The 144,179-nt window shown below is 38.4% G+C and overlaps 1 protein-coding gene and 1 pseudogene across 1 annotated transcript; one reads left to right on the top strand and one right to left on the bottom strand.

Moving 5' to 3' along the window:
• Window positions 1-22,526: 22,526 nt before the first annotated feature.
• On the bottom strand, window positions 22,527-70,060 carry Lhfpl1 (LHFPL tetraspan subfamily member 1). Its single transcript, XM_060374920.1, has 4 exons — window positions 69,939-70,060; window positions 62,639-63,264; window positions 48,418-48,516; window positions 22,527-23,387 (listed from the first exon to the last, which is right to left on the bottom strand). The coding sequence occupies exons 2-4, from the start codon at window positions 63,018-63,020 to the stop codon at window positions 23,206-23,208; spliced, it is 663 nt and encodes a 220-aa protein (XP_060230903.1). The 5' UTR covers window positions 63,021-63,264; window positions 69,939-70,060; the 3' UTR covers window positions 22,527-23,205.
• A 22,972-nt stretch (window positions 70,061-93,032) lies between these two features.
• Window positions 93,033-95,936, top strand: LOC110564772 (recombining binding protein suppressor of hairless-like; annotated as a pseudogene).
• Window positions 95,937-144,179: the final 48,243 nt, after the last annotated feature.

A 144,179-nucleotide genomic window follows, 5' to 3' on the forward strand; every position in this document is an offset into this window, starting at 1 on the left:
TTTATTTGCTGAAGTCTTGAAAGATATGTTTTATCAGGACAGAATACTCCATTTGAGTCTGAGCTTGGCTAAGACCTTTTTATATCACTCATGTCTTAGGGTGGTAGAAGTACAGATAAGAGCAGTAGGCAGATAACTATATCTTGAAAGAAAAATTGATAGACTTGCGTGCAGCTTGGAGGTAGGAGTCAAGGAAATGAAGGATTCATAAGTTCCTCCTAACATTTTTTAATTGAGAGTTTTTACACATACATATAATGTGTTTTGATCACCTTAATGCCTTCACTTTAATTCCTTTTTTATCCTACGTGTCTTTTTCCCTCCTAACTTCTAACTTCTTTTTTTTGTTGTTGTTGTTGTTGTTGTTTTTTTTTTTTCCTTTTTACAAATCAACTGAATCAATTTAGGGCTGCTTTTATGTACATGGATATAGGATATCTACTGTAACACGAAGGCCACAGTCAGAAAAGAACCTTACCCTTAGTTCATTCATTGCTATTGCTTCAATGAACACCATGACCAAAATGCAAGTTGGAGAGGAAAGTTTTTATTTGGCTTACTCTTCCATATCATTGTTCAGCATTGAAGGAAGTCAGGACAGGAACCCAAACAGGGAAGGAACCTGGAGATAGAAACTGATTCAGTGGCCATGGAGGAGTGCTGTTTACTGACTTGCATGCTCAGGCTGCTTTTTCATAAAACCCAGGACCACCATCACAGGAATCGCACCAACCATAGTCACTGGGCCCTCCCCCAACATTCACTAATTAAGAAAATGCCCAGGTACCAGAAAACAAGCTAGAAGTGACCCAGAAGCCACCTCCCTACTGGCAAACCTTCACAGTACTGGAGGATCCAGACCACTGGGGACAACAGCGGTCCTGCTCATTTGTGAATCCTGTGAACCTCAATGCAAACCTGCCAAGCAAGGAGTGTCCACTTGTGAAAGAGGGTTATTACTCTTATGTGGTTAGCTAGCAGTTTCTTTCATTTTTTTATACTTTTTATTTTTATTTATTTTTTTTTTATTTTTTTTTCAATGCAGTTTATTCAGAAACCTTGAACAATCTTCGGACCCTGGGGAAAGCCAGCCCACAGCTTAAATAGCCTCTGGGTAGTCAACCCAGGCGTGCCATGTGGGCAATGCAGATAGGTCCACATACATGGAAGCAAGCCAGATCCTCAGCCTTAGCCAAATGTGGAATTGTTCGTGACAGAGAGCACTCACCATCAGGAAGGTGGAAGGCGGAAACCAGCTCCATCTTTAAGGCATAGCATTCCGCAGCTCTCTACAGTTCCCCCTTTTGTTTTAGATGCATCAGGCAAGAGTAGAGGTCTGATCTCTGATATTAGAAATAAATTGGGACTTTGTACCGATGTTCGTTTAGGTGTCATCCACCCAAAGAGCATCAGACCCGTCTGATACCTTTTTCTCAGAGGCGGGACCTGGGGCATCAACCCTCATGCAACCAGACATGCTCTTCTCTGGGTCCAAAGCGGCTGACCCTGAGTGCAGTGCTTAGCCTCGCATCCTGAGCGTAACATTTTAGCTTTTTATGGTATCCAACCATGCTTGGGAGAATGTCCTGCTTCAATGGCTGTAAAGGCCTGAAGGATCAAGGCTGCATCACACTGTTGTGAGACTCTAATCTTGCATATATACCACAAGCAAACCAAGGAGACCAACACCAGAAGGCCTGCTAACGCTCCCATGCCCGCCCATTCCTTCAGATGATTCATGGCTGCAGCAATCCATGATGATAATCCTGTGGCTAGTCCTGCGTCCACTCTGGTAGAATTTACTGTGACAATGGCCACTCTCAGCTGCTCCATCATAGTATCGAATTCTCCAGTCCAATTACCTAAAATATAGCTCGACAATTGTTTAGACAGATTTGCAGCACAGGAAAAATTCTCATGTTATATGCTAGTGACTCAAAGTCCAGCATATTTTCATTGACAGCCAAGTTGAGCGATTTGCCATAGGGTATCAATTTGCTCCTGCACGAGGTCAATCCTCTGATTGAACACCATCAAGCTTCAGAAGCTGAAAACAACCCAGATGCCCCTCAACTGAAGAATGGATGCAGAAATTGTGGTACATCTACACAATGGAATATTACTCAGCAATGAAAAATGAGGAAATCATGAAATTCGCAGATAAATGGTGGTATCTGGAAAGGATCATCCTGAGTGAGTTGTCCCAGAAGCAAAAAGACACACATGGTATATACTCACTCATATAGACATACAACATAGGACAAACCCACTAAAACCTGTGCATCTAAAGAAACTAAGCAAGAGAGAGGACCCTAACTAAAATGTCCAATCCCCATCCGGAAAGGCAAAGAGGATGGACATCAGAAGAAGAAGAAAACAGGAAACAGCCTAGGAACCTACCACAGAGGGCCTCTGAAAGCCTCTGCCCTTCAGACTATCAAAGCAGATGCTGAGCCTGATGGGCAACTGTTGGGCAAAGTGAATGGAATTTTAGGTAAGAACTGGGAAATAGTAAGAGCTGGAGAGGACAGGGTCTCCACAAGGAGAGCAACAGAACAGGAAAATTTGAACACAGGGAACTTCCCAGAGACTCATACTCCAACCAAGGACTATTCATGGAGATAACCCAGAACCCCTGCACAGATGTAGCCCAGGGCAGTTCAGAGTCCAATTGGATTATATAGTAATGTGAAGAGGGACTGCCTCTGACATAATCTGATTGGCCTGCTCTTTGATCACCTCCCTCTGGGGGGGAGCAGCCTTACCAGGCCATAGTAGAGGACAATACTTTTTATTTTTTATATTAATTACAGGTTGTTTATTTTGTATCCCAGCTGTATCCCACTCTCTTATTCCTTCCCAATCTCACCCTCCTTCCCTCATCTCCTACCTGCCCCCTCTAAGTCCACTGATAGGGGAGGTCCTCCTCCCCTTCCATCTGACCCTAGACTATCAGGTCTCATCAGTACGGGCTGTGATGTCCTCCTCTGTGGCCTAGTGAGGCTGCTCCTCCCTTGGGGCGGGAGGTCAAAGAGCCTGCCATTGAGTTCATATCAGAGACAGTGCCTGTTCCCTTTACTAGAGAAACTCACTTGAATACTGAGCTGCCATGGGCTATGTCAGAGCAGGGGTTCTAGGTTATATCTATTCATGGTCCTTGGTTGGAGAATCAGTCTTAGAAAAGACCCCTAAAACCAAATATATTTGGTCCTTGTGGGGCTCCTGTCATCTCCAGGTCTTACTAACTCCCCCTTCTTTCATATGATTCCCTGCACTATGCCCAAGGTTTGGTTATGAGTCTTAGTATCTGCTTTGATACACTGCTGGGTAGAGTCTTTCAGAGGCCCTCTATGGTAGGTCCTGTCCTGTTTCTTGTTTTCTCCTTCTTCCAATGTCCATCCCATTTGTCTTTCTAAGTGATGATTGATCATCTTACTCCGGAACCTCCTTCTTGTTTAGCTTCTTTAGGTGTACAGATTTTAGTATGTTTATCCTATCTTATCCTATCTGGTACCTTCAGCAACATGGTCTTATCTATTTCTGATGGGAAGCCACAATGAATGGTGAGAAGCTGTATTTTAAGAGGAGCTCTGGAGCCCGTCTGACTAACAACTCATAAGGAGGTGTTACACATATCTTAGTTAGGGTTACTATTGCTGTGATAAAATACCATGATCAAAAAGCAACTTGAGGAGGAAACAGTGTATTTGTCTTACATATCCCAAGTCATGGTCCACTGAGGGAAGCCAAGGCAGAGACTCAAACAGGGTGGGAACTTTAAAAAAAAATGACTTACAGCCAGATCTTATGGAAACATTTGATCAATTGAGGTTTCCTCCTTTTAGATGACTCTAGTTTATGTTAAGTTGACATAAGATTATCCAGCACCTCTTTGATCACCTCCCCCTGAGGGGGGAAGCAGCTTTATGAGGCCATAGAGGAAGACAATGTAGCAGTCCTGATGGGACCTGATAAGCTAGGGTCAGAAGAAAGGGGAGGAGGATCTCCCCTAACAGTGGACTTGGAGAAGGGCATGGGAGGTGATGAGAGAGGGAGGGTGGGATTGGGAAGGAATGAGGGAGGGGCCTATAGCTTGGGTTCAAAGTGAATAAACTATAATTAATATAAAAATGTAAAAAAAGTAAAAAAAAAAAAGAAACTAGTCAGCACAAACTGACCCCTTGTCAACTTGACATACAAGCACATCAATATTAAGCCAGAACCTTTTAATTTCTTTGTGTGTGTGTGTTTGTGTCAGGGTAGGGTTCAGTACAGGATTTCTCTGTGAAGCTTTGGCTCTCCTAGACTTTCTCTATAGAGCAGACTGGCCCTAAACTCAAAGATCTGCGCACAACTGCCTCCTATGTGCTCAGATTAAAGGCTTGCATCACCACTACCCAGCCAACTTTTTTTTTATTCATGCCCGAGATCTCACATTAAAAACACAAATAATTTTAATAGAAGTCTCACTGTCTTTATAAATTCAAACACATTAAAATATCAGTTTCTTTAAAACATTTAATCTCTCTAAAAATCCAAAATCCCCTTAAAAGTTCAGTCTGTAGAGGAATTTTAATTCAGAACATGATTGTTCTGGAAAGAGATCACATTCAAAGACTTTCTAGGTCTGTGTGATCTGGCTGGAATACAAACAAACTTTTAATCCAGGAAACAAAGGTAATCAGATCTGAGCTCAAGATTAACCTAGTACAGAGCAAGTATCAGGAATAGAAAAGTTTAAGTTGAGGTGTGGTGGGAAATACCCAAGTTGGAAGGTGATGTATAATTGAGTGTCAGAAACAGGGACAAAGCAGAGAGAGACTTGAAAGAATATGCCCAACTCTAAGGAGAAGAGAGAGGAAAGGGAACCTACAGAGGGGGCAATGCAGAGAGAGAAAAGACAATTTTTTACTGGGAGAGTTTCACAGAGACAGGTTGCAGAAAGAACAAAAAAGACAGAATTAGCCAGAAAAAGAGAAGGAACCACAAGATTGGAGCAGATTGCTGGAGTTAGTTTGAGACCAAGCAGAGCAATTCAGAGAAAATCCAGATTGAATAAGTTAGTTGGGAGAGGAATTTGAGCCAGAACAGCTCAGTTGAACCAGCCATCCCAGGGCTCAGTAAGAACAAGGAAGTGTGAGTTTATTAAATAGTAAACCTCAGAAGCAGAAAACATTCTAGGCCTAGGTTAAATAGGCTAGAAGCTTTCAGGACTAGGTCTAGGTTAGCAGATGGATTGAGGAATTCTGGGAGAATCTGGAGCTTCTTGTCCTGGTCCTGAAGCATACCATTCCACCCTTTCGTTAATAAGTGAATAAAGGGTGTAGATTCTCTTCTGGCTACTTCCTGCTGACACTGGGGACACTGTAAGGAGGTCAAAAGGCTGCAATGCTGGCCAAGTCAAGGAAGAACAGGCTGCTTTGATGCTGTCCAGGGTCTGCAAGAACATCCATGGTTGGGAGGGAAATTTCAGGTCCAGCTTGATGGAAGTCTGTGAGGTCAGAGTTGAACACTTGTGGTGGTTGCTGTGGTGTTATTGTGGATGTAGGAAACATCTTTTCTGGCAGGATACTGAAACATACATATAGGCAAAAGATAAAGTTATGTCGGTTATGGAGAAAATCCTTTGGGTGTATATTTAAAACTTTTGGCAGAGCGAAAAGAAGTGGAAGGTTTGGATCAATGAGACTTGAACTTAGGAACCTCTGTTTACCTGGGGGGAACTTCATTTACCCAATCACTGGCAGTAATTAAAAAGGCTTTGTTCTGGATCTGTCATTGAGGTGAGGTTTGGTTACATAAGTGTGTAAACTTAAAGGCCCTAGTGCTAGCTGGCACTAGATGTAGAAACCTGAGATTCTCCAGAAGATGTCCCAGAGGAGAATCTGGAGGGATGGATGTCTGGGCATTTCTCATTGAGAGGCAGAGAAGCTAGTGACATTCCAGAGCCATCCCAAAGGCAAGGTGTGACTCAATAGAGATGGTCCTACCTGGTCCAGCACATTAGCTGAGACCAGGGGCACCATTGTCTGAGAGAGCACAGTCTACCTAGCATTAAGATTTTCCTGTGAAAGTTTGAGGTGGGGGTGAGGAACTGTGCAGAGTGGGGAGGTTCTCCCAAGGGAAAATGAAAACCTAAGTGTATGTCAGCAGAGAAGATCAACTGTAGCCAGTGAAGACTATGGCTGAGGGGAGGTCCCTCTGTCTCAAAAGATAGTAGGAAGTTGCTGGGCACGGAACAGTCAAGCTTTGCCTATCAAGGAAGGTGTTTTATGCTGATAAATGAGGTGAACTCACCAATTGGCTAGCCAATGAGGAGAACTCACCAATCCAGCTGGTGTTGCAGGTAGTAGACAGCAATATGCTAGCCAGTAAAGGGAAGTCCCAAAACCAGGGAAAGGAGAGAAATCCCACCTTCTGAGATAGGCAATAAGTGCAGTACTTATCTGGAGTCCAATTGACCTGAGAGGTGGATTCAGGTAATTTCCTGCAGCTTACAAGAATTACTCTTAAGTTTTACAAAGGGGATAAAACTTTAGACATGTTAGCATCATAATTGTAATCTGAATTGAAATATACATTGTAGAAAAAGCAATGGACATACACATTCATGTTAACAGCATAAGCATTCTTAAAGGTGAGCTCTGAAAAGACAGAAGCCTTTCGTGTAGAAGGGACAAAAGCTCACTTGATCTTAACCTTTAGTATAAGTACACATTATGGAGATTTAAAATCTTGAGCTTGGAACCATGATAGTGGGTGGTATAGTGGAATGTTTTTGTATTACAGTTAGATTAATAAATTAGAGATCTACTGATAAAGGCCAAAACTCTGGACAGTCAATGCAACAGTAGCATAGGAACAGGAAGAACTATTAAGTAGTTTTACCTATTTAGGATATCTTAAATCACCTTAGACATTGCAAACTTTATAATTTGTATTTACCAACCTTAAAACATTTTTTAGACATTTAAACATTTCTAACTTGCATTTGTCAACCTTAAGACGCTGTATTAGACTCTTAATTATGCATAACTTACATTTACCAATCTTAAGGCATTTTCTTAGACTCAAGCATGTATAACTGGTGTTTATCAATCTTAAGATGACGCTTTCTTAGACTCTCAAATAATATTTTTGAGGGGAACCTCTGTATTATTTACCATGAGATATAGGTGTATTATGCATTATTTACCATGAGACATAGGTGAGACTGCTATGAACATTTATTGTCCTTTAGCTAAAGGGATGGTAAAAGGTTACAGTTAGTCCTACTTCTTGAGTCTGGCAACAAGGCATATTGTATCTAGGCCTGACAATAGCAACTCTGACTTAGGCATAAGGCCTAGTCTCCTGCATATGAAGAGAACTGGGAAGGCATCTGAAGTCTCCAAAGACAGAAGTTGGCAACATGTCCGTTGGACCCCACTGTGAGGCCAAAATAGACCTGTAATGTTATTCTGGGCTGGGTGAGGATAGTAGAGGTCACTAAATCAAGGAACCATTCATTTGTCCTCTGCCAGGCCAAAGAGCTAGAAGGGTCTATGGCTCTTGTGCTGGTTGAACTTTCATGGCTGGGCACAGAGAGCAAGCCTGCTTGGAAGCATTTTGACTTTCAGAGGCCAGTCTGCTGGCATCTAGCTATAGCTTGTTGAGGCAGCAGTGGGACCAGTGTCCTCTTTGGCTGCATTTGAAACAGTTACCTGGAAGAACTGACTTTTGGCTATACCCCAGCTGAATGGGGTATTGCAGACCTCTTGGTGTTTTTTTGTTTGTTTGTTTGTTTGTTTGTTTTACTTTTTCTTTTCGGGAATGCCAGCAGCCTCAGAGCAGTAGCTACTGTCTAGAGCACTGTGAGATGACTATTAACTTGCATTTTTAACCATTAGGTTTTGTCCCTGTTAAGTTGGAGTCTTAAAAGTCATAAATATAGTCCATTAAAGTAATAGCAAATGAGTTTTCTGTAGGATTTAGTATATAAAATGTTTATAGCTTATAGAAGTCTAAGGCTATACTATAGATTAATAATAATACCGTTTTTAGAAAATAAGACCAAGCATATTTTAACCTTTTGATAGTAGAGATACAGCACAATGACCAAACTTTAACATAAACAAATCTTATAAAAGTAATAGATCTTAATTTAGATTATTGGTAAAATGCTGTATGTGGTAACAAACCCGTGAGCTATAAGTTTTAAAACCAACAATAGAGCAGAACAGTATAAAGCAATTTTAAAATTACATTTGAATTTATTAAACAAACCTATTAACCAGAAAGCATAGTGGTGAATCCCTACCATAGGCAGCACATGGCAGGAGAAACCTCAACAGCATTTATTAATTTAGGAACTGAAAAGACATAGGCATTTAGATGTACATTTTAAACCAACTTAATTTGAATAGATATTTATAACTTTGAAATTTTATTATTATATAAATTTTATTTTGAAGCAAGGTTGAATTATAGAGAGTAAAACGTAACTTTGAATTTTTATAAAAATACATACCAATTTAAAATGAAGCTTGTTGTTGTCCTGGTTTAAAAGAAGATAAAATAAAAGTTAGTTATGATTAAGGAAGTCTTGTAAATGTAAACCCAATGAGAAAATTACAGAAATCATTAGATAAGGAATTTAAAGCAGTACCACCTAGGTGACTTTTACACTAGCAAGTTCAACTGCAAGCTCAAGGTACCATCTTGGATGCTTCTAAAACCCAGCTTCTGTGTGGTGACTCTCAGAAAACAATTCACAGAAAATTTCACCTCAGTGATACTGATCTCCTTTTTTTTTTCATTAATTTAGATATTTAATGACTTTACAGCCTGATAACAGCCCACTTCCTACTCCCTTCCCAGTGCTGCACTCACACATCCCTGCTCCCACTCCCACTTCACTTCTCTGAGAAAGAGAGCCCTCCCACATGTATTAAGCCACCCAGACACATCAAGTTGCAGGAGAACTAAGAGCATCCTTTCCTACTGAAGCCAGTTAAGGCAGCCCATCTAGAGAAAAGGGATCCAAAGGCAGGCAACAGAGTCAGAGACAGCCTGTGCTCCAATTATTAGGAGACCCACATGAAGACGAGACTGCATATCTGTTACATACGTGTAGGCGGTCTATATCCAGCCTGTTTGTGCTCTTTCTTTGGTGGTTCAGTCTCTGTGAGCACCCATTGGCCAAGATTAGTTTACTCTGTAGGTCTTCTAATTGAGTCCTTGACCTCTCCAGCTCCCTCAATCCTTCCTCCCACTTTTCCACCAAACTGCCTGAGCTCGGCCTATTGTTTGGCATTGGGTCTCTTCATTTGTTTCCATCAGTTGGTGGATGAAGCCTCTCAGAAGACAGTTACATTAAGGTCCTGTGTGGTCTCTTTGTAATCACAGCTAAATTCTCATCTCTGGGTGCCCAGGGCTGAAGCATCCCATTATGGTGCCCAGAAGCATCCAGTATCCCAGCAAAGCAAAGGTTTCACTTTGGTGGCTCTGGTATCTTGTTAATTACAGCTGGATCTTCAGTTTCAACTAACCATAATGACAGAATCTTCTATTAAAATAGCAAAAGGTCTTTAAAATTTCCTCTGAAACATCTCAAGCCAGGCCTCTATCCTCTGTACTGCTCCCAAAATTCTTATTTCCAAGGTTCCCACAGAATAAACCCACTGAGCTCTCAACACTCAATGGCTAACCCCAAATTACAACGTCTTTCCATGGTCAAGTCTGTCACACCTTCACTTTCACAGAGGCCATTAATTGCCAATAGCTTTTCAGATAAGGTTGGAACTTCTGAGACCTTTTCCTCTCCATTCTGGGATTTTGTGTGTTAAATCCTTTCCTTATTGTAATAATCCTGTGGCTTTGTATGTACAAGGACCCTATCATGTCTAGAAAATAATGTTTTACTTCAATTGTTCATTCTCTTTGGCTTTTACTATCTCTGTCCCCGGTTCTATAACCATACCTGATCCTTGGCATCAGGAGAACGGTGGATGTTAATGTCAATATCGAATTTAGAGCTGTTCTGTCCAAAGTTCCTATTTTTGTTCAGTCATGGATATCTACATTAGTCTCCAGGTACTACCATAGGTCTAATGAGGGATGAGAGATGCCAAATCAATGGATATGATAATAACAGCTTAGAGTCTATATTAATAATAGTTCTATTTAACAGAACAATAGTATTTGGTTCTCTCCTACAGCCTATGACCTATCTATCAAATCATAGCTTTTGGACCCAGCTAATACGATCAGACATGAATTCTGTATTGTGGAGGAGAGTCAGAAAGTGGTTGGTTACTTCCACAACATTCATACCACTTTTGAACCAGTGAGCATGTCTTGCCAACTCAGTCATTATTGTGCCTCACAACTGGATAAACTCATGACATTTCTCCCACTCTAGTGCACACATCATCCTCCAGAACTCTGAAAAATAACCAGTAGGGATGAAGCTTCCAGGAAGACACCAGCTCAATTTTTTCATGTACTACTACTCAAATACATACCTTCAGCAATAGGCTCTTTCCATCATGATCTTTTTCTTTCTTTTGTCATTTTTAAAAATATATTTATTTATTCATTTTACATCTCAATCTCAGCCCCCTTCCTACCCTCCTACCATCCCTGCCTTTCCACCCTCTTCCCTCTTTCCCTTTCTTCTTCTCTTGAGAAAAGAGAAGTGCTCCCCCTCTACCATACCAAACCACTCCAGTAGCATCAGGATTAAGTGCATCTTCTTCTTCTATTGAGGCCAGACAAGGCATTCCAGCTAGGGAGAAGTGATCCAAAAACAGGCAACAGAGTCCATGTCGGAGACAGCTCCCACTCCACTGTGGAGAACTGCTTGTTTGTCAAGCTGTGTTGTTATTCATCGAAAACCATCTTTTCACTCTGGCCTTCACTTTGAGACAGAGAAAAGAGAAAATTCTCAAGTTCCTTAAAACTTGTTTGTGTGACCTTGGACCATATGTGTTACAGTGAAGTAGTTTTAGAAAACAAGTTTGGCAGTACCATGAACATCTTTCTTGTATTGATGTGACTTGTTTTTCCTTTGCCTATAAAAAGGAATTGTGGAATGAACTCAGGCAGCAGTTTTACTGATAGCCCTCTTGAGTTGATCCCATGTGTAGTGTGACTTGCTTTAACTATTTCAATCCTCATTCCACACTCAGGAACTGTTCAACTCTGCTGGAACAGTGACTTGAGATACATGGAAGCAGTGAAGGACACCATGGTGTTGGTGAGCTTGGATCATAAACTAAAGAGAAGAAAGCACAGTGAGTAAACTTGGAGAGTGAAAATGGGACAAAGCAGTAGTATCATGTTTTTTGTACTGGCTTTAATTAGAGACAGTCTGTATCTGTGACACAAGACAAAAAAAAGTGAAACTTTCAGGGTTAGAGAGAAAGAGGAGGAAAATTCTCAACAAAATTGGGAAGAATGGAAAAAAGGACAGACTATAGGACTTTGGTCTGTTTCTGGTTTTCAGCAGACCTATATTTGGAAGCTTGCTTCAGAAACTCTCAGGAGGCCCTGTAACTGCCTGTTTAATTCCTCCTTATAGTTTGTTGTTTGGAATGTTAACATTTTAATACAAGATCGAACCTTTAATGTTTCTTGCCATCAATGCAAACTAACAAACTGAATTTCTAAGATTTCAAATAGACAGCAGGTTCTGGTTGTTCGACAGCCTTTTTATGGTTCCTGTGAATGTTTCTCAGGCTTGGTATTCTGATAAGGAATTACAAATGCTAGAAGCAGACCTAAAAGGGCTGGATTAATTATTGCAGGTATTATGGCTCTCATGGGAATCTTTTTATGTCACTTTTATGAAGTGTTGTAGAACTTGACTTATTACTTTTATTAGGAGTATGTCCCCAACCAGTGATAATTAAAACTTTTATCAAGGCCTTCTAAAATGTTAAACCTGATCTGCATAAGATTAAACTCCAGTGTTTACCCTAGCAGAGGGTGGTAGTAAAGGATAGGTAAGATATCTCTGAGGAATATTCAACCTAAGACAGGTCATGATTGGTGGAATTCATGTACCAATGACAAGTAAAAATATATCTTTCAAGAGAGACAACCTAAGACAGATAGAATCTTCTGCTCTATAGCTCTTAAGCTATGGTCTTTTAAAGTATATATAAAAAAAAAGGGAGACCTGTGGAGAGCTGCTTGTTGTCAAGCTGCTTTGTTATTCAGCAAAAAAACATCTTTTCACCTGGCCTACACCTTGAGACAGAAAAAAGAGGAATTTTCTCCAAGTTGTGACCTTGGGCCATATCTGCTACAGGTAAGTAGTTTAAAAAAAGAAGAAATAAAAAAAAAAGTTTGGAATTTCTACGAACTTCTTTATTGTATTGATGTGACTTGTTTTTGCTTTGACTACAAAAAGGAATTGTGGAATAAACTCAGGCAGCAGTCTTACTGACAGCCCTCTTGAGCTGATCCCATGTGTAGTGTGACTTGCTATATTTTTTTTTCAATCCTCACTCCCCACTCAGGTACTGTTAGACTCTGCTGGCAGGCTCTGGCATTCCACTTGCTAGGGCTCCCACATGAAGGCCAAGCTGCCTATCAGTTACATATGTGTGGTGGCCTGGGTCCTGTCTATACATGTTCTTTGTTTGGTACTTTAATCTCTGTAAGCCTTCAAGGGTCTAGGTTAGTTGATTGAGCTATTAAAAACAAGAAAATTGTTAAATTTGAAGGCAAATGGATGGAGTTAGGTAACTCAGATCCAGAAAGTCACACATGGTGTGTACTCACATGTTCTTGAGGATAATGAATAGCAATGGTAATAATCTATAATACTGCAGATGTTGGCTCTGGAACCTTTACTGGTTAGGTTTTGTCAACTATATACAAGCTGCAGTCATCTACAAAAAGAGAATCTCAAATGAGAATATACCTTCATCAGACTGGTCTATAAGAGAGTCTGTAGAGGTACTTTCTTGATTGATATACAAGGGCTCAGCTCACTATGAGCAATGGCACTTCTAGACATATGTTTCTGATCTGTATAAGGAAGTAGGCTGAGATAGGATCTTACTTAGGATCTCTATCGATGTGCAGAGACACCATGACCACAAAAACTCTTATAAAGGAAAAAAGATTAATTGAGCTGGCTTCAAGTTTCAGAAGTTCAGTACATTTTCATCATGGTGGGAAATATGGTGGTATGCAGACGTGATGCTGAAGAAGGAACTGTGAGTCCTACATCTTGATGCACAGACAGCAAAAAGAGACAGTCAGCCACTAGGCCTGGCTTGAACTGAGACTTTGTAGCCTGTCCCCATAGTGACACAATTCTTCCAAAAAGGCCACACATACTCAAACAACGCCACACCACCTAACTGTACCACCACACCTTCCAATTCAAACTACCACAGCAAGTTATGGAGAACAAACAGAATTCTTTCATGATTTTTCACGATTTGTGCCTCCAAAATATTGCCATTTGAGTTCCTATATTGGCTTTTCTCAATGATGAACTGTGATCAGGACATTTAAGCTAAATAAACCCTCTCCTCCCCAACTTGGTTTTGGTCAATGTGCTTGCCACATCAATAGGAAGCAAACTGGAACAGGACCAAATTCATCAATAGTTGGAAAAGAAGTAAGGCACTGCTTATTTTGACATCCTAAGATGTCTCCTTCCTACCTTTTTGCAGGACTAACTAGTTGAAGGCATAGGAAAGAAAGCTGTTCACTTTCTTTATCACATATTAATGTAATTTTTTAAATCACTGCTTCATAGGCATGTATATAAGATATTCTTAAGTTTTGTATATCAAGAAGAACTATGAGCAGCCAGGTGCGGTGGCACACACCTGTAATCCCAGCACTTGGGGAGGAAGAGGCAGGCAGATCTCTGTGATTTTAAGGCCAGCCTGGTTGACAAAGTGAGTCCAGGACAGGAGGAGAAGAAGAAGAAGAAGAAGAAGAAGAAGAAGAAGAAGAAGAAGAAGAAGAAGAAGAAGAAGAAGAAGAAGAAGAAGAAGAAGGAAGAAGAAGAAGAAGAAAAAGAAGAAGAAGAAGGAAGAAGAAGAAGAAGAAAAAGAAAAAGAAGAAGAAGAAGGAAGAAGAAGAAGAAGAAGAAGAAGAAGAAGAAGAAGAAGAAGAAGAAGAAGAAGAAGAAGAAGAAGAAGAAGAAGAAGAAGGGGAACTATGTGCAGTGGACATTTTCAATAGGACGATGCTGAACACATGATGCAGCTCAGTGAAACAGTGCAAAATTAGTATGAACATGTCCTTGAATGTGATCATCAGAATCACCACCACTCTCACTCCAAAAAGAAGTTAAGCAGAGACAGAGGATCAAGAGTAGCAATAAAGTAGTTTGGAAAACCAGCTAAGGTTCATGTCATTTACTACAAAGATAGCACTAATTAATGGGGAGTCTTAGAGCCTGGCAAGGTGGTGCACACCTTTAATGACAGAACTCGAGAGTCAGAGGCAGGCAGGTCTCTGTCAAGTCCAGCCTGCTCTACAGAGTGAGTTCCAGGACAGCCAAGGGTACACAGAGAAAACCTGTCTTAAAAGAGAGAGGGTGGAGGAAGGGAGTACTTTTAGGAACAAAGGCTTGAACCTTGTTGTAAATATGTGCAATTTACCAAGCCTACTAAACATCCAAATAAATATGTAGAATAGGAAGACGGATAGATTTGTCTAGAGTTAAAATAACTTCCCTTGAGATAATAATGTGGGTATTATTGATATTTTATTAGTGGTTCTCATTTTTTAGTGCATATTAAAGCACATCATCTGTTGCAGAGCATGATGGTATTCCATTGGGTCACTAAAACTTTCTAGAACTGCTGGAGTGGCAAGCAAAACAGTAAATATTAGGCAGCAATATTAGAAAGTTTAGAAATTGAGAGAAGTTAAGTAGAGTAGCATAGGGCACACAACTAAGAAATACTTCAAATTAGACCTAGATCTGTCTGACTATAAAACCTGAGCTACCTTGGCTTTGGTCTGTTGCCTAAGAGGACAGTCTTTTAACAAATAGAGTACAAAGAGATACTTTATTATTATTTTTTGAAATACTTTCTTAAGAAAGAAAAAAAATGTCCTAAATGTGATTCTAGTATGGAGGAGTTGGAGGTAGCACTTTTTCTGAATATATGTTTAGTGCTTCATTTACCCTATTTTATTCCTGGTAAACTTTTTATGATTCCCATCTCTAACTGCCCAACTCCTCTTAAATAACAGAGGGACTATACAAAAGTAGGCCAATACCAGGATGCTGTTTACATGAATGCAGGTTGACACCAATGTTCCACCTCCCAAATACTGTTCTCTGGAGCTTCCTTTCAAAGGAGGAAAATCATCAGCATAAGGTGCTGCAGCCAAAGCCAGTAAATACTTTTGACTCTTCCTACTTCTGCCTCCTTACATATCAGCAGCTCTGTATAATGAAATTCTAAATTATTTGTGTGCACACATAGCAACTCTTTATTTGCTGTTCGCTTTGCGAACTCAGCGGGGGGTTGATGCATTTAGAAAAGAGATCAACCCTGGGAGAATCTAATCTCATAAGAAGACAAAAAGAAAATTGAGGCTGAAAATGCTTCTCTCTACATCTGAGGGAGATAGTAGTGATAAGTTATCCTTCAGCTCTACCCCCTCTAGTTTTGAATATATTCTCAAACTAAGGATATGGGGTGGAGATGACTTCTTGGAAGGATCCTACCTACTGGGCCTGGTTGGAGAGTGATTGTGAGTTCTATAAACAGCATTCCTTCCCCTTCTTATAAAATAATCCACTATCGCTTTCCTTGAAACTTTTTCCCTGATCACCAAGCTGCCATGAGATTTAAAAAAAAAAAAAAATCAATCTTGAAACTGATTGTTTTAAGTATTGAAACTATAGTATTGCAATGGAGACTGAATTCTAGACTCTAAAGAAAACATTTGCCGTGGTTTAAAATATGTGGTTTTCTCTCAAACAAAAGTCCATGAATGCAGAATTTGTTTTAATCATGGCAGAAGGGGGGCAGGACACAGAATCTTTTAACGAATTGGACCTAGTGAGATGTTCTTGGGTGTTTTGATCCACAACCTTGGAAGGGGTTAAAATGTTTCTTTCATAGTTTTCTTGAAAACAAATTATTATAAAAACTGGAATCCAAACTTTGAGTCTCTAGATTGTGTAACAAGGTGTACTCTAAACCTTGCCATCAATCTTCATTTGATACTGCCAACAAGCCTTGATTAGCACTGAGCCAATGAATATCATGGCCTTGACCTTCAACAACTGTGAGCTTAAATGAAAGTCACTCCTTAACAAGTAGGCTCAGGTGTCTTGCTAAAAAGACAAAACATTAACTATTATATTCATGGAATATTCTAAAAGAATCAGACATTTCTCTATAGTGAGGCTCATTTGACAATTTGTAAAGTATCTGATTTATAAAAGCAGCATTGCTCAACCCATGGGGTCTTTGAGGTGCTCTTTTCACTCATTCTGAATCCCACTAGACCCATGGTTTATCTTCCATTTCCTCACAAGTGCAGCCAGAAGAGACAGATTTAGTGTTCAAGAGTCTAATCCAAACCATAGGGCATAGGGAGAAACCAAGCTAGTACAACATTTATGACAAAACAAGACTTGGTAAAAGTGAACCAGGCACAGTCAGGGAGAATTCAGGACTGATCATTTCATAAGCGAAAAAAAAAATCCTTTTAAAATATGGCTCATTTTCCTAGAAACATGCATAAACATTCCATCCTCTACCTACAACAACTCTTTATTTTATTGTATTTTTGTTTTATTTTTCAATACATCATGACCACAGTTTCCCTCATCCTAGTCCCCAGTTCTGGGATTCCTTTAAATTAACATCCTCCTTTTTAATGCCATTCCCCCATCCCCTATCCCCACCATTGCCACTATTTCACTGGCAGGTATCTATGCTGGAAGGGCAGCTAAACGGGTACCTCTTTTGAAGCAGTATAATAGGAAATGTTAGTTTAGGAAGTACAAACTACTCGTAGAATTGTTTTCCATTTACCCACATATCACCAAGCACTATTCTTTGGCCTTAACCTGCCATATTCTGTTTCAAAGGAAGTTGACCAAAATTGACAATAGCAAAAGTTTTATTTGCCATGTATCATCTGGCTGAGTCTGGCTAATGGTGAGTACAGGATGACTATGAAGAAACACAAAGAAAGGGAGATATCTATTAATCCACTGCCTCCTTCCTTTTGTGTTTCATTTAGACAGAAATTGCATTGTGCTATCTAAATTCACAACTCCTATCAGATGGCCCTTTTCCTAACATTACAGTTATTACTGGCTTGCAATAATGCCATTTTTTTACCTTTGCTTCTTCACTCTTAAAAATTGGATGGTTACCCTTCTGTTCTTAGAATTTTTATGCCCTAAAATTTTCCATCTATTTGTTTATTTATTTATTTATTTATTTAATCATTTTATAGCCTGATCAGAGCTCATGCAATTGGCAGGCAAATGGATGGAACTAGAAAAGATCACCCTGAGAGAGGTAATCCAGACCCAGAAAGAATCACGTGGTATGTACTCACTTATAAGTTGATATTATCTTTAAAGTACAGGATAACCATGCTATAATCCATAACCCCCCTAAGTAACAAGGAGTGCCCAAGGGATGATGCTTGAATCTCCCTAATCTCCTTCAAAGGGGAAAATAAAATAGTCATCTGATGTAGATGGAGGGAGAAAAACTGTCTGGGAGAGAGGAGCAAGTGTGGGAGAGTGGGGTGGGAAGGACTGGGAGAGAGAACAGAAATTGGTAGGTGTCCATCTCTGGTACAGGGCAGGCTCCTGGGAGTCTTTGAGAATGACCCTAGCTGAGAGAATTTTTTGTTATTGCTGGTAAGTATCCTTTACTCTACATGGAACATCATATGTGGCTCTATTGTTACATTTATCTCATGCAAACTCATTGAGTATTAACAGTGTTTGACTTTAGGATACTTGTGGATAAATCACCTGCACAAGTTCTGTTCCAAAGAATTCCAAACAATACCATTGCCTGAAAACTGAAATCACCTAATTGAATTGCCTTTTCTAAGATAGTCATCTGTCTTTTCTGGCCATTTAACATGTTTTTCATATACTGCACTCTCTTTTTTTGTTTTATTTTTTAATTGTTACAATTTATTCACACTTTATCCCAGCTGTAACCCCCACCCCCATCCCCTCTCAATCCCACTCTCCCTCTCTCTTCTCCTCCCATGCCCCTACCCCAGCCCACAAATAGGGGAGTTCCAACTACCCTTCCATCTGACCCAAGCCCCTAACAGGTCTCATCAAGAATGGTTGCTCTGTCTTGCTCTGCAGCCTGGTAAGGCTGCCTCCACATTCAGGGGGAGGTGATTAAATAGCCAGCCACTGAGTTCATGTCAGAGACAATCGCTGCTTCCCTTACTAGGGAACCCATTTAGAGACTGAGCTGCCATGAGCTACATATGTGCAGGGGTTCTAGGTTATCTGCATGCATGGTCCTTGGTTGGAGTATCAGTCTCAGAAAACACACCTGGGCCCAAATATTTTAGATCTGTTGCTCTCCATATAAAGCTCCTGTCCACTCTAGGTCTTTCTATCTCCCCCTTCTTTTATAAGATTCCCTGCACTCTGCCCAAATTTTGGCTATGAGTCTCAGCATCTGCTTTAACATCCTGCTGGGTAAAGTCTTTCAGACCTGGTAGGTGCCTGTCCTGATCCCTGTTTTCTCCTTCCAATGTCCATCCCATTTGCCTTTCTCAATGAGGATTGAGCATGTTACCCAGGATACTCCTTCTTGCTTAGCTTCTTTAAGTATACAGATTTTAGTATGTTTTTTTCTATCGTATATGTCTAATATCCACTTATAAGTGAGTATATACCATGTGTGTCTTTCTGCTTCTGGGATATCTCACTTGGGATGATCTTTTCTACATCCCACCATTTGCCTGAAAATTTCGTGATTTCCTTGTTTTTAATTGCTGAGTAGTATTCCATTGTGTAAATGTACCACAGTTTCTCTATTCATTCCTCCATTGAGGGACATCTGGGTTGTTTCCAGGTTCTAGATATTAGGAATAAAGCTGTATGATGAATATGGTTGAACAAATGTTTTTTTTGTGTGTGTGTGTACTCGAGCCTCTTTGGATATATGCCTAGGAGTGGTATATCTGGATCTTGAGGTAGCACCATTCCCAATTGTCTGAGAAAGTGCCAGATTGATTTCCAAAGTTGTTGTGCAAGTTTGCTACACTCCCAGTAGCAATTCCCACCAGAAAGTGTGTGTGGGGGGGGGGGGCTGTTCTGCACATCCCCTCCAGCAAGTGTTGTCACATGAGATTTTGATCTTAGCCATTCTGATGACCAAGTATGTTGGACATTTCTTTAAGTGTTTCTCTACATTCAATATTCCTCTAATGAGAATTCTCTGATTAGCTCTGTAGCCCATTTTTAATTGGATTATTTGTTTTCTTAGTGTCTAATTTCTTAAGTTCTTTATATATTCTGGATATAAGTCCTCTGTCAGATACAGGGTTTGTGAAGATGCTTTTCCAGTCTGTAGGCTGTTGTTTTGTTCTGATGAAAGTGTTCTTTGCTTTACAGAAGCTTTTCAGTTTCTTGAGGTTCCATTTATTGATTGTTGCTCTTAGAGCCCGTACTGTTGGTGTTCTGTTCAGCAAGTTGTCTCCTGAGCCCATGAGTTCAAGACTCTTTCGCACTTTTTATTCTAGCATATATATGATGTCTGGTTTTATATGTAGGTCTCTGATCCACTTGGACTTTAGTTTTGTTCAGGGTAATGAATATGGATCTATTTGTATTTTTTTACATGTAAACATCCAGTTAGACAAGCACCACTTGTTGAAGATGTTGTCTTTTTTCCATTGTATGGTTTTGGCTTCTTTGTCAAAAATCACGTGTCCATAATTATGTGGGTTTATTTCTGAGTCTTCTATTCAATTCCATTGATCCACCATTCTGTTTCTATGCCTGTACCATGCAGATTTTATTACTATTGCTCTGTACTACAGCTCGATATCAGGGATAAAGAGACCTCCAGATGATCTATTGTTGTATAGGATTGTTTAAAAATTATGTTTTGTTTTGTTTTTCCATAAGAAATTGAGAATTTTTCTTCCAAGTTCTGTAAAGAATTGTGTTGGTATTTTGATGGCAATTGCATTGAATCTGTAGATTGCTTTTAGCAGGATGGCCATTTTCACTATGTTAATTCTACCAGTCCATGAACCTGGGAAATATTTCCATCTTCTGATACCTTCTTCAATTTTATTTTTCATAGAATTGAAGTTTTTTCAAAAAGTTCTTTCTATTGCTTGTTTAGAGTCACACCAAGGTAGTTTATGTTATTAAAGGCTGTTGTGAAGGGTATCATTTCCCTAATTTCTTTCTCAGCCCTTTTGTCTTTCATATACAAGAGAGTTACTGATTTTTTTTTTGAGTTAATTTTTTATCCAGCCACTTTGTTGAAGATGTTTATCAACTCAAGTAATTCTTTGGTAGAAATTTTATGTATAACTTATGTTTAACTTATGTATACTGTCATATCATCTGTAAATAGTGATACTTTAACTTCTTTCTTTCCAATTTCTATCTCTTTGATCTCTTTTAGTTTTCTATTGTCCTAGCTAGGACGTCAAGTACTATGTTGAAGAGATATGGAAACAGTGGCAGCCTTCCCTTGTCCCTGATTTCAGTGGGATTGATTTAAGTTTCTCTCTGTTTAGTTTGATGTTGCCTGTTGGCTTGCTGTCTATTGTCTTTACTATGTTTAGGTATGTGACTTGGATCTCTCTTCTCTCCAAGACTTTAAACATGAATGGATGTTGGAATATTTTAAATGCTTTTTCGGCATCTAAGGAGATAATCACGTGTTTTGTTTTTTTTTTTTTTTCCTTTAGTTTGTTTACCTGGTGGATCACATTGATTGATTTCTGTATATTGAACCAGCCCTGCATTCCTGGGATGAAGCTTACTTGGTCATGGTGGATGATATCTTTTATGTGTTCTTGGATTTAGTTCGCAAGTATTTTATTGAGTATTTTTGCATCAATATTCATAAGAGGGATATGTCTGAAGTTCTCTTTATTTGTTGGGTGTTTGTGTGGTTTAAGGTTGCTCATTCTTTATCCAAAGGAAAAATACATAAAATATGCAACCATCTTGAACTTCTTTTTTGAGAACATCAAACAAATTGGTTTAAATTCGAAAGCATTTTGGAGTTGAAATTTCTGAAGCAGAGAGGCTTGACCTATAACCTTTTTTGAATTCACCCCTCTTTTCCATTCTTTGTTCCCATTGGGCACCTATATTATGACATCATTCCTATCCTCTCTTTCTTTAGCCTCTTAAATTCTCTTTGCTGTAGATCTTTGAAAGAACACAAATGCACTGATGTTACTTTATTTTTATTGGCCATTCTTTAGGTTAAAATTCAAATTCATTGCCTTGTGTTTCACAGAATCTGGCTGTTCCCTTATAATTCCAACTTTGTTAATTTTCTTGTATGATTTGTTTTCATCCTCATGCTGTCCCTGTGGTTTTGCTACTCTGTGCTTTTTTGCCTTTGATGATTAGATCACTCTCTCATCTTTCAAGCCCATCTTAGTAATCACTTTAAAAAAATTCTTCTTGATCCCTTAAGCCACTAACTTAGTTTTGTGGCTCCTCTGTGACCCTTTATCCCCTACTCCTTCACCTTTACTTTCCTAGCACTTAAAACATTGACAATTATTATTGACATGCTTGTTCATAACTCATAATTATTCCTTTTTATGTCAGCTGTTTTCACCATTTAACCATAATGCTCTGCACAGAGTATGAAATATTTAAGAAATGTTTTCTAAATGGGTGACTAAATGAATGAACTATGAATGACTATGAACGGAGTATGTATTTGAAATAACTTGCATACTTGAAGTAAGTATGAGATGTTCTTCAATTAATCAAGTCAGATTTCTGAGTTTTACTTTTTCCCCTCTAGGAGGACCAAATTCATATCAAAGCATTTAAAAATAGAAACAGATGAGATAGCATTTTGATTTACAGGCCCTCCCTAGTCTCAAAAGCTGGAGTTTTGGAATAATAGCACTGGCCTTAATTAGCTAAGGGAAAGGGTGAGACTAATTTTTCCCCCAGGAGACATGAAGTCCTACAGTATCCATTAGCCTTGATCACAGATGGGATAGAAGCCAGGCCTAAAAATACTTTAGTCCTAGGTGACATCATGATTGTATTCTTTCATATCTAACTCACCCCAGATGTAAGCAAGATGATTTGAAGAGCAGTCATTAAAGCAGGAAGAAAAAACTTGTATCTTGCTACAGATGATTACTGGAATAAATGTTAATCCAGACTTTCTAGTCACTTAAAATAAACTCAGATAAAATTTTCAACAAGAGTACAGAAAAAACATTCTTGTCATCACCATGATTTCATATTTATTGAACACCTCACAAATGTTAGACTTCACTCAAAATATTCAGTGAACATTTCTGTATCTAGAAGGGTTTATGGAACAATTGCCGCTATATTTTGATACCAGTCACCCAGAAAGAGAAGAAAATTAACTCCTACAAGTATTCTAAAGCTTAATGTGAAATGTGCTCTGGACTATTCAGAAACATGATTAGTGTTTTCCCCATTTCAAGTTACCTTTCTACCAAGCCTTCCCATGTATTAGATGAGAAAAAGAACAAGACAAAGTATAGGACTGAGAATACCTAGGAAGTTTTGAATAGTAACACTCAGGATATGTTTCTGGCTAACAATAAATATTAGGGAGAGAATGATGCAAATGAATGGATGGAAACTAGCTCAGTCCCTCTTCTAGTGCCTCAGAGTACAACTGCTCTTGAGTAGCATCAATGCTTTAAGGTAAATGAAAAGTAAGTCCTACAGAACTCTGAGCAGTTTCTTGGATTTTCATATGCTTTTCATGTAAAGATCTTATTTTGCATAAAGGAGCTCAAAGTGACTTGAATGAGCAGTGGAAACTCTTGTCAAATGAATCATTTTGCTAGAAAAACTAAATCTCCATGGACTTACAGTTTTATGGGAACATGAAAATAAATGACAAAAGCATGCAGGCACTAGGCTGCACTACTAGTAGGTGGCTGCCTTGGCTTAGTACCTCATTTCAGGTCTTTTTTCCCTCCCACCCATACACAATTTAGTAAATTTTTCAAAGCTTAAGGTTTGATGCAGTGATCAAGCTCCATGGCATAAGAATTGGTATTCCTTATAATGCTCTCCACCAACATAACTGGCTTAGGATTTCTTCCAGCAAAGCAAGAGAGCCAGGTGCAGATCAACATGGCTGAAGCAGCTCCGCCCCCAGCACAGTAATACGCCCAGCCAAGTCTACAGGTTCCTGTGAAAACAAGGACAGAGGCATAAATGTTGGTTTTTCTCCTCACATATCTTTTCACGTAATGAACTATAATCTCTAAAAGTATATTTTAACTAAAATATAATTACATAATTTTCCTCTATTCCCTTTTCTTTCTCCCAAGCCCTACTTCCTGGCCTCCTCTTCCCTAATTTCTAGTGAATATATATGTACATATGTCTGTCTGTATGTGTGTGTGTGTGTGTGTGTGTGTGTGTGTGTGTGTGTGCGCGCGCGCGCATGATTTCAGGGCAGACTAATTGAAATTGGATAGCCAATTAGTGGATTCCTCCAAAAGGGAAGACTATATTTATCTCCTTAGTTGTCTGTAGTTCTTTGTCTAGAAGTAAGGTCCAATGAGTTTTTCCCTTATGAAAAGTATATTTTTGATACATCATCTTTAGCATATGACGGTTAATGTAAGGACAGAACATGTTAATGTAAGATGAGTTTTCTGTTTCTTCCTTTGTTGTTTGTTGGTCCATGCCTTAGCAAAACCTTATAGAATTATATTTCCTATTAGAGAAGGAACTTAGGACTGGTGCTGGTGGTGACATTTCAGAAATAGTAATTGCAATGACAGCAAATGAAAGCTAATAGTGTATCAAATACCATACTAAATTCTTTATACCTATACCTAATGACAGAAACTTCATGAGCCAGAAACTCTTGTTATCTTATAAATGATGTGCATAACTATGACCACTCACACTGCTAGAAAGTAGTAGAGTTGGACTATGGACCATGTTTAATGTTTCACAAGAACTATACTTTATCTAAAGTGATATACTACCTAATACATGTGCTTCTCTAAGGAATCCTTGTGTTGAATCATCAGATGAGATAGACAAAATCAAGTCCCTTTCTTTCTTACTATATGTCTCTATTTTAACCTAACCTCTTAGTACTAATTAGAATGTATACATTGGAATCAAAAGTTACTTTATAAAGAAGCAGTTTCCATTTGAAAGGTAAGGAAAACTGTCATATACTCAAACACATTCACCTTACCTCATACAATTTTATAAAAGTAGGTCACCTTGTTGGACAGATCTACACTTTTAGTGAACATCTTTCAGGAAATATTAATGCCCAGAGATAGAGCTATTATTTATGAGTTATTAGAGTGACTAACTGCTACAATAAAGTGCTTGAAAAAATAGGACTCTAAATGGTGATAGGTGCATAATTATACAAATTTGTAGAAAGGTCCTGGGAAGGTAATAGACAGTGATCATTTTCTACCCTACAGTCCTGCAGAAAAATAGAGTGACTGATTCAAGACAACTGGACCAAGACTGATATTTATGACAACTTGTATTTTCAGGCCTACATTTGAACAAATAGCAAATATGGTACCCAGTAAACCTTACCTTTCTCATTTAAACTGATTATCTGATGTGTCATGGAAACAGTTTAAGACAGGTTAAGTAAGGATGTTTTGCTTTTCCACTCATGCCATCTAATTTATACCAATTTTCTCACCTTAATTGTCTTTACACTACCGTATCATTGCTCATGTTGTCTCTCATGTGAAAAATACTACCTCTGTCCTTTTGTTCCCTGATTCATATCTTAGACAGAATATTATTCAGGACTTTCCAACTACTGGAAGCCTTCCTTGATTCATTACTATAGGTCCAAGTCATCCCAACCAAGTAGAGTACTATGGATTCTTCTGAGCTTCTCAGAAATGGCTTCTTCTGTTGGGGAAAATCTGGAGAGGATTTCATTTCACATAGTTTCTATCTGCCAGTTCCTCCCTTCACAGTAAAGCGGGTCTTTGACAGTTCTTTACTGATGTTTATACTGTTTATAACATAGTAAGTACAATTTAAATATGTTATATCAACTCTAATAGTATTTTGAAGCTGGGTGTACTTGTACTTTCAGACATCAATAAAAAAACCCAAATAATATTCTACTAATGTCTTGAATTTCCCATGACCCTTTTACTATGAAGTCTATTCACATTGTGTTCCCTAGGCCTAAAATGTTTCTTTCATATGAATCTGCATGTACACATAAAATTCCCATCATACTCTTCCGTTCTAACAATGTTCTAAATTCATAATATTTCATTAATTACTGCCTAGAACTGTCTCTGAACTACCTAAGTCAAATTCCTTCACAAGAGGCTGTTATACTACAACATTTCCGTCCTTTGTGCTTTATTAAATGGCAATTTTCTTACCCCCTATCTTGACAAGTGCTGAATGTCAGTCATACTAAGGAGTAGAACTTTATCAATAGACCTAAGCAATCATAGAACTAAACTCCTATAGCCCCAGACAAAATAATAATGAAAGCTAGATTCTCCATGCCATCAGAGAGATGAAAGAGAGGATTTAAAAAAAAAAACACTTTTTAAAGTGTTTTTTTAAAAAAATATATATCTACATGATTTGAATGATATGACTCTCATATGTTCATATATTTGAGTGCTTGGTCTGTAGTTACTGGAACTCTTTAGGAAAGATTAGGAGGTGTGACCTTGTTGCAGGATATGTGTGTCACTGGAGGGTGAGCCAATGCCATTCCCAGTTAAGCCTCTGCCTGCCTCACATCTGTGTACTAGAAGTGATCTCTCAGGTATTGCTCCAGCACCATGCCTGTATCCATGCTTGCCACTGTAATGGTCATGGACTCAAACCCTCTGGAATCATGAGGCCCCAACATTATGTGCTTTCTTTTATACGCTGTCCAATAGCTAAGACATTACCATACGAGAAATTGACTTTATGGTACTTTCATATGTATGTATCATTATTCTTTGTTCTATTTTGTCCACTACCTATTTTGTCTAATTTGCCCCCCTGCCCTCCTGAATTCTCCCTGTCTTGGGAAGGTATAGCTTTGATAGAGATAGGTCCTTAGAGGAATGAATGCACCTATCTCCAAAGTGGCTTTAACATGAAAGAGAATGGAGGTCTTCCTCTCCTTCCTTCTAATTCTAGTCTATAAGGTCTCATCATGCGTGGCTACATTGTCTTCCTCTGTGCTCTGGTAAGGCTGTTCCTCCCTTCAGGGTGAGGTGATCAAAGAGCAGTTAGCTTTACTCTTAATCTTCCACAAAATTACCTCTTATGATTTGATCAGCTCTAAAGAGGAGATCCCTGAATCAATTTACAACATACTCCATACTCCTAGTGAACCTTTCCTCTAGCTTCTTCAATTAAAATGTGCTAATACTGCAGAATAGGCAGGAGCCATCCCTGAGATAGGGGTAACACTGAGGTGTGCCAATTGCTAAGCAGCTTCATGCTCCTCAGCATTATACATCCCAGCAGAGAAAGTATATCACACATCTCTTTCTTCACTCTTCTGTCAGGTCATTTCCTCATTAGAACACCAGGAATAGTTTTATTGGCTTACTTACATTCTGAGACCAGGAAGACTTGCTTCTTTAAATGAAAATATATATATTGTATGTGTGTGCCCTTACTGGAAAGCCTTAATCACAAGGGAAATTTATTTATAAATTTATATTTATATATATGTATGTATATATGTATATATATATATACATATATATTTAAATATGTGTATATATTTACAAACATCAGTAGGGAAAGAAGAGTATTCCTTCTCGTAGAGAACCATTATGTTAGAGGCATAGTTTGGAAACCTTAAAGCTGTATAGAAAAGACTGAAAATATGTGGAGACTTCTGAAAATAACCATTACCCTGTGGTCAAACACACTGAATACAAACATCTAACAATACACAAACCAATTCCCTATGACAAAAATAGCCTAGACAAAAATCTAGTGATTTCAAAACTGAAGAACCCTCACCTAGGCAAACAGTAGATGTTTATTATTTAAATTATTTTCAAAATGTATCTTGATTACTGAGAGATTAGCCTAACAAGATTAAATGTTCATTACTGAAGAATTAGCTGAACAAGATAGGGTGTTCTCACCTTAGAGTAGCTATGCTTGGTTCTTTCTTGGCTTATTAAGTAACTGTCCAAGAAGGAAAGCTGGGAAACCCTCAGGTTTTATACCAAAAGTACAGGCTCTAAGAGCAACAATCAGTAAATGGGACCTCATGAAACTGAAAAGATTCTGTAAAGCAAAAGACACTTGTGTCAGAACAAAATGACAGCCTACAGATTGGGAAAGGATCTTTACCAACCCTATATATGACAGAGGGCTGATATCCAGAAAATATAAAGAACTAAAGAAGTAACAAAGCAATAAATCAAGCAATCCAATTAAAAAATGGGGTAAAGCTAAACAGAGAATTCTCGGTAGAGGAATATTGAATGGCAGAGAAACACAGAGATGGTCAGTGTCCTTAGCCATCAGAGAGATGCAAATCAAAATGACCCTGAGATTTCACCTTACACCCATCAAAATGGCTAAAATAAAAAAAAAAAAAAACTCAAGTGACAACACATGCTGGAGAGGTTGTGGAGAAAGGGGAACCCTCCTCCTTTGCTGGTGGAAATGTAAACTGGTACAACCACTTTGGAAGTCAATCTGGTACTTTCTCCGACAATTAGGAATAGTGCTTCCCCAAGACCCAGCTATACCACTCCTAGGCATATATCCAAAAGTTGCTCAAGTACACAACAAGGACATTTTGCTCAATCACGTTTGTAGCAGCTTTATTTTTAATAACCAGAACCTCGAAACAACCCAGATGTCCATCAATGGAGGAATGGATACAGAAATTTTGGTAATTTATGCAATGGAATATTTATTATTCAGCAATTAAAAATGAGGAAATCGTGAAATTTGCATACAGATGGTGGGATCTAGAAAAGCTCATTCTGAATGAGGTATTTCAGAAGGACAAAGACACACATAGTATATACTCACTCATTTAGACCTATAAGATATGATAAATATAATGAAATCTATACACATAAAGAAGATAAACAAGAAAGAGGACCCGGGTAAGATGATCAATTCTCACTTAGAAAGTAAATGGGAGAAAAACAAGTAACAGGACAGAAGCCTACCATAGAGGGGCTCTGAAAGACTCTACTTAGCAGTGTATCAAAGCAGATGCTGAGACCCATAACCAAATCTTCGGCAGAGTACAGGGAATCATATGAAAGAAGGGGGAATTAATATGACCTGGAGAGGACAGGAGCTCCACAAGAACCAAATATATCTGGGCACAGGAATCTTATATGAGACTGTTTCTCCAAACAATGACCATGTATGGATATAACCTAGAACCTCTGCTCTGATGTATCCCATGGTAGCTCAGTATCCAAGTGGGTACCCTAGTAAGGGAAACAGATACTATTTCTGACATGAACTCAATGGCGGGCTTTTTGACCTCCCCACCTCCTGAGGAAGGAGCAGGCCTGCTAGGCCACAGAGGAGGACTTTGCAGCCAGTACTTTAGATACCTGATAAAACAGGGTCAGAGAAAGGGGAGGAGGTCCTCGCCTATCAGTGGACTTTGAAAGGGGCAGGGAGGAGATGAGGAAGGGAGGGTGGGATTGGGAGGGAATGAGAGAGCAGGATACAGCTGAGATTCAAAGCTAATGAAGCTAATAAAATGTAACTCAAAAAATAGACCATTAAAAAAAGAAAAAAATTATAAAGGTATTGAGGGAAATTCAACAATTTCCTTGAAGCTAGGAAACTGTAGACATGGTGGGTGGGATCTCTTAATTCCACTGGGTCTAAACTTCCCATTAAGATGGGGAAAAATAATCAAGTAGGTCCCTGAAAATGGGATACTGGAGCCAGATTGGTTCTTAAAATCTCTTGAAAAGCTGAAGTTTATAGTTCCTTGCCCTTGAATTGAATATGCTGCTTCAGAACCTCTGTGCTAAACTTATTTCAGTGTCTGTGTCCTCAGAAAATAACGGCAGTGAGTCGACATCACACCTAGAGTTTTTTCTCTACATCCGTACATGGGTGTCTGTGAAGAGAAAGACTGGGTGGCAGGATAAGGGAAGAGAATAGGCTCTTATTGCAAATTAACTTCATGCAAAATTTCTGGATGAGAACCAACATAAGTCTGTTCCTTTTTGTGTGCTTCTGTATCACTTCTAACACCCTTTCTGAGTCACTGTATTCCAGTGTTGAATTTGCTGTGACAGAATCTTTCATAAAAGATATTAAATCATCACTCAGCAGTGGGCCTGACATTTAAATCAAGACATGTTGCTTTTATTCTAAGTTGCGAATCAAATTGGATTGGAGTTTGTCTGTTTCCTTTGATTCAGCATTAAGTTATTGCTGTTTAACTGTGAACAGTTTAAAGAAAAAGTCAATGGATGACACTTAAACTGGTCATTGTCTATAAAGCCGTAGTTCTATGCATTGTAGGACCATGATACCTGGCAGTTGTCACAGGGTTCTAATGAGCCACTGGGGGAATTTAGATCCAAACTAATGCTTGCTCTGTGTATTAGCATTGATTACCGTAGGTTGGCAATGGGTACTGAGGCTTAGCAGTGGTTACTGTAGATTAGCAGCAATGTGGGCATCGGATTTTGCAATCAGAACAGGACAGAGTCTCAAAGTCTGCTCCTTCAAAGGGCCATATTCACAATACCATCTTAGAAGCTAAAAATAAAACAAAACAAAATGTTCAAGAGTTATCTCAAAGAAAGATGTCCTAAGAAGAAGGAAACCATGATGTTGCTGACAGACATACAAAATTAGCAAGGCAAACTTATAAACTAACTTGGGCTATGAGATATACTAGGCTTTCAGATACAAAATAGATGAAGGTTTGACTAGGCTTATAAGTGTTACTAAGAGTCAAGCTGTGAAACTGGCTACTCTAGGAAGAACCATGATTGTGAGCAAGCATCAGCTGTAAGGATTCCTAGTGTGAGAGAGGCTGGCAGGAAGAATAAGGTTGTATGGGAGCTTGAAGCTCCAGAATAGGACAAGAAGGCATAAAGCTATTTAGAGAATGTGAATTATTCAGGAATGTAAAGAGGAATCTTATCATTTATTTATTTTTAAAAAGATTTATTTATTTATTTATTTATTTATTTATTATTTATACAGTATTCTGCCTGCATGTGTGCCTGCAGGCTAGAAGAGGGCCCCAGATCTCGATATAGATGGTTGTGAGCCACCATGTAGTTGTCAGGAGTTGAACTCAGGACCTTTCGAAGAACAGCCTCTGAGCCATCTCTCCAGACCCAAATTTTTGTACAAATAGTAAATCCAGGTGTGTTGTGACCCACAACTTTAATTCTGGCAGTTGAAAGGCAGATACTTGGTCTACTTAGTAAGTTCAAGGACATCTAAAGAACCCAGATGCCCCTCAACTGATGAATGGATATAGAAATTGTGGTACATATACACAATGGAATATTACTCAGCAATAAAGAACAAGGAAATTATGAAATTTGCAGGTAATGATGGGAACTAGAAAATATCATCCTAAGTGAGCTTTCCCCTAAGCAGAAAGACATACAAGTGATATACTCACTTATAAGTGGATATTAGACATATAATATAGGATAAACCTACTAAAATCTGTACACCTAAAGAAACTAATCAAGAAGGAGGACTCTGGCTAAAATGTTCAATTCCTATTCAGAAAGGCAAAGAGGATGGACATCAGAAGAAGGAGAAAACAGGAAACAGGAGAAGAGCCTGCCACAGATGGCCCCTGAAAGGCTCTACCCTGCAGGGTATCAAAGCACATGCTGAGACTTATGGCCAACTTTTGAGCAGAGTTCAGGGAATCTTATGAAAGAAGTGTGAAATAGTAAGACCTGGAGAGGACAGGAGCTCCACAAGGAGAGCAACAGAACCAAAAAATCTGAGCACAGGGATCTTTTTGAAACTGATACTCCAACCAAGGACCATTCATGGACATAACCTAGAGCCCTAGCACAGATGTATCCCATGGCAGTTCAGTGTCCAAGTGTGTTCCATAGTAATGGGAACAAGGGATTGCCTCTGACATGAACTAATTGGCCTGCTCTTTGATCACCTCCCCCTGAGGGGGGAGCAACCTTACCATTCCACAGAGGAAAACAATGCAGCCACTCCTGATAAGACCTGATAGACTAAGATTAGAAGGAAGGAGAGGAAAATCTACCTTATCAGTGGACTTGTGGAGGGACATGTGTGGAGAAGGGAGAGGGAGGGTAGGGTTGGGAGGAGAGGAAGGAGGGTGCTATGGGGGATACAAAGTGAATAAAGTTTTATTAATAAACATTAAAATAAAAAATATTTCAAAAGAAAAAAAGAATATATTATATGAGAAAAAGAAAAAATTCAAAACAAAATAAAACAAAGTAAAAAGACGAAATCCAAATTATACATGTTCTTGACAGCAAAAGATTGAGGAATGGTTTCAGGTAGAATGCAAAGAACAAAATTAACATCTATTTGTTCCATTTGATAATACTCAAAGGACTAGAAAACTGAAGAGAGATGGACAAAAAAGAAAAAGAAGGTATACATTGAAAATGTTCATATCTTCTCCTCCTCATTTCCAGTATAAATGAAGGAGACAGAGAATTTTGCTTGCGACACAACATCAATAACTTTAACAGTATTTCCCATGTCGAACTGGGCTGTTGATATTGATACTAATGGAAAGACTATCTACAGAGACTCCTGGACATTTCATAAAAACTAAGGGAGTAGAAAGTGGTAAGAAGGAAGAGAGTAAAGAGGGCAAAGAAAGCAAACAAGAGAGTTAGAACATCATGGCCGTGGTACGTGCACACAAAGAGAGGAGAACTGAGCTCTATTCTAGACCTCTTCCTAATGAAGACATTTTTCCAAAGTAAATTCAGCTTAGAAAAGCTAGCTGCTCTCCCAATGTCTGTGTCCCATCTAAATTTATGATACTCACTCACATGTCCTCTTCTGAGCTGCTGTTTGGTATGTTACCTGGGGATGAGGAAGAAAAAGGTTGCCCTTTTCTAATTTGGTATACTTTTACCCTACAGGCCTGGCTCTTATGGCAACAGAAGTAGTGAGTATTTGGAAGAGTCAGTGCTCTCAAGAGTTTCATTATGACTTTAGGGTCTCTATAGGAAGCAATATAAAAAGGTTTTTAATTGAAAAAAGCTAAATGAGCATAGCACTTTCTTTACTGGGTATGAGCAAACACTCATGAATAATCTTCCAAAAGAAAGCAAAGCTGATGAATTCAGGAACAATTACCAAACATCTTACCTGTCCCACCACAGCCCCCCCGGGAAAGACAGCCAAGACTATGAAAACATCTCTATTCACACACTCCAAGCTGGGTCTACATGTTACCAACAGCCCATACTGGGGGCCTAGGGCCCAATACACATTCTAGAATTCTGCCAAACTCCCTTGGCAAAGAAGGAAGATAAAACAGAAAATTTCAGTTTTTTAGGTGAGCACATCCTTGAGGATAGTACAAACCTTGATTCAATGAAATTTGCTAAGAATTAAGATGGTCTGGGCTCACAAATTTATCTCAGTCCAACACAGTGCTCTCAGGGAAAGGATAGAATGCACCATGGCACTTGCGAAGAAGCCCAGTCCTCATGATGACAAAATATCATTTGTCTGATTTTTTCTTTCCCAGACATGTGTTTTAGGCAAACATATTGATTCCTACTGAAATCTCCATGCCAGCCTGTATTTGCTGTTACTGGGTTTCTTACATAGTTATCAAATTTAGTAGTATCTTCCCATCATTTTCTTTAGTAGAGAGAAAAATGTCTCAGACAAATTTAAACTATGTTTCTCTGTCTTTCTCCAGACTGACCTCCTACCCCCTTAAAAATTACCCATATAATCTTGTTGCCCTTTATACAGCTCATTAATCCTACCTGGAACAGCATCTTACAATAGTTTGGGGCATTCATTCTAAAGAGAGAAGTGAAAAACCAGCTAAGCAAATATTGGACTCCTTTCACTCAGCATGAGCTCTCTAGTACATTTTCCTTCTAAACAATTGGTCCCTCTCCTCTTATATCTGTTCAATATCTCTCTGCTTGCATCCACTTGAACTTTCTCAGACTAAGCCAGTAACTGAAACAGAAGTCATCAATATCGGTCAAATAATTCACATTCTTGGTTCTGTGGAACAATCTTTAAACAAGCTGTTCTCACATAGTTAAGATCAAAACCCAGGGAGAAGTGTGAGGAAATGTTTTACTAATATACCAGTGACATGATATAGAGTCATACAAAGGTGTAGATGGGGGATGGAATTCAGTTAAAAGGGGACAAACATGTTTTGAAGAAAAAACAAAACAAAAAAGAAGTCACCTTAGCAAGGAAGGTAAATAAGACATTCCTGTGAAATAAAGGGACACAAAGTAAGCTGAAAAGCAGCAAACCAAGAAATCCAATTAAAAAATGGGGAATAGAGCTAAGCAGAGAATTCTCTATAGAGGAATATAGAATGGCAGAGAAAAACTTAAAGAAATGCTTAACCTGATTAGCCATTAAGGAAATGCAAATCAAAACGACCTTGAGATTTCACCTTACACCCATCAGAATGGCCAAGAAGAAAAACTGCTGGAGAGACTGTGGAGAAAGGGGAACCCTCCTCCACTGCTGGTGGGAATATAAAATTGAACAACCACTCTGGAAATCAATCTGGAGCTTTCTCAGACAACTAGGAATAGCGCTTCCTCAAGATCCAGCCATACGACTCCTAGGCATATATCCAAAAGAGGCATTTTTCTCAACCATGTTTGTAGCGTCATTATTTGTAATAGCCAGAAGCTATTGAAACATATGGAAACAGCTCATATGCCCCTCAACTGAAGAATGGATACAGAAATTGTGGTACATCTATACAATGGAATATTACTCAGTAATAAAAAATAAGGAAATCATGAAATTTGCAGGTAAATGGTGGGACCTGGAAAGGATCATCCTGAGTGAGCTGTCCCAGAAGCAGAAAGACATACATGGTATATACTCACTCATACAGACATGTAATATAGGACAAACCTACAAAAAATATGTACATCTAAAGAAACTAATCAAGAGAGAGGACCCTGACTAAAATGCTCAATCCCCATCCTGAAAGGCAAAGAGGAAGGATATCAGAAGAAGAAGAAAACAGGAAACAAGCTAGGAACTTGTCACAGAAGGCCTCTGAAAGGCTCTGCCCTGCAGACTATCAAAGCACATACTGAAACTTACGGCCAACTGTTGGGCAGAGTGCATGGAATATTGTGTAAGAAGTGGGAAATAATAAGATCTCAGAGGACAGCAACTCCACAAGGAGAGCAACAGAACCAGAAAATTTGAACACAGGGAACTTCCCAGAGACTTATACTCCAACCAAGTACCATGCATGGAGATAACCTAGAAACTCTGCACAGATGTAGCTCAGGGCAGTTCAGTGTCCAAGTGGGTTACATAGTGATGGGAAGAGGGACTGCCTCTGACATAAACTGATTGGCCTGCTCTTTGATCACCTCCCCCTGAGGAGGGAACAGCCTTACCAGGCCACAGAAGATGACAATGCAGCCACTCCTGATGAGATCTAATAGACTAAGATCAGAAGGAAGGAGAAGAGGACCTCCCCTATCAGTGGACTTGGGGAGGGACATGCATGAAGAAGGGGGAAGGAGGGTGGGATCGGGAGGGGAGGAGGGAGGGGCTTATGGGGGATACAAAGTTAATAAAGTGTAATTAATAAAAATAAATAAATAAAAAGAAATAAAGGGACAGCTGCAAAACTGAGGCAGTGGGGAGGGCCTCATGTTTTCAGGATAACTAAGCAAGGGAAGAATATGATGTGAATGGAAATCGTGGCTATGGTCCCTAAAGGCTTATTTGTAGAATCTGGACTCCATCCTGAAAGTAATATGGAAGGTACAATTGGGAAGGAAGTAGAATGGCATCAGATTTGTATTTCATAAATATCACTTTACCAAAAAAGTGGGAGATATCAAAGTACTTGTATGTAGGATCTTTAGCAATCTAAAGACAGGAGAAAAGAGTAAAAAGAATAAAGAGATGGAGTGGAGGGAAGAAAAATATGGTACTAGTGTATATTAAGAGAAGGAAGATTCTAGACTTCTTGTGTGCCTTAGCATTGTCACATTTACTGCTGTTGATGTCATACATTTGGATTAACATAGTTACCTCTTATTTGTTATAAAGCTGTATAGTTTTCTCTTCCAAGTACAAGTTTTTTGAACTCTGTATTTTATAGTGATCTATTCAATACTTTATATATTGTGAATTTCCAAGATATAAATAATGAGTGAATATTATCTCATATCAAATCATTAAATACTAAAGAATGCTGAAGGCCTAGTCCCAGAAACTTAACTTACTGCAAAACTCAGGAGTCACTGAATCCTCATTCAAGCAATTTACTGAGACCTATACTGGAAATGCCAGCTTTAAGCATTAGCTATTTCTACACAGACTCAACCTAACATATACTTGTCAAATAGGCTTATAATAAGCCTCAAACGCCTCAGTAGTAACAAATTTCTCAAGTTATACTATGTAATATAAGTATAGTGCTTCACAATTTACAACAAACCCTTTTTACCTACTATCCCAGCTAATCCTCCTTTCCAAGGTTTTTATTAATCTCCAAATCTTTTTGTTGTTGTTGTTGTTTTACAAAGCATTCTTTCTGCAGAGCTTGGGATGGAACCCAGCATATTATGCATGCCAGGCAAGTGCTCTACCACTGAGGCAATTCTTCAGCTCCTGTTATTATTAATTAATTCAATTTACGTCTTGGTCATAGGCTCTTCCCTGTTCTCCTCCAAGTCCCACCCTCCTTCCTATATTCCCTCTCCCTCCCTATTCTTCAAAACAGGGGAGCCCCCTACCCAGACATCCCAGCTTATCAATTCACATGAGGACTGAGTTGATCTTTCGCCCCTGTGGCCTTGTAGGGAAGTCCCACCAGGGGGGAAGTAATCAAAAAAGCAAGCAACATAGTCTATGTCAGAGATATCCTCCATTCCCTTAAATAGTTGGCCAACATGAAGCAAGATGCCCATCAGACTTATCTTCTTGGGTCAGTGCATTATAGTATGTCTACCCCGTATTATATGACTAAAATCCACTTATAAATGAGAACATACCATGTGTGCCTTTCGGGGTATGTGTTACCTCATTCAAGATGATTTTTTCTAGTTCCATCCATTTGCCTGCAAATTTCCTGATTTCCTTGTTTTAGATGGCTGAGTAGTATTTCATTGTGTAAATGTACCACAGTTTCTATATCCATTCCTCCATTGAGGGACATGTAGGTTGTTTCCAGTTTCTGGCTATTACAAATAAAGCTGATATGAACATGGTTGAGCAAATGCCCTTTTTTTGTATGGTGGATCATCTTTCAGGTGTATTCCCAGGAGTGTTTCCCAAATTTTATTCATTCAACAGGTTGCAGTTAAAGGTAGGGATATTATTCTGCAGGAAAGAATTAACAGAGAGATAAAGTGTATCTTAATGTTTTCCCCCACTTAGTCAGGAAGTATAGTGACTGGAATTATGCACCTTTGGACCTGGAGAATTGGTTGGATACAGGAAGAAGAGCCTATCATGACAATTACAGGGAGCTGCATTTGGAATCATGTCCTACCCCTTCTAAACTGCATCCCCAGGGACAAGTTATTTAGTTTTTTTTAGCTTCTCTTCCTCGTGGGAAAAATAGAAGTGGCTACTTACTTTACAGTGCAACTGAGGGGGTGAATATGATGGCACATTAAACACACACACTCATACAAACACACAAACACACTTCAGAGCCTAGCATGAGTGCATTTCAGTTCTTCTCTCTCCATGTCACAGTCCCTACAAATACCTGAGGGAACTGTAAGATGCAGATCTCTAGCCTTCTCTACACAGCACTTTCACCCATATCTCTGGGGAAGCACCCAGTGGAGTCTTAGGTCCAGCCCACTGAGACCTGAAGTAAGATGTATCTATAGCCCATTTGAGAAAATGAAAAGGAACCCACAATTTACTTCAGCTTTGTCTTATGCTTGGTGCTATGTTTGCTTCTTTTACTTGAGAGATACATTTTTATCTTTCTCAACATTTCTTATAATTCATTTAGATGACATTAGTGACCACTATATGTGAGAAAACATATGACACAGCCCTGACATATACTTTCTCCTCTATCATCCAAATCTCAACAGAAAATTGCTCCTAGGACTGTGGCAGTGTTTACTTTGCACCTTTGGAATCCGTTTCACTTAATTATCAAACCTCTGGGTTAGTCTGACCTATACCAACAATAGCAGTAGTGATAGCAGTTTCCATTTACATTTCCAGAGTCTGGGCCCTGAAGTGAACATATCTTTTGTATTATCTCACTCTATTCTCACTGTCACAGAGAGCCCTGTGACTTGGGCGCTACACTGTTAAGATCTAGTCTTAAAAATAGATCCTGAGATTCTTCTTTTAAACAAAGGCTTAAGATATAGTAGTACCATTCGACAGGAGAAGGAAAAAGACTAACACAATAAAGGTGAAAGAGGAAGTGGAACATGTAATTGAAGCTTACAGAAGCAATTCCAGGGAAGGAAATGGAAGCAAAGAATTTTGATTCACACTCTATAAAGAGCAGAAGTGCTAAACAAAATGAATTTGCCTTGCTTTACTGCCATCGTGTGGTTTTGTGATGTATAGACAAGCAGCTCATAAACCTCTTTTCTGTTACTGAGCCTAGGACGGCAACAGGAAATAAGGCCAAGCAGTGGACCTGACCTTGAGACCTTTATAAGAGCTTTTCCTTCTTCTGGGATCACAGAACTGTAACTATAACAAGCAAGTAATTCAGGGTTTAACACCCTTTCCTATGTGGAATATTTCAGGAAGAAGAAAACTGTTTATCAGCTCCATTCTTTTTTTTTTTTTTTTTTCTTTGAGTCAAAGCAAAAATTGCTTCATGTTGCTTGGGATGTATAAGGTGTCATTAATTTAAATGTCTCAGTATTTTGAATCTAGAAGATGATCAGTGAGGAGAGCTAACAGATTAGATTTCTAATTTTTATCCTTCACACATAAGGATATTTCTTCAAAATTTTTCAGTGCACTTCTCCAATGCATGACTGATGATGCCATTTCTGAAGGAAATTGTTACCTTTCATTGCCTATAGGGAAATTGGTTTAAAGGAATAAAATGGAAGCCTAGCATAGCTGTCTGTTGAGAGTCCAGTGGATCAGACAGATGGTGAGACTCATATTGCGTGGAAAACAGGGAGCCTTGTGGAAGAGTAGGAGTAAGGACCTGGAGGGAACAGGCTCTCTACAAGTGGACCAATAGAGCCAATCTGCGCCCAGCTGGGCTGGCAGAGACTGAAGCACCAACCAAGGTCCTTGTGTGGAGTGGACCTAGGCCCTCTACATATATGTATGTAATGGACAGCCTGGTTTTCATGTGGGTTCTCTAATAAGGTGAGCAGGACCTGTCTCTGACAAGGACTTTCTTGCATGCTTTTCATTCATTTCCCCCTGATGGGACTGCCTGACCAGGGCACTATGGTAGAAGATGTACTCAGTCTTGATACAACTTGATGTGCTGGGATGGGTAAGTGGGGGGGATTTCCACTTTTCAGAATGGAGGAGAAAAGGGATACAGAGAAGTGGGAAGGAAAGTGGGGCCAGGAGTAGAGTAGGGGGGGCTATTATTGGGATGTAAAGTGAATAAAAATAAAATTTTTAAAGTAAATAAATAAAAAGAAAAGAAAAAAAAATGAAATGGGTCATCTGTGGCCAGACAGTAATATGGATACAGCCATTGCACAAAGTAAAAGTTTGTTAGACTTCACTCTTGCATCCTCCAACTTAACCCAATTTCTCCTCTGGATGGAGGCATATCTCTGATGTTACTTATGGAGACAACTATAAGATTTTCAGCAATGTCTGAGCCCCAAATTTTCCAGGATTGACTGTCAACCTTCCAGCTAATGCTATCCCAAAGGATAGTGCATCTGGGCAATGTCCGTGGCTAAATCCATTTCTCTCATAGACAGCTACAAGCAGTGATTCTCAAAATATCCTTGCTTGCAAGATGATTATCATAAGTATATTTTACTGTATACAGATATTTTAATATGTATGAAATACAATAATTATTAGTCAAACAAATTAACATTTTCATCTTCTACTATAGTTTATGTATATGCTAAAATCACTTGAAAATCTATTTTTTTTAAGAACAAAAAAGACAGCCAGGCATTGTGGAGCCTGCCTGTAATCCCAGCACTTAGAGAGTCAGAAGAAGGCAGATGTTCAAGGCCAGCCTGGTCTCCAAAGCAAGTCCAGGATAACCAAGGCTACACAGAGAAACCCTATCTTAAACAAAGCTAACAAAGCAAAGCAAACAGAAGCAACAAAAAACATAAAAGACAAATATGAATTAAATGATTACTAAAGAGCAAATCATAACAGGGATCTAAGTAAGTATATAGGGCCTTTGATTTTCCAAACTGGAGAAAAATTCAGACCCATAGTCAGACTTTATTAATGGAGCTGGTAACATAGTTATTCACCTATCTAGTTCAATGCTCTCTATGTAAAAACAGGGAAAACAGGTCACAGAGTGGGGAAGTGATGTGCCCAAGCAAGCTTTAGAAAATTGAAAGCAAAGTAAACAGGCCTTTGCCTTTACCATGCTGATTTCTCCCACACTCTACTGCCCCACTGTGGATATGAGGATGGTTGCTAAGATGCCTGATTTTGCTGTCGTGATTACAGGGCAAAAAAAAATTGCCCACACAAAAGGAAACCGACAGAAAGGAAAGGTAACAGGAAATTCCTGGAAACTGAACCCAGAAAGGTCAAATCCCAAGTCACCATAAAGGCTTTGAACTGGCAAGAATGAACGGAAATGTTGAGAGAGCAAAGGAAATGGACCCTCAGAGAAAGGAAATACAAGGAACACACACATGACCTTTGCATAGCCTCTATCACTAGCCTTTGTCAAATTGGATAGGTCCTTCCTTTCTTCTTTTTTTTTCAGAAAGCCAAGTCTGGGGCATCCCCTCCAAAGATACTCTTACAGCTGGCCTGACATTCGGCCAATAACAAGTTACATAAATTATGCTTTGTATAATGATTATTTTCCTCTACTTCCATGATGATCCTACAAGGATCAATACTATTACCAATCCCTATTGGTGAAATACTGAAAGGTTAAGTAGTGTGCCCAGATTTGTGCAAGTGGTAAGTAGCAGGACTCCCAATGAACACAAGGCCTCCACGGTTAACCTGTGTATTTATTCTTCATGCTCTATAGGCCACAGATTCTAAAGCTGTTGGCCATAATCCTATGCGGTCATGTAACAAAATATGGGAGGGTAATGAAAAAAAATAGCAAGAGCAAATGGTTTCTGAATGCACAATGAACACAAGTTAATTCAAAATGAAATATGTAATGAATGTGGGGTGTCTCTGGTAGCACTTCGTCCAAGCTGAATTGTGCAGCTTCACTGTACTCCTAGTTCTTAATTTTAGAGTATGCTGCATTTAGCACTGTGCGTCCCCTCACCTCACACCACGTAATGGCAATAAACATAGCCTGAATCCACTTGGTATTGCTGCTTATTATAAACCACAGGGATTTTACTATTCAGGCAAAGTTTGCTTATCTTGCAGAAACACGATTTAATTAAGGAAAACAAAACCTGTTAATATTTTACTGCTGTCATTATTAAGCATGTAAGCATCCAAATAATGTCTCTTTGGATTGGATTGTACTAGCAAGTTTGACTTTAAAAACTGCAGCTTTGTGCATGGGGTCCTAGCACCAAGAAGATAACTTGACATGAAGCCTCATCACTACACAGAAGCTATCTCCAATTGATAATTGCTCACAAAGGAAAAAGCAGTTTTCACCAATGAAGCCTTAATGGACATAAAAACCACTTGTAATGCCAGGCCCCATGCTCATAAGTAGATGGGCAGCTCAAAACTAGCTCAATAGTATTTTTGAAGACATTTTGTCTCATAATGTTTTGTTTGGGCATTTTTTTTTTACCCTATCCATCTATTGTTCATCTGTTATAATTTCCAGCTTTGCCCTTTTATGAGTTTTGTGTGTGTGTGTGTATGTGTGCATTGTTTCTTGAGCTTTTTTTTTTCCTGTTTGTCTCCTCTCTGTATAATTATGGTTTGTTTGGTCCATTTTATTGGCCTGTTTGTTCTTTAAAGAAAAAGAGAAAGAAGCCATGGAGTTGGATGGGTAGGGTTGTGGGGAGAATCCAGGAGGAGATATGTGACAGAAAAACAGGATTCAAATATACTGTAGGAAAAATTGTGTTAAATGAAAAATTATATAGCTACAAAATTTTTTAAACTGCTGTTTGAATTGCTGAATTGTGTTTTATAAAAAGTCAAAGAATTTTTGCTTGACACTAGAACAGAATTTACAACAACCTTTGAAATGGCCCCAAAGATATTTGTGCTAATATTTATGTGAAGTGGTACTCCCAGCACTGATAATTACAAAATCAAAAGACCGATCAAATGAAAAATGGAAGATGTTGTAAGTTCTTTCATATTTAATATTCAGCCAATATTTAATTTTTAGGTTAAAGCAAGCACAGCATTTCATTAGTAAACAATTTTGCTTCCTTCTGTAATAGATGGTAAAATCGTATATCGGTTGTCTTATAATTGATTGATTTCTTATTTATTATCAGTATTTTGACTTATATATCTATTTCTATATCTAAATACCTAGGCTTGTTTGAAAATTTCTTCAGGTAAAGGGTTCATAAGTAGAAAATTTAAGAAGTCCTATAGATATAGATTATCTCTTTTTTATAATTGATTTTTGAAAACTAAAGCATAATATATTGGGTACTTTCGCCATTGCTGTGGCCAAATACCGAAAAGAAATATCCATAGAGGAAGAAAAATGTCTTTTGGCTTATGATCTAATGGATATCATATCGGGGAAGGCATGCAACAGGAAGCTTGTTCACAACTATGTAGATCAGGACATAAAAAACAAGAATGCTGGTACTCATCTGTTTGCTCTCTTTTCTCCTTTTTATTCTGGCCAGCCCCTTAGCCTGTAGGATGGTTGCACTGCACTCAGAGTGAGGCTTACTTCCTCAGTTCAACCTGTCTGAAACAGCTGTACAGACATGCACAGAGATATGTCTCCTAGATGCTTCTAAATCCAAGTTGATAATAAGGGTTAATCATCACACATAAGAATACTTTCACTTTAAAACTGACATCAATGTAATGGTAATGATGGTATCACACAGCAAATATTGACAGGATACTATATTCCAAACACTGTACTGAGTGTATTTAATTAATGACTTTATATAACCCTCACAAAAGCTGTATAGTAACAAGTACACATTTACTGAATAGTTTGTTCCATGTCACATATTAATGTATTGCATTGTGCTAAAAATATACTGACTTCAAAAGTATTTTTTTTTATGTGTATGGGTGTTTTGGCTCCATGCAAATATGTTCACCATATGTATGCCTGGCACCCATGAAGGACAGAAGAGGGCATTTGATCCCCTGAAACTGGAGTCATGGTTGTGAGCCACCATGCAGTTATTAGGAATTGAACCTGTGTCCTCTGGGAGACCAACCAGTGCTCTTAACTCCTGAGCCATTTTTCTAACCTTCCACTCCCCAAAACCACACTGCTAACATTAGGCACTCTATGTTCAGCCCTCTTCCTCACAGGTTCTTATATTTTCCCTGATTCCTAGTACTTGTGATGTCACTTAAAGGATAACTGGAAGGAGGAGGTAAATACACTAACTTAGCATTAGATTTCGCAGACATTCACCTATGTGACGTCAACTCTATAAAGTCTTCTTTTAATGGCAAGAGTCCAATTAACAACCAACCAAGCCAGTCACCCTGTTCTCACTTCTGAGCTGTTGTTCAGATATCCTGCATGGTCGGCACCACCACCTTTGATCCTAGAAAAGATGCTTAATCTTCATTCAGAAAGGCAAACAGAATAGACATCCGAAGTATGAGAAGACAAGGAACAACACAGGAACTTTCCACAGCGGACCTTTGAAAGACTACCTACCAGGGTATCAAAGGAGATACTGCAACTCATAGCCAAATTTTGGGCTGGGCGCCAGAATCCTTATGGAAGACGAGGTAGATAGAAAGACCTGAAAGGAACAGGAACTCAACCGGGAGAACAACAGAGCCAAAATACCTGGGCCCAAGGGGCCTGCAGAGACCTATACTCCAACTAAGGACCATGCATGGAAAAGACCTAGAACCCCTGCTCATAGGGGTTCTTTGGCTGCTCAGTTTCCAATTGGGTTCCCTAGTAAGAGGTACAGGGGCTGTTTCTGACATGAACTAAGTGGTTGGCTCTCTGATCACCACCCCCTGGGGGAATGTAGCTTTGCCAGGCCACAGAGGAAGATGATATAGCAAGCCTTGATGAGACCTGATAAGCTAGAGTCATATGGAAGGGGAGGAGGTCCTCACCTATAAGGGGACTAGGGAAAAGGCATATAGGAAGAAGAGGGAGGGTGGGAGGAGACAGGGAAGGGACTACACCAGTCATATATAGAGGTAAAATATCAATATACATAAAACTGAAAGAGAGAAATAAAAATAAATAAAATATATTATATAATTACATAGTTATAATTATATAATATATGCTTTTATATATTTTACTATACATACATATATATGTATGAAATGTCACAATGAAAGTAATCATTTCATACAATTAATACAGGTTAATACATTTCTATTATTTCTTTGAGAAATTTGTCCAATGAGTTTTACCAATATTTACCACCTGATTCCCTACCCATCCAGTTTTGTATAATCTCTGTTTTTCCTCACTTGTGAAATTCATTTAGGGCACCTGCCTCTGCCTCATGAGTGCTAGGATTAAAGGCGTGTGTCATCACTGCTTTGTTATGTATTTGCTAATTTATGTGCTGAAACTTTCCAAGAATTAATGTTACCTTATTTTTTGTTCATTTTCTATAGTTAAACAGATCTTGTAATAGTAACTTCACCCATTTGTAAATTTCACCTTCACAAGATGATATACATTATTATCACAATCATTTATCTTTATAACCATATCATATATGTGCTAAGAATTCCCAATTTATACACTTGAGGACAGAATCCTCAGTGAGCTTCAAACCATTTGCTTGACACTCATATCTATGCTATACTGACACATCTCACATACATCTGAGTTGAGATGTTTCCTCTTCCTGTTCCAACCACAGTTACTTCTCCTCTTGTCTTCTCCTACCCACACCAAACCTAATATTGTCTATAACTGGTTGAACATTTTAAAATGCACTCTTGTTCCTCACTGTCTCCTGGAGACTGGGTTTATCAATACTTGCAAAATTAACAGATATTCAAGTCCCTGTTAGAAAATGGTATTGTAGTTCCATAAGAATTATACATTCTTCATGTATATTTCAGTTGTTTCTATATTACTTACAGTATATAATACAATATAAATTTCATGTAAACAGTTACTAAACTGCATTATTTATAGATAACTAACCAAAACCTGTACATTTGTAGTGCAAGTGCAATTTTTATCAAATTTAGTTTTCCATAGTTGATTGAATGTAAAAATTCAAAACCTAACATGAGGTTGCAAGGGACAAATACATATTTTCTTATTTAAAAAAATTAATACATGGGTACTACATTTATACCATCCCTCTCCTCCTTCCACATTTCTCACCCCCACACTTCCCATCAAGTTCATGATCTCCTTTTTAAAATGTCTATTTGTTTTATAAATGCTTATACATATGTAATTTATACACACACATATATATATACACATACATGACCTCTCAAGTTCATTTAGTGATGCTTATATGTATAGTTTTAGGGGCTGACCACATGGGATTGGCAACTGACTGAGGGCTCACCCCTAAAGAAGACAGGTTCTCTGTGTTTTAGCAACTATAAATTGTCTTTACCTCTTCATCTAGGGGTGGGGCCTTGTGAAATTTCCCTGATCTATGTTGGCAATTCAACTGGTGTTGATAAGAAACAATTGCATTTGTAATCAGTCTACTTTACTCAGGTAGCCAATGCCTGTGCTTTTATTTTCTTTCTACTAGTCTAAGACTATCTTCTCAACTGACTCATCTACTCTTGCCACCACCTCCAAAATTATTCTCTGCAACTCCATTAAAAGAACCTTCCCTAGGGTGTAAATCACATATAATCTCTGTCCTTCATAAAATCATGCATTTCTTCCTACTGCTGGTAAGATAAAACAACAAAACCCTATAAAGTCTGATCATGGTTCGCAACCCTTTGGCCATCTGTTACACACTCACTTCCAGCAACATTGATCTACCAGTTCTCCAATATCTAAGTCATTGCTCTTTATAAAATATTGTCTTTTATGTATGTGTAGTAATCTCTTCTTGAATTTTCTCCTGTTAATACTACAAATCTCTCAGGTTCCTTCAAAAAATCACTCATTGTTAGGGAGTTTTTCCCTAATCTTTTCCCAATTGAATTAGGAATCTCCTCTATTTTTCTCTCATGAAGAACCTGTCCTCCTTGTCACAGTAATGACAACACTATAATTTTGCATCAAATATTCCATGTCTCTTCCAGAACAGATGGAATCACCTTTGGATCCTTGCCTAAAAAAAAAAAATGGTGTGAAGTCAGGTAACCAGGGCTGTGCGATCAGTTTCTTGGCCTCTGGTTCCTTGTCATCAGATTGAAGAAGTGAGAACATACTTGTTCCAGTAAAAAGTACTATTTGGTTACTTACAAAACCCAGCTAAAGTGTCTTCCATTACAGAGCTTCCACTCTATTAAGGAAAACAGACAGGCAAAAAAAAAAAGAACAAATAATTACACATTATGTGCTACAAAAGGAAACTGATACATAAATATATGACAGTGAATGGTCTTTGAGATTGGTGTGTGTGTGTTTATGCTGTATGCATGTGGTGAGGTCCATCCATGTGAAGGGTGCACATATGTGCTAATATGTGTGGTGCTCAGAGGTCAATATTGGAATATCTTCCTCAACCATTCTCTACATTACTTTTCTTGAGATGATGTTTATTTACTGAATCTGGAGTTCAGCCACTAGCTAAGACTACTGCCCAGTGAGCTTTAAAACTCTGCCTGGTTCTACTTGTTTTCCACAATACTGGAGTTGCAGACATGCATAGACATACATAGACATGCACAGACATTTCTAGCTTTTTACATGGGTGCAGTGGATCTGAACTCAGATTCTAAGGCTTGCATAGCAAGCACATTATCTATTGGATCACCTCGTAAATCAGAGGTTGTAGTATTTAATATAAAGGATAAGAATAATAAGCAAGACTTAAACCAAATAATAGCTAAATCTTTTTATTCAAATAGTCTACTAATCTGTGTAAAAATATGCTGAATTTGCCAAGCAATATAAAGTAGTTGCCCTATCATTAAAACTGAAACCCAGTTCTTTGTTTATTCAGTGAAAGGAGAGGAAAGTCTTTTTTTTTTTCTTTTTCTCAGAATAATACTTCTATATAAAAGCAATTTCACAGAGTTGCATGGAGAATAAATTATGAAAGTGAATATAATGTTCATAATATAATCACCATTTTAACCTTTTAAAACCTGTAAATTACAGATAATAGTTACCTCTGCTAGAGACATAGGGAGATATAATTAGGGTAGGATTTATGAAAAATCAATTACATTTTAAGTATTTTTTCTCTTTATTATTTGTTTAATATATAAGGTATAGGTTTTCTTGTGAAATTTTCTAATGTCTATCAGTACACTTTGTATTAAATCTCCTCATCCATTATCTTTCTCCTATCCCTTTTTCTCTTATTAGTCTTCTTCCTCATTAAAAGTTATTTTTTCTCCTGATTTCATGCTAGAAACATTCCATTATCTTTTCATGCTCTTTCATCATTCCGTTTAGACCTCCTCCTGCCCTCACAAGGTCCTCTTCTTTGTTTTATGTCTTAATCACACAGACAGAGCTACACCTAAATTTAAGTTTTAGTTTTACATAAGGGAGAAATATATGATATATGTCTTTGTAAGTCTGGTTTATTTCACTTAGTTTAACAGTTCCTTCCATTTTTCTGAAAATGTCAAAACTTTGTTCTATTTTTGTGGCTAAAAAAACTAAACGGTGTTTCCATGCCATATCTTGTTTTATTTTTTCATTTTGATCTGAATATTCATTTTATACATCATTTACACTGTTGGTGGATATTTGGCTGGTTCTATTTTTATCTGTTATGAATAGTGCAGCAATAAACATATGGACTTGATTTGAACCCTGGTTCTATTAACTAAAAGCTCTAAGCCCATGTGCAAGTTCATAACCACCTTCTCCTGAAAGGCTCTTCTTCACCTGTTTCTTCTTTGCTGTCCTCACTGGTCATGACATAATGCATGAAATACAATAAATGTTCAAAAGCATCTTAACTGTTATTAACATTGCTTGTATTCTTTTCTGTCCCCCACAGAAAAGAAAACAAGAAAAGAATATGAATTCAAAGAATAAATCTCTCTTTTTTGAGCCAGGCATGATGATGCACACCTTTAACTCCAGAACTCAGAGGCAGATACAGGCAGATCTTTATGAGTTTGAAGTCAGCCTGGTCTACAGAGTGAGTCCAGAACAGCCAGGGCTATTGCACTGAGAAACCTGGTCTTGAAAAACCAGTCAAACAAACAAACACAAACAAACAAAAACAAAACAAACAAACAAAAACCTTTCTGCTCCTATTTTTTTTTTTATATTCTGCCTCAGGTTAATGATGGAAAATAACAAATACCAAAAATCTGTCTGCATTCCACACACTTCAAATTACTGTATAGTTAGTTTCTCTATACTTGCCAAAAGAGCCTTGATATAGAGAAAGAATTTAAAAAGCAGAAATTTTAAGCCAACCCTTACAATTTTACAATGGCAAAAGAATCCCCCCCCCCAAAAAAAAAAAAACACATCTCCTCCTACACAATGACAGCATTACGTATGCAGGCCAGTGTCATTAGTCACAGAGAAAGCTTCAATGGGTAAATATTTGAAGCCAGTTTTCCCATAAACAATCAGTGCTATTCTGGTGATACTGTCTTACCTAACTGGAATTGATTGGAGACATTCCCACATGTTTGCATTACCTCCGGGCTGTTCCATCCTAAAGGATACAATGCACAGCCTGAGCTTATCAGCAGCCCTGGAAAGAAAAGCACAGGCACAAGTAGAAAAAGAGAGTAGTTTTCTTGTCATCCAAACATCTGCCCTGGGGTACTTCCCATTCAATTCTGCCTTCCCAGCTAAGGCCTGATACTTACCTTTTTACTGTAAACTGCTGCATTTCGATTATTCTGTCAATTCAACAGAGTTGCTGTGTCTTACCATAGGCACTGGAGTGAGAAATATAGATAGATAGATAGATAGATAGATAGATAGATAGATAGATAGATAGATAGATAGATAGATAGATAGATAGGGCAGACAATGAGAGAATGGTATACAAAATCAAGATAGGTCAATATTCCTCCTACAGACATTTTTCTTTCTTTTGCACACAAGAATTCACTATGAGACCTATTCTGGCAAACTCCCTGTGATGCTACTGAGCAGAGCTATAAACTATCCATGTTGAGGAGGATTCATGTGCTAAACAGGGTACTATACTCTCTGTTTTTCAAAATATCATTTCAAGCAAAAACCAAGCATCTTTTCCTTCCTTGGCTTCTATACCCCATGCAATGATTAACTTTGTCAATTCAGGAGACTTACAGTTACCTAAAACACACATTTCTGGGCATATCTGTATGGCCCTTTCCAGAAAGGTCTAATTGTGATGAAAAGAACTACCCTGGATATAGATCATACCATGCTATTCATTCAGTGCTAGACTGAATAAAGAAGAGACAATATGAAGAAGAGGCAGCATTCATCTGTCTCTACTTTCTAACTGCAGATACAATGTGACTCAGACTCCAGCTACTACTACTTCTAGGGAACTTTTCAGTGTCACAGCTTCTAATTATGAACCTAAAAAAAGCCCTTAAGTTTTTTAAGTTATTTCTTCACAAAAACAAGAAAAGGAATTGATACAGCCCCATTCAGTCGTTTCCCACTGGCTTAGGCCTTTTGGTCATTATAGAGAAACCTTATGGAACAACCTTCCACTTCAAACCACAGTAATATGTCTGGTTTACATGTTACCACAGTACTCCAAGAGCACCTGACTCACATTTTATAACCCATGACCAGGCCTTTAGCTGTAGTAATTGAGTACAAACATTGGCACCTGACATTAAATGCTACCAAATTCATTGGCTAGCCAATAATGGGTGCCATTATAGCTAGACATCAAGAAATAAGCCAGACTAAATTTTGATTTCTGAAACTTTTAATTAAGAAACATACCATGCATGGTGGTGTTTAGTGGTAATCTAGGTACTTTTGGAACCTAAGGCAAGAGAATTATGTGTTAGGCTCAATTACATGGCATATTCAAGAGACTAGGCAGGCAATTTAAGGAGAGCTTGTCCTAAAATAAAAAGAAAAGACAAACAGGCAAGAAGAAACAAAATAAAACATAGAACTACTGATGTAAATATCAGATAGAACAGATATGGGAAAAAAACAAAGACCAGGTGGGAGGATCTAATTTCTCCAGAATTTATGATCCAAATCTGGGTAAGTTAAGCAAAGCAATTGGTAGAGCAAGTTGCTAGAGTAGAACAATGACATGAACCAGATAGATCATAGAACAAATCCCTTACTATCAATAAAATAAAAAATATATATATAAAATAGAAGCCACTTCTTCTAGGTAGGTGTTCTGTCCCAATTTCGAGTGTGTGTGTGTGTGTGTGTGTGTGTGTATTCTCCTTTTCCACTGAAATGACTTAAGTCAGTCTGTATTATTTTAATCAAAATTAGATGATTTCAAGACCATTATATTTGTATACTACACCAAAGGGACATGGAAAGGACACTTGTGAAGAATGTATTAGCAGGAAGCAACAGACACACAGAGCATGGGAGCAGATGTGTGATGAGTTTGACTGAATGGCAAATTTTCAAGTTCTTGAGTCCTGGAGTGAGCTGCACAGTGAAAGTAAGGTTGTCCAATGGACTTCCAGCCTCATTTTCACTTCTTGTTCTTCAGTCATAGACATCCTAAGACATTCAAAAGGCCCAATTTGGCTGAACAGTGTCTCTAATTGAGCAACTGATCTTTTCTGACATATGGAAAGCAGTTTTTCTCCATCCTCAGTGAGGCTGCAGGAGAAATAAAACATCTCAACATACAGCAAAAAGAATATATGTATGGAAAGAGGAAGAGGTTTCCTGACTGATGTTGAAAGAAACTTTGGAAACTAAAGAAAGGCCTCATTAATACTTAAACGCTCCTTCAATGAACAGTTTAAAATTAGAAAACATTCTTATCTGTTTTGAAGTCTTCCAGGAAATGAAACTGGTCTCTCAGAGGGCTTTCTAGACTTTGGAATTTATCCAGTGGCAATAGAACAATACTCTTCCTCTTCACCCTAGATAAACTGAAATGCTGTAATATGAGATAGGTTCAGAGTACACACAGTGTGTAGAGACAAATGTGAAAAGGAAAACTGAGTACTTTCTTGTTGCAATAGAAATTGTTACTAAAGACTGTGAAGCTGGGTGTGATATCTCTTGATAATCCTAGCACTTTGGAGTCTGAGACAAAAAGATCAGTCCTAGCTACAGTAGAAGGTCCTACCTCAAAAAAGAAATGAAAGAAAAGAAGAAAGAAAGAAAGAAAGAAAGAAAGGAAGAAAGAAAGAAAGAAAGAAAGAAAGAAAGAAAGAAAGAAAGAAAGAAAGAGAAAAAAAAATAAAGAAAATGGAGAGAAAGAAAAGGAAAAGACAGAAAAAAGCAACCAAACAAACAAGCAAGGAAACAAGGAAGGAAGTATGCAAGCAAGCAAGCAAGGAAGGAAGGCAAGTAGAAAGACAAACAGATGAAGAAAGAGAAATTGACTTTTCTCAGTCTCTAAGGATAGCCTTCTGAAGGAACTTCCTCAGCCAGATTAGAAGATAATTCTGGATATCTGGTATACTCATTGCATATTTTCTATTCTAAGACATTATGTTTGTTTTTAATTCATTAGAGATGTTTATTTTGAGACCTTCATAAATGAGTACTATATTGACGTCATTTCCCTCCTTACTCTCTCCTTTTCATCTCCTCCTGTCATAAAACCCTGCATAGGAGAAGACCTTTATATATTATGACTGCATTCACAAGGTTATGCAGCTGGTCATTAGCAAGGAGTTTCTAATAAAAAAAAATCATCAACCCTTACAGGCTCTATTATTCTATAGTTCATTTTTCAAGAACTTTGGGGAAGAAAAGTTCTATCAAGCTTAAGAAATTTGAATGCATGAGATCTAAACAGACAGAATAACATGACTTAAGAGAACAAGTTCTGGAACCTGCCTAGACCTCAGTTCAAAGTCCACCTCACTTTAGACAAGCTACTTGATGACTCTCTCTACCTTGGTTACCTGCATTCTTTTGAAATGAAAAGAAAAGCAATACTATATCCTATGCAGACATTTCAATAGTCACTGAGATTAAAAAATATCATGCGACAGGTACTTGAAGTACTCAACTAAAATGTGTTATTATTAAACAACTGCCTTTCCCTGGGCTCCTCTCCCAATTTCTAACCATATTCTACTGTTAATTGTTTCCTTACATTGTCTTCATAACAAACAGTTGAAAAGCCAAAAAGTTGAACAGTACTCCATTCAAAAGCTGATAAACTGAAAGTGTTGTCTTGCGGCTTTGCAGATGTACCTAGTGACAGACCAGGAGTGTCTGGGAAGCATGGATCCTGTCCAAACACACAACTTTGCTCTACTCTACTACTCTCCCAGTACCTAGCCCTCAAACTGTTTTCTAGATGGTAAGTTCAGTAGAATGTAAACACACATCACACACATATTTGACTCGTGACTGACTCTTAGTCTCAATACATTTTATCATAGCTGGGAAAAATTGTCCTGGGGAGATATATTTTTTTAAAAAATGAAATTATAGGGCAGTTCTTCCTCCATTAGATTGGCCCCCAACAGTTCTCCTTGTCTATTTGGAATTATAACTAGCAACAGGGAAGCCATTTGCTAATGCTGGAACCTGCAAATTTCCAAGAAAGTGACAAGGATTAAAAATGTACATGTGATACATTTTGTCTTTGTTTGTTTTGTTTCATTTTGAGACAGGATTTTTTTTAAATTTTTTATTTAACTTTTATTAATTACACTTTATTCCTTTTGTATCCACCCATAAGCCTCTCCCTCCTCCCCTCCCGGTCCCACCCTCCCCCCCTTTCTGCATGCATGCCTCTCCCCAAGTCCACTGATAGGGGAGGTCCTCCTCTCCTTCTTTCTGATCTTTTTTTTTTTTTCTTCTCAATGCAGTTTATTCAGGAACCTTGAACAATCTTCTGACCCTGGGGAAAGCCAGCCCACAGCTTAAAATAGCCTCTGGGTAGCCAACCCCAGCGTGCCTCGTGGGCAATGCAGATAGGTCCACTTTACTACCATCTCATTGGCAGCTGTTGGAGCTACCACCGCGGCATTAGCCATGAGTCATACTATGCAGACTGCTCAGACCCTAAATAATCTTTTAGCCAATGTAGCTCATGCTTTAGATGTACAAAAAGGAATTAATGTCCAACTAAAAGGAGACTTGATGGTGTTCAATCAGAGGATGGAGACAGGATTTCTTTATGAAGCCTTGACTGTCCTTGGCTGGCTTTTGTAGACCAGGCTGGCCTCAAACTCACAGCAATCTGCCTGCTTCTTCTTCCCTGCATGCTGGGATTAAAGGTGTGTGCCAGAATGCCTGGGTATCTTACTGTCTTTTTTGTTTGATTTTATTTGCCTTTTTTTGACTTTGGAGATTTATTTGAGAGAAATAGAAAAAAGGTGAAGTAGAGTGGGTAGGGACATGAGAGGATCTATGAGGAACTGAGAGAGGTGACAGAAGATGATCAATATATCTTATATAATTTTACTGTAATGATTTGAAAGAAAAATTAAAATAAACTAAAATAAAAATATGCATTTGGGTATACATGTGAGGTACTCTAAATCAGCATATCACAGAGACACCTGCACACCATCGTTAATTGCAGTACTATTCACAGTAGCTAAGATATGAAACCAATCTAGATAAGTGGATAAAAAAACAAAGCACATATGCGCACAATGGGATTTGATTCAGCTATGAAGAGAAACAAAATCATGAGACTTGAATGAAGATAAAAGTAGATATCATTAGGATAAACCAAATAGAACAGACTCAAAAAGACAAATATCACATTTTTTTCTCTTCATACGACATACCTAATTTTTAAAATTTGGAAAAAATGTGGGTGGACATCTATGTGGGGTAGGACAGGATCTAATGATAGAGGAGAAACAAGAGATGAAATCATATGAAAATCATTACAGTGAAATTCATAATTTTCATGTTAATTTATATAAAGTAACTTTATAGTTATTATCATAATTTAATATAAATTCTTGAGTTTTATCTCCAGATATTTAACTACAGCCCAGAAATATGCATTCTCAATGCTTGCTGTGATATAGATGTACTTGTTTCTGGTAGCAACACTAAGGAAAAACACGATTATAGTTGCAAAAGCAGGTGACTTGGTAGAAGAAAAAAAAAACTAGTTTAAAATCCTAGTCCTGCAACATATGAGCTGTAGTTTTCGTTTGCACTATTACAGTGTATTCTTCCTAACCTCTACTTTTACTGCCTTTCTAACCATAATGTGTGTTAGCATTTAGATAAAAATGCCATGCACACAATCAGTCTTAAATCCAATGAGGTTTATTGGACGGAGATGGATATATATAGAGAGAGATGGTAGGGAGAAGAGTCTACCCCAACAGAGAAAGGTAAGAGAAAGCAGGGGAAGAGAAGAACTAAAGAGCAAGAGAGCAAGAGCAAGAAGGCAAGAGACAGCCAAAGTGGCAGGTTGTTCCTTTTATGGATAAACTTAACCATGCTTGCCATGTGCAACACCTGTCAGGTAACACATGATGACATCCTTGGGTTCTAGGCAACCCAGAAACAGGATGTCTAAATACTAACGTTCCTCCCTTTTTCTATAATTAAAAAATGAGGAGCTTGGGCTATTTCTCATGTAAGGCAAGTTAAAGTATATAAATGTAGGTTCATTGGAAGCAGCTCTTGGTTGCCATGCAGGGAGAGAGGGAGAGAGAGGGAGAAAGAGAGAGAGAGAGAGAAGACAGAAGAAAGAGAGAGAGAGGAGAGAGAGAGAGGTAACAGGAACAAAATGTCCAGATTATATGGTGAGGAGAAGAGGAAGTCCTTGCCCTGAAAAGTTCAGGGTAGAAGGTAGTGTTGCTAGCCATACCCTGCAGCAATTAGGGACTGAGGAATTCTGGGAGAACCTGAAGCTGTTGGTCCTGAGCCTGAAGCACACCACTACATCTCCCTCTACTGATGGTGGTGAACCTGTTTAATCTCTGCACTCAGTAGGCAGAAGCAGGTGGATCTCTGTCAGTCCAAGGCCAGACTGTTCTATATAGCAACTTCCAGGCCAGTAAGGAGTAAATATTGAGAAATTGTCTAGAGGAGGAGGAGGATGAGGAAGAGAAGGAGGAGGAGGAGGAGGAGGAGGAAGAGGAGGAGGAGGAGGAGGAGGAGGAGGAGGAGGAGGAGACAAAGAAGAAGAAGAAGAAGAAGAAGAAGAAGAAGAAGAAGAAGAAGAAGAAGAAGAAGAAGAAGAAGAAGAAGAAGAAGAAGCTTAGTATCATTTGCCACTAAAAGGGCAAAGAAAACCTTTTGGAAGGTGTTATAATCCTTCCTATCTCTTACTGGATAGAGCAAATATCCAACGTTCCACTGTTCCACAATGTAGCTGGTAAAACAAAATAAGCAGTCCTGATGAGACTTAATAAGTTAGAGTCAGATGGCAGGAGAGGAGAACTCTCTCTTTCTGTGGACTAGTTTGTGGAAGGGAAAGTTGGGGAGAGAGAGGGAGCGTAGAACTGGGATGATATGAGGGAGGTGACTACAATCAGGATATAAAAGGAATAAATTGTAAAAAAGAAAAATAACGTGGAATTTAAACTAAATAGACCAACTATATTAATGTAATTTGAATTCCCTGCACTGATCACACACTGACCTATGTTGATCGGCTTGGCTTCAGACACTTCAACAACTTCAATACCAAAACAAACCCTTGCAGGTGGTAAATCTAAAACAACATGGAATCCTCCCTTCAACTAACTTACTTCTGCCCAAGATTCTTCAGTCACCCAGAATAACTATTCCCCATGGCCCAACAGCTGTATAACCTTCCCTCCAGTACATATTCCCAGCCAGTCAGGGCCTTGTATTTATTTATGAAAATTTTTAGCCTTCTCGCTGAGTTTTACCTGCTTCTTTCCCTGTCCTTGTTCATAAGTGAGCAGACATTTTGTTATCTTTGTTACCATAACTTTCACCAAGACCCTGCCTTTCTAATCAAGATAGTTATATGGGTTGAATATGGCTGAACAGCACCAAAGTTGGTGTTAAATATTAACTTGTTCAGCTTATTTTTCTCACAACAATCTCAAGTAAAAGGCAACTCTAGGAAATTTACAAGTCTGCACTCTGAATATATATATATATATATTCTCTTTTAGAGCTATAGAATAGTTTATATCTGCCAGAGATGGTGAAAGATAACTGAGCCTTCACATAGGGACATTGAAATGGATCTGGACTTGGCGCAATGAGTAAATATTTACAGACAGAGATAATTATAGAAAGAACAGATTCTTTATGCAAAAGTGACACAATTTCCTTAAACATGTTTAGTTTGTACTGGAATCATGCTTCAAACGTTTGTCATGAAGACCAGGGAATGTGATTGGGTTGTGCAGAATCCTTCAGCTTCATTTGTGCAATGGTCATTCTGGGTTGTACAAGTTTGAAATATAGTATAGGTTTAAAACTAAACCATAGGTATTTCACATGCACCCGGTTCACAGTCTGCCCTGTATATCAATCTAATAGAATTTTGTTCTAAAAGGGAAACAAGTGAAATATTAAAACATCTGTGGACTCCTGAGTTGGTGCAACAGGTAAAAAGCACTTGCTGCTAAGCCTTACAACCTGAATTCAATGCCCAGGACTCACATGGTAGACTAAGAAAACAAAGTTCTTCAAGTTTTCCTTTGACATATACAGATAGACAGACAGACAGGCAGACAGACACACACACACACACACACACACACAGTGGAAAGGAAGAGGAGAAGGGGGTTAAGGGGGAAAGGAGAAAAACTGTCAGACAAACAAACAAACAAACAAAAAGAGCATAAAAAGTACTTTAAGGTCCTGAACTTGTGTTTACTACTTAACTTCTTAGTGGTGGGTAAACCTCCTTGACTACTATTTTCCAAACAATAGGCCACTTTGAAAATACTTTCTTGACATAGAAAGAATAAATGGCATAATGTCTGGTGAAACATGAGAAGAAATTTATAATTTCAAGAAAGGGGTTTTCTTTTAATTGGTATAAAATAAATTAGTAGAGTACGCATCTGTATACCAGTGTGAAAATAAGTTAAAAATGAATGTAATAACTATACTTCATGCTTCAAAAGAAGTAAAGTCATGGGTTTGAAATGTGTTCATCCACGGTAACTGATAAAATGTTTGAGATGATGGAAATATGCATTGCTCTGATTTGGTCACTACACACCATACACATGTATTGAAAGATAACAGTTTTCAGAAAGACAGTATCATTTCTGAGATCAGTTTCTGAGTTATCTGTCTTCAGTGACAACATTCATTCAGATGGAAACAAGTAATGCTGTGACCTTAAAGATGGAAATCCACTGCTGTCTGTCTGATATGTTAAATTCTATCTTTTTTAACAAAAAGTATATGTCCAAGGCAATGGGCTGCTTTTGGGTTTTGGAAAGGTTTCACATCAGGCTTCACTGGGGATATTTTCTAAAACTCACAGCTTTCCACCTGTTGCTGCATATATCAAAATGAAAAAAATAAACTAGCAAGTTGGAGAGTTCATGTTCTTTTAAGCATGCCAGGGGATTCCAATACATTTTCTGTTCTAGAAAGATTCTTGGCTTACTTCTAGTAACCTGATCCAACATCTTACACACTTTTTCCTGCCAAGTAGTTCCTTATATTTACTTCTCACCTATTCTTTATTTCTTTAGTTCTCACTGAAGAAAAAAGAAAATTCACAAACATCTTGTATATGTAGACACAAGGGAATGTAAATAATGATCGTTTTCTTGGGGACTGGGGGCCAGCTGGTTGGAAACCTCAGCATCCCCAGTGTTTAAATAATCTCCTGGCCAGATGTTTCCTTCACTGTTGGAACAGGGCACAGAGGCCCCAGTGGAAGACTCTCTGGACCTAGCTTGGACAGCTGCATCAGCTGCATGTGGAGCAAATGGGACCCAAGGGTCCCATCAGGTCACCTTGCTGAGTATGAGTCAGGCCAGCAGCTCTTTATTTCTTCCTGTCTCTCCCACTTCCCACCACTCATCTCTGTGGGCAGCTGCCAGACCAGGGAACAAGAGTCAGGCAGGGGGAGGAGGTATTTCTTAATGGATCCTCCATCTCTTCAGTGGTTTGGGGTCTGGCAGAGATAATCCAGACCTGAAACAAATTGGCTCCTCCCCTGATGTATTTTGGTTAATGCTCTAGCTGCCGAGAAGCAGTCAGGCTTAGGGAAGCAAAATTAATTTCCCCTAGCTCTACAGAAGCGCAAATCAAACTCCCACAGTTCTTTCTTCTCTTCATTTCTCTTCTTCTTCTCTCTGTCTCTTTCTCTCTCTAGCTATCTATATATCTGCCTGTCTCTCTATCTACCTACCTGTCTATCATCTGTCCATTTGTCTGTATACTATCTATGGAGCTCCAAACACTGCCCAGGGTTTTTTAAAACCACTGACAAAGACTTTTCCTCTCAGGATCTGACCCAAGAGATCTGAAGAGACATAGGAATTATCAAATTCCAAGTGCATCCTAGAAAATCTGATAATCCAAAGCACTCTTCATCATTCCTTCCCGTGGAAGACAACTTTGTCACCAGTCCCTACTAAGGAGGCCTGGATGGCTGTTATCTAGCTCATTACAGACATGGAAAATGCAGAAGTCTAGGAGTCTTTTGTAATATCATTCTTCTGACTGGAGATAATCCTGGTAACATATCCTTACTCCTTTTCTCCTTAAACTAGCTCACAAAGTATTTCTTTTCATTACAGAATCTTCAAATACAATTCATATAGATTTTTTTAAACTATTCTCCACCCACTCCCAGCCTTATACACTTCCATCTCTGATAGTCTTTTCACCTACATGTCATATGCTCAGTTACCCTCTCTTCTTCTTTCAGTACCTCTTTTCCACTTCTTCTCATCTTCTTTCGCATTTCATGGTCTACATCCACACTGATACTCAATAGTGGTTTTCTGTGTGTGTTCATACATATGTGTATATATACATGGAAAGCTAGGATCCCCATATGACAGAACATGCATCATTTGCCTTTCTGAATTTGGGCTATTTCACTTAATATAAATTCAAGATATATCTATTTTTTCTGAAATTTTTATTATTCCATATAGTAAAATAAAATTTGGTTGTGTATATATACCCATATTTCCATATTTTCATTATAAATCCATCTGTTGATACTAAGTTCATTTTCTTTTCTTGATATCATAAAGAAAGACCAGCAACAAACAAGAATGTACATTTGTCTCTGTGGCATATTCACAATACTATTTCTTATTAATTCTTTGAGAAAACTCTAAGCTTATTTCTATAGTGTTTTCAGCCATTTGCCATAATACTAAGAGGGAATGAGTTCTTTTCCCAAATCCTCATCAGCATTTATTGTCATATGTTTTCTTGATGGTAGCCTTTGTCACTGGGTTAAGATGGATTCCCAAATCAATTTTAATTTGCATTTCCTGTGGCTAAGGATGTTGACCACTTTAAAATATTCATTGGCAATTTGTGTTTCTTCTTTTAAGAACTGTCTTGTCACTTCCTATTGATTAACAGCATATTTGTGTATATGTATGTGTGTTTCATTTTTTTCAGTTCTTTATATAGTCTAGATATTAACTCCTTATCTGAAGTATAGCTGACAAAGAATTTTCTCTCATTCTATAGGCTTTCTGATCACTCCACTAATGGTTTTCTTGGCTGTACATAAGCTTTTAAATTTCATCTAACCCCATTTGCCCTTTCTAAGACTATTCTAGATGCCACTTTATTCTTGATTTTAACAATGCTCATTTAGATGTAAGCACTGTAACTATAACCCTATCAAGAGGGGGCTTAGTGAATATACGGTGGGAGTGTCATTTGAGGCTCAAATGTGATTCACTTTTGACTTCCTTTCCAAAGATATCTGTCACCCAACCAAAGTTCTATTCCTGACAGCTTGCAAATTTCAAAATCCTCATTGTATTCTACATCTTGCCTCAAATTATTCATTCAAGTTTCTAGATCTTGTAGATGAGATAAGCAGAGATGAATTTTACAGAGAACCCTGAAGGTTAAAAAAAGTCTCAGTTGGGTTCCAAAGAGGAAGGGAATTTAGAGAAGGTGCTAATGCAGTTTTGTAGAGGTTGTTGTCACTGTACTTCCAGTTTCTGCCACTTGCAGCCTCCTTTCATCTGAATGCTCTTAGAGATGCAAGTGGCACTAAATTGTCACTCTCCTGTCAGAAGAGATCAGGACTCAAGACATAATAGGTATAAATAAAAGTCTAAAAATACCTAGGTATGCTAATGCATACCTTTAATCCCAGTATTCAGGAGGCATAATCAAGTGAATCTTCATGAGTTCCTGGCCAGCCTGGTCTACCAAATGAATTCCAGCAAGCTGGGGCTACACAGAAAAACGCGGTCTCAAAAAAAAAATCTACAAATAAAAAGGAACAGATGGAAACTAACTCAAGTCTCATATGTTCATATTATCCCAGCAAATAGGAATCACCGTGTCTCATATCAGTCATGTTTCACTTCCTCGGGAAATATGTTCATTGACACTGTGGGTTAACTTTAGCATACCCACAAATACAGGTAAAAAGTGAGCCAAATGATGATTTGTGATTCTCATGGAACACTCCATGAGAAGTCAAGTAACTTGTTTCTAGTAATGTTTGTTGGGATCCGTAAGCAGGCGTCTCTGTGGCCAGCCCCAAGGGACCCAACAAACTGGTTATCGGGCATTTATGAGGGTATCTGTGAGGCCATCTGCGGACCATCTGAAACTACCTGCAAGTGCTCTGGGTCACTTTATAAGAGAACTCAAAGCCCCTCCTCTCTCTCACCTGCCCTATCCAGAGACAGTCTCTGAGACCCCTTTCCTTTCCCCTAATAAACTTCCCACATCGACTCAGTTGCATGTTTTGATTTGTGAACCCACATGTAACCCAGTTGTGCAATCCTAACAATGTTAGCAACATGTTTAGAACTGTGGCATTCAAGAGAAATCTAATTCTACTTTTGATGTCTCTAGAAAATTGTTAGCTGCAAAAAAGTAGAAAAATTAAGATGAATCACAAATAGAATGATAGCACATATATGAAAGATTTGTAGTGAGCTTGAATAAAGAAATAACTAGAAAGTCTGGGGCTTCTCAATGGCACTTTTCTAAATTTTAATAACCACATTTTTCCTAAACATAACAAATGTCCTCTGTGGGAAAGAGGATATTGGACCAACTCTAACCCAGCACTATCTCATTGAGAGTAATTGCTTAAGTTCATCACTACTGCCTTACTCCAAGACCACCTAAATTTAGTCAGTCATTGGGGAGAGGAACTAGAATGCAGATAAGAATAATATTTCAAGGGGATATGTTCAATGGAAGTGAAACATAGAAAAATCCATAGCGTTTGCTCAGGCAGGCACAGGACCATGTCATAAAACAAGTGGAATCCAAACAGTATGGCCTTTCTTACCACATTGTGAGCTTAATAGAAGTGATGATGTTAATGAAGTGAATGAAGATTCCAAAACTTGTATCAACAAACTTCAACAGTAGTTTCTACCAGCAGTTTACCCAAGCCCCCAAGGAAGTATACAAAATAGAACAAATATTTGCATACATTTGCCTATCTAAATTTAGTTTCTTAATTCTGGGTTCAAATTAACCTAATCTCATTGCCTACTTGCACTCTGTCTGTTCTGAATTTTGCCTTTTTTTTAGACTATCCTCCAGCTACCTGCATCCCAAGATGACTGCACTAGAAATAATTGGATCCTGAATAAGCCAAAGGACAAAATAGGGTAGATTAAAGCACAAAAAAAAAATCTGGGTAAATTTATTCAGTGGCTACCAGGTAGGGCTAACCTTGGATATAGACCAAATAGTAGTCATGTGTAGTCTGTTTAGAAAATAAATAGCAGGCAGGGTGTGGTGGCACACACCTTTAATCCCAGCCCTCAAAGGGCAGAGGCAGGCAGAACTCTCTGAGTTCAAGGCCAACTTGATCTACAGAGTGAGTTCCAGGACATCCAGGGCTAGACAAAGAATCCCTGTTTCCAAAAGGGGTAAGGGGGCTGGAAAGGTGGCTTAGCAGTTAAGAGTACTGTTTGCTCCAAGGGTTGTTCACTATCTGTACTGGGATCTGATGCCTTCTTGAGGCATCAGATGTATGTACAGATAGAGCACTCTTGCATAAAATAAATCTTAAAAAAGAAAATAAATAGCATTTTACTATTAGAGGTATATTTCTTTGGTGGGGATAATTGGTATTTTTTAGTACTGTGTATGTGGTTATCTGTGAACTATGTAATGAAATGTGTTTTCCATATAGTACTACTTTATTGTTAATTGACACATAACTAGAATAACTCAAGATCTTCTCATTCTAGTTTATATATTTAGAAGCAATATAATGAAATGCTTTTGATGACGTTCTCCATAATGAGCCATAGAACCAGAATGAATTCTTCTATACAACTGTATTTTGGTGCCTGTTATCCAGTCTCCTTTATCTCAACTCCCCACTTCTATTGATCATTGTTTTTTTTCTCTCTTCTACATTTGACAAAAAGGAGACAAAGCCATTGATGTAAGTTCTATCTATCTTATTTTTCTGTGAATTCTTAATGAATTTCAAGGAAATTCTTATTCATAGGCTTGGAATCAATCAGAGTAGAAGCAAGAGTGTATTTTCCTATAATTCCATGTTTTTCACATCCATCACCCCAAATCTCCACAACCTACTCAATCCCTGGGACAGTTCTTACCTCCTACAAACTGTGCCGCTCCCATGCAACGCCCCATCATTCTAGAGATGAGTTCCTCCATGCAGCATCCTAGGACAGCAGCCAATGCCACCAGGAGCAGCAGAGCACAGCCAACACCTGTCAACACTGTACATATCTGCCATGCCAGGCTTGGTATTGCCGTGAAGCTGGCATAGCGCCCACATTCTTCCACCATGATCAGACTGTGCCCATCTCCCCACACAGGGTAGTTGCATCTCCTGAATGTACTGAAAGATACTGGCTTTCCGAGCTGTGATCCAAACAGCCAGTAAGGAAGGAAGTAACTGGTAGAACTGGCCACAGCAGTAACTAGGGACAGAAAGGCCCAGAAGGTACCTATCAGGGTAAGGCTGCTCCTCATGGTCTCAGGTGTTTGTGCAAGGATGGGGAGATGAGATGGTTCACAGCAGCAAAAACAGCAAGTTATGATGCAGCCTCCACTGGCCTATTTCCATCAGGTTGGCCGGTCCTGGGACTCACGGGTGTGCCACATGGGTCTTGCTTCTGGAGGAGATCGTTCTCTCAAATGTCATTTGGGCCTTTGTCGGATATTGTTTTCCATCATTCTCTCCTTCTGCCTACTTCAGAGTTGTATAGTCGCTAGGCTGTAGTGGAAGAGTCACAGAATTGAGTTAGTGACTGCTTTGGCAAACAAAATGGTAGCTTATCATCTAGCTTTTAACTCTTGACATACAACATGAGAAGAGAGTCAGAAAGTAAGGCTGTCTTAAGAGTTCCTAGGGATTCCAGCTGAATGACTTTGTGACACACTTTATTTCAGAAAATAAAAGAGTAAGATAAGTCAAAGACCCACCCCTGCCCCTATTTAAGATATAAGAGTACAGTCTAAGATGTTACAATTTTACTTAGAGTATCCAACAGTGTGTATGCTTATCACAGAAATGCCAAAGTGAAACCAGTATGATAAAATAAAAGTTGACTAATTTTGTATCCTATGTCTATCACTGGATCACTTCCCACAGAACTGAGAAGCAATATGTCAAACATCAGCACTTACTCCTAGACTAAGTACCAAGAAAACCATCCACATCATTTGCTGCATACAGTTAAGAATGCTTCTCATCTCCCAGAAATATTTCAAGATCAGACTTTCTCTGGAGAAGAACATTATATATCTATATCTACAGCTATATCTATCTCTGTATTGATAGATTGATAGATTGTTAGAAAGACTGATCAATAGATAGATGATAGATAGATATATAGATAGATAAATGTGCATGCATGCATGTGTGTCTCTGTGTGTGTATGTGTGTCTGTGTGTATTTGTATGGGTCTTCCTAGATTCCCTTTGGAACAAGTAATCTCAGATTCAGGATACTGGCTTCTCAAATGAATTTCCCAGACTCCTCCATCAAAAATCAACCACTTCCTTCTCAATCCATTAACCTGCTGTTGCTAGTTTCCCTACTAATGCAACTAGAGACCACACTGTAGTTTTACAAATGCACTAACAATATCTCTAGCGGGCAGATAGTGGAATGATTTGGCAACTTCTCTCTGATTCACCACCACTGCTTAGAGTTATAAGTGGTGATATTGGAAAAGGGGGACCCAAAGCACAGGGAGTACAGGGACTACCTTTATGAGACCACCATAATGCCAATCTGGGAGAACAACAGGAGCAAGCATCACCTCTATTTGGGTTCTCAGGACCTAGCTGTAAGGGACTTTGAAAGCACCACCAAATAATTCTTGGAACAGAGTAGGCATTACAATTCATCTTTGCTTAATAAACTTTTTAAAAAATCATCCAATTCCCACACTGTCGGAGACTTTAACGAATCACCTAATTTAGCCTCTTTGCTTTAATATGGGTCAGTTTGGCTCAGCAAAGCAGGAAGTAATATTTTCCAGACACACTTAGTAACCAGATACACCGGAACTAGAAACCTGATATGAAGATTATGAGGCCAGAGTTTGGGGACCACTCAATGCTTGCTCTCCTGCCATCATTTTATAGATATGAGTATAATAAGGAGGAAGTTCTTTACCAAAGGGTATAAAGCTAGTGGGGTGCATAAGACTAGCCAGAGTTGAGTTGTTTCCCAGCATTATATTCTCTTTTCACTCCATCACATTTTCTTCTTGATACATATATATTTTATGCTATGTGTTTTGTGCACGAAGGGAACTGAGATAATAAATTGCAGGTTCTTACTTTGGAATGCTAAGGTTTGACAAGAAAGTACCATGACCTGGTTCCCTAGGGATGAGGCTTTTTGCTGGTGAGTTGGGAGAATGAAAGAAAGATGTGGTGAGAGATTGGAGGCCATTTGGGGAAGGAGTAGAACTGGCTTGAATAATTGCTATTAGAAAGCAGGTAGGTATGTTTTACCACAATGAGCTAATACATCTGCTTGTTATGGAGGAGTTTGTAAGAATATGAAAATCATGATCAGTGTTCCATGGTGGACTTCTTTCTTAATGAAGATGCCTAGACAAGATGGGGAAAAAGTAAAAGCTAGTAAATAACTACTGGTGTCATCATCAAAATAATTTCTGGTTCCATTATTTCATGTGCTGTACTTAGAATTCCCAAGTGTGTAAGAAAAGTACTAGCCCTCTATTTACAAATAATCAAACTGGCGTCAGAAAGCCAAACAACTCTCCCAAGGATACATAGTGATTCAAAAGCCCAGTTATCACTTCTCACTCTCCTACCAACAACCTTCTCTTCCTGCAGTTTTACCCAAATAGAATTAGAGTATCACCCTGTATTATTACAGTTAAACGCTTCAAGAGTTTCAGATACACTTCAAAAGTACTTCAGAATGGGAGAAGAATTACAAAGCAAGGTAGACAAGAGGAATGCCCATTTCTCAAGTCATACTGTGTAACAAGAGCATTGGTTGCTTTAAGCCCTGTACTTGAAGTCTGCAATAAAGTCTCCCATCAATATCATCATTTTAAGATGAAAAGTTCTAGCATGACAACTAAAAAGAATGGCAGAGTATATAAGGCAGAGGAAGAGTATAATCAGTTAGTAATAGCCAGACTATAAAAGAAGGAAAGGGAAGAAGTCCAGCAAAGAAATACACACCTAAACTCACAGGGCTGGAGAGTATAAAGCAGGGGAATGGTAGTTAGAGGCCATCCTGAGCTAGACAGAGTGACACTTTCTCATATATATACAACTAGATAAGGAGAAAAAGATTCTAATATAACATTGAACTCATCTGTGAAAACAATGCTGTTAAATGAAGTACAATACTACCAGTTAGTATAACCCTGATTTCATTTCAAAAGTGGAACTGTGAAGAAAAGGTGTAGAAAGTCAAAACCTTAAATTTTAGTACAAATGTATCTAGCTAACCTCCCCCTGAGGGGGGAGCAGCCTTACCAGGCCACAGTAGAGGACAATGCAGCCACTTTTGATGTGAACTGATAGACTAAGATCAGAAAGGAGAGGAGAACCTCCCCTATCAATGGACTTGGGGAAGGGCATGCATGCAGAAAGGGGAGGGAGGGTAGGATCAGGAGGGGAGGAGGGAGGGGCTTATGGGGGGATACAAAATGAATAAAGTGTAATTAATAAAAAATAAAAAAGTTAAAAATATAAAAAAAACTCATTGTCTTTTAGAATTTAAATTAAGTACTTTAACCTTTGGAAAAACTAGAATTTCCTTATTTTCATTAAGACTGGTGTAAACAAGCCTTCCTGGGACTGAAGCATTTTGTGGAATGTGGAATTTCCTGTGACAAACTCAGAAAAGTCCAAAACTACCTGAGTTGAGATGGTTACCATATTTAGAATTAGAGATATTGTAAGCCAACATCATTAATGGGCATCAGGTTAAGTATCATTGCCTCACATCTTCTAATGTTCTCTCTCTATGACTGTGACTCAAATGATATTAACCTAAAACTGACCAAGAAATTCAATCCTGAAAAAGTGAGGTGTATACATTTTGCCTTATTCCTCTCTGAATCATGGACTCTTGACCTCATCAGGTCAGTGACTAGATTGCAGAGGTTTGGTTACTCATTATTTATGGAGCATATAGTAAAAAGAGGGCCTAGTTTCCCCTCTGGACAGAGAATCAGCAGAGCATGTGCAATGTGTGTAGTCACATTGTTACACATTCACAGTTGCTGAGCAGGGATGCACAGTTTATCAATTGGTTTTAGCTGCATCACCTGCAATAGACTAATCCCCTTTATGGTAGCTATATAAAGAAATCCAACTTCATTGCCAGAAGCTGATTAAGTCACTTTATTCTCACATCAATAAATATGATAAACAATGCCATCCTTCATTTTATCCTAATGCCCTATACACTTTGCTTCTGTTTCTCAGTCCTGAAATATCTAGCCTTGCAGACAAATAGCACTTTAGAAATCAACACAGAACCATAGTGTTTTCTTTGATCATGCGTAAGTGGGTAGAGAATTTACGTGGTTATGTGTTCTTTTATTAGTATATTTTCCATTCTTCAAAATGAGCCCCCTCTCCCATTGTCATACATTTTTTCTTAGTGCTTGCAATCATATATGCCCATTCTGATGTGGCCACTTAATAGCAATTAAACTAGAAACATTTTGTGCTTACATTTTGCCTATTGGGAAACCTTCACCAATTTAATCTCTTCTCTAGCCCTGATAGAAAGACACAAATTCTTACATTCTCACTGGAGATCATTTTATAAATTCTGATTTAAAAATAAATAAAACAGTTCCCAATGGCAACAGTATTCAGACAATAGAGACTTTGAGCTGCAGGTGCTAATGCAAAAATTGCTGCAAACATGGTTGTATGAGAAATAGGAATTTTGGCATTGGTGTTAGTAAAGGAATATGGACAAGTATTTCTCCTCAGCTCCTAGGTAGTGTGCATTGCCCACCTGCCAAAACTTTTACAGGTACATCTTCCGCAGTATTCAGAAAACAGCAAGATGTGCGGACATATGTGTCTTATAGATATAGTTCTCTTGTATCAGGCTGGGTTTATAATCAGTCTACCCATTCTAGACCTTTCTCATTTAAACATAATATTGAAAGAAAGCTACCATGTTCCAATCATTTCCCAACTACCTGTGTCCTTACGTCTGCCACTTATGTCCTTAGAAGTTTCTCCTCCTCAAGAACAGCTGCTTGAAGGTCTTCTGTGCTTGACTACCTGTCAAGGTAATGTCTCTCAATGGGCTTTGTTCTCTACTTGAATCTGTGTGACTCTAAGAACATCACACTAATTTAGACCTCAGTTTTAAAGATTGCTGAAACTACTCCTGGGCCTCCAACCCCACCCATCCCTCTCTTTTTGTCTGGCATAGAAAGACTTGCAGAACCAGATATGTTGGGTTACTTTGTTTATTTACTTGTCTCTCATCATCCTGAGGTACAGATCTTTACAAGCAAACACAAGATTAAATTCAGGAAGCAAGAGAGTAAACAGATATAGAGAACCACCTGGATGATAAAAAATCCAGAAATTTGAGGTGGTTGTTCTGCACCTTTGAGCCTTTGCAGTGTACTCAATCAATTTAATAAAAAACCTAGAAGGTCACCTTTAAATAATAGAGCTAGCAGTGCAGAGGTGGGGAGAGTTCACAAACAAAACAAAATAAACAAAAAATTCCACATTAACCCATTCTCTTTCTCCAATGTTTGAGGCTGAAAATGTGGGAACTTGGGTGATTTTCCTAAATTTCACATGAGCTTCTCCTGACCCTGAAATGCTATTTCCTGAACATACCTATCTGTCTAATGATTTATAAACTTGGGAAGAATCTAGCAGAACAGAATAAAAGTACCCCTCTCTTCAATGATTAATTGGCTGAGTAGGAAATCTACCACACCCTATCAGGTAATTTAAAGCTTCCCCTCAGCTGTTCTTTCAATATAAGGATGAATCCTACCATCAAGGGAATGAATGATTTTAACAAAGCAAGCATTTTCCTTCATCTTTAGGTTCATAACTGCAACCTGCTAGTTCTATGCAGAAAAAGAAATCTTTTATTCCATGTCCTCAGAATAAAATGCCGCCACAGCTGAAAAGAAGGTAGGCTAAATGGTCTTCCACTCAGTTCAGAATAGTTGGAATGTAGCATCAAAAAAAAAAAAAGTCTTTGATATTAGGTACAGTAACTCCCCTGCATCAGGATTACTCTAGATGCTCTTTCAAAGTAGAAACTGTCAATTCTCTTCCAGATTCACGGAATTTGAGTTCAGTTTTTAAAATTTTCAGTTTATTCTAATGGGCACTCATGATTGAGGAGTCCTCTTTTAGTGGAAATGAATGGGATTTTGAAATCAAGTTGGATGCAGACACCTGAAGTCTCTTCCTCAAAGGCAATGTGAATATGGGCGAAATCACTTTAAGCCTTTGAGTTTTTATTTCATCTATACTGGAAATAATGGCATGAAGTGCAAGTGAAACATAACATACATGGTATATCTGAAACCAGGGTTGGTATCAATTATCCTTTCTGCTACCAAAAAAAAAAAAAAAAAAAAAAAAAAAAAAAGACAGAATTGTCACATAATAGAGATAGCTTGATTTTACTCAGAAAAAGAAAATTGCCTCTGGCCTCCTCCTACCCCCTCTCTTTAAAACCCCTCTAGCAGTTGATGCTCCTGGGCTTCTTACTATTCTTTTCCCACCATAAAATGAAACTACTTGGCTGAGTGCTGTTTGTTAGCATGGATTAACAGTTAACATAGTTCAGCTTTCTTGTAAATCATCACGCTTGGCACACAGTAGGAACTCATAAACAGTTCCTGAATGAATGCCAAGATTTAACTCCAGCCTTACTGGCTTCAACATCTGCACTTCAGTTTAATCTAATTATTGTTTTGGTCCTGTAATTTCAATTAAGGCAAGTCTGAGATACTGCCCTATCACATCGGGAAATCAGATTCATTTTCACTTGGATGGACAAGTCAGAACAAAATCACTTCCTCTACTCCCAGAGAAAGTCTTCCTTTTCTCAATTCAGGTTAGAAACTCCTTTGGGGGAAAGCAGCTAGCTCTTAACCCTTAGGTCTTCAAGCCTTGTCAATATGAAATAGGAATCCAGACCGATCCCTCAAAGACTGTGCAAGCAACCAACTATGAGGAAGTATAAATATACCAGGCTGCCCTTGGGAAGAAAAACAGCTTCTCTGAGCTTTGACATGAAAGGACAGGAAGCCGGAGGAAAGGAGAGGGAAGAAGCTTTGAGCAAGGGAAGAGCAAAGCAGGGATTTTGTTTGTTTGTTTGGTTTGTTTGTTTTTATCCAGCTGCTTCAGTTGCATTTGGCCAAGTTGCATATTTACCTTCTAACCACGAAGGCTGATTGACTTGTTCCTTTTCTTCTGGTTCAGATTGGAGAAAATAGAGAAAATAAGGAAAAAAAAAAAACTTCTCACAGCTTGCTAGGCAGGGATGGGAATCCCAGTTGCTCTTTGCAGTGATGCCTGAAAAGCTAGCTTTACCTTTGGGAGAGAGGGGCGGAGTCCAGCATAATGGAATTAACTCCAACTGTGCTGGAGGCTTCAAACTCAGCCTCTGATACATAGGCACTTTAAGTAGGAACCAGTTAGGCAGGCACTGAGCTCTCACCCTCTCACCTCCCACCTCCCAGGTTCCAAGAGCTCCCAGCTGCCAAGTGCTCTTCTCTCTTCCTTTTTCTCTCTGTCTCTCTCTCCCCCAATATGCGTGCATGTGCATGTGCATGCGCGCGCGCGCGTGTGTCTGTGTGCATTCATATACCCACACTTAAGCTGCATTTCTATGGCTCACTTCCTCACCTGCTGAATGCCCACTGAGGAACTGAGCTTCTCCCTAATTTTTCTCCAAACCCCCAAATAATATCTAACACAAGGATTAGGGAGTTGGGAAAAAAATCAAACAAATATCCTCACCTTTAAACAGCACTTTCCTTCAAACTGTTGTATATTGTTTTCTGGAAAACAATGCTCCAATAGAGAAAGTTTTGAGTCAGTGATGATGCAAACTAACATTTAAGAAAACAGCAGAGTCCTTGTGGCTGGCTCCTGCAGGGTATCAAAGCAGATGCTGAGACTTATGGCCAACCTTTGGGCAGAGTGCAGGGAATCTTATGAAAGAAGTGGGAAATAGTAAGAACTGGAAAAAACAGGAGCTCCACAAGGAGAGCAACAGAACCAAAAAATCTGGGCAAAGGGGACTTTTCTGAGAATGATACTGCAACCACGGACCAATCATGGATATATCCTAGAACCCCTGCACCGATGTAGCCTATGAAAGTTCAGTGTCCAATTGGCTTCCATAGTAATGTGAACAGGGACTGTCCCTGACACGAACTAATTGGCCTGCCTTTTGGTCACCTTCCCTTGAGGTTGAAGCAGTCTTACCAGGACACAGAGGAAAACAATGCAGCCTGATGAGACTTGATAGACTAGGATCAGAAGGAAGGAGAGGAAGACCTCCCCTATCAGTGGACTGGGAGAAGGGCATGGGTGGAGGAGGGGCAAGAGGGAGGGATTGGGAGGGGAGGTGGGAGGGAGCTACAGGAGGAATAGAAAGTGAATAAATTGTAATTAATAAAAATTAAAATTATAAAAACAAAGAAAAACCAGCAGAGAAATTAACTCAAAAAAATCAGTAGCCTTTGTGTATACAGAACACAAATGGGATGAGAAAGAAATTCTGGAAACAACACCTTTCACAATAGCCACAAGGATATAAAGTACCTTGGTGTAACTCTAACCAAGCAAGTCAAAGACTTGTATGAAAAAAATTCCAGTCTCTGAAGAAAGAAATAGAAGAAGATATCAGAAGATGGAAAGATCTCCCATGCTCATGGCTTGGCAGAATTAACATAGTAAAAATGGCCATCTTACCAAAAGCAATCTACAGATTCAATAAAATTTCACCAAATTACCAACACAATTCTTCACAGATATTAAAAGAAAAATTTTCAACTTCATATGGAATAACAAGAAACCCAGAATCACTAAAACAATGCCCTACAATAAAAGATCTTGTGGAGGTATCTCCATCCCTGATCTCAAACTATATTATAGAACAACAGTAATAAAAACTGCATGGTACTGGCATAGAAACAGGCTGGTGGATCAATGGAATTGAATAGAAGACCCAGAAATAAACCCACACACTTATGAACACCTGTGTTTCTGCTGTTGATTGTGTTAATGTGTATATTATATACACTAAATCTTTTACATATTAAGTTATGCTTGCTTTCTCTAGTGTAAATTTCACTTTAGTGTTCTTTAAACTCAATTTGCTGATATCTCATTAAGGGATTCTTTAATAGTAATTAATTAGGCATATTTTTGAAAAAAATTTACATTATTGAAATAGTCCCTGTTTTTACTAGCACAGACTTCTTGTTTATTTACGATTCAATTGTAGTAAATTTCACATTCCTAGGAATTCATCCACTTCTTTGAACTTATGAAATGTGAAAATAAACAACTGTTTATAGTATTCTTTTATATCCCCATTGTAATTGTTTGGCTTCACTTGTCTCTGATATTGCTCACCACTAAAAACTGAGCTATGTTTAGGATACTCCTAACTTCTTCAGTGTCTTTCTCATCTGTGGAAAATTCTTACCAGTCACCTTCTTATGCAGTCAGTTTTACTTAAGACCAGTGGAGATTTTTTAAAATTATTTCTTGTAAAGCTAAAAAAAGAAAACTTATAAAATAAGGATTCTATTTAGATTTATAAGCAATATGTCTATAAGTCAATCCTTCTCAATTAGCATTACTCTCTTACTTTGTAGGGCATTTTACTGCTTACATTTAAGTGCGTAAGTCCAAGCCTGTAGTTAGGTCTTTTACCAAGTGCCAACTTTCAAAGTAATTGCTGGGTATTTTAGTCTCTCTTTGCAACAAGAATATCTTTTCTTTCATTAATCCTATAGTGGACTGAGAATGGTGTTTTTCTGCCAAAGCTTTTCCCAGCTCTGGCCTACAAAGACAAGGGAGTGGTTTCCTGACCAAATGTAGACTAAGAGTGCAGCCTCTGCATTGCCCTAAAGATGGGTATATTTAGAGAGATCAGGAGGCCTGAGGTAAACCACTGGGAATTATATAGGAAAGTTGACCACAAAGCTTCTGCTACTATCTTAGTTTGCTTTGTGTTGCTGTGATAAATACTAGGACCAAAAATGAACATGGGAAGGAAAAGGTTTATTTCATCTTAAGGTTTACATATGTCCATCATCAAGAGAAACTAAGGCAAGAATTCAAGACAGGAATGTGGAGAAAACTGAAGCAGAAGTGTGGAGGAACCTTGCTAATTCATGTGATCCCTCTGGCTTGCTCAATTATTTTGTCTTATAGTTAACACCTCCCTGCCAAGGCACAGTGCTGTCCACAGTGGATTGGCACTCCTATATCAATTAATAAGTGAGAAATTTCCCCACAGGCCAATCTGATAGAAATATTTTTTTTTCAATTGATGTTCCTTCTTTCTAGGTGACTGTAGTTTGTATGAACTCAAACTGACTGTCACAGGTAAATAGCATGGGTAGTAAATAACTGTCCTTAAGCATCCAAATGAAGAAGCAAAGGGCTTTTCATCAACCTGAGTCCAAAGTCCAAATGAGGTGAGCCAAGCATGGACCTCCTCTTCTTTCCCTTAACTCCTCTTGCTACAATCCCTATCCATGCATTGTACAAGCCACTTGCAACTATTGCCCCACCCATCATGACCTTGTTTCCATCTCTCTTCTACTTCCTTCCTCAAACCAATGCCTTTCTGTTATCACCGAGTTTTCCTCCCCACAAAGGAAAATGCAATAAACATAAAACTATTTAATGTGGTTTGATGAAAAATGCCTCTCACAAAGCTCAGACTTATTCAATTACACCAGAAAAAGGAGAACAACAACATAATTTTTCCATTATCACAAGCTACACAAAAAACTTAGTTACAAGATGACAGACAGGGACCGAAACGTTAGCCTCACATTACAATGTGGACAGTGAACAGTAACAGATAATGGCTTCTCGAAAGTAGTCGACTGTGTAGACAGCAAGGTTTTGACCATCTGGTACACAGTGACAAAAAGAAAGGCAATATATGAGGAGATGTGATAAGCCAGCAAAATGGCATTGCAGAAATCTATGAAAGCCAAGTCTCTTTCTCTGACAAACATGTCCACTTGCATCCCCATTTGTGCCTGTCAGTCTTTGAGAGAAATCTAATAATAGAGTTTTGTATGAATGTAGAGAGCAGGATGACATCAAATAATCATGAGGCATCCTGGTGATTAAAGAGCTAATTGTGTTGAAGGTCATCTGTCCTGAGCTTGGGGAGAAAACATCAAAATGTGAATTGTTACCCAAAGCTAACAGCTGTTTCTTCAGAGCTTCCATTTAGCTTAGAATGCAAAGAAAATCATATTATTGACTCACAGATGGAGTGTGCCTTCAAGTGCCACTTGCATCAGCTTTTCTTCATGTTTCTGGAAGGTCAGTACATCCTTGATATGTATAATTTGATTTTGCCTTCTTTGTGGGATTCTCAAGTGATTGGTATTCAAACAGTACTCATTCCTATTCTAAACAATTTCAATAATACTTGGTGTTTCATTAAAAGGCTCAGATTAAACATAGTGTAGGATTGATGGAAGACATTAGTTAAGTCCCTTGTGTTCCCTGGTGTCCATTTGCCATTTATTTTTGTTTGTTTCCTCTAGTGAAGAGTGGGGGATTCCCAGTGCTTCCCTTAGAGTCTAAGGCTTAGAAGGAAAGAAAAGGTCCTAGTAAAAAAAAAAAAAAAGTCTTAAAACAAGCTATTGTTAAACTTGCCACAAAACAAACAATAAAAGATAACAACAGGAAATAAAGACATTTTTGGTAGATTTCAATATGTTAACCTCCTTAGTATTATCCTTAAAGAAAATGGTGGGTGGGTGTTTTTATTTGTATTCAGTTATTTTCTTTCCTTTCCTTTTGTAGTGAGAGGAAGCTTTTAATCTTTTAATAGAAAATAACCATTCAACTTTGCCAATCACAAAGGTCATGAGAATTCCTCACTATTGCTTGTTACTTTCCTTGACCTAGGGCTAACTACTGGATATTCTGGAGGTTTTGCTTTGAATGAAAATGTTGGAGTTTATTAAAAACTAAGTTCTTTAAGTAATATTTCATTAATTCCTAGAGAATTTTATATGATGTATTTTTATAGTATCTATGCCCACTTTCCTCAATTCTTCCCATATCCACTTCTGTCTACCTACCCATCTTAATTCTTCTCTTCTTTTCATTAAGCTCTAGGAGCCAGATTATACAGCCCACAAACTCTTGGGTGTGGAAGCATTCCCTGATGTGTTATCAACTATGAGAGTTACACCCATAAAGAAAACTGACTCTCCCTCTTGCAGCAGCCAGCAGTTATCAGTAGCTCCAAACCCTGTAGTAGGGACTTCATGGCCACCTCCTCCTCCCTACCCCTAAGCTGGGATTTTGTCTTGCTTACACGCACATATGATTGTGACAGCATGTGCATACCTGCACAAGCTGGAGACACTCCAAATCCCCACACAGAGCTTGGCTAGAAAACATCAAAACATGAACCGTTACCCAAAGCAATAGCTGTTTCTTCTAAGCTTCCACTTAGCTCAGAATGCAAAGAAAATCACATTATTGACTCACAGATGGAGTGCGCCCTCAGGTGCCACTTGTATCAGCGTTTCCTCATGTTTCTGGAAGGCCAGTGGATCCTTGATGTGTATAATCTGATTTTACCTTCTTTGTGGAATTCCCAAATATCTAGTATTCAAAGGGCATTCTTTCCTACTCCAAACAATTTCTATGAAATTGCTTAATCTTGCACAGATTTCATTTTAATACAGCATTAAATGTAAGCATTGACAGAAGGGGGAGAATCATGTGAGCAAAATACTATGTGACCTAGAGTGGGGGTAGGCTTCTTGGGAAGGAATTAACAGAGAAGATGCACATAGAAAGTAACAGAGAGTGTGACAGCATGCACAAGAGCTTCACAAGCTTAATCCAAACACAATTGGAATGCAGAGGAAATGAAGAGAGCACAGGTCCCATCTGTACACAAGAAACTGCGTACAGCTGATAGGTGCTATGAGAGACAACAACAGTTTTTCATTCTTTCATTTTTATTTTTTCCAATGGAGTGACTCTGGATATATCAGCTATATTCTAGGGCTGGTTCTTTGCTCAGAAGTAGCTGGCCAACACAAACCAGACTCCAGATTTGCATGCTTGTATGTATTTGTGTGTCTTTTTGTATATATTTGTATGTCTGTACATGTGTGTATGAGTACATGTCTCAGTGTGAATGTTTGTATGTGGGTTTTGTGTGTTTGTTTTTTATTGTTGCTTTGGGTTTGAATTTAAGGATTTTTTTCTTTTTTAAATTATTTATTTATTTATTTTTCTATGTGCATTAGCATGAAAGCGTCAAATCTCTTGGAACTGGAGTTACAGACAGTTATGAGCTGCCATGTGGATGCAGGGAATTGAACCTGGGTCTTTAGGAAGAGCAGACAGTGCTGTTAACCACTGAGCCATTTCTCCAGGCCCCCTTTTTTTTCTTTTAAAAGAGAGACAAAACATCATGTTGAATGGGTAGGGAAAGAAGTGAAGATCTGTGAGTGACTGGGAGGAGAAAAATATAATAATAATATATTATATGAAATTCTCAAAGAATGAAGAAACAATTTTTACAGTATGAATTACCACTAATGGACTTCAAATGGGAAGTCCATCGTAGGATACCATCTCTCTATTTACTTCTATCATCTTCTTACCTGATATTTCCCATGATTCTTCCTCTACAAGAACAGGAAATAGTACTCTTGTGCAATTCCCCAGATTTTACTAGGAGAAACACTGAAGCTGTAAGGTTTTTTGGTAAATATTCTAGCACGGTACAAAAACAGCTGGTGACCTTCACATACATTTTCTGAAATCCATAGTTTTGGTTGTCATGGTTTTTAGTTTTGAAAATATTTTTTTCTTTAGATTAAAGGAATCTCATTTGTTCCACCACCAGTACTTAGTGTAATCATGCAAGGAGAAGCCTCATAGAGCGCGGAACTTGAAATTGAAAGGTTTTCCCCTCAGGTATTTGCATCTTGTTTAATCTTCAAGGAACAGTGCATTCTATTTCCTGGTACAGCTCTTCAGAGTAGAGGTGGTAGCTTTGTAATTTAAGGTATGAATGTACTAAAGGACTGAATGTACTAGGCTCCCTTTCTATTCATTATTTGTCCTCTTTTGGTAGAAAAAAAAGTGGGTGTCTTGCCATGAATCAGAGTAGTACTATGAAGTTACCTAGAATAGGATTTACACTATGTATTACTGATACTTCTGCTTTGACTACTACACATTATTGAGCCTTAAATACTTCACCTTGAACACTGTGCTTCTCTTTAACCCTAGCCTTAAGTTTAGCCAAGGGACCTTCTAAAGATAGAGCATACCCATCCTGGAAGCTGTCTGTATCTAGACTTTTTTTAATTTTATTAATTACACTTTATTCACTTTGTATTCCCCCTCCATTTCCCTCCCTCTTCCCCTCCTGATCCTATCCTCCCTCCCCTTCTTCACGAATGCCCCTCCCCAAGTCCACTGATAGGGGAGGTCCTCTTCTCTTTCCTTCTGATCTTAGTCCAGCAGATCTCATCAGGAGTGGCTGCATTGTCATCTTCTGTGGCCTGGTAAGGCTGCTTCCCCCTCAGGGGGAGGTGATCAAAGAGCAGGCCAATCAGATTATGTCAGAGGTAGTCCCTCTTCCCATTACTATGTAACCCACTTGGACACTGAACTGTCATGTGCTACATCTGTGTAGGGGTTCTAGGTTATCTCCATGAATAATCCTTGGTTGGAGTATGAGTCTCTGGGAAGTTCCCTGTGTTGAAATTTTCTTGTTCTGTTGCTCTCCTTGTGGGGTTCCTGTTCTCTCCAGATCTTACTATTACCCACTTCTTTCATAAGATTCCCTGCACTTTGCCCAACAGTTGGCCATAAGTCTCAGGGTCTGCTTTGATAGTGACTACCTTTCTGTTTCTAGGCAAGTCTCACCTCTGGAACAACATATGCTTTAACATGCAAGTCCTGAATAGTATATAAAGAACCATGGCTACAGTTTGTCATTCAGATTCTGAGAGCAGGCATATATGAGCCTTGGGTTGCAGTGTGATTTTGAAGACAAAAGTCACTTTCAAATACAGAAAAATTCAACATTTAGTACTGTCCCTCATCACTTGTTCACTAGCCCCAAATCTCAAAATCAGCATCTCTCTCCTGTGGCAGAAGACCAGATCCCTTGTCCTTAACACTGAGTGAGAATCTGAGAGGGAGGCTCCAAGATCTCTAGAATCACATTGACTGGCAAGACAAATATCTACTTGCTGTGGAAATGACAAGCTTCCAAGATACTGGTACACTGCAATAGAAATATGTTCACTTAGGAGCACTGACTCTGTAAACAGTACAAGAAGAGTTAACAGGGATATAAAAATATAAAATTTACAGGTGAGGGAGAAAGTAGAATATATGTCACATGAAAGGATAAAGGAACCTATTAGAGATAGAAGAGAACAAGAGGAGTCTAAGAATTAGGGGGAAGAGAAAATCAACAAAAATAATTATTTGAACATGCTATAATGAAACCTAATACCTTAAATGCTAATTAAATCAAACAAATTGTACCAAAAAAATCCTATTTCCAGAGGATTCTAAGGTGGTATGTCACAGAAGATACTTTCATATCCATATTTTTTACAACACTAGTCACAGTACAGAATGAATCTAGGCCTTTGGAGCAGATGAGCTGATAAGTATAATGTGCTGCAGTTACACAATGGAGCCTTATTCAGCCATAAAGAAGAATGATTCCATTTTCTGGAGGTTGATACAATTAGTGATCATGATACTAAGTTAAATAAGCTAAACTCAGAAATATAAATATAATTTTCCTCTTATTTGTAGATAATAACACTCTATAAACAGATAAAATGATTATATACGACATAAATATTTACATATATGACGGAGAGGGAGAAAAGATACTAACAAAAGAGAGGAAAATGGAGGATGAGAAAAGGAAAAGAGGCAAGAGGGTAAGTACAGTGAAAAAAAAGATAATGAATTTGAAAAAAAAATGTTTATATAAGAGCCAGCATTCTTTACAATGAATACACATAAATAAAGGAAAAATACAAAGAATATCAATCTGCAACAAACTACAAAAGACATGGAGACTCTATTTTCAGATGACATGCTCTTGCCATTGACTCCATAGTTTACTCTTAGATTTTTCAGCTTGAAAGCACTGTTTCCCTGAACCATAATCAAGGCAATAATGTTATTGATCAGAACCTTACCTTTGCAGCAGGCTGCTTGCATTTCAGATTGCGAGTCATAAAACCATGAGTCCTTTTCCCTATCCCTTTCTTGTCCCTAGTTCTAATACGGCATGCTCTGACAAGCCTGTTGCTGTGTTCCAGAGCTACTTGAGCTATAAGCCTCTTCTTTCATGACTCATAATTATATATAAAAAGGGTAGCCTTCAGAAATGATTGTCTAGCAATTACAAGGTCTTGTTCATCTTTAAAATTTTTTATTGAAATAATTTGCATCTGTTTTTCTTCTTTTATGTAAATAGTAGTCTCTATGTTATATAATTAAATGGTTGAACTTACGTGGATTTGGAGACCAAAAAGGGAAAAAAAAATACCTTCATCAACAACTCCTTGCTCTATAGTATATAAATAATGGCTTCTTATAGATTTTTGAATGTATTTTTTCTTTCTTCTGTTTCATCAATAGCCCATTAAAACATGTGGTCTGCCAAGGTGATACACTGTGGGTTCTGAAAGCTCAAAGGTACACTCACCAACTGTAGCCAGTTCTGTCTTCTTTAAATAACAATGCATCCATCTTTTCCTGAGTCAGAGCAAGGAAACTACTTTGGACATCCTTGTCACTCACAACACTTCTGAATTAGGAGTCATCTGCTACAATGAAGATAAAAATATTGTCTCAATAAAGTCTATGAAGTCAGCAGCTCAGAGAGTTGTATATGGTTACAAGGGCTCAAAGTGGTAACACACCATTTCACATATCCTGACCCTATTTTAGTTCAACAAAACAATTAATGTTTTCTGATAAAGCACAGTATATTGTTATTTGGTAATATAAGCATGGAATGTCTATGTGAGTTTTAGACATTTTTTCTTGTTAATCAAAACATGTTGTTCTTTAATAATTGTTGCATCCCTCACAAACTCTGAATAGATTATTACTAATAAACAGCAATCCTGTATTCCCATGCTTTTGCATTTTTATCATTGGAAACCATCATAATTTTTATTCTCCTCCATCTTTGAAACATATCTAAAACCACATAGCTCTATAGTCATAATCAACTCTAAAAACCTCTTTTTATGAGCTACTTAAGACATATGTTTGCTATTATTTATCTGGATCAAAGTAGACTATAGTCAGCATCATGTACTGTTCTTCTATGGAAGTCCTTTCCTATCAAAAAAATAATGTGAATTTAAAATGTAAATAACATAGGTAAATTTTTCTGAGAACCATATTATATTTTGTTGAAAATAGTTCTTTTCAATAAAGAACTATGTGGGCCGAGTGGGGTCTGTAGAAACCGATATTCCAACCAAGGACCATCCATGGAGAAGACCTACCACCCCTGCTTAGAGGAAGCCCAAACACTGCTCAGTTTTTAAGTGGGTTCCTATTAAGGAGAGCAAGGGCTGTCTCTGATACTAACTTAGTGGCCGGGTCTTTGATCACTACCCCCTAGAGAGTGCAGTTTTACCAGTCCACAAAGGATGATGATGCAGCCTGCCTTTATGAGACCTTATAGGCTAAGGTCAGCTAGAAGGGGAGGAGGTCCTTCCTGTCAGTGGGCTAGGGAAGGGGAATAAGGGGAGTAGAAGGAGGGTGGGTAGGACTGGGAGGAAATGAGGGAGGGGCTACAGCTGAGATAAAAATTGAAAAAAAATGTAATAAACAAATAAATTAATTAAAAAAGATTTTTTCATATAGTATATTCTCATCACACACTTCCCCACACACCCAAAGCCATACTTTCTTTCTCTTTCTCTCTCCTTAGAATACAAGCAAGCATCTAAAAAGATAAGAAGATAAAATAATATAAAAACAAACGGAGTAGGATAAAATAATCAAAAAGAAGAAAAACAGCCAAAGAATCGCATATAGATGTGAAAACACATGTTTGCACACACACAAAAAAATCCCATTAAACATAACAAACAATAAATGCAAAAATGGAAACCTCAGTATATGTTCAAAGAATCTATAAATTTAAAAGAAAGGAAAAGGAAAAAAAAAAAAAAAACAACAACAACCCTGGTAAACCATCATGAGACAAAGAACCTCTAAAAATGACATTAAATTTGTTTTGTGTTGGTCATTTACTGTGGGGAATGAGGGTTGGTCTCATTCCCTCATGTAAGACTCTGTTGGAGAATGAAAATTTTTCCTTTGCCAGAGATTTCAAATTGGAGATAGTTTTTGGGTTAGGGATGGGGGCTTTTGTCCACTTTTTTTCTCAGTACTGGGACCCCACCTGTCTGAGATCTGTACAACCTAAACCTGTGCATGTTCCCACAATCTCTGGGAGTTCATATGTTTGTAGGTTCTGCTGTGTTCTAAAAACCTTGTTTTCTTGTATTTTCCCTTGGTATCCTCTATCTTATAGCTCTTACAATCTTTCTGCCTCCTCTTCTGCTGTGTTCCCTTAGCCCTGAGGGGAGAGATTTGATAATGACATCCCATTTAGGATTGGGTGTTCTAATGTCTCTTACTTTCTTCACATTGTCCACCTGTGAGTCTCTTAATTTATTCCCATCTACTGCAGAAGAAAGCTCCTCTGATGATGGCTAGCAAGACAATATTTTAAAAGTGAACTTTAAACTTAATATCATTTTTATTTCAACATACACATTGAAAATGTTTCTATTTCATCCTATAATTAATATAGAGATGTATTATGACTATGGTTCATTTTGATTTCAATTTGATATTCATTATTTACTTATAGCACATTTAAGGTGAAATCAGTCATATTTCAGATGCTCAACATCTACCAACAACCAATTGCTACCATACTGGACAGCCCAAATTTAAGTGATACTTACTTATTTGCTTTCTAGATATTTAAATATATAACTTACATAACAAAACTTCATCCATTTAATGTATACTTTCTGTGATTTTAGTAAATTCATAATACTATACAACCACAAGCATTACCTGAATCCAAGGCATTTTCATTGGTGCTTAAAGAAATCCCATACTGCACCCTTATGGTCATCCTGTCATGCTCTTGTTGTGATCCATAAACGTCATAGATGGTAGGATTGTTGGCTGTTTCCTTCATTTGGAAGACTGCACGACACCTTCTGGTGCCGTGAAAAGATAATACTCATGGAAGAGGCATTCAAATCAGTTCCAGATCAGTGGCTTCTTGTTCCTATACCTAAAAAGCATGGTGTCTTCAACAATAGGGGCTTATCGTCTACATTTGTGAGAACAAACAAGGGCAATATCTATAGCCTGTATGTTTACGGTCAGTCCAGATGAGGAAATTTCATTTAAACTATATACACAGACTTACATGTATTATAGAGCTTTTATGTAAATAATTAATAATATGATTCCTTATGACTTTTTCAGATTTCCTTATTGTTATTTTACCCTCCTCCTTTCTTCTATATTTATAACCTCCCTCTCTAATTAGAGACCCTTTTCTTCATTTTTCCAGTATGGTCGCCTCTATCCTGCTAGTTCCCTCTCTATTGTGCCCCAATCACCCTATCTTGTTTCACTTTCTTGATTTCCAAAGTAACTAACATCTGAAGTATTGGACTAGAAGCTTCGAGTGAGAGATAATATGAAGTGTTTGTCTTTCTCATTCTGTAGTTCCTAAGTCAATAAGACCTTTTTAGTTATATCCACTTACCTTAAATTTTGACAATTTCATCCTTTTATAAAAATAAGTATTGTTCCATAGTGTATATTTATCACCTTTTCATTATCCATTCATCGGTTCAAAGAGCTTTAGATTGCTTCCATTTCATAGTTATTGTGATTAGGGCAGCAAAGAAGATGTATGCACAAGTGTCTGTAGAATAGGGTTTGGAGTCTTTTGGGCATATACCAAGGAGTGGTATATCTGGGTAATACAGTAGATTTATTTTTAGCTTTTTGAGAATTCTTCACAGTGATTTCCATAGTGGTTGTAGTAGATTGCAATGTAAGAGCCAGAGGATCAAGGAATTTGCTGTGAAATGATTTCTCCTAACAATGTCACCAACACGATTGCTTGAACATGAGCTGAACAAGGGGAAACTGTGTGTGTGTGTGTGTGTGTGTGTGTGTGTGTGTGTGTGTGTGTGTGTTTTAAAGCAGTAAGGAAAAAGACCAGTAGACCTCAACCCTGTACAAAGAACCTCAGGCAGTCCCCCGAAAGCAGGAGAAAATAGTCTTCCCCAGGGAAGACTATATCACTTGGTTACCCAGTACCAAAAGATCAACCCTTAATACCTTCAAACAGATAACACCCAGGTGAAGCAGGTTATATTTAGGGAGGTATGCATGTATATGTGTGTGTATGTGTTTGTCTGCATGCAGTTATGCATGTAACAAAAATAATAAAAGAAGTCATGAAAGTCATGAACATGAAAGAAAGCAAGGAGAAGTATATGAGAGGGCTTGGAGGAATGAAATGGAGGTAGGATGTAGCTATAATCTCAAAAATAAAATAATCTGAAAAAATTAGAGAACACAAACATGCTAGAGATGTAACTATGTATCAGAGTGCTTTCTTAGGACACATTAGGTCTTTATTTGTGCTCCAGCATTATTGAATTGAAGGGTGTAGAACCAATAGACCCAAGTAGATATTTCTCAAAAGAGGACATAAAAAGGATCCAAGATGGTGCCCCGGCGCCAAGAGGACACTGTGTCTGACAAGCAGGACAGCAGTCACTGCATAGTGACCAACAGACCAAATATGGGCTCCAAAACACCAGCAATTGTGTTTCCCAAATGAGAGGAAACCCCACAGCGTGGGAAGCAATCCAGTCCATTCTCAGGTTACCCAGATAAACCCACAAGAGTTCCTGGGTCCCAGCAGGAGCTAGGTCATCAGCTCACAGCCACACTCCTGTCTGCTCTGATCACCATCCCAGACTGAACTGTGGGCCCCACCACTCCAGAGACTGGGTTTTCCAGTCGAGAGAAAACCCCATGGTGAAGGAAGCAGTCTGGACCTACCAACCTCAGATCACCCAGACAATGGCTGGAAAAGGTCCCAGGCTCCAAAAGACACTCAGCCACCAGCCCATAGACCCACCTACGTGCCCAGATCACTATTCTAGACAGAGACAGGTGTCCCTGTTAGGAGGAAACCCTACAGTGAAGAAAACATCAGGTCAAACCTTAATGCACCCAGCTGAATCACCCACCCCCCAAAAAGGTACCAGTAAAAGTTCCCATGTTCTGGCATGTTGAACCACCCCCCTGTACCTGCAAGCTCCACTCACCATCTCAGACTTAACTGTGGACCCCAAAATACCACAGACTCGGTCTCCCTGTCAGGAGGAAACTGCAGGGTGAGGGAAACATCAGGTATCACCTCAGGACACCCCGCTATCCCCAGAAAAGTCCCTCAGTTCAACAAGCTCCTGGCTCTAGCCTCCTCCCACAAGCCTGAGAGCTGTGCACCAGAAACAAACAACCAACACCTGAGATGGCCAGATAGGTAGAGGCTGGCATAAAGCACAGCCAACAAAAGCCAAAGCAATATAGCATCTCCAGAACCCAGTTATCCGTGGCCACATAACCGTGGACACCCTAACATAAGTGAAATTCAAGTAGATGACCTTATATCTATGCTTACAAAGAGGATAATGGAGGAAACAAATGAAATTCACAAAGAAATAGAGGAAGATAAAGTCAAACAAATTATCACCATGTATAGAAATACAGGAAGATGCACCCAGTTTGTGGCCTTTAGAGAGGAAATAATTAAATCACTGAAAGAAATAAAAGAAATAGAGGAAAATTTAAACAAATAAGGGAAGGATTGAAGGAAAGCAAGAAAATACAGTCAAATAAGTGAAGGAAATCAACAGAATCGTTCAAGATCTAAAGATAGAATTGGAAAAATTAAAGAAAACACAATCAGAGGAAATCATGGAGAGGTAGAACTTAGGGAAGAAAACAGGAACTACAGAGGTAAGCATAATCAACAGACTACAAGTGATGGAAGAAAGAATCACAGATGTTGAAGATACAGTGGAAGAAATACATGTATCTGTCAAAGAAAATGATAAATCTAAAAAAATTCCTGATACAAACCAGCCAAGAAGTCAAGGACAACATGAAAAGATGAAACCTAAGAATAATAGGAATAGAGGAAAAAGAAAATTCCTGTCTCCAAGGCCCAGAAAATGTTATCATCAAAATCATAGAAGAAATTTTCCCCAATTTAAAGGAGAGGCCTAAAAGCATACAAGAGGCCTACAGAACACCTAATGGATTAGAGCAGAAAAGAAAATCCTCCTGCCACATAATAATCAAAACAGTAAGTATACAGAACAAGGAAAAAAATCCTAAAAACTGCAAGGGAAAAAGGCCAAGTAACCTGTAATGGCAAACCCATTAGAATCACACTTGACTTCTTAACAGAGACTATGAAAGCCAGAAGGGCCTGGACAGATATCATGCAGACTAGAGGACACAGATATCAGCCCAGGCTGCTATCCCCAGGAAAACTTTCAATCATTATAGATGGAGAAAACAAGATATTCAACCACAAAAACAAATTTAAATAGTACCTACCCACAAATCCAAGCTTACAGAAGATACTAGCAGGAAAATTACAACCCAAGAAAGCTAACAACAGCCAGGTAAATGCAGGAAATAAATAGCCTCACTACAGCAAAACTAAAGTAGCCAAGAACAGAAACACACTTCCACAACCAAGAGCAAAATCAAAGCATTTCACAGGCACTGGTCATTAATCTCTCTGAACGTCAATGGACTTCACACTCCAATAAAAAGACACAGCCTAACAGAATGGATGCATAAACAAGACCCAACATTCTGTTGCATGCAAGAGATACACCTTAGTCACAAACATTCCTATTATCTGAGAGAAAAGGGCTGGAAGATGGCTTTCCAAAAAAAATGGACTGAAGTAGCAAGAAGGAATAGCCATTCTAATATCTAATAAAATAAACTTTCAGCCAAAATTAATCAAAAAAGATGGGGAAGGTCACTTCACATGAATCAAAGGAAAATTCTAACAAGAACACATCTCAGTTCTGAACATCAATGACCCAAATAAAAGGACACCCGCATTTGTAACAGAAACAGGAAGAAAAAAAAAAGTTAAACTTCGCATAGATTCCCCATATATTAATAGTGTGAGATTTCAACACCCCACTCTCATCAAAGGACAGGTCAACAAAACAGAAACTAAAAGAAACAATGACACTAACAGATATCATGAGTCAAATGGACCTAACAAACGTCTACAGAACTTTTCACCCAAACCCAAAGAATTTAACTTCTTCTCAGCACCTCATGGAACCTTCTCTAAAACAGACAACATAGTTGATCACTAAGCAAGTCTCAACCCATACAAGAAGATTGGAATAATCCCTTGTATCCTATCAGACCATCATACTAGACCTCAACAACAACAAAAATAGCAAAAATACCTTTATACACATGGAAACTGAAAAACTCTTTATTCAATGACGGCTGGGTTAGGGAATAAATAAAGAAAGAAATTAAAGTCTTCCTAGAATTCAATGAAAATGAAGGCACAACATACCCAAACTTATAGGACACAATGAAAGCAGTGCTAAGAGGAAAGTTCATAGCACTGTGTTCCTTCAAGAAGAAATTCAAAACATCTCATACAAGCAACTTAATGGTTCACCTGAAAGCCTTAGAGAAAAAAAAAGAAGCAGACACACCCAAGAGGAGTAGATGCCTGGAAATAATCAAACTAAGGGATGAAATCAATAAACTATAAACAAAGAGAACAATTCAAAGAGACAACAAATCCAAGAGCTGGTTCTTTGAAAGAGTCAACAAGATAACAAACATTTAGCCAAACTAACTAATTGGCAGATAGACACTATCCAGATCAACAAAATAAGAAAAGAAAAAAAGGGACATAACAACAGACACATGGGAATCCAAACAATCGTTAGGTCATACCTCAAAAGCCTATATGCCACAGAATTTGAAATCTAAATGAAATGAACAAATTTCTTGATTGATTCCACTTACCAAAGCTGAATCAAGATCAGGTCAATAAATGAAATAGTCTATATCCCCTAAGGAAATAGAGGCAATCATCAACCCCCCCCCAAAAAAAAGCTCATGGCAAGATGGCTTCAGAGCAGAATTCTACCAGATTTTCAAAGAAGAGCTAACACCAATACTCTTTAAAGTATTCCACAAACCAGAAATAAAAGTAACATCACCAAACTCATTCTTTGAAGGCACAGTCACCTTGATACCTAACCTTTACAAAGACCCAACAAAAAAGAGAACATCAGATCAATCTCACTGATGAACATTGACATGATAATACTCAACAAAACACTTGCAAACTGAATCCAAGAACACATCAAAAATAGCATCCATAATGACTAAGTAGGCTTCATCCCAGGTATGCAGGTGTTGTTCACTATATGGAAATCCATCAATGTAATCCACCATATAAACAAACTAAAAGGAAAAAAAAAACATGATAATCTCCTTGAATGCTGAAAAAGCATTTGATAAAATCCAACACCTGTTCATGTTTAAAGTCTTGTAGAGATAAGTGATACAAGGCACATACCAAAACATAGTAAAGGCAATATACAGTAAGCCCATAAGCCATCAGTAAACTAAACAGAGAGAAAATTAAACCAGTTCCACTGAAATTAGGGAGAAGGCAAGGCTGCCCACTCTCTGTGTATCTCTTCAACATAGAACTCAAAGTCTATGCTAGAATAGTAAGACAATTAAAGGAGAACAAGGGGATTCAAATAGGAAAATAAGAAATACAAATATAACTGTTTGCAGGTGATTTGATAGTATATAGGAGTGACCCCCAAAATTCCACATAGAACTCCTACAGCTGATAAATACCTTCAGAAAAGCGGCTGGAATCAAAATTAACTAAAAAAAAAAAAAAAAAAAAAAAAAAAGTAGCACTCCTGTATACAAAAGACAAATGGGCTCAGAAAGAAATTAGGGAAACAACACCCTTCACAATAGCCAAAAATAAGATAAAATATCTTGGTGTATTGAAAGCAAATGAAAGACTTGCATGAAAAAAAAAATACTTGAAGTCTCTGAAGAAAAAAATTGAAGATATCAGAAGATGGAAAGATCACCAATGCTCAAGGCTTGGTAGGATTAACATAGTGTAAATGGTTGTCTTACCAAAAGCAACCTACAAATTCAATACAGTTCCTATCAAATTACCAAAACAACTTTGTATGGACCTTGAAAGATACAAAAATTGTGGCACGTTTATGCAATGTGCTGAGGTTAGTTTGTTCTGTATTTTTTTTTTTCTTGTGGCATCCTTGAGTTCTCTCTCTCCTTCAATCCTTCATCCCCTTCTTCCATGGAATTTCACAAGCTCTGCATAATGTTTGGCTGTGGCTTTGCATCTATTTTCATCAGTTGCTGAGTGAAGCTACTCAGATGACAGCTATGCTAGGTGCCTTCTGGAAGGAAAGCACAATATCATTAATAGTGTCAGAGGTGTGCGCTCTCTCATGGCATGGGTCTCAAGCTGGTCTGGTAATTGTCTGGTCATTCCCTCAATTTATGATCTGTCATTATGCCTGCATATCTTGTTGGCTGGACAAATTGTGGGACTAAGGATTTCTGGCTGGATTGGTGTCAAAGTCCCTTCACTCAAAGTCTTTTTCATTACAGGAGATTGCTGTTTCAGGCTCCATATCACCCATTGCCATGAGTCTTAGCTATGGTCACCCTCATATATTCATGAATGTTTCCACTGCCACAGGTTTCTACCTAATTCCACTGATACCTGACCACTGATTCCAGATCTCTCTCCCCTTACTTTCTACCTTGGGCTTCCTCACATTTGATTTCTCTTGTTTTCTTCTCCACACCCTCCACCTCCCAGTTTCCTCCATCCAACCAACTCTGATGTCTAGATATCTACTTTCCTTCCTATTCCCAGTGAGATTCAACCACCCACCCTTTGGTCCTCATTATTTAGCTTCTTTGGGTCTATGCATTGTAGTACGGTTATCCTGTATGCTAGGTTTAATATCCGTTTATGAGTGAGTATATACCATGTGTGTCTTTCTGGTTCTGGGATACCTCACTCAGGATGATCTTTTCTAGTTCCATCCATTTGCCTGAAAATTCCATGATGTCCTTGTTTTTTTATATCTGAATAGTATTGTGTAAATAGTATTGTCCCTCTTTGGTTGAGGGACATCTGGGATGTTTCTGGCTATGAAGAATAAAGTTGCTATGAACATAGTTCAGCAAATTTCCTTGAAACTATAGCTCAGAGCGCAGTTGTCCCTGGGTTATATACCAGCACTGAAAAATCAACAAACAAAATGATAAAAATCAACTTTATAAATTTCAATGTCTTTTGGCATTTTTTTCTGCATGTTAACTACTTTGAAGCACTACAGTGTTTATTTTATGGAATTTAATAATGTACTGGTACTTTGCCCATTTTACAGATGAGGAACAGAGGTATATATAGGACAAGAAACTTGTTGAAATCACACAACTAAAGAGCAACAACAATTTTCACTTACATTTCTCTAGCACCAGATGTTTAAATAATATACCACTTCACCTTGCTTTTGAGAAGATTTTAGATTATGGACACATTCTCCCCAAGGATAATAGAATCAATAAATGAAGTACTTGAAGAGAATATTCTATCTAATCAGTGTTATTGAATTCAATGGTAGATTTAAAACCAAGTTTATAATCTTATTGGCAATAAAAGAAAAGAGATTAGAGAAAGGAATTAATATACAATTTGTGTATTGTGAGCATATGTAATCATATGAAATTATTTCATAATATATTCTGCAATTTTAATATTTTAAAAGGGACTGGGGTGTAAATATTTTGGAGAAATGGGTTTAATTCCAAGTACCACAAAAATAAATAAACCTAGACTTTTAAAATTAAAAATAAAACATCACATCATTTCTGACTTTTTAAAATATCTGTGAATTTTATTGAAGTATGATTTGTATACAATCAAATTCTAAAATGCCAATGAAAACTGCTTTTAGTTGTGTAATTCTCCTCACTACAATCATTATAGGGAATGTTCCCACAGTAACTGATCACTTCCTTTTGTCCCTTTGGTAGTCAATATTCTTTCCCAGTCTCAGCTACTGGCATCTACTGTCACTGTAGATATGTCAAAGTTATAAGTTGAACACTTAGTTATGCCATCTTCTGTGTTTGTGTCCTCTCATTCCACATAAGTTTTCATCGAAAAATCCATGTTGAAAGTCTGTTAATGAGTGGTTTGCTTTTTTGTTTGTTTTCTAGATGATTTATTATAATTTGTTAATCTGGGCTCTCATTGTAGTACACTTGTATTGATTTCAGATTTTGACTGTTTTGAATAAACTTCCATAAACATTTTAATACAAATCTGTTCTTGTTTGTTTGGTTTTGATTATGAATGGCAGGCTCTCACTGTATAACTAAGAGAGGACTGGAACACACAGTTTTGCACAGTATGGCCTCAAACTAATGACAATCCCTTTTTCTTAGCCTCCCAAGGGCTGGGAGTCCAAGTCTGAGCCACCACACAGTATGGAACTGTGGGAACTATGCTTTCCAGTCACTATGTCAAAGTTTATAATACACAGAAGAAATTCACACAGATGGAAATCCAGAAGAGAAAAGTTATCAGCATACAGACAAAACCATAACCTTATGTCAATCATCAGTCATGTGCCTAGGAAAGGACCTGAGATGACAGTTGGAGAATTTGTCATACAGAATAGTATCAGAACATTGGAACTTTAGAGAATTCTGTTGGAATTGTGAAACTTGGATGGCAGATTTTAAGCAGTAGACACAAGTAGTAAAGAATGAAAAACACTCTCTTAAAATATTTTATAATTATTAATTTTATGTGCATGAATATTTTTCCTGAATGTGTCTTTGTGCGGTGTATGTACAGCTGGTATTGGAGGAGTCAGATAAAGGCCCTGGATTCCCTTTAGGTAGAGGCACACATGTTTATAATTTACCATGTAAGTGCTTCTAATGAAGCCAGGGTCCTCTGAAAGAGCTGCATGTGTTCTTAACCTCTGAGCCATCTCTCTTGCTCACAGCCTACTCTTTTAAACATCTGAAAATAAGGGATGTGGAAGAGAAATGATATGTGAATTTTAGGAATTAGCCAATTTTCTGGGAACAGTGTGAACAATTAATTCTGCAGGGAATGATCTTATTTGTAGGTAGAGAAGGGAGAGTGACGTTGCAATTAGGGGGTTATTGTGGTATCAATGTATGTCAGAGTAATGGGAAAAGGTGGGAGACCAGATCTACCTTTCTTGAAAAGATTCTTTTCTAGGACAAATACAAGGTGACAATGATTAGATACTTGCAGAAAGGATGATTGGGCAATAAATATTGACTTAAAAAAATCAAGAAAATTCAGAGAGACCATAGCCTATGGTTTCAGACTTACTCAAAGAATTAAGCAACTCAATAAAATGAACAGTTAAAAGTTTGGCAGTGTGCCTTTGGAAATACTCAGAAAAGTTCAATGAGGGAGACAAAACTAGGAAGCAAAGTGTAAAAGCCAGTAAAAGTTCAATAGTCCAATTTCTTTGTGAACACACTCATTGTGGTTTTATGACTTCGAAGAAGTTTAAAGCCCAGAAGTGAAAGTAAAGAAATGAAAAGACAGGAAGTTTCTCTTCTGAGTTGAAAAGGTTCTTTCTATTCTTAACAAAGCAGTAAAGAAATAGTAGATTATTTGATTTAATGAGGAGATAGAGTAGGTCCCAAAACGCATAGGGAAGCAAGAAAAGAAAGTAAGATAAAAATTTCATTAATAAAGTTAATGAGATTGAAAATTATTTGGGTGGAGAAATGGCAATGAAAACATTCAGTAGCAATAAAGGAGCATAAGGGAATATGATTGTATAGTAATGGTAGCTGGTCCTTAAAAATAGTATAATGAGGAAACAGTTAAACCATCTGAATAAGGAACATGTTCCTAGCAAATCACTGGAAATGAAATCACCACAGATCTTCCATTGTAAAAGCTAAACTACTGTAAGACAGTGTGCAAGAAGAAATGTGATAATAAACTCAAGATCTATTAAGATAGGTTACCTGCAGAACGAGTGAGGTTCTGTCATCAGTACCATATCAAATCAGAGTGGAGAAAGCTGTTGCCAGTTTGTTGATTGCCTATGGCTACCCTTTACCATCCATTTATTGTTTTTAGTGTATAGTGCTTTTAGATTTACCCTTTCAGTTGCTACCACACTCAGAAAACAGTTGCCCCAGAGTATCATCTGTCACTTTCTCCAAGTGTACACTTGCAATTCAAATGAAAAGATTTAATTCTGTAAAACTTGGCTGGAATGATATTGTTCTTATAAACAACAGCAACACACTCTTGCTGGTGGTAGCAGAAACAAAAACAAGATGATACTGTAAAAACAAACAAACAAACAAAAAAACAAAAAAACAAAAAACACTCAGTCATTAAGTAGGGTGAACAGTTACATCCAAACATAACAAATGGATTTCTGCTAATTGAATCCACAGAGAAATAACTAAGAATCAACCCCGAAGTAACAGTGAATGGGTTCAATAGAGACAATGAAAAAGAGAGGACTACACAAATTCTACAGAATGCTTTTCTCTAGAGGGTAGATGGAAAGAGGAAGAGGAGGAAGAAGAAAAAGAACCAGAAGAAGGAGATGTTTCATAAAATTTGGCTTGTGGAAATTAAGATTAACCTTCATTTTTTTTCTAAGTTTAAGAAAGGATAATAAGAAGATTGAAAAAAGTAACCTTAAGCAATACATTTAACTCCTTGGAGCACTGATTTTGTCACTTGTAAAATGAGAATATCAATTCCGGAGCAATCCTGCTCAGCCATTATGTCCCTACTTAGGGAATCAGTGGCATTAACATGACCATTTAGAAAAAGGAAATGGGATCTGGTAACTTTTGTCAATATATTCAGCAAAGTTTCTTGAGACAGGGTCTGACGCTGTATTCTAGGCTGACCTGGAATTAACTGCATAGTCTACAATAGTCTGGAACTTGAGACATCTGCTTAATTCAGCTTCCCAAATGGTCACTTATAGGAAGTATGGTGAATGGCCTCCACCTACATGACTCACTAGGGAAGGTTTGAGAAATTATTTAAAAGAAGGAGGAGATAAAACAGTACTCATTCTTCATGCAAAAGTTGCACGGAAATCATATGGAAATGAGAAATATTTTTTTGCCCTCCTCCTTATATATATCATATGGCAGTGGTTGGAAGAAGAAAAAAAAAAGAACAAATGAAATGAGATGGTTGTTCTGAAGAAGAGTTTCAACCCTGTGCATTTATTGGAGTAGGAAATAGTGACCAAGAAATGCAACAGCTGAACTCGGAAGGGAAGAACTACTATGCAGCCAAAACATTGTATATATCTGGTTCACATAAGTGAAAATAATTCATGTTATCTGTAAAGGTGTTCTATGGCAATAGTGATGACATTGATGGGTTCCTAAGCAATCAGGTAAAAGTCATCTCCAAACCTTCCAAAAAGAAGAAGAATATCTGACAGAGAGCTAATATCCAGAATATATAAAGAACTCAAGAAGTTAAAAAGCAACAAATCAAGTAATCCCGTAAAAAAAATAGAGTACAGAGCTAAACAGAGAATTACCTGTAGAGGAATATTGAATGGCAGAGAAACACTTAAAGAAAAGCTCAAAGTCCTTAGTCATCAGGGAAATGCAAATCAAAATGGCCCTGAGATTTCACCTTACATCCATCAGAATGGCTAAGATGGATAACTCAAGTTACAGTACATACTGGAAAGGATGTGGAGAAAGGGGAACCCTCCTCCATTTCTGGTGGGAATGTAAACTTGTACAACTACTTTGAAAATCAATCTGGCACTTTCTCAGACAATTTGGAATAGTGCTTCCTCAAGACCCAGCTATACCACTCCTAGGCATATACCCAAAATATGCTCAAGTACACAACAAGGACATTTGCTCAACCTTGTTTGAAGCAGCTTTATTTGTAATAGCTGGAAGCTGGAAATAAAACAGATGCCCCTCAGTTTAGGAATGGATACAGAAATTGTGGTATATTTATACAGTGGAATACTACTCAGCAGTGAAAAACAAGGAAATCATGAAATTTGAAAGCAAATGGTGGAATGTAGAAAAGATCATCCTGAGTGAGGTATCCCAGAAGCCAAAGACATACCTGGTATATACTCACTTATAAGTGGATAGTAGACCTATAAGATACGATAAATATACTTAAATCAGTACACCTGAAGATCCTAAGCAAGAAGGAGGACCCTGGGTAAGATGATCAGTCCTCACTCAGAAAGGCAAATGGGACATATATTGGAAGAGGGAGAAAACAGGGAAAAGGACAAGAGCCTACAACAGAGTGCCTCTGAAAGACTCTACCCAGCAATGTATCAAAGCAGATGCGGAGGCTTCTAGTCAAACTCTGGGCAGAGTACAGAGGATCTTGTGAAAGACCTGGAGAGAGTAGGAGCTCCACAAGGAGATCAACAGAACCAAAAAATCTGGGCCCAGGCGTCTTTTCAGAGACTGATACTCCAACCAAGGACTACTCATAGAGATAACTTAGAACCCTTGCACAGATGTAAACCATAGCAGCTCAGTACCCAAGTGGGTTCTCTGGGAAGGGCAAGAGGGAATGTTTCTGACATGAACTCAGTGGCTGGCTCTTTGATCACCTTCCCCTGAGGTGGAAAACAGCCTTTCCAGGTTACAGATGAAGACAACGCAGCCAGTCCTGATGAGACCTGATAGGCTAGGGTCAAATGGAAGGGGAGGAGGACCTCCCCTATTAGTAGACTTGGAGAGGGGCATGGGAGGAGATTAGAGAGGGAGGGAGTAGTTGGGATGGAATGAGGGAAGCACTACAGGTGGAATACAAAGTGAATAAACTGTAATAAATATAAAAGTTAAAATTTAAAATTTTTTAAATTTTAAAAATTAAAAAAAAATAATAAAAATAAAAGTGCTGACTTTTGCATTGCCTCAGGAACAAAGGTGGCTTTCTTTAACTGACCTCGATTCCAGATAGTTAGTACTAGATACCTGCATGTAGAATGAGGAAATTTCCATGCCAGTTAATATCAGTCGGGAGCATTTTACATTCATCTCTTGGATGATAATGAATCAGAAGGAGAGGAATTCACAGTTAGAGATGGTTACATCCATTATGGACAAACTATCAAACTTGTGGCTCAGTTCCTGGCATGGCACTATCAATACTGATAATTAAGAAAGTTGATCAGCAGACATTACTGGATGCAGAAGACCCTGTATCACAACTCTACAAATGTGCATTTTACCTTAAGGATACAGAAAGAATGTACTTGTGCCTTTCTCAAGAAAGAATAATCCAATTTCAGGCCACTCCATGTCTGAAAGAACCAAATAAAGAAATGATAAATGATGGAGCTTCTTGGATAATCATTAGCACAGATAAGGCAGATTATATGTTCTATGAAGGAATGGGCCCTGTCCTTGCCCCAGTCATTCCCATGCCTGTCCTAGAAAGTGTTCGGTTGAATGGCAGTGGGTATGTAACAATGCTTGAACTTACAGGACAGAACTTTACTCCAAATTTACAAGAGTGGTTTGAGGATATAGAAGCTGAAACAATGTACATATGTGGAGAGAGCATGCTCTGGGTGATCCCAGACATTTCTGCATTCTGAGAAGTTTGGAGATGGGTCCAGCAGCCAGTTCTGGTTTCAGTAACTTTGATCCATAATGATGGAATCATATTCCAGGAGCCTTACCTTTACCTACATGCCAGAACCAGGGGCATGGCCACACTGCAGTGCAGTAGAAGCAATTCTCAGAGCCAACTCAAGCCAAGTGCCCACTAACAAATCAAGTACAAACAGCGAGGGTAGTTACACAAATGCCAGCAAAAATTTCACCAGTGTCACTTCATCCACAGCAACAGTGGCGCCCTAACTACTATATTTTTGCTGGGACTAAAACTGACTTCAATGCAGCAAAAAGTTGACAGGAAAAAAAAAGGACAAAAGACAAAAATGAAAAGGCTTCATAGAATGAGTTTGGTAAAGTTCCTCCTGTCTCTATTTTGTAGAATAGTTTGAAAAGTATTGGTGTTATTTCTTTTTGAAGGTCTGGTAGAATTCTGCGCTGAAAAAATCTGGCCCTGGGCTTTTTTTGCATGGTAGACTTTTGATGACAGCTTCTATTTCCGTAGAGGATATAAGAACATTTAATTGATTTACCTGTTCTTGATTCAGCTTTGGCATGTGGAATCGGTCAAGAAAATTGTCCATTTCATTTAGATTTTCAAGTTTTGTGGCATATAAGCTTTTAAAGTAAGTCCTAATTATTGTTTGGATTTCTTCAGTGTCTGTGGTTATATCCCTGCTTTCATTTATTTTGTTGATTTGGATAGTGTCTCTCTGCCTTTTAGTTACTTTGGCTAAGGGTTTGTCTATCTTGTGGATTTTCTCAAAGAACCAGCTCTTGGTTTCATTGATTATTTGAGTTGTTTTATTTGTTTCTAATTTATTGATTTCAACCCTGAGTTTGAATATTACTCAGCAATAAAAAACAAGGAAATCATTTAATTTGCAGGTAAATGGTGGGATCTGGAAAAGATCATCCTGAGTGAGCTATCCCAGAAGCAGAAAGACACACATGGTATATACTCACTCATATAGACATATAATATAGGATAAACCTACTAAAATCTGTACACCTAAAGAAACTAATCAAGAGGGAAGACTCTTGCTAAAATGCTCAATCCCTATCCAGAAAGGCAAAGAGGATGGACATCAGAAGAAGGAGAAAAGAGGGAACAAGTCAGGAGCCTGACACAGAGGACCTCTGAAAGGCTCTGCCCTGCAGACTATCAATGTAGATGCTGAGCTTATGGGCAACCTTTGGGCAGAGTACATGGAATCTTAGGAAAGAAATGGGAAACAGTAAGATCTGGAGAGGACAGGAACTCCACAAGGAGAGCAACAGAACCAAAAATTCTGAGCACAGGGGTCTTTCCTGAGACTGATACTCCAACCAAGGACTATGCATGGAGATAACCTAAGACCCCTGCACAGATGTAGCCCATGGCAGTTCAGTATCCAAGTGGGTTCCATTGTAATAGGAACAAGGACTGTCTCTGACATGATCTGATTGGCCTGCTCTTTAATTACCTCTCCCTGAGGCAGAGGCAGCATTACCAGGCCACAGAAGTAGACAATGCAGCCACTCCTAATGAGACCTAATTGACTAGGATTAGAAGGAAGGAAAAGAAGACCTCCCCTATCAGTGACTTGGGGAGGGGCATGCATGCAAAGGGTGGAGGAAGGGAGGTATTTGGGCAGGAGGAGGGAGGGAACCACAGGGGCGATAAAAAAAGTGAATAAAGTGTAATTAATAAAGAATTTTAAAAAAATTGAAAAAAGAAAAAAGGAAAGGCAAGGATAAGATGCATAATCTTCTGTGGTTTCTTAGGAAAACTTTTCATACCAAGTGGTCTATTCAAAAGCCTGCAAATAATGATGTGAAATGCAGAAGCCTCATAAAATGAAAAACAGCAAAATGTACAACTGTTGGAAATGAAGGTTTTCATGTCTCTCTCTCTCTCTCTCTCTCACACACCCCGTTTTTTGGCTTTGATTACATGGACAAGAAGTAGATATGTGCCTGGAGTACAGGTTAGGCTAGATAACACACATCTAACATAGTTTTTATGGACCAAGAGACTTTCATGAACTTTAGAAGGAGGTATATTTACCATGCCTTTTTTATACCACAGTGTGGAGTACACCATGTTACCAAATAAGTTATGCTCCCCACCCTTAGAGCAAAGTACATTCAGGTTCGAGCCTGACCATCCTTGTTCAGTCTGAGTACTGAACACTTCCAGGTCCTTTTGGTCTAAGGCTGGAACTTTTTTAAAGCTGAAGTCTTATGACTTTTTCATACTTTGGAATTATTTTGACTTCATTAAGTCAAATTTTGTAAAAGCCTGCATATTTTTAAAGATTATATGAAGTCTGCAAAAGCTTTAAAAATGCCTCTGCCTTGCCTGCAATACATGCAATGTATGTTTACTTAGTCTATTCTCAGATACTATTGGTAGTTATTTCTGTGTTTTTCTTTTTTTTAAAAAATGTATTTTATAGCGGTAATCTAACAGATTAACATTTATGTGGAGTTTGGTGTGGCCATTTAGTCGTGTTTGAAATGTTTGAATTAATGGCACCAAACATCAACATTAAAAGGGTGTTTGCCTCTGCTTGTTTATCAGTTCATCTGTGTTCCAGGACTTGTTCAGGTTTTCCTCCTCTCCCAAATCTTGTACATAACTTGTATTATGTGTAAGTTAAACATGTTATCTTTAACTTGGAATGTTCCCAGTGATTAAATTTAACAGGGTATTTCCCACTTTGTTGCCAAAGTACCAAAAAATATCATGAAAATTACTTGCTACCAAGATGGTGCCCTTAGGGTAAAAAATGAGGAAAGTCTCTGCTGCAGGATGATTTATTGTACTTCTCTCTCTCTCTCTCTCTCTCTCTCTCTCTCTCTCTCTCTCTCTCTCTTTTGCTAAGCTAAACTTTTAAACATAAGACTGTAAAATGGCTTTTATTAGATGATAACTAAATAAACTGATCTAAATAAAATATCCAGAAGACAGTATCTAAGAAGCAGATAGTTGTAAGTTTATAAAACTACAAATGTAAGTTATATTTCTATTTTCCTCTTTGCCCCTTGATTTTCCCCCAGATATGTTCTGTCCAGTTTTCTTTTCTTTCCAGTTAAGCTTTGGTTGCACTCAGTCCTGTGTATCAGCCTGGGGTACTAATATTGCCAGTTTTCTTTTCTGTTTCCATTCCTGCACTTTGGTAATGCCTTGTTCAGTTTCTTGGGAATTGCAGCAGATTCATTGGGCTACATTTAATACAAGAACACGTGTGATGTTAAAAGACACAGTTTAGTGATGCCATCAGCCTTCATATAGTAAAAACTAGTTCTAGACTGTGTTAAGCTTTTACTGTCCCTTAAAACAGGAGCCACTACTACCTTATGAATGCAAACTGTAACTTTTATGGCATTTTTGGGGTAATTCTGGCTCCCTGGGCTTCTGAAAGTTTTCACGTAGCTTCTTAACCCTTTGTCACTAGCATTGCTTCCCAACTTTCCTGCTTTCACCTACCATTTTTATAGACTGTGCCACTGTAATTGCCAATCTGAACATCTTTAAACTGCCTCCTCATCGGTTTGTCAAGGGGAAGGCCATCTGTAAAACGCATGATATGTCAGGCTTTTTAATCACCCCAGGCTATATTGAGATTGGCTGTAGTCAGTCTCCTTCTCTGTCCCACATTTCCAGTCCACTTCAGAGCTCACTGTGGCCTTACCTTACCTATCATTGCAGTAAGTTTTCTCAGCTTTCTTCTTTCCCAGTGCCACTCATCAGTAGCAGGACTCTGAGATCTGTTCAGATTCTTAGCGGTTCCTAGTGCCCCTGTGCTCTCTGACATCCTACATTTCAGATTTAGTTAATAAATCATTAAGTTAACTGAGAACAGATGAGCTGCTTTTGAGGAACAAACTATTTCTTAGCCAGCTTTGTAGCTTAAAGTAAGTTTTCAAGTTCATGGCTTTATTAAAATGAACTTTGATTTTTAAAGAGTTGATACCTTATTTTGATTTTTTTCTTTTTTCTTTTTTTTCAATGCAGTTTATTCAGGAACCTTGAACAATCCTCGGACCCTGGGGAAAGCCAGCCCACAGTTTAAATAGCCTCTGAGTAGCCAACCCAGGCGTGCCATGTGGGCAATGCAGATAGGTCCACATACATGGAAGCAAGCCAGATCCTTGGCCTTAGCCAAATGTGGAGTTGTTCGTGACAGAGAGCACTCACCATCGGGAAGGTGGAAGGCGGAAACCAGCTCCATCTTTAAGGCATAGCATTCCGCAGCTCTCTACAGTTCCCCCTTTTTGTTTTAGACGCATCAGGCAAGAGTTTTCGTTTATTTTAATAAGAACTGAAACAATTAGACTATACGTCATTTTCCTGTGTGTGTGTGTGTGTGTGTGTGTGTGTGTGTTTTACAAAGTCAAAGAATGTAACAATAAAGGCATTTTTCCATGGTTCTATGTCAGACTTCTACCGCAGAACAGAGTGAATTTATATGTCTGTTTCACCATGTTATTGGTAGTTCTTTTGTTGGCTGCTTTTATTAAAAGTCCTTTTTGTGGATTTGTAAAAAAAACAAACAAACAAAAAAAAAAACGAGAATATTAAGAACTACTTTGCACTTTGCCTAGTTAGTCAACTAGATACAAATTATTGACGATAGTGTCATATGTGTTACACAATGGAAGGCAATAGTGTTTAAGTTATGTGTTTTTAGGTTATGTGTTTGGCACAAAGAAAGCACTAAACAAATGTCATAATTTTTTTCCAATTACTTTTGCATAAAAGTAGAAGTGTCTAAGAATTTGAGGGAAGGTAAAATAGAGTCAATGACAAATGCACAGGCAGAGTACACCAGGAAAATCCTACCTGTACAGTAAACATCTAGCTTTATATTGCCTGGAGGCAGGCTTCTTTAAAGTCCGAAGAAAGCTTCAATGCACTTGTGTGCTCAAAATCTATCAAATCCATTTGATGTTTTTGTTTGTTTCTTTGTTTTGGTTTGGTTTGTTTGGGTTTTGGTTTTGGATTTTGGTTTTGCTTTTATCTGTTTGGTTGGTTGCTTGCTTTTGTTTTGCCTTTTAGCTAGGGCCTTGCTCCATGGCTCAGGCTGGTGCAAACTTAACAATCCTCTTGCCCCAGTCTCTGAGTGTTGTTACAAGTTCAGGAAAAGCTGCTCACTGACCACTCAGACACCAGACTAACCTCAACAGGTTTATTGAACGCTACACAAAAACTAGTTGGTCAGGGCCATCATCTGGCCGCAGGAGGCAGACTATGGCCTTGGTCTGCTGCTAAAACAGGTTCTCTGTATAAAAAAATAAATAAATAAATAACCATGTAAAAACTAGGTAGCAAAACTGGAACCAGTGTAGGAAATAAACCACAACTAGGTAACAACCAGGTAACAAAAATGCAACCAAGTATCCAGATGTAGCAAACAACATTACATCATTTTGAGTTAGTGATTCTAACTGACCTTTAATTTGATTGGTTCTTCAGTTGGAGAACTTCATAGAGTATCCAGGTAACAAAATAATCAAAGTTTGAGAAATAAAACAGTAGAGACCTTTGGAAACAATTTAGCTTCTGATATGCTAAAGGTTACAGCAGACATTAACAGAGGAGCCATAATTATGCTAAAAACTAAAGAAGTCTTCAACAAAGGGACTATAGAGTTTAAGCAGGTTACAACCCTGTTAGGATCAGAGAGAAGCATACCACCACATTCAGCTTTCCAAACCCATTCATGCATCTTCAATACCAGGTGAAAGCTTGGGATCATTTTCATCTCTAAGAACTTGCTTTTTTTGGGTGTATCAAATTTTCTGCATTCAGTCAAAACATACTCTCTACAGTTAAATTTATAGCTTGTTAAAGTACTTCATTTACTAATTAGATGAAGACACTCCAGATCTTGGGTGTGTGCTTCTAATTTTAAATATTATTAAATGACAGCAATAGGTAGGATGTAATATTAAAGAATGTAAATGTCTCTAATATTAAATGTTGTTCTTGTTACGCCACAGATAAGGACACTGCAACCATCCTGAAGATACCTGATAAGATAGGGCCAGATGGAAGGAGAGGAGGACATCCCCTCTCAGTGAACCGTGAAGGGGGCAGGGAGGAGATGAGGGAGGAAGGGGAGGATTGGGAGGGAAAGAGGGAGAGGGCTACAACTGGGATACAAGTGAATGTATAAAATTATTTTAAAAAATATTTAAAAAATAATGCTGTTTATAAAATTTTTCTTTAAATTTTACTGTCTGTGGAATGTAAAGATAAGGAGAATCAATTTGTGATCTCATCAAATGGGTTTATTGTGAGGAATCAAGTGATGTCATTTGGGTAATGTGTCTGACACAAAGTAATTGTGTGGAACGCTTATTACTATTAAGCTGCCAGATTTAGTATGCTACATTTAGTTTTCTATATAGTACCTTATATAGAACACCATTTAAATCATATTTTTGCAATCTGGTACAAGCATGTCATAACTTCTTTGGAAAAAATATCTACCACAATATGACACAGTATGTGTTATTCTATTTCTCAGGAGACTGGATATAATCCTGAGCAGCCCATGTTAGGTGTAGAAACAAGGCAATATAAGGGATATATATGAACTTCAAGAAAATATGCTGGAGTGAAAAACTGAAATAAAATTGGTCTTAGGGGGATAGAGGACTTGGAGATGATTGGTTTGTTCCTGACAAAATTGATCTCTTACTAACACTGTTGTACTAGAACCAGAAATCTTCTATTAGCTAACCACACATTCCTGATCAATTCAACAGGCTTGTTTCTGACTTGTGAAATGCATGTAGTGCTACCTTCCTGGAAGCTTAAATGTGATGATATTTATAATGTATTTATAACAGTGTAAAGTGTGTGTATATGTTTTCAGGGATAACCATTTGATGTTAGAAGATGATTTTATATGCTCTTTTCTCAGGAATACTACTTCTGCAATCAGTAGTTCTTAGTTGTGTGTAGTTCTTTCTCTTTTCTTTTATTTTTGCATTTGTATTAATTGGTATTATTTGTTACAAATTATTCACTTTGTTCCCTGACTCTGGCCCCCTCCCTCATCTCCTCCTAATCCCGCCCTCCATCCCTCTTCTCCCCCTCTGCCCCTTCCCAAGTCCACTATTAGGAGACAACCTCCTCCACTTCTATCTGACCCTAGCCTATCAGGTCTCATCAGGACTGGCAGTATTTTCTTCCTCTGTGGCCTGGAAAGGCTGCACCCCTCAGGGAGAGGTGATCAGAGAGGCTGCCACTGAGTTCATGCCAGAGACAGCTCCTGCTCCCCATACTATAAACAAGAACCCCATTAAATGCTTTCTTTTCTCTCATAAGAGTTGCCTTTGTTATGCTTTCTTTTTACAGCAATGGAATAGTAACTAAGATATAAATTGGTATCAGAAACTGCAGTGTGAGAATCCATACCTCATAAATATGAGAATATGTCTGTTTATATGTCCATCAACAGATAATTGATAAAACGTGTAATATTACGCAGGCTTTACAAAGGAGCTAAACTTATGATACAGAACATCATGATGAACCTGAGAATGAACTACATGAAATAAATCAGTCATAGAAGAAGAGTGTTTAAAATAGTCATACAATGAGAATGTCAGAGGCTGTGGGGAAGGAAGGAGAGAATGGAGGACTGATAATCAATGGGCATTCAAATCCCAGGTAAGATCTACAGACCTACTGTATAACACTGTCAATAGATGCAATAATGTAATATTTGTGCAGGTAAAAGCCTGACTAGACTTAAGAATCACTTCAAGTGTTCTTATAAAAAAATAATAGAAGTTTGGATTCTTCTACAAAATATACAGCAAAATAATTTATAAAGAAAAAAACAGAATGATTTTTGTTCCTTGCCTCTGAAGGTTCCCCCCCCCCAAAAAAAAAAGGAAAATAAAAATAAAGGTATTAGGCATTTTAGATTAATATCTATGACACAATCTTCTTTTTATGGTTTTTAAGAAAACTATAGTCAGCTGGACAATGGTGGTGCACACCTTTAAACCCAACATATGGGAGGCAGGGGATAGGTGGATCTCTGTGAGTTCAAGGTCAGTTTGGTCTACAGACTGAGTTCCAGGGCAGCCAGGGTTACACAGAGAAACTCTGCCTCTAAATACATGTAATATAAATATATAACCTATAAAGATTTAGGGATGTGTAGAAAAAAAATCTTTTGATTGCATTGACTTATCCTGTGTGTGTGTGTCAGTGAGGTCATGGGTGGAAGCAAGATAATAGCTTGTGGGAGTTAATTCTGTCCCTAGGTCATGTGGCTTCCAGGCATCAAACTTAGGTTGTCAGGCTTGCTGTCAAATACCTAAAACTCTGAGCCATCTCACTGGCCCAACAGAAAATTTATCTTTATGAATCTGTACAAAATTAATAGTGATTTCTCTTAACTGATTTCTGAAATTTTCTTTATTTTGAAGCTATTTCTATTTTAAGAAAGAACTCATGCTTTTACTGAGTCTTTGTGAACATTACTTAACATAAGAGACCTGCTTTCTGTCAGCTTGCAGATGTCATTTTTCATCACTTTAAGGATTTATATCTATCTCTAAATACAATGTGTGTATTATATACTCTTCTTCATCATAGCTCCTGTGGAATAATTCAAATTACTAACCATTGCAGTATATGAAATTTCAATATTCAATTATTTGAGGCCAATAAAAAGGGCCATTTTATATGTTTTGTCTATTGTATGAATCTGACCTGAAACTATGATTCACAACCTAAAAGATCCTAACTAATGAGTCACCCTATTAATAGTAATTTCTTTCTCTCTATTCTCCATCCTTAGAAGTTCCAGCTTTAATCAGAGAGACAACTGTGATGTATTGACAAAACCTCTAGCTAAAGTCAGGCAAACCATATTTTAAAATATTTTAAGGTCTATTTGAGTTAAAACAGACTTCATGTTTTTGAAGTCATATATGGGATATTTTTACATAAACCCATACCATGGTTAAAATGGCAAATATTTTTATCAGCCCAAAGGGATTATATACATACCTTTATAATCCACCCTTTCTGCAACATCCATTCCTAGGCAACTACTGACCTACTTTTTCTCACTACATATTTGGTTACAATTTTTATATTAATTAATTCATAAAGTGTGTTTTCTTTACAATTTGGCTCCTTTAATGTACTTCAACTGTTTTGATCTATGCTATTTTCTTTCTCTGTTTTTAATTATGTTTACTTCAATGTTGTGTGTGGGGGGGGTTTTTTTTTGTTTTTTTTTTTGTTTGTTTGTTTTTTTTTGTTTGTTTGTTTTTTTCACCACACAGAGACTAGGATTTATTTAGTTAACCTAGAATAAAATGCTGGGCAATAGAACTATGCAGGCAAACCTCCAAGCCTGCATAGTTCCTAACATTCACCATTTTACTTGCTTTTAGTGAAATCTTTGGTCTGGTTCATTTCTCCACATTGTTCCAAGACCTCCCCTCCAGATTCTGCTCTCCCAGCTTCTGCTCCTCCTCCCCTCTGATTCCTTCCTCCCCTCCAGCCCCAACTCTCTCCCTTTTACTCCTTCCTCTCCTCCCACTCTGAACCAGGATATCCCACTCTATCCTCTCCATTGCTTAACATTGTGGCTGGTTGTTTTAATTGACAAATTGGAGAACAAATGGTGGAATGTTTATACAAACTTGAGACAGGTGATGCTTAGAATAAACATCACAATCCAAAGTCTGGATTGAAACCAGATATCTGGGGAGAGAAATCAGCATTTGAATGAACAAGGGGAAGGTGTATACATTCAAAAGAATATTATACCAACATTTCACCCTTTAAGTCCAATAAAAGGCTCCTTTTCTTTCAATGCAATAATTATGCAAACTAAGATGATGAGCATCAAAGAACTTCCATATGGAGATGGCTTCAAATGTGGCAAAGGAGCCACTTGGGTAAAGAAAATACCGTTACTTCACAACAGACAAATTCTGCCAAAAATGGGCAAGCTTAAATACAGGACAGGTCGACTGCTGAACTATGCCAAAACAGGGTAAGCATGTCCTAAATAGTACCTGCTTCACATATATGTCTGTCAAGTATTCTGAGCCAGAAGGCTGAAGTTGATGCTTCAACGTTATAGAGAGTTATGGGTGACTGTTCAGACAGCAAACTGTCTCTGTCAATTTTTTTTTTTTTTGGAACCTGCTAACATGCACTTCTTATTTACTCTAATAACTAATTTTATTCTTTCTCGAGTCTCTGATGGTGTTGAAGACCAAATAGTTATAGTGCTACAATTAAGCTTAAGTTGTTTAGAAGTTAAGAAATGCTTTCATGTAGGTAATACCAATAAGGATAAAAGTTAATTTAGGTATTGAACTCTAAACTTGTCAAGATAGATAGGATAATCAGATAGTTTCTCCTAAGTAGCTAAATACACATGGACTGGACATTGCACATGTGTGTGTGTGTTTATGTCCGTGTGTGTGCATGTGTTTGATGGTTCGTGTGTGGAGATCAGAAAACAACTTCAAGTAGTTTTTTTTTCTTCTTCCATTATGTGAATCTTGATACTCAAGCTTGTTTTCCTGAGCTTGGTAGCAATCATCTTTAGTTACTGAACCATCTTGAAGCCCTATTCATGTTTCTTTCAGTCTCATTTATAACAGCTGAAGCACTTGGATTATACAGTGATACAGTTTTGTTTATTGTTTAAATATACCCATATATGGATACTTCTTTTGTTTCCTTGCCTTTTATTTGAATGTGTCCTTGGTTCCTGAGATCACTAAAAGCTCTAGGCATATCTTGAATGTTTCTTTTTCAAGACTTAAGTCTCCATAAATCCCTGGTTTGAGCATTCAGTAGTAGAGTCATTTCCCTCAGATTGAATCATATTTTGGGTCTAGATCAAGCCTGATTCTATTTCCATTAGACTGAAAAATTTGAGCCTACTGGGGTGGACTGAACACATGTTGCATCTAGGAAGGATCTGAATGTACAGCAAGGGAAGATGCTCTTTTCTGACACAAGAGAAAATAGATATTCTGCTTTTCCCTTTTTCATTCTTTCTTTGATAAGATTTTACTGTTTCCCAAATTTCTGATTGTGTATTTGTGTCTCAAAAAATATTTCAGGATCCCTGTGCTCTGAAGACCTGGAGGGTATAGGAATTTCATGTAGACCAACAGAGCCAAGAAATCTGGGCCTGGGGGCGGGGCTGAGGAGACTGATGCAACAACCAAGGACCATGCATGAAGATGACCTAGACCCCTTGCTCAGATGTAACCAATAGACAGCCCAATATCCATGTGGGTCACCTAGCAAGGGGAGCAGGGGCTGTCTCTGACATAGACTCTTTTGCCTGCTCCTACAGTACTTCCCCTTGTCTGGACAGCCTTGCCAGGCCACAGAGAAAGAGGATGTAGTCAGTACTGAAGAGACTTGATAGTCTGAGGTCAGTTGGTATGGGAGGAGAACTCACCCTATCTGAGGAATAAGGGAAGGGATTGGGGGGGAAGAGGGAAGGAAGGTGGGACTGGGATGAGATGAGGCAGGGGGCTACAATCAGGATATAAAGTGAATAAATTAAAATAAATAAATAAATAAAAACCAAACCAAAACAAGAGAATAGGTTAAACTGATCTTGAGCTCAAAATGTAATGAAAACTAGTGTTGAATTCCTAATCCTCTTGCTTCCATTTTCCAAAGGGTTGAATTTACAAGCATTAGCTACCATGCCTTCGTAACCAGTCTGTTTCTCAAGGCATAATAGTCCTGATGTTAGTTGTACAGCAACATGAATATCACTTGCACTATGGTGGTATACACTTAGAATGACTGTAATGGCTAATTGTGGTCATTATTTTAATAAAGACAGATGATCAACTAAAACTCCAGAAGCCAGATACACCTATGAGGGATTAATCTCAATTAGATCAATTGAAGTCGGAAGATCCACCCTAAACCTGGATCATTTGAGATCAAAATACCTGCCCTAAATCTGACCACACCTTCTGGTCGATGTAAAAAGACATGGGAGAAAGGAACTTTTACTCTTTTACTGCTTGAACAAAGTCCTACTGGCAATATAATCTATCCTGCCATTAAGGAATTCTTTTGCTGGTATTAGAACCTACTTCTCTGGAATGCCAAAGTAGACTGAAGATGAGCTAAAGCCTCCAGCATTTTAGCCTGAACAACTGCAGGATTCTAGGCCTTTCCTGACAAGCAACAGTTATTGTTTAGTAAGCCAGGTCACAGCCTATAAGCTTCTCTAATAAGTTCACTTTTAATGTCTATAGTTTCATCCTAGAATTCCCATCTCATTCGAGAACCCCTAAGGCAATGGCCATGACATAATAATTACTGTTTTTAAATGTACAAGATAAACAGAAGAATGGGGTAGATATATCACTAAGAAAACGCTTCATTTTTCCTGGATTCAGTGGCTTTGTGCCTGTAATGTCAGGTACCCTGGAGGTTAAAGCAGGAAGATCAGAAGTTCAAGGGAAGCATGGGCTACACATTTAGGTTCAAAATCAAACATTAACAAAAAGAGTGATAAGGGAGCTCAGTGATAAAACAATTGACTGCCACTTCACTAGAGTGGCCCTAGGTTGAATAGCCAATATCACACACACACACACACACACATACACACTAGATAGATAGATAGATAGATAGATAGATAGATAGATAGATAGATAGATAGATAGGTAGGTAAATAGATAGATAGATAGATAGATAGATAGATAGATAGATAGATAGATAGATAGATAGATAGATAGATAAAGATTTCTAGTTTCAGATGTGCTTTAGAACCTGTGGCGCTGCATCAATAACTTTCATTGGTATGCTTTTCTTAATCATTGTACTTTCTAGTAAGTCTTGAATGCAATTAGTGTGGTTTAGACTTTTTCTTCTTTTTGAAAACTGTTTGGACTACTCTAGTTCCATTGCATTTTCAGGTATGTCTCTGAAAAGCCTTTATATATCTATGTTCTCTAAGTGAAGCTTAGGTGAATATATAGATCAATTTGGATGAAAATGATAGATAACAACATTGAATCTTCTGATACATGAATATACTTTAGCTCTCCATTTATTTTTGAGTGCCTCTATTTTGATGTAGCAAGGTTAAAGGACTTCAAGCATGGGTTTTTTAAAATTTATTCATAAATAATTCTGGTTGTATATGCTGCTATGAATATAATTGTTTTTTTTAACCTTGATTTCTCCTTATTGCCATGGTTTCTGATGATTAATGCATGGATGTTTGAGTTGCAGTTCTGCATGTAATTTCTGTTTTTCCTTATCTGTTTTCAGAATTTTTGTCTTTGGAATTTTTACTATGATCAATCTTGGCATATTTTTCTCTGAGATATTCTGATTTAGGTTCACTAATCTTCCTGTGTCTGTTGATTTATGTTTATTTTTGACACTGGTCAGTTTCTATTTTTTTTTCCTCTATGGGCTCAAATGACATGAATATTACATGTTCTTGAGACTTGAATCACAGATTTATAAAGCTCTGTTCCTTTATCCCTGTCTCATACTCTGTCTTGCTTGATTGGTGTTTGTCAGATCACAAAACATTTACTGTTTTATTTTCTAGTTCATTGGTTTCCTGTATCATCTCCAGTATACTTGTGAGACCATGTGCTAAATTTTTCACTTTTTGGTGCTTGCAATTCTCCCATATGGTTCTTTTCTTTTTCAGATTGTGTTTTTAGAGTGAGTCTTGTCACCAATGTTTATCCTCTTCACTCAGGCTCCTGTGTGTTGGGATAGCAGCTACACATCACTATGCCTGGTTTCTGTCTTACATTTTATGCTTGGTAGTTCAAATCTTTTATTTGTAGACTAGCTACAGTATGAACAACTTTCATTTACAACAAAAAACCAAAATGTTCACTTTTGATGCAATATGTATTGACCTATAAATCATCATGCTCAGGCATATGCAAATGACTACATATTGCATGACTTCACTCTTAAAATGTCCAGAAAATATAAATCTATAAAGATAAGTATATTTCCAGCTGGACACCATGGTGCATGCCTGTAATATCAGCATTCATGAAGGCAGAGGCAGGTGGAACAATGTGAATTCAAGGCCAGCCTGGTCTACAAAGCAAGTCCACGATTGCCAGGGCTACACAAAGATAGCCAGTCTTGAAAAAACAACCAAAAAAAAAAAAAAAAAAAAAACAAACAAAAACCCAGAACAATTGCCTTTGCAGTTTTCCATTGATAGAGTAAGAACAGAACTTAAATATACTTAACTATATAAACTTAAATATAGCTACTGGAATACTACTGAAATTATGAAAATATTAGTTTTATTCCGGTATGAATTTACTGTTTCTAATTGCCTTATGGGAATTACTTGAAGCCAATGAAGACTTGCAAGGCGATTACAGGTCCTACTTTTGTTGTTAAATACTTTGCTTATTAGAAGTTGGGCATATGTCAGAAGTTAGCTGTGACTTCTGAGTTAGGAGACTACTCTAGCTTTCTTCTCTTTGTAATTCTTCATGCATTCTAAAGGTTTGTGGTGTTCCTTTATCTTTACTCTTCTAGAAGTCCTGAAAACTGAAGGATACCTATCAATTTTTGTTTAGTTATTTCAGTGTATTCTTTGGATATTTGTTAAATGTTGGAGAAATTTTTAAAAATGTACTCATTCTCATAAAACATCTCATGAAACTATTTCCTACTTAAAATTCCTCAGTGATTTATCATTATCTTCAACAGAACTTACAGGAAAAAAAAGAGGTGTTGGATATGGTAGTTTGGTCTTTTGATTCGAGCACTTGGGAGATATAGACAGGTGAAACATATTTCAAAATCATCCTTGACTAGAGAGTGAGTTTGGATCTAGACTGGATATTGCTCCAAAAATACAAAACTAAGAAAAAAATTAAAAGTTTCTCAACATTTTCAGAGGACCATGCCTGATCTAAGGCTTTCCTATCTTCCCATCTTATAGAGAACTACTGTAGATATAAGAGTGAGCTTTGTAAAGAACTAGAGAGAATCACACATATAATAATGTAGCTGTAGTTATAAGATGTATTACCTGCTGCAACTTGAATGTGTACTTTAGAATTTTAATGGCTTCCTCCTCAGTGTGGAGGAATTGTTAAGAAGTAATACCATTGTGCCACTACATGATTGGTGCCCAGCTTGGAAAGAAATTAAAACACCAAGATACAATTTATTTCACCATTTTGTAATTCTCTTCATAATCTCTCTTCTTTTCCAGATTGAAAGTTCTATTTTGTCAGGGGCCATAGTTTCCTGTTTGATGCTATATCTCCACAATATTTTCCATCCTCTAAATGCTGTCTTTCACTCCTTCTTCCCATCCTCAAGAACTGATCTTTTCCAGGAGGCTTTAAGCCTGTATCTTAGTCTCCAATCTCGATACCTTATCCTTTCACTTTCCTTCTTTCTTAAGATTTCAAAACAACTCTTAATTATTTTCTTACTGAGCAGTAGTCCACATGTGCTAAATTGTGCTCTCTGCCTATGGTTTTGAAGAACTTAAGTTGAGGTATAAACTTGGCTACAGGCTTAGCTTGAGATAGTGAGGGAAAATCTGATTCTAAGCTCATTTTGGTTGTTGGCAAAACTCAGTGACTTGCTGGATTTTGGGTGTTTCACTTCATTTTTTTTCCTGCAAGTTCTGTTGACCTATGCAGATACACATTTTTTATATATATATATATAAATTCTGTTGCTTTCTTGGATCTCTAAAACACCCAGGTAAATTTCTCAAGTTCCTTATCTTTTTTAGTGTTTGAGCTCATTTCACTGACCTGCATGCACGTAATAACATTTCTTTAAAGTTATTTTATGTATTAGTGATAAAGAAGTGAATGCTATCCATCCTATTTTATTTTGTTGTTGTTTGGCTTCTTTTTTAATTAAACTTTTATTTTTTATATTAATTACAGTTTATTTATTTAATTTGTATCCCAGCTGTAGCCCCTTCCCTTATTCCTTCTGGATTTCACCCTCCCTACCTCATCTCCTCCCTTCCCCTCCCTAAATCCACTGAGAGGGAAGGTCCTCCTCCCCTTCCATCTGAACCTAAGTCATCAGAGATAGGATAAACAAACTAAAATCTGTACACCTAAAGCTAAACAAGAAGAAGGATCCATGGTAATCATCTCTTAGAAAGACAAATGGGATGGACATTGAAAGTAGGAGAAAACAAGAAAGAGGACAGGAGCCTACCATAGATGGCCTCTGAAAGACTCTACCTAGCAGTGTATCAAAGCAGATGCTGAGACTCATAACCAAACCTTGGGCAGAATGCAGGGAATCATATGAAAATAAAGCAGGAGTTAGTAAGACCTGGAGAGGACAGGAGCTCCACAAGGACCAAAGATATGTGGACTCAGGGGTCTTTTCTGAGACTGATACTCCAACTAAGAACCATGCGTGGATATAATCTAGAACACCTGTTTGGACATAGACCATGGGAGCTCAGTATCCAAGTGGGTATCCTAGTAAGGGGAGAAGAGACTGTCTCTGATAGGGTATTTTATATATATATATAAAGAGTCTTTTCATACAGCCCAGGCTGCCTCAAACTTGAAGCTATCTTGTGGTCTCAGTCTGACAGATGCTACAGTATAGGCAAGAATCATCATGCCCACCTCATTTTAGATAATATCTTTGCTTGGAGGGCTATAAACCTAGCATATTTTATAACAGGTTAGGGTCAACAAATCCATTTAGGTTATTTGTATACTGTTAATTTATACTTTTCCCTCAAATCTAGATCTCATTATGAAGCATCTCTCATACTATATACATTCTCCACTTGTATGAAAAGCAATCTAATAATAAGTATTTTTTTTCTCTTTAGGTTCAGGCTGGCCTCTAACTCAGCAATTCTCCATGTGCTGGGATTTCAAAATGATCTTTGATGGAGAAAAGAAAATATTCAATGACAAAACAAATCCAGCCTTATAGAAGATATTAGAAGGAAAAATACAACTCAAGAAAGCTAACTACATTCAGGAAAACAGAGGAAATGAATAACCTCACTACAGCCAAACTAAAAGCAGCTAAGCACAAAAACACATTACCACAACCAACATCAAAATAAAAGAATCTAACAGCAACTGTTCAATAATCACTCTTAACATCAATTGACTGAACTCCCCAATAAAAAGACACAGACTAACAGAATGGATGCATAAACAAGATGAAAAAATCTGTTGCACACAAGAAACACACCTAAGTCATAAAGATAGACATAACCTAAGGGTAAAAGGCTGGACGATGGCCTTCCAAGCAAATGGACACAAGAAGCAAGCAGGAATATCCATTCTAATAGCCAATTAAAAAAAAAACTTTCAATGAAAATTAATCAAAAAGGCAACTTAACAGCTCACCTGAAAGCCCTAGGAAAAAGAGAAGCAGAGAAACCCAAGAGGATTAGACGGCTGGAAATAATCAACCATAGGGCTGAAATCAATAAACTAGAAACAAAGAGAATAATTCAAAGAATCAATGAAACCAAATGTTTCTTTGAAAAAATCAACAAGATAGAAAAAACCCTTAGCCAAACTTACCAAAAGGCAGAGAGAATCTACCAAAGTCAGCAAAATCAGGAATGAAAAGGGGGATATGACCACAGACACTGAGGAAAGACAAAGGATCATTATGTCTTAGTTCAAAAGCCTCTATAACACAAAATTTGAAAATCTAAAAGAAATGAACAATTTTCTTGATCAATTCCAAATACCAAAGCTTAATGAAGACCAGGTAAATAAATTAAATAATCATATAACTCCTAAGGAAATAGAAGCAGTCATCAAAAGTCTCCCATCCAAAAAAAACCCACAGCCAGATGGTTTCAGCTCAAAATTCTACCAGAACAGCAAAGAAGAGCTAACACCAACGCTCTTCAATCCATTCCACAAAACAGAAACAGAAAGAACATACCAGACTCATTCTATGTCTCCATAGTCAACCTTGATACAAAAACTTCATGAAGACCAGACAAAGAAGAAAAAGGAAAAGACTTTAAGACCAATTTCCCTTATGAACATTGATGTAAAAATACTCAACAAAATACTTTCAAAGTGAATACAAGAACACATCAAAGATATCATCCACTATGACCAAGTAGGCTTCATCTCAGATATGCAGGGGTGGTAAATACATAGAAATCCATCAATATAATCCACCACATAAACAAACTGAAAGAAAAAAAAACATGATTATCTCATAGAAGCTGAAAAGAATTTGATAAACTCTAACACTTGTTCATGTTTAAAGTCCTGGAGAGATCAGGGATATAAGGCACTTACCTGAACACAGTAAAGGCAATATAGAGCAAGCCTATAGTCAACGTCAAACTAAATGGAGAGAAACTTAAATCAATCCCACTGAAATCAAGGACAAGACAAGGCTTCTCATTCTCTCCATATCTCTTTGACATAGCTCTCACAGTCTTTGCTAGATCGATAAGACAAATGAAGGAGATCAAGGAGATTCAAATTTGAAAGGGAGAAGTCAAATGCAGATGATATGATAGTATATACATGAGTGACCCCAAAAATTCTACCAGGGAACTCCTGGAACTCCTGTAGCTGATAAACAACTTCAGCAAAATGGTTGGATAAAAAATTAACTAAAAAAAAAAAAATCAGTAACCTTCCTACATACAAATGACAAATAGGCTCAAAAAGAAATTAAGGAAACAACACCCTTCAAACAGCCACAAATAAGATAAAGTATTTTGATGTAAATCTAACAAAGGAAGACAAAGATTTGTTTGAAAAAAGCTTAGAGTCCCTGAAAAACAGAAATTCAAGAAGATAACAGAAGATGGACAGATATTCCATGCTCATGGGTAGGTAGGATTAACATAGTAAAAATGTCTCTTTCACCAAAAGCAATCTAAAGACTCAATGCAATTCCGATCCAATTACCAACACATCACTTTACAGACCTTGAAAGAAAATTCTCAACTTCATATGGAATAACAAGAACCCCAGAATTGCTAAAATAATCCTCTACAATAAAAGATCTTCTAGAATTATTTCCATACCTGATCTCAAGGTGTAGTACAGAGCAACAGTAATAAAAACTGCATGGTACTGTCATAGAAACAGATGGATGGATCAATGGAATGTAATTGAAGACCTAGAGATAAACCCACACACCCAGGGACACCTGATTGTTGATGAAGATTTTAAAACCAAACAATGGAAAAAATATAGCATATTCAACAAATGGTGCTGGTCTAACTGGGTGTGCACATGTAGGAAAACACAAATAGATCCATAATTATCACCCTGCACAAAATTAAAATCCAAGTGGATCAAAGATCTCAACATAAAACCAGACACACTAAACCTTTTAAGAGAAAAATTTGGAGAGTGCCTAGGAATCACAGGCACAAGAGACAATTTCCCGAACAGAATACCAACAGTTCAGGCTCTAAGATCTACAATTAATAAATGGGACCTAGTGAAACTGAAAAGTTTCTGTAAAGCAAAGGACACTGTCAACATAAGAAACCAACAGCCTACACACCGGGAAAAGATATTCCCCAACCTTACATCTGATAGAGGGATAATATCCAGAATATATAAAGAACTCAAGAAATAAGACACTCAAAAAAAAAAAAACACAAATAAAATCCAATTAAAAATGGGGTAATGAGCTAAGCAGAAAATTCTCTGTATAGGAGTATCAAATGGCAGAGAAAAACTTAAAGAAATGCTCACTATCCTTAGTTTTCAGGGAAATTCAAATCAAAACGACTCTGAGATTGCATCTTACACCTATCAGAATGGATAAGATAAAAAACTCAAGTGACAACACATGCTGGAGAGGATGAGGAGAAAGGAGTACCTTCCTCCATTGCTGGGGGAGTATTATCTTATACAACGACTTTGGGAATCAATCTGATGCTTTCTCAGAAAACTGGGAATAGCACTACCCCAAGATCCAGCTATATCACTCTTGGGCATATACCCAAAAGATGCCCCACCATTCACTAAGGACATTTGCTCAATTAGGTTCATAGCAGCTTTATTTGTAATAGCCATAATCTGGAAAAAAACTAGATCTCTCTCAATGGAGGAAAGGATACAGAAATGTGGTACATCTACACAATGGAATACTACTTAGCTATTAAAAACTAGGAAATCATGAAATTTTCAGGCAAATGGATGGAAGTATAAAGGATCATCCTGAGTGAGGTATCCCAGAAATAGAAGGACAGGCTTAGTATACACTCACTTATAAGTGGATATTAGCCATAAAATATAGGACAGCCATCTACTGACCTAAAGAAGCTAAACATGAGGACCCTAGGGAGGATGCTTAATTCTCATTCAGAATGGTAAACAGGAAAGACAGTAGAAGGGATAAAAAGAAGAAACAATATGCGAGCCTACTGTAGTGGGTCTTCTGAAAGGATTCACCCAACAAGGGATCAAAGCAGAAGCTGAGACTCAGGGTCAAACTTTGGGCAGAGTGCAGGGAGTTTTATGGAAGAAAAGAGGAGTGGGAATAGAGTGGCATGGATAGGACAAGAACCCCACAAGGAAACAACAACAAAAAAAAACTAGAAGATCTGAACCCAGAGGGTCCTGCAGAGACCGATGCACCAATGGAGAACCATGCAACCATGCATGGAGTGGATTTAGACTCCTTCTTCAGTTGTGAACCATGGGCAGCTCAGTCTCCCTGTGGATCTCTGAGTGAGGGGAGCAGGGCCTAACTGTATCATGAGCTTAGTTGACTGCTCTTTGATCACTGGCCTGATCTGGTGTTGCGGCCTTGCCAGGCCACAGAGGAAGAGGATCACAGCATTCCTTATGATACTTAACAAGCTATGGGCAGATGGCAAAGGTCTGAAGGGGGAGAATGTCCCCTTTCCGCAGACTAGGGGAAGGGGATAGGGGAAAGAAGGAGGGAAGGTAGGACTTGGGGGACTTGAGGATGTGGGCTTCAGTCAGGGTATATAATGAATAAATTGTGAGGGAAATTAAAAATGAAAAAAAAAAAGACATGAAAATAGCCAACAAGTATATGAAAGGTACCCGATATCAGTAACCACTAAAGAAGTGCAAATCAAAATCTGAAAGAATGTCACTTCATTCCAAACTCACCAGCTACTATAGGCCAGTGCAATAGCTTAGTGGATAAATCTGCCCAAGGCACAAGGTTAAGCACCCAAGTTAGATCCTTGGAATCCAAATCTAAGAAGAGAAATGAGTCACAAAAGATGTCTTCTGACTTCCACAAAATATGCCCTTCTGGTAGTCATATGAACAAATACTGTTAGTGATGTGTTAAAAAAGTGAATCCAGGAGTGAAAAGATGGTGGCACCAAGAGGACACTGCATCTGAAGAGCAGGACAACATTTTTGGTACAGTGACCAAGAGACTGAACTCTGTGCCTTAAAACAATAGTGATCCTGTTTCCCAGATGAGAGGAAACGCCAAGGTGTGGGAATCAGTCGGGTCCACTCTCAGGTCACTCAGCCAGAACCCAGAATAGATCCTGGGTTGCGCAGGCACTAGGTTGCCTGACCAGAGCCACAAGCCTGCATGTCCTGATCACCTTCCCAGGCTGAACAGTGGGCAGAAAAACACCACAGACTGGGAGAACCAGTCGCGAGAAAAACCCACAGGGAAGGAAGGAAACGGGACTGACCTCAGGTCACCCAGTCTTTCCCTGGAAAAGTTCCTGCAGAATGGTGGGTTCACACTGCGACCCCCGAACTGGGCTCCAGCTGTTATCACAGAGACTTGCTGCTCACCCAGCTCTCCATCACAGACAGAACTATGCGCCCCAGGGCATCAGAGACTTGGAGACCCTGTCAGGGGAAAACCCCACAGGGAGGGAGACAGCTTAGAGCACTCAGCAAACCCCCACCCCCTAATCACCAGCTTGGACCCACCACCCACTAGCACCTGTACATTCTATGTGCAAACCCAAACACCACAGACTGGGCCTTCTGGTTGGGAGAAAACCCCATGGTAGGGAAAACACCTGGCCCTACTTCAGGACACTTAGCTCCGGAAAAGTGTCTGGCTGTATACAGGCTCCTGACTCTAGCCTCCAGGTGCATGCATGAGAGAAGAGCTCACTTGTCCCTGACTACTGCTTGGGTACTGGGGTACAGAGCCCCAACCTCAGACCTACAGAACCTGGGATCCCTGAGATAAACCTCCAGAACTGCTCCAAGAGGCAACCAGTTATCACTAGTTAAACTGACCAAACCATTCTAATATCTAATAAAATAGACTTTCAACCAAAATTAATCAAAAGAGATGGGGAAGAACACTTCATACTCATCAAAGGAAAATTCCACCAGAAAGATACCACAATCCTGAACATCTATGCCTCAAATACAAGGGCACCCATCAAAGACACATTGATAAATCTTAAACCACACATAGATCCCCACACATTAATAGTGGGAGACTTCTCAACAAAGGACAGGAGAACAAAACAGAAATTAAACAAAGAAACATTGTCTCTGACAAAGGTCATGAATCAAATAGACCTAGCAAACATTTACAGAACCTTACACCCAAACACAAAACAATTTACCTTCTTTTCAGCACCTTATGGAACCTTCTCCAAAATAGATCATATAGTTGGTCCCAAAGCAAGCCTCAACAAATACAAGAGGATTGAAGTAATGCCTTTTATCCTATCTGATCACTAAGGCCTAAAGCTGGACCTCAACAAAAACAGAAATAGCAAAAAGCCTACGCACACATGGAAACTGAACAGCTTGCTACTAAATGACAGCTGGGTCAGGGAAGAAATAAAGAAAGAAATTAAAGTCTTCCTAGAATTCAATAAAAATGAAGGCATAACATACTCAAACTTATGGGACACAATGAAAGCAGTGGTAAGAGGAAAATTCATAGTACAAAATGCCTTCAAGAAGAAATTTGAGACATCTCATATAAGCAACTTAACGACTCACCTAAAAGCCCTAGGAAAAAAAAAAGAAGCAGACAGACCAACGAGTAATAGGTGGCTAGGAATAATCAAACCCAGGGCTGAAATCAATAAACTAGAAACAAATAAAACAATTCAAAGAATCAATGAAACCAAGAGCTGGTTCTTTGAGGAAATCAACAAGATGGACAAAGCCTTAGCCAAAATAACTAAAAGGCAGAGAGACACCATGCAAATCAACAAAATCAGAAATAAAAAGGGGGACATAACCACAGACACTGAGGAAATCCAAACAATCATTAGGACTTACTTCCAAAGTCTATATGCCACAAAACTTGAAAATCTAAATGAAATGAACAATTTTCTTGATTGATTCCACTTACCAAAGCTGAATCAAGACCAGGTAAATCAATTAAATAGTCTTATTCCCCTAAGGAAATATAAGTAGTCATCAAAATTCTCCCATCCAAAAAAATCCCAGGAACAGATGGTTTCAGCACAGAATTCTAGCAGACCTTCAAAGAAGAGGTAAGTCCAGGTGTCTTCAAAGTATTCCACGAAATAGAAACAGAAGAAACACTTCCAAACTCATTCTATGAAGCCACAGTCACCTTGGTAGCTAAACTCCACGAAGACCCAACAGAGAAAGAGAATTTCAGTCCAAGCTCCCTGATGAACATTGATACAAAAATACTTGCAAACCGAATAAAAGAACACATCAAAGATATCATCCACTATGACCAAGTAGGCTTCTTCCCAGGTATGCAGGGATGGTTCAATATACGGAAATCCGTCAATGTGATCCACCATATTAACAAAATGAAAGAAAAAAAAACACATGATAATCTCCTTAGATACTGAAAAAGCATGTGACAAAATCCAACATCTATTCATGTTTAAAGTATTGGAGAGATCAAGGATACAATGTACATATCTAAATATAGTAAAGGCAATATACAGCAAGCCTATAGCCAACATCAAACTAAACAGAGAGAAACCTAAATCAATCCCACTGAAATCAGGAACAAGGCAAGGCTGCCCACTCTCTCCATATCTATTCAACATAGTTCTGGAAGTCCTTGCTAGAGCCACAAGACAGTTAAAGGAGATCAAGGTGATACAAATTGGAAAGGAAGAAGTGAAATTATCAAAATTTGCAGATGATATGATAGTATACCTGAGGGACCCCAAAACTTCTTCCAGGGAACTCCTACAGCTGATCAACACCTTCAGCAAAGTGGTTGGATATAAAATTAACTCAAAAAAATCAATAGCCCTCCTGTATACAAAAGACAAAAGGGTTGAAAAAGAAATTAGTGAAACAACACCCTTCACAATAGCCACAAATGAAATAAAGTACCTTGGTGTGACCCTAACCAAGCAAGTCAAAGACTTGTATGAAATAAATTCCAGTCTCTGAAGAAAGAAGAAGATATCAGAAGATGGAAAGATCTCCCATGCTCATGGCTTGGCAGGATTAACATAGTAAAAATGGCCATCTTACCAAAAGCAATCTACAGATTGATAGAGGAATATCGAAAGGCAGAGAAACACTTAAAGAAATACTCAACTTTATTAGCCATCAGGGAAATTCAAATCAAAACGACAATAATATTTCACCTTATACCCATCAGAATGGCCAAGCTCAAAAGCTCAAGTAACAACATATCCTGGAGAGGTTGTGGAGAAAGGAGAACTCTCCTCCACTGTTGGTGGGAATGTAAACTTGTACAACCACTTTGGAAATCAGTCTGATGCTTTCTCAGACAATTAGGAATAGCACTTCCTCAAGATCCAGCTATACCACTCCTAGGCATATATCCAAAAAGGCTCCAGTACACAGTAAGGACATTTGCTCAACCAGCTTTGTAGCAGCTTTATTTGTAATAGCCAGAAGCTGGAAACAACCCAGATGCTCCTCAACTGAAGAATGGATACAGAAATTATGGTACATCTTCACAATGGAATATTATTCAGCAATAAAAAAAAAAAAAACAAAAACAAGGAAATCATGAAATTTGCAGGTAAACAGTGGAAACTGGAAAAGATCATCCTGAGTGAACTATCCAGAAGCAGAAAGACACACACGTCATATGCTCACTCAAATACACATATAATATAGGATAAACCTACTAAAATATGTACACCTAAAGAAATTAATCAAGAGGGAGGACTCAGGCTTAAATGCTGAACCCCCATCCTGAAAGGCAAAGAGGATGGACATCAGAAGAAGAAAAAAGGAAACAGGTTAGGAACCTGCCTCAGAGGGCCTCTGTAAGGCTCTGCCCTGCAGACTATCAAAACAGATGCTGAGACTTATGGCCAACTGTTGGGCAGAGTACATGGAATTTTATGAATGAAGTGGGGAATAGTAAGAGCTGCAGAGGAGAGGAACTCCACAAGGAGAGCAACAGAACCAAAAAATCTTAGCACAGGGGTCTTTCCTGAGACTCATACTCCAACCAAGGACCATGACTGGAGATAACCTAGAACCTGTGCACATATGTAGCCCATGGCAGTTCAGTATCCAAGTGGGTTCCATAGTAATGGGAACAGGGACTGCCTCCGACATGAACTGATTGACCTGCTCTTTGATCACCTCACTCCGATGGGGGAGCAGCCTTATCAGGCCACAGAAGAAGACAATGCAGCCACTCCTGATGAGATCTGATAGACTAGGATCAGAAGGAAGGAGAGGAAGACCTTCCTTATCAGTGGACTTGGAGAGGGGCATATGTGGAGAAGAGGGACAGAAGGTGGGTTTGGGAGGGGGATGGAGGGGTTTATGGGGGGATACAAAGTAAATAAGGTGTAATTAATAAATATTAAAAAAGCGAATCCAGGAATATTATTGGTAGATAAAACATTATTGAAACTTGTTAAAATCTTAACTATAGAACTAACCACTGATGCAGTAATCACATTACTGAATACATAGCTTACCAGCATATCAGCAGGCCAAAGAAACATCTACAGCCTGTTTATTATCCAGTATTCATATTATTCAATGTGACGAAACAATGATCAACAGCCAAATGAGTGATTTCTTTACATATACTGTAATATTACACAGACATAAAAATAAATAAGTTTTGCCATTTGTTATGACATTGTTTATTGCATGATCTCACTTTAATGTGGAATCTAGAAAATTCAGATTTATAGAAACACAAAGTAGGATGGTGGTTACTAAGAGCTGGGGCACAGTAAAAAGAGATGTTGAGCAAATGGTGCAAATTTTAGTTACATAAAGTGAGCATTCTCTAGCAATCTACACTAAGTATTGTTAACAGCACTATGCTTAAAATTTGTTACAAAAGCATACATACACTAAGAGATCCAAGATGGTGACCAGTGTGCACCTTTTCTGAAGGGCAGAAGATCTAATACTCCAAAACTGGTGAGCGGATGGGCTCCTGAAGCCAGAGCATTGACTCTGAGGCTTCCTGAGATAGGGGAGACAACCTGTGAGCTGGGACAGATTGGATCCAACACCCCCATGGATGTCTCAAGGATTCTGAGAGTGGCAAACTGTGGACTTCCTGCACTGCTGGCTGCACTTTAACTTGCTCAGCTTGCCCTGGTGGTACAGCAGCAGGAGAAAGTGCATAACCCCCCAGGTAAGGGGGCCTCCTTACTCTAATGGCAAAACAAGGGACCCAAATGTGAGAGTAGAAAACTCTGGGCTCTCTGAGATTACCGGAAATGCTTGCTAGTGATTTCATGGGCCCTCTGTGCTTCCCACACACCTGCCAGCCAGTTTCAGTGTCTTCAGTGCTTTCCACATAAGCCTGAGTGCTTCTGCTAGAGAGTCCTGACAGGGCCCCAGATCAGAATCCCTAAATGTTACCTTCCAGACATCGGATACCTCCCACCCACACCACCTCTGTGTACAACAAAAGTATCTCTGGGACAGCATTCTCAACACTGTAAAACCTGTTCTGTGGGTCTCCCAGTGGAGTCCAGCCAAACAATTCCTGGAGCCAAGAGGGTGTAACTCAGGCAAATCTGAGCTCCTGTAGCACAATACCAAGACAAGCCTGTGGGTAACTGAGCCATTCAAGGCACCTGTGCACTGCACCTGCAAACAGCAAATGGCACCTGCACCCCAACCTGCTCTTGTGCTCCTGCCCTACACTTCACTCTTCCAGCAGGCACACCTCCACGCACACTCCAGAACCTATGCACTTTTGCCTGCTACCTTCCTCCCTTAGTAGCTTCTGAAACACCAACATCCACTCTCAAATCTGTGGACCTCTCTCATCTTCCTGAAGAGTACTCCAGATTCCAGAGACAAACAGACCTAGTCTGCAGTACAGGCTCCAGGAATAAACAGCAAAGGCTACTGATCATCAGATGGCTACAGGCAGGCTTAAAAACACATCCAACAAAAATCAGGACATTGTAGCTTCACTAGCAACCCCCAAAATCAATGGATATTTTAATTCATCAGAAACACAGAAAAAATATTTTAAACCTATGCTTGTCAAGTTATTAGAGGCACATAAAGAGGAAAGGAACAGAGCTCTCAAAGAAATACAGGCAAATATATCCACACAAATAGAGAAACTTAAGGAGTAAATGCATAAAAAAGTAGATGGCATCATGGAAAGACAGGAATCCATATTCAAACAGATGAAGGAAATTGTGTAAGACATGAAAACAGAATTAGAATCAATAAAGACAATATTGAGAAAACCCTGGAACTGGAGAACTTAGAGAAAAGATCATGAACCACAAAGGAAAGCATCACCAACAGTATACAAGATTTGGAAGGCAGAATCTCAGGTGCTGAAGATAGAATTGAAGAAATCGATACATCTCTCCAAGAAAAAATAAAATCAGAAAAATCCCAAACACAAAACATCCAAGAAATCAAGGACACAATGAAATTATGAACCCTAAGAAAAATAGGAATAGGCAAAAAAGAAGATTCCAGGATCCAAGGTCCAGAATATTTTCAGGAAAATCATAAAAGAATATTTTCTTAACTTAAAGAGAGAGAGAGAGAGAGAGAGAGAGAGGGAGAGAGAGAGATGTCCTTAAAAATACAAGAGGCTTACAGAACACCAAATAGACTAGACCAGAAAAGAAACTCCTCTTGTCACATCATAGTCAAAACAGAAGACAGACAAAATATTAAAAGCAGCAAAGGAAAAACACCAACTAACATACAAAGGTAGACCTATCAGAATCATACCAAACATCTCAACAGAAACTATGAAAGCCAGAAGAGCCTGGAAAGATGTCACGCAGACTCTAAGAGACCACAAATGCTAACCAGCAAAGCTTTCAATCAACATAGATGGAGAAAACAAAATAGTCCATGACAAAACTAAACTTAAACAATATCTACACAGCAATCCAGTCCTACAGAAGATACTAGAAGGAAAACTACAATCTAATGAAATAAACTACTCCCAAGAAAACACAGGATATAGGTATTTTCACAACAGAAAATTAAAAGAAAACAAGCACAGAAACACACTACCACCATCAACTGTACAAAAAAAGAAACTAACATTCATTAGTCACTATTATCTAGGAATATCAACAGACTCAACCTTCCAATAAAAAAAAAAAAAACACACCACAGACTAACAGAGTGGTTGCAGAAACAGGATCCAACATTCTGCTACATCCAAGAAAAATGCCTCTGCAACAAAGATAATACCTCAGAGTAAAGGGCTGGAAAAAGGGTTTTTCAAGACAACGGGCCCAGATGACAAAGTGGAGTAGCCATTTTAATTTCTAATAAACTAGACTTTTAAATAAAAAAAATATGAGGAGGGACACTTCATTCTCATCAAAGAAAAAAATGAAGATACCTGATGAGCTAGGGTCAAATGGAAAGGGAGGAAGACCTCCCCTAGCAGTGGACTTGGACAGAGGCAGGGAGGCGATGAGGGAGAGAGGGTGGGTTTGGGAAGGAATGAGGGATGGGACTACAGCTGGGATACAAAGTAAATAACCTGTGATTAATATAAAAAATAAAAAAAATATTAATAATAAAATACAAGGAAATCATGAAATTCTTAGGTAAATGTTGGGTTGTAGAAAAGATCATCCTGAGTGCAGTATCCCAGAAGCAAAAAGAGACACATTGTATATACGCACTTATAACTGGATATGAGACACATAAGATAAACATACTATAAGTTATAAACCTAAATAAGCTAAACAGGAAGGAAGACCCTGGGTAAGATGATCAATCCTCACTTAAGAAGGCAATAGTGATGGACATCAGAAGAGGGAAAAAAACAATAAGCAGTACTGGAGCCTACCATAGAGGGAGGGTCTCTGAGAGACTCTGCCAGCAGTGTATCAAAGTAGAGGCTGAGGCTCATAACCAAACTTTGGGCAGAGTGTAGGGAATCTCATGAAAGAAAGTAGAAGTAGAAAGACCTGGAGGAGATAGGCGCTCCACAAGGAGAGCAACAGAACCAAATAAATTGAGCCCAGGTGTCATTTCAGATAAGAATACTCCAACTAAGGACCATGTATGGAAATAACCTAGAACCCATGCACAGAAGTAGCCCATGGCAGCTCAGTATCCAAGTGAGTTCTCTAGTAAGTGGAACAGGGAATGTCTTTGACATGATCTCAGAGGCTGGCTCTTTGATCACCTCCCCCTGATGGGGGATCAGCCTTGCCAGGCCACAGAAGGAGACAGTGCAGCCAGTCCAGATGAGACCTGACAGGCTAGGGTCAGATGGAAGGGGAAGAAAATCTCCTTTATCAGTGGACTTGGAGAGGCGCATGGAAGAGATGAGAGAGGAAGGGTGAGATTGGGTGGGAATGAGTGAGGGGCTACAGTTGGGATATAAAGTGAATAAACTAATTAATAATAAAAATAACAATATTAAGAAACAAAAAAGATAGCATATTCAACAAATGGTGCTGGTCTAACTGGATGTCTACATGTAGAAAATTGCAAATACATCTATATATTTATCACCCTGCACAAATAAGACCTCAACATAAAATCAGACACACTAAACCGGTTAGAAGAAAAAGTGGGGAACAGTCCTTAACTCATTGGAACATGAGACAACTTCCTAGAGAACACCAACAGCACAGGCTCTAAGATCAACAATCACTAAATGGGACCTCATGAAACTGAAAAGCTTCTGTAAAGCAAAGGACACTGTCATCAGAACAAAATGACAGCCTACAGAGTGGAAAAGGATTTTACCAGCCCTATATCTGAGAGCTAATATCTAGAATACATAAAGAACTTGAGAAGTTAAACACTAACAAACCAAGTAATCCAATTAAAAAACTGGGTACACAGATAAACAGAGAAGTTTCAATAGAGAAATATGGAACAGCAGAGAAATACTTAAAGAAATTCTCCATGTCCTTAGTCATCAGGGAAATGCAAATCAAATGACCCTGAGATTTCACCTTACACTCATCAGAATGGGTAAGATAAAAATGTTAAGTGACAACAAATGCTGGAGAGGACGTTGAGAAAGGGGAACCCTCTTCCGATGCTGGTAGGAATGTAAACTTGTACAACAGCTATGGAAATCAATCTTTCATTGAAAAATGAAAAATCAATATTGCATTGGAAATGAGGAATAGTGCTACCTATGAAAGACAGTCCTGATGAGACCTTGATAGGCTAGGGTCAAAGGAAGGGGAGGAGGACCTCCATTATCAGTGGACTGGGGAAGGGGCATGGGAGGAGATGAGGTAAGGAGGAAGGATGGGATTGTGAGGGGACAAGGGTCGGGATACAGCTGGATAAAAAGTGAATAAATTGCAATAAATAAAAAATTACATTTAAATTAAAGTCCAACTATACCACTCCTAGGCATACATCCAAAATTTGCTCAAATATACAAGGACATTTGCTCAATCTTTTTTGTAGCAGCTCTATTCATAATAGCCAGCAGCTGGAAACAACCTAGATGCCCTTCAATGGAGGACTGGATACAGAATTGTGGTACATTTACACAAGATTAATCCTCAGTAATTATAAACAAGGAAGTCATGAAATTCTCAGGCAAATGGTGGAAACTAGAAAAGATCATCTTGAGTGAGGTATCCCAGAAGCAGAGAGAAACAGATGGTATATATTCACCCATAAGTGATTATTAGCCATATAATGTATGATAAACATACTATAATCTATACTCCTGAGGAAGCTAAACAACTAGGAAGACCCTAAGGAAGATGCCCAATTCTCATTCAGAAGAGCAAACACTATTCTGAATATGGGAAGCAGGAAAAGACAGGGAACAAATCAGGAGTCTACCACAGACTGCCTCTTAAAAGACTATACTGATCCATATGCCAAAGCAGAGGCTAAGACTCAAAACCAATCTTTGGGCATTTTTGGGGTATATGCCTAGGAGAGGTATAGCTGGATCTTGAGGTAGCACTATTCCTAATTTTCTGAGGAAGTGCCAGATTGATTTCCAAAGTGGTTGTACAGTCCCACCAGCAATGCAGGAGGGTGCCTCTTTCTCCACATCCTTTCCAGCATGCACGATATTTTGAATTTTTGATCTTGGGCATTTTGATGGATGTGAGGTGAAATCTCAGGGTCATTTTAATTTGCATTTCCCAAATGACTAAGGATGTTGAGAATTTCTTTTTTATTTTTTTTATTATTACTTACATTTTATTAACTCTGTATCCCAGCTGTATCCAGCTCCCTTATTGCCTCCCAAACCCTCCCTCCCTTCCTCATCTCCTCCTTGAGGACCCTCCTCCCCTTTCATATGACCCTGTTTTATCAGGTATCTTCAGGACTGGCTGCAAAGTCCTCCTCTGTGGCCTAGCAGGACTGCTCCTCCCTTGGAGTGTTGGGAGGTCAAAGAGCCTGCCTTTGAGTTCCTATCAGAAATAGTCCCTATTCCCCTTACTATGGGAAACCAATTGGTTACTGAGCTACCATGGGCTACATCTAAGCAGAGGTTCTAGGTTATATCATTTCTTTAAGTGTTTCTCTACCTGAGCCAGGGGGAGGGCTGTAAAGAGTGATACTCTAACCAAAGACCTTGCATAGAGAGTACCTAGACCCCTTTTTCAGAGGAAGCTCATAGGCTGCTCAGTTTCCAAGTGTGTTCTCTGGTAAGAGCAACAGAGGCTGTCTCTGTCATGAACTTAGTGACTGCTCTTTGATCACTTCACCCTGGGGGATGCATCCTTGCCAGGCCACAGAGGAAGATGATGGAGCCAACCTTGATGAGACCAGATGAACTAGGGTCAGATAGAAAGGGAGGATGGAAAGGGCATAGGGGGAGAAGTGGGAGGGTGGGTGCAACTGGGAGGAGATGAGAGAGGGGGCTACGACAGTGATACAAAGTGAATAAATTATAATAAATAAATTTTAATAAATAAAATAAAAAATAAAGATTTTTGGAATGAGAAGATCAGACATCTGCTACTCACAACACATGTGAAATTGTGTCTTTTATATGTGACAGGGAAGCTGAATTCATGAAATCCCAATAATATGGCTTTTCAAACAGGACCTGAAAAATGACAACACCAATCTACAAGTCAGTGTGTGGGAGATCTCATGGAGCCCCACCTCTAGATGGAACTACAGACAATTAATGATTTTAATGGATGACCCCTGATAATTTTTCCAAACCAAGAAGTTAGCCCTAAACATATACATATGAGCAACACTAAAAGAACCCAACAGGTTATATTTATAAATATGTGTGTGAAGTTATAAAAGATAAGAGGACATTAATTTGCAAAGGGATGGGGGTGCATACATGAGAGGATTTGGAAGGAAGAGAAGGCAGGGGGCAAATGTAAATACAATATTCAAATATGAAATTCTTAAAGTATATAAAAATTAAAAATACCTGCTTAAGTGAGGCATTTTGGTCACAATTTTACTTAATTTCCAATGTAAAGAGTATAATGTTCATACTACATCTACAACACACACATGCATGCACACTCATACACATATACACACACAGGCACAGAGACAGAGAATTTTAAAAGAAAGCATCATGCAGCTAGTAGATACCCACTCCAAATATTTCTCATTTTTACTTAAGTTTCTTCTGTGAACTTCATCATACCCTTTTCCTTCTGAGTTATATATGATAAATGTGTTGAAATAAATTAGACAAACAATTAAGGATGGACAGCTTGAATGATGTTTTCCAGAAGGGAAAATTACTACATAACTGAGCACCATAGTGAAGCCTCTTCCTTCTGGTTCTTTGTAGTGTAGATTGTGATATCTCATGTTCCCAGAAAGGAGAGAGATATGGAGTGTATATTCAATATATGAGCATAAGAATCTCATAAATTATACAATATCCTAAATGCAAAATACAAACAATGAAATGACTACCACATGCAAAGCAGGTACTGCACCGCATACTCTATAGGGTCTTTTTTATTTTATTTTTATATTAATTACAGTTTATTTACTTTGTATCCCAGCTCTAGCCACTTCCTTCATTACCTCCCAACCCCACCTTCCCTCCCTCATCTCCTCCAATGTCCATCTCCACGTCTGCTGCTAGGGGAGGTCCTCCTCCCCTTCCATCTGACCCTAGTTTATCAGGTCTCATCAGGACAGGCTGCAATGTCCTCCTGGGGCTTTTCTGAGACTGATACTCCAACCAATGACCATGCATGGATATAATCTAGAACCCTTGTTTAAACATAGCCCATGGCAGCTCAGCATCTATTGGGTCTTATTAGCCACCATAACAATGACAGCTTACAGGATTTAATAGGAAAAAACGTAAAAAACTCAATCATTTTTATTCTTCTACACCTTGGTGCTATGAAAGACATCATGAAAAGGAGGCTCAATTACTCAAACTATTTATCAGACAGGAGTAGTCTCAATAAAAACATCGCATATTTTAAATTAGAAAATAATCAGGGAAAAATGTAGCTAGGATTTTTTAGGCTTGTCAGCTGGGGCCAAGATGGTGGTGCCAGGAGAACACTGTGTCTGAGGAACAGGAAAACACTCTCCATACAACGACCAAGAGACTGAACTCTGGGCCCTAAAACAACAGTGATCCTGTTTTCCAGGTGAGAGGAAACCCCCACAGCGTGGGAATCAGTCCAGTCCATTCTCAGGCCACCCAGCCCGAACCCAGAAGATATCCCAGGTCACGCAGGCACTAGGTTGCAGGACCAGAGTCACACGCCTGCATGTCCCGATTACTTTCCCAGGCTGATCAGTGGGCACAAAACCACCAGAGATTGGGAGTCCCAGTCGTGAGAAAACCCACGGGGAAGGAAAGTTGTGAGACTGGGCACGGGTCACCCAGTCTTTCCCTGGAAAAGTCTGGCAGACCAGCGGGTACAGGCTGCCATCACTGAACTGAGCTCCTGCTGTCAGCACGGAGAGCAGCTGTGTGCCCTGCCCACCGGTACAGACAAACTGCGTGTCCCAGTGCAAAAGAGCCTGCGAATCCCTGTCCGGAGAGGGCCCCACAGGGAAGGAAGGAAACTGTGCTGTCTTGGATCACCTAGGCTTTGCCTGGGGAAAGTCTCACAGACCAGCAAGTATGCACCCCCATCACTGATCTGGGCCCAAGCGGGGAGCACAGAGTTGTTGGGAACCCAGCTCCTGCAGACTACCAAGCAGGCACACACACCACCAGCCCAGAGACCTGCTTTATACCAACTACTCCTTACAGACAGAACTGTGTGCCCCAGAACACCAGAGTCTTGGAGTCACTGTCTGGAGAAACCCTCACAAGGAACAAGGAACAAAGTAAAGGGGACAGACTTCGGCTACCCAGTATATCCCCAGAAAAGGTGCCATAGACTGGCCCAACCCAGGGACCTGTTGTGACCCAGATAGCCTGCTGTTACCAGGAGAGCAGTACCCACCCACCACAGATTACCACTTGGGCACTGGGCACAGAGCCCCAACCTCAGAACTACAAAAGACTGGGAACCCCGAGATCAACCGCCAAATACTGCTCCAAGGGGCAACCAGTTATCCCTAACAAAACCGACCAAACCTCAGGACACAGTAGGTGATCACTAAATTTACAGCAAGAAATGCAGAAGCAGGGCAGCTGTCTCCAGGACTTCTCCCAGTGAGAGGAGAGCCCTCTTGACTAATCAGGACCACAGTTACCACCCAGGTCTCTATGCCTGAGGTGAACTGTAGCAACTCCGGAAAAACAGCGGCCATCCACTGACTATACCCAAAGAGCTAAGAAGGCTTCCTTCAGGCAAAACCATCTTCCTGCCAAAGGGATTCTCTCCACCACAGTATTCCAGAAACCACAAGAAACTAACTTCAAACACCTAAGATAGCCCAATGGGTAGAGGTCAGCGTAAAAGTTCAACCAAAAAAAGCCAGAGCAATATGGCATCTCCAGAACCCAGTGATCCAGGGGCAAGTAGCCCTAGACACCCCAGCATAATTGAAATTCAAGAAGATGACCTAACATATATGCTCATGAAGAAGATAACACAGGAAACAAATAAAATACAAAAAGAAATAGAGGAAGCTGCAGCCAAACAATTTGTGGCCATTAGAGAAGAAATGCTTAAATCACTGAATGAAATAAAAGAAACAGAGGATTGTTCAATCAAACAGCTGAAGGAATTAATGGAAAAACAGGAAAATACAGCCACACAGATGAAGGAAATCAACAAAACAGCTCAAGATCTGAATATAGAATTGGAAAAATTAAAAAAAAACACAAATGGAAGAAATTCTTGACAGAAGGAACTTAGGGAAGAAAGCAGGAACTACAGAGGTAAGCATAACCAATAGGCTACAAGAAATGGAAGAAAGAATCTCAGGTGTGGAAGGTACAATGGAAGAAATAGATGTATCTGTCAAAGAAAATGTAAAATCTAAAAAATTCCTGACACAGACCGTCCAAAAAATTCAAGACAACATAAAAAGACAAAACCTAAGAATAATAGGAATAGAGGAAAAAGAAGATTCCCTGCAACAACGCCCAGAAAATATTTTCAACAAAATCATTGAAGAAAATTTTCCCAAATTAAAGGAGAGGCGATAAGAATACAAGAGGCCTACAGAACACCCAATAAATTAGACCAGAAAAGAAAATCCTCCTGCCACATAATAATCAAAACAGTAAGTATACAGAACAAAGAAAAAATACTAAGAGCTGCAAGAGAAAAAGGCCAAGTAACATATAATGGAAAACCCATTAGAATCACACCTGACTTTTCAACAGAGACTATGAAAGCCAGGAGGGCCAGGACTGATATCATGCAGACCCTAAGAAAACACAGATGTCAGCCCGGGCTACTATACCCAGCAAAAATCTCAGTCCTCATAGATGTAGAAAACAAGATATTCAATGACAAAAACAAATTTCAACAATACCTACACACAAATCCAGCGTTACAGAAGATACTAGAAGGGAAAATACAATCCAAGACAACTAGCTACAGTTCAATAAAACACAGGAAATAATTAACCTCACTACAGTAAAACAAAAAGCAACCAAGCACAACACCTTATGACCGCACCCAACATCAAAAGCAAAGGATCTAACAGTCACTGGTTATTAATCTCTCTCAACATCAATGGACTCAACTCTCCAATAAAAAGACACAGACTAAGAGAATGGATACATAAACAAAATCCAGCAATCTGTTGCATTCAAGAAAAACACCTAAGTCACAAAGGTAGACATTACCTGAAGATAAAGGTTTGGAAGACAGCTTTCCAAGCAAATGGACCTAAGAAGCAAGCAGGAGTAGCCATTCTAATATCTAATAAAATAGACTTTCAACTAAAATTTAAACAAAGAAATGGGGAAGGACACTTTACACTCATTAAGGGAAAATTCCACCAGGAAGACATCATAATCCTGAACATTTATGCCCCAAACATAAGGGCACCCACATTTGTAAAAGAAACATTGATAAAACTTAAACCACATATAGATCCCCACACATTAATAGTGGGAGACTTTAACACCCCACTCTCAACAAATGACAGGTCAACAAAACAGAAATTAAACAAAGAAACAATATCTCTGACCAGGTCATGAATCAAATGAACCTAAAAGACATTTACAGAACCTTACACCCAAACACAAAAGAATTTACCTTCTCAGCACCTCATGGAACCTTCTCCAAAATAGACCACATAATTGGTCACAAAGAAAACCTCAACAGATGCAAGAAGACTGAAATAATCCCTTGTATCCTGTCTGATCACCATGGAATAAAGCTGGACCTCAATAATAACAGAAATAGCAAAAAGCCTACACACACATGGAAACTGAACAACTTGCTACTAAATGACAGCTGTGTCCGGGAAGAAATAAAGAAAGAAATTAAAGTCTTCCTAGAACTCAATAAAAATGAAGACACAACATACCCAAACTTGTAAGACACAATGAAGACAGTGTTAAGAGGAAAGTTCATAGCACTAACTGCCTTCAAGAAGAAATTCGGACAGCGCATTCAAGCAACTTAATGGCTCACTTAAAAACCCTAGAAAAAGAAGAAGCAGACACACCAAAAAGGAGTAGATGGCTGGAAATAATCAAACTCAGGGCTGAAATCAATCAATTAGAAACAAATAAAACAATTCAAAGAATCATTGAAACCAAGAGCTGGTTCTTTGAGAAAATGAACAAGATAGACAAACCATTAGCCAAGCTAACAAAAAGGCAGTGAGACACCATCCACATCAACAAAATCAGAAATGAAAAGGGGGACATAACTACAGACACTGAGGAAATCCAAAAAATCATTAGGACTTACGTCAAAAGTCTATATGCCACAAAATTTGAAAATCTAAATGAAATGGACAATTTTCTTGACCAATTCAACTTACCAAAACTGAATCAGGACCAGGTAAATCAATTAAATAGTCCTATATCCCCCAAAGAATTAGCAGCGGTCATTGAAAGTCTCCCATCCAAAAAAAGCCCAGGACCAGATGATTTCCAAATAAGAGTACAAATAGCATGTAACAATATATAAAACATGAATTCAAGGAAAATGACTGAAGTAGTCTTGCTGAAAGTTATGCTAGTATTCCCTGATTTAGAAATTTCTGGGCAAAGTAGAATAGTCTTTCTGTGGATCACCCTCCAATGCCTCACTGTCACTGCACAGATTTTCATACCCTGAGACTAACAACAGTAACCTGTATAATAAATGGTTACTGTACATCTTTCCCAAGGGCAAAATAGTTTTATCTAATTTTCTCACTTTCTTTTCTCCAGTGTACAGTGTTTTCACTCTTAGGCTATCTTACAATTCTTTTTCTCTTTGTCATAGGGACAGGAAACCACACAATCCACTCAGAGTCTGTATTGTTTACTTTTTGATGCTGTGATAAAATGCTAGATCCAACAGCAATTTGCTGAAAAAATAATTTATTTTGAATTCTGGTTTCAGATAAGATAAGAATTCATTACTTCAAGAATTACTGAAGCATGTGGCAGGCATGGGATAAGGAATATTAAGCTGAGACACCACATCCTCAAACCCTGAAAACAATTCTAAAGAGCAAAGTGGAAGTGGGATGAGGTTTTGAACTCTAAAAGTCTACCCCCACTGATGCTCTTCCTTCAGCAAGGTTGAAACTCCCTATAACTACCCTTCCCCAACATAGCCACCAACTGCAGACCAAGTGTTTAAATACACGAGGCTATGTGGGATATTTCACATTCAAACTACCACAATTCTCTGGTTTCCATAGGCTCATAGCCACATATAAATGCAAAATGCATATGGTCTAACTGCAAAAGTTCTCATATATTTTTTATTTTCAACATTGTTTAAAAGTCCAAAGCCTTTTTTGAGATTCAAGACAATTTATTTTTAAAGATTTATTTAACCTTATAGCACAGACATGAATATTTTGATTGCATGTTGTAAGTACACTACATGTGTGCCCAGTGCCCACAGAGGCCAGGGAAAGGTGCTGGATCCCCTAGAACTAGAATTATGATGTTTGTAAGTAGTCATGTGGATGATGAAAAGCAAACTCAAGTCCTCTACAAGAACAGTAAATTCTCTTAACCACTGAGTCATCTCTCTAAGCCCTAAAGGGAATCTCTTAACTGTTGCCCCCCAAAAAGCAAATTATATACTTCAACATACAATGACACAATATATATACACATTGCAAAAGGGCAGGATGGGGATACAGTGAACAAATTGTGGACCAAAGCAACACAAAATCACAGACGAGCAAATGCCAAATCCTTTAGCTCCATGAACAGTGTCTGGGAATTTAGTTCTTAAAGGCTTAGATGACATAACCTGTCAATCTTTGCTGCCTACAACATATATCACTCTCTTGGACGAGTTCAGCTCACAGTATTCAGCTTCTCTTTCAGGTGTCTTAGAGCTCTGGCATCTCCAGGACCTTGGGATCTCCAGAGAAACCTAGGGTTCATTTGCACAGCTTCACAGATGGCCTGTCAAGGCTTTCTCTCCTATTATGAGCTTCATACATGGACACCCTGCCACACATTGTCTGGCCTCAGTGGCCCTCTGAAGCCATTGCAGAATCCAGGATTCCTCTCACTCTTGCATCTTTCAGGCTTACCAAGCTATACCCATGTGGCTAACACTGCCAAGTTCAACTAACTGTCAGTTTGTAACGGCAGCTGCCTAGCCTGAGCCATATTTTTAGCAGCTTTTGTTTGCTTTCTAGAACCTGTAAACTTCATGGGTTCTTTCACAAGTTGGAAGATTAACTTGGTGTGGTCTTGCCCTGAGAGTATCCTTTTTATTCTAGTATAGATCAGGAGGCCTCTTTTAACTTCACACTTCCTACTTTCTCTTTCCAAACTATACATTTTGTATTTCTTTCTGCCCCCACTTACATTTTTAATTGTAAATATGCATAAAGATTATTATGATGGCTATTACTAATAACCAGTTCAACTTTTTACTGTCTTGAAATATCCTCTGTGAAAGAAATTAATCCATTACTTTTATACGAAGGCTCAGGTAAATTCTTAGGTCATGGAAATATGGCAGCCAGATTCAATGTCAAAATATGATATGGATAGCCTTCTGAATAGTTGCTAATATTGTACTTCCTCTCCAGAATCTCTTGATAATTGCCTCTAACAGTCTTCATTGATCTTAGAATTACATTATTCCAGGATCCTGCTGGAATCTCCTGTTAAACTCTGCTTCTACCATTCAACTGATTTACTGCTTCCAAATTCCAAAGTCTTCCACATTTCTCCATAAACAACGTGGTCAGGAACTTCATAGCAACAGCCCTTTCTCTGTAACCAAAAATTCTGTGTTAGTTACTTTTCTATTACTATAGTAAAATACCATAATTAAAAGCACCTTATGAAAGACAGAGTGTATTTTGGTCTACAGCTCCAGAGAGAAAAGAATACATGATAACGAGAAGGAATGGGATCAAGCATCAGATAAGGTCAGATAAGCAGGTAGATGAAAAATTGTATCCTGAACTCCAATAATAAAGCAAAGGGTGAACTGGAAGTGGGGTAAGACTTTGAAATCTCAGAGACCATCCCCAGCAATGGACTTCCTCTATACTTATTGCACTTCCCCGTAACCTCCCCAAACAACATTACCATCTGGGATCAAGTATTCAAACGCCTGACTCTATAGGGCACATTCAAACTACCACTTAGTCTTAAAGAACACTTTGAGACAAACATACTTGAATGGGTCTGAAAGATGGAAGAATATTCCACTTCAGATCCAGCTTCTCAGTAAGTTTAAATAGCCTATGACAATTTACCAATATATTTTATATTACAGTACCAGATTTTGTAGGCTTAAAATTTTCACCTAATCTATTTTATTTAGGATTCTTAAATGCTTATACTTTCCTTCCACCCACTGACCTGAGGAAGGGGAGAAAGAAGATTTTTTTTTTTGTAAAGGAGGTTGTAGATATTTTTAGAAGTATGTCCTTGGAATGTATCTACTCTTCTTTCTGGAGATACCAGCATTCCAGTCTAATGGCTAACACCAATCAGCAAGAGGAATAACCACAATTCAGAAGATCTGGACAAGTCATTGAAAACCACAAGACTCAGTTGGATTGCCCCAAGAAGTTCTCTGGAACGTTTCTCTCTTTGAAGTCAAGTGTTGAAGTACAAAGATCAGCACAGCAATCAAAAAGCGATGTCTCACTCTCCGTGAGCTTCTATATATCTCCTCCCCCACAGATGTTCTCAGCTGACAAACTCGTGATCTTCACACAAAACAGTTCACAACAAAACATCAGGTGACCTCTCACAAGCCAGCCTCCCACAAAATATTTCAAGCCCTCACACAAGACAGCTTCTAGCAAAAATCACAAGACTCAACTGAGTCATCAAAGAAACCAGAAACTTCCACTTCAGACTTTGAAGACTTAAATTTGAATACTGTGGCAAACAGACTGCAGTGAAAAGTGTAAATTTCCTGAAGACATTGAAAGCCAAAGAATTAGCTGCATCAATACCAGTTGCTTTGGAGACACTATGATACACTACCTTCGATGAAGTAATAATATTTTAAATGCAGGTGTCTGTAACACTAAAACAAGAAAGAATAAGCACCCACAATATTGTCTTGGCCAAACAAAGATTTGAAATTTTTCTTAAAGAATATGTATCCTGGAGCTATTTGTAGAGAACAGCAGAAATAGATACTTTAAATGATGGAAACAGAAGTTGTTTCAAATGAGATTGTTGTGTGAGATACAAACTGGGTAAGCTAGTCAGGAAGCTCACATTAATGGTCTACTGGGCTAATCCAAGTGTATTCCTGCTACATTTCACCACTACAGGCAATGCAATCAAGAAGTGAATTAAAGAGCCAGAAGAACATGGACTTTGCTGTGAGATCATATCTCTTAGTAACATCAAAGACTAGACCTGTAAAGTCTCACCAACAAGATTGAACAAATGTAATTAAACAAGAAAGACACCAATGACCATGCCAAACTGCATGGGGAAAGCCCATGTGATCTCAACCATACACAAAGAACTAGTAGCAACTGAGTAAAACTGGGACTGGGAGAAGTTGCTCTTTCCATGGAAGTACACAGGAATTGGTTAATCAGTGCCTAACAGTCATCAGTGAATACATACATAAAAGTAAAATTATATGGACTCAAAAATTTATATTTAGGAATAAACATGTACATATAAATATGTATATGCATGTGATAATAACTGATGAAAAATAGGTCATGAATTCGAAGGAGACTGGGGAAGGGTATGTGGAAGTGTTTGGAGCAGTGGTTCTCAAGCTTCCTAATGCTGTGATTTAATACAGTTTAATACATGAAATTTGATAATCTATCCCTTTCATATAGTTCCTCTCTTGGAGGTTGGTCTAGTGTTATGTATTCTAACGCTAAATACTGACCCTCAAGATCTGGTTGCTCTTCAGATGAGGAAATGCTCACATACACTAAGTGATGTTATATAAACCTTGCTCCCATATTTAAAGTTGGATGGTTATTAAAAGTAACTGCAGAAAAAGAGTAGGTGTAGATGTACCACAATTTCTGCATCCATTCTTCAGTTGAGGGGCATCTGGGTTGTTTCCAGCTTCTGGCTATTACAAATAAAGCTGCTACAAACATGGTTGAGCAAATGTCCTTTTTGTGTACTTGAGCCTCTTTTGGATATATGCCCAGGAGTGGTATGGCTGGATCTTGAGGAAGCGCTATTCCTAGTTGTCTGAGAAAGCGCCAGATTGATTTCCAGAGTGGTTGTACAAGTTTACATTCCCACCAGCAGTGGAGAAGGGTTCCCCTTTCTCCACAACCTCTCCAGCATGTGTTGTCACTTGAGTTTTTGATTTTGGCCATTCTCATGGGTGTAAGGTGAAATCTCAGGGTTGTTTTGATTTGCATTTCCCTAATGGCTAATGAGGTTGAGCATTTCTTTAAGTGCTTCTCTGCCATTCGGTATTCCTCTACAGAGAATTCTCTGTTTAGCTCTGTTCCCCATTTTTTAAGTGGATTACTTGGTTTGCTGCTTTTCAGCTTCTTTAGTTCTTTATATATACTGGATATGAGTCCTCTGTCAGATAAAGGGTTGGTGAAGATTCTTTCCCAATCTGTAGGTGGTCGCTTTGTTTTGATGACGGTGTCCTTTGCTTTACAGAAGCTTTTCAGTTTCATGAGGTCCCATTTATTGGTTGTTGCTCTTAGAGCCTGTGCTGTTGGTGTTCTGTTCAGGAAGTTTCCCCCTGTACCAATGAGTTCTAGGGTATTTCCCACTTTTTTTTCAAGCCGATTTAATGTGTCTGGTTTTATGTTGAGGTCTTTGATCCACTTGGACTTCAGTTTTGTGCAGGGTGACAAGTATGGATCTATTTTCATTTTTCTACATGTAGACATCCAGTTAGACCAGCACCATTTGTTGAAGATGCTATCTTTTTTCCATTGTATGGTTTTGGCGTCTTTGTCAAAGATCAGGTGTCCATAAGTGTGTGGGTTTATTTCTGGGTCCTCTGTTCGGTTCCATTAGCAGGACATTCTCCCCAAGCATGGTTGGATACCATAAAAAGCTAAAATGATACGCTCAGGATGCGAGGCTAAGCACTGCACTCAGGGTCAGCCGCTTTGGACCCAGAGAAGAGCATGTCTGATTGCATGCGGGTTGATGCCCCAGGTCCCGCCTCTGAGAAAAAGGTATCGGACGGGTCTGATGCTCTTTGGGTGGATGACACCTAAATGAACATCTGTACAAAGTCCCAATTTATTTCTAATATCAGAGATCAGACCTCTACTCTTGCCTGATGCGTCTAAAACAAAAAGGGGGAACTGTAGAGAGCTGCGGAATGCTATGCCTTAAAGATGGAGCTGGTTTCCGCCTTCCACCTTCCCGATGGTGAGTGCTCTCTGTCACGAACAACTCCACATTTGGCTAAGGCCGAGGATCTGGCTTGCTTCCATGTATGTGGACCTATCTGCATTGCCCCCGTGGCACGCCTGGGTTGGCTACCCAGAGGCTATTTAAGCTGTGGGCTGGCTTTCCCCAGGGTCCGAGGATTGTTCAATGTTCCTGAATAAACTGCATTGAAAAAAAAAAAAAAGAGTAGGTGGAGCTTAGGTTCCCAGGCTTAGGGCAGATGGGAACCATAAGGAAGGAGGTGGGATTGCAAAAGAAGAAGAAGAAGCTGGAGAGAAGGAAGTTTCCTTGGGGAAGTAAGGACCATGAGCAAGTGGCCATGAGTGCTGGCCTGATGAAACAGAAACAGCCAAGACAATAATAATTATGGCAAGTAACTTGGGGTGTGAAGCTAAGAAATAGCTTAATAGCTTAGAGAGTTGAAACCTGTTCAGTTATGCTGCATTAAAGCTTTTATAATTCCAAGATGTCTCTGTATCAATTATTTGGGAAATGTCTGAGAGTAGAGAAGCCCTCTAGAATATAATACCCCTTTCCACAACATTCCTCATATAATGGTGACCCCTAACCATAATTATATTTTGTTGCTTCTTCATAACTACAACTTTTCTACTATTATGAATTATAATGTGAATATCTTATATGCAGGATGTCTGATATCGGACCTTTGTGAAAGGGTCATTCAACCCACAAAGGGGTCAGGGCCCACAAGTTGAGAACTTCTGGCTTAGAGGGAGAAAAGAGAAGGAAGAAATATTATAATTAAAACTTCCAAAAATAAATCAAAAAAAAAAAAGGAAAAAAAAAACTTCCAAAATAAGAAAAAAGAAATGGGGTGAGGGTTGCAAAATGGCTACTAACTAGAGCACTACAAAGAAAAATATCAAGTTTTAAAAAATGAACTGTATTAACAGAAAGAGAATGGAAAGAACAGTGAATACAAGTAGGAACATTTTTTCCAGTAGATTTTCAAGTTAACTGTAGAATTCTTTGAGAATTTGTTTGTTTTTTTTTTTTGTTTGTTTGTTTGGTTGGTTTTTTTGGTTTCTTTTTTTTTTTTTCAATGCAGTTTATTCAGGAACCTTGAACAATCCTCGGACCCTGGGGAAAGCCAGCCCACAGCTTAAATAGCCTCTGGGTAGCCAACCCAGGCATGCCACGTGGGCAATGCAGATAGGTCCACATACATGGAAGCAAGCCAGATCCTCAGCCTTAGCCAAATGTGGAATTGTTCGTGACAGAGAGCACTCACCATCGGGAAGGTGGAAGGCGGAAACCAGCTCCATCTTTAAGACATAGCATTCCGCAGCTCTCTACAGTTCCCCCTTTTTGTTTTAGACGCATCAGGCAAGAGTAGAGGTCTGATCTCTGATATTAGAAATAAATTGGGACTTTGTACCGATGTTCATTTAGGTGTCATCCACCCAAAGAGCATCAGACCCGTCCGATACCTTTTTCTCAGAGGCGGGACCTGGGGCATCAACCCGCATGCAATCAGACATGCTCTTCTCTGGGTCGAAAGCGGCTGACCCTGAGTGCAGTGCTTAGCCTCGCATCCTGAGCGTAACATTTTAGCTTTTTATGGTATCCAACCATGCTTGGGGAGAATGTCCTGCTTCAATGGCTGTAAGGCCTGAATGATCATGGCTGCATCACACTGTTGTGAGACTCTAATCTTGCATATATACCACAGGCAAACCAATTTTTTTTTCTGTATCTCACTCAACCTTCACCCCACTGTCACCCCTGGTATTCAGCATAAGACCATAAAGAAAGAAGTATCTGGACTCCTTATATTGTTTCCTGGTTAGCAGGAACATATGAAAAATGGATTAAAAAATCTATGAAGAAGCACTGATGAGTTAATTTTTATAATATCAGAGATTACAGAACATACAAAAGAAATAAAAATGGGTCTAACTAAGGGACACAGTTTAACACTCTTAGTAAGCAAAGGACACTAATTAAATGATATCCTGTTTTAAACAACACTTTTCTTTCCTATTAACTTATGCTAAATGTAAATGGAGAAAATACTAGAATCCCATTTGATTGCCTTTATTCCTCCAATAATGGGCACAGAAACAGTGTCTTGAAAGAATTGTAAAACATGAGAACAGTGTAAACAGAAGGGTTTTCAGTCAAGGGGCCCTCTTTGGTTGATTACATACAGCTACAGGATTTTTTTTTTTTTTGCCAGATCTATAGGTTGCTCTACTAAAACTATTTTTTCTGAGCCAGAAAGATTGTGAGTTCAAGGCCAGCTTGAGGTACATAGAGAGACCCAATCTTAAAATATACAGAGAGAGGGGAGGGAGGAAGAGAGAAAGAGAGAGAATTGTTTACTGATTTATTAATGTATATAAACATTCTTACCAATGAATAAAAATTAAGTTTTATTTATTTATACACCCACATTTCTTTTACATAAAACAAAATTGTAAAAATTTGGAGCTAATGGGCCAGCAACTTGGAAGAAGGCAGTTGCCATACAAAACTGGCTACCAGAGTTCCACCCACAGAACCCACATAAAGGAAACTTATTATTTTGGCAACTTCTCCCTTGTTTTAGAGGAAGAACCTTTGGCAACTAAAATATCTAGAAAGGCATCATTAGCATGTAAATTGATGGTATTAATCATTCATGGAACCTGTAATTTATATATCTTCAAATAGAATACTTCACAATCTGTGGAGCTAAAAAAAATTAAAAAAAAAAAAAAAAAAAACACAAATCTGATCTTGTTGAACTAAATGCCAATTTACTGGAAGTATAGATAAAGTACCACATCAAATGACAATAGAAGATGCCATCAGGCAAAATCAAAACTGTGAAAGGTCTTAGAAGACAAACAATAGCATTTTATGAACACATGCATTATAAGTGCAAAATAAATAAAATCTTTCCATATAAAAAGAACCTTAAATGTGAATGAAGTACAATGAAACTTCTGTTTAATCATAAGCATTTTGATGATGAGATGATAAGAAAATTAAAAAATCAATTACTGAAATAACTGGAAGTGTAATTACTTATTTTTTAGAAGAAATAAAAGAAAGAAAGATGCATGCCAATGTCTATTTTTTTTATGAAAGTGTGAGAACTAGAGTATTAGTCCTAAAAACCAATGCAATGCGGGATGCAGTAGGAAGTATGCCATCACTTTACACCTACAGTGGTATGGGAGGAGGAAAGGAGTATTCTTGGAAGGTCATATGCCAAATAGCTTCAAACAAGTTGGAAGATGACCACTGAGATATGAGGTTGTTCTCAGACATCCACACACTCCCGTTAGCACATATAACCCCACACACACTTACATTCACACATTCCTAGGCATACTAAACTCACACAATACAAAAACATGTCTTTCAAAAGAGCTTAAGGTCACCATTGGGTCCATAGCTGTTTGAAGCTAGTCCAAGCTAGAGATATTGTCTCTAAAAGAAAGTAAATGAATAAAATAATACTATTATGTTATGTCATATTTGTTTTTTTTTATTTTTAGCAATTATACACTTGCATCCAACTCAAATATACATGTATTTTTTTTCATAGGATGAGCATAGATGTTTATGCACATAATGACTAGTTACTTAGGGAAGAGTACCTGAGGCATATTAACAAATCTGCAGGAAAAGGAAGACAGTAGCAATAGGGAAGGCAGAGAGAATTAAGCAATAATGCATTCCATTCTTTTGTTCAGTAAAGTAACATGGTGTCATTGTTTCTGTGTTAAGTGGACCATTCCCATATTATTTTTTAATTAAAATTTTATTTTTTATATTAATTACAGTTTATTCACTTTGAATCCCAACTGTAGCCCCCTCCCTCACTTCTTCCCAATCCTGCCCCCCTCCCTCATCTCCCATTCTCCTCTCTAAGTCCACTAATAGGGGAGGTCCTCCTCCCCTTCCATCTGAACCTAATATATCAGGTTTCATCAGGACTGGGTACATTGTCCTCCTCTATGGCCTGGCAAGGCTGCTCCCCACTCAGGGGGGTGTCAAAGAACCCACCACTGAGTTCATGTCAGAGACAGCCCTAGTTCTCCTTAATAGAAAACCCACTTGGATACTGAGCTGCCATAGACTACATCTGTGCAGGGGTTCTAGGTTATATCCATGAAAGGTCCTTGGTTGAAGTATCAGTCTCAGAAAAGACCCCTGTGCCCAGATATTTTGGTTCAGTTTCTTGCTTTGTGGAGTTCCTGACCCCTCCAGGTCCCACGATTTCCCACTTTTTTCATAGGATTCCTTGCACTTTGTCCAAAGTTTGGTAAAGCATCTCAGCATCTGCTTTGATACACTGCTGAATAGTCTTTCACAGGCCCTCTGTGTTAGGCTCAGGTCCTGTTTTCTATTTCCCCCCTCTTCCAATGTCCATCCTCTTTGTCTTTCTGAGTGAGGGTTGATCATCTTACCCAGGGACTTCCTTCTTGCTTAGTTTCTTTAGATGTACAGATTTTATTATGTTTATCCTATACTATATGTCTAGTATCCACATATAAGTACGTATATGCCATGTGTGTCTCTCTGCTTCTGGGTACCTCACTCAGGATGATCTTTTCTAGATGTCACCATTTGCCTGCAAATTTCATGATTTCCTTGTTTGTAATTGCTGAGTAGTGCTCCATTGTGTAAGTGTACCATAATCTCTGTATCCATTCCTCCGTTGAGGGACATCTGGGTTGTTTCCAGGTTCTGCCTATTATGAA

Source organism: Meriones unguiculatus, chromosome X, assembly GCF_030254825.1.
Source record: "Meriones unguiculatus strain TT.TT164.6M chromosome X, Bangor_MerUng_6.1, whole genome shotgun sequence".
Taxonomy (NCBI): Eukaryota; Metazoa; Chordata; class Mammalia; order Rodentia; family Muridae; genus Meriones; species Meriones unguiculatus.

Coding starts and splice junctions, on each gene's coding strand:
- Lhfpl1 (XM_060374920.1), bottom strand. CDS start 63,020: ATGAGGAGCAGCCTTACCCTGATAGGTACCTTCTGGGCCTTTCTGTCC. Junction 48,517..62,638: donor AGCGGCACAGTTTGTAGGAG/GTAAGAACTGTC, acceptor TTTTCTTTCCAG/GGCTGCTGATAAGCTCAGGC. Junction 23,388..48,417: donor CTCCAATCAATTCCAGTTAG/GTAAGACAGTAT, acceptor TTGTTTTCACAG/GAACCTGTAGACTTGGCTGG.